Source organism: Gasterosteus aculeatus, chromosome X (genome assembly GCF_964276395.1).
Source record: "Gasterosteus aculeatus chromosome X, fGasAcu3.hap1.1, whole genome shotgun sequence".
NCBI classification, from domain to species: domain Eukaryota; kingdom Metazoa; phylum Chordata; class Actinopteri; order Perciformes; family Gasterosteidae; genus Gasterosteus; species Gasterosteus aculeatus.
In genome coordinates this window covers 785,988-907,686 of record NC_135698.1, presented here as the reverse complement: position 1 = coordinate 907,686, position 121,699 = coordinate 785,988, and the positions used below count along the sequence as shown (strand labels likewise).

Below are 121,699 nucleotides of genomic sequence, written 5' to 3'. Positions count from 1 at the left end.
TCACGATTTTTTAGTTTCTTCTTTTTTAAAGCATGTTCATAATCAAATGCAGATAAGATGTTTTTTGTTGACGCATATTGAACATATTATAATTCCCTATGAATTGGATAACTACACGACTGGCTGTGGTAAGTCAATTTAAAAGTTGAATTCATTTGCGAACCTGTTTCTGGGTATTTTCCCAAGGAACTCGAGTTGTATTTCCTTGGTGTAAACAAGGTTTCTCCTTCAATCATGAATGACGATGGTGTCTCTCTCTGATGTGTGGACCAGTGGGAGCTGATCCAGCCCTCCCCTGAGGGGGGGGGGGGGGCACAGATGTTTGTCACCTCGGAGAATAAAACTCGAGCCGAGGAACGACTCCTGTAGCCCTGATGCACGTCTTGTATGTGTGTCAACTCGGCTCCAGCATTGAATTGTTCAATGATCTCACAGGGGTGTAAGTAAGTAAAAACGCCGGTGTTTTCCCTCGGTGAAAGTCTGCGTTTGTTTTCTTGTTCTCAACCAACCACATAATAACAAACGTAGGATCAAAATAAGTCAACGTGGTCCTGGTTTCACTAGTTAAGAACATTGGTTTGCTGACTCAGCGTCTGTGTTTGTTTGAAGCCATCGTCCGATCCAACCTCCTCAAGTGAACTTTCTCGCTCTCCAAACTGCGTCAGTCGCTGCGGCTGTGTAATAATGACGCGGATGAGTCAACATCTGGATGTGTCAAAACCGTCGGCTGAGTCCCTCAGCGCCTTTAAATCCACATTAAAGACCGTTCTCTTTGCCGCTGCCTTTGATTGACCGTTTCTGCAGGTCGGAGTTCTTAAAGACATTCTTAAATTACACTGCTTTTATTCTATTTTACGGCCAGGACAGACTTTGTGAGGGAGGCCGGTGGTGGCGCTCAAATGTTTAACCTTTCCCCCCATTTCTCCATGCATCACGTCTCACTGTGTCTCTGCTCCTCCGCCATCATCTCCATCAGGTGACCTGACGCCATGGTAATGCCGACCATCATGTCTGATGCCAGTGGCCATCATTACAGCCAGTAACGGTACATTCTGGTGCGGTAAAGGCCGAAGGTCGGTGCGTGATGTGTGTGTGAGAGAGAGAGACATTAAATCCCACCTCTGCTGTTGTTTCCACGCAGCTTTTAAACCATCACCACGTTTATTTCGGCGACCGCAGGGACGATGTAAAATGCACCCAATATGTTTTGTATGTTTACCCCTAACAAACATTTTGGATGAATTTCATTAACATTTTTTTTTTTTGCTGTGGGCTTCTAAATGGAGTCTAATGACCTTCGACTTGATGATATTGCAACAAATCAATATTACTGTTGCAGAAGGCTGTTATGTCTCAGCAGCTTTAATCCACCCACCCTGCATGATGCATCCCTACAAGATACAAGACCATTCACCTTCCAACTAGGTTCTACTCAGTCTTTAGATTGACCTTTTTTTTGTGACATGCGAACAGTCTTTTCAAACAAACAACAAGGTTTCTTAATATTTAGTTAAACAAAAAAGGTTTTTACTTAAAATAAGCACCACATGTTTAACACACCAAAATGTTACAATTCACTGGACACAAATTGTGGCCTCGTCCGTCCTCTCCCTTGGGCCTTGTCGTTTGCACAACCTGGGGTATCCGATATCAGTAAATATCATATTTAACCGGCCCGCCAGTCATTAGGACGCACACGGCTGCCTAAAAGCACCAGAAGGCACTACAAAAACTACCGGTGACCAAGGGTTCGTATTCATCCTCATGGTTGGGTTCTGTTCATTTCTACAGTAGTAGAGTAGTTGATACTATTTGTACCCTCTGATTCTGGTGTCTTCATCGTGTGCTCTTGTTCTGCTGACATTCATTCCTTAAGGCTCCGTAGTAATTAATATAACCATCTGATACCAGCCCAGAAGTAGGAATATTCATCCAGCGAACCAAACCCACCTTGGAGTATCACAATAGCCAGTGTATTATTTGTGTGTCCATTGAGGCAAATTGGTGAATCCAGATGTTTTGATAAAAACATGATGTCATTTGGTTGTAATCGGGTATTTTTCCAAGAAGGTGCGACGCGTTGAGTGGGCCGTTCTGACAGTAACTCCTGGGACACTGTTTTCCTTACGGTGGCCTCCCGGTAACGTGAACAAGTGAGAGAGTCTCTCCAGAGCCCGTGTAGTAGAAACATGACGGTGCAACATGGAAAAGTCCTTACGTTGATACGAAGTCCCGCTAAATCCTACACATACCTTCGACCAAGGAGTAAATATCTGTTGATTTTTCTCGGAACAACGTGAAACAGGATTAAGCACTTGAGATTCATCCATTACAACAATGGCTTTTTAGTATTTATTTCCCTGTTGTTACCAAGATTCTGCCGTCCCTGGATGGATATGAAGACAAATGAACGTCAACAATCCGGGAGAGCAAATCAATCTCGAACGAGCAAAAAGTCCCCTCGAGCGTCCTCATGGTTGTGCGTGTTCATCCTCATGGTTGTGCGTGTTCATCCTCATGGTTGTGCGTATTCATCCTGATGGTTGTGCGTGTTCATCCTCATGGTTGTGCGTGTTCATCCTCATGGTTGTGCGTGTTCATCCTCATGGTTGTGCGTGTTCATCCTCATGGTTGTGCGTATTCATCCTCATGGTTGTGCGTATTCATCCTCATGGTTGTGCGTGTTCATCCTCATGGTTGTGCGTGTTCATCCTCATGGTTGTGCGTGTTCATCCTCATGGTTGTGCGTATTCATCCTCATGGTTGTGCGTATTCATCCTCATGGTTGTGCGTATTCATCCTGATGGTTGTGCCTATTCATCCTGATGGTTGTGCGTATTCATCTTCATGGTTGTGCGTATTCATCCTCATGGTTGTGCGTATTCATCCTCATGGTTGTGCGTATCCATCCTCATGGTTGTGCATATTCATCCTCATGGTTGTGCGTATTTATCCTCATGGTTGTGCGTATTCATCCTCATGGTTGTGCGTATTCATCCTCATGGTTGTGCATATTCATCCTCATTGTTGTGCGTGTTCATCCTCATGGTTGTGCGTGTTCATCCTCATGGTTGTGCGTATTCATCCTCATGGTTGTGCGTATCCATCCTCATGGTTGTGCGTATTTATCCTCATGGTTGTGCGTATTCATCCTCATGGTTGTGCGTATTCATCCTCATGGTTGTGCATATTCATCCTCATTGTTGTGCGTGTTCATCCTCATGGTTGTGCGTGTTCATCCTCATGGTTGTGCGTGTTCATCCTCATGGTTGTGCATATTCATCCTCATGGTTGTGCGTGTTCATCCTCATGGTTGTGCGTATTCATCCTCATGGTTTGTTGGTTCATCCTCATGGTTGTGCATATTCATCCTCATGGTTGTGCGTGTTCATCCTCATGGTTGTGCGTGTTCATCCTCATGGTTGTGCGTGTTCATCCTCATGGTTGTGCGTGTTCGTCCTCATGGTTGTGCATATTCATCCTCATGGTTGTGCGTATCCATCCTCATGGTTGTGCGTGTTCATCCTCATGGTTGTGCGTGTTCATCCTCATGGTTGTGCGTGTTCATCCTCATGGTTGTGCGTATTCATCCTTATGGTTTGTTGGTTCATCCTCATGGTTGTGCATATTCATCCTCATGGTTGTGCGTATCCATCCTCATGGTTGTGCGTGTTCATCCTCATGGTTGTGCGTGTTCATCCTCATGGTTGTGCATATTCATCCTCATGGTTGTGCGTATCCATCCTCATGGTTGTGCGTGTTCATCCTCATGGTTGTGCATATTCATCCTCATGGTTGTGCGTATCCATCCTCATGGTTGTGCGTGTTCATCCTCATGGTTGTGCGTATCCATCCTCATGGTTTGTTGGTTCATCCTCATGGTTGTGCGTATTCATCCTCATGGTTGTGCGTATTCATCCTCATGGTTGTGCGTATTCATCCTCATGGTTGTGCGTATTCATCCTCATGGTTGTGCGTATTCATCCTTATGGTTGTGCATATTCATCCTCATGGTTGTGCGTATTCATCCTCATGGTTGTGCGTATTCATCCTCATGGTTGTGCGTATTCATCCTCATGGTTGTGCGTATTCATCCTCATGGTTGTGCGTATTCATCCTCATGGTTGTGCGTATTCATCCTTATGGTTGTGCATATTCATCCTCATGGTTGTGCGTATTCATCCTCATGGTTGTGCGTATTCATCCTCATGGTTGTGCATATTCATCCTCATGGTTGTGCGTATTCATCCTCATGGTTGTGCGTGTTCATCCTCATGGTTGTGCGTGCATGTTGAACTGGAGCCTCGCTAAGATGAAGCATTGTTTAATCTCAGTGTGTAACGGGTTCCACACAGTAATCACGCTGTTCTCCAGTCTCATTAAAAGGGATAGAAAGGCTGTATTGAATTGTACCAAATTAAAAATGCACCAGACAATGCAATAAACAGCAATTACAAGGGCTGTGTTATTAAAAATAAAGCATTTTTTCCTTAAGGGTTTAAATCCAAATTATTAATTTAATGTACAGTGAGTTGAACAGATGTTGGGATCTTTGGAGAAAATCTCTTGATTAGTATTTTTCAAATGAAGATGGAAATCGTTCTCATTTTGCACAGAACAACTGCAACACGGCGTGTTGCTGAATGTGTCTGTGGTCTGCGTTGTTGTCCACCCCTCTGTCTGTCCGTCGGATGGGGGTTCACTGAAAGGACACGGTTCCTACAACATGTTTAATCCACAGTGAAAACCGATGCTGCATCTCCAACTGCAAGAAGTGCAGTGAAGCCCTGCAGGGCAACGTAGCGACAGCAGCTCACGGCAAGCTTGGTTGGCGAGGTGCATCAGTTATTTCCATACCGTGACAATCTGGATGCCAATTCTGACCAACAAAAGACACTTTTTTTACTTACTGGAAAATTTAAAAGAGAGATACTTTAAGTCTGGGTTCACCCGCATTTCTGAAACTCTGAGCTACTTTAACAATATCGAGTAGTAGAGCTGCCTGTTTGATACAACACGTCCTGAATAACAAAGAAGCACAGATCACCCTTTTATAATAATAATAAAGTGAATATGTGTCAATGTTAATTATCCTCAATGAATTCCACAACAATGATGGAAACACAGATATATTTAAACATGCAACATTTTTATTTCTGTTAATCAGTTTCAACATTCAATGTTTCACATTATACATACATTAGTACTATTGATCAAATCGTTAGCAATATCAACAAACGTGATTGACATCTTTGTCACCGACAGCTTTTCTAATGGTACCCTTTTAACCATGAAGAATATAGAACCCTTGTCGCTGTCTTCAGGGGCAGAAGAGTCAGGACTTCTTCTTTAGCTGTGCTGTCCACGGCTCGTCCACCGGATGCTAAACCCTCTGCACTTGACCAGATCCTGGTCCAGATGCCCCGTCAAGTGTTCGGACTATAGCCGACACTCGTACTTGAGTAGAGAGATGGGCTCGTTTGCTCAGTCGGGCTTCTGTTTGCAACCAGAGGGATCTGCTCCGTGCTGAGTCCCCACGCAGAGTCCTCTGTCTTCAGCTTGGACTGTCTGCACACACTATGCAAACGTGACCCTCAACTGGGCTCCTTCAACGCTCCTTCTCCTCCAACGGCGCTGCAAAATATAAAGAAAAAGGTTCAAAATGTTATTATTACGGAACAAAAGGCAACCGAAGAATCAAGAGCAGTAAAATCTTTGACGAGCCTTAACATTTCTAACACGTTAAAGGACAACATTTTATTAACCGTTCCCTTCTTTAAAAGAAGTCACGTATCAGCTCAGGACAGAAGAATTGCACAGAATTACCCCCCTCTCCCCCCTCCCCCCCCCCCCCCCTCTCTCCCCCCTCTCTCCCCTCTCTCCCCCCTCTCTCCCCTCTCTCCCCCCAACCCCCCTCTGTTTAAAAGAATCCAATCCCAAGTCTCCGAGGGCGCCATAGAAAGACATCAGATGATGGCATTACGTGATATTATTGAATTTCATTGTGCGCGGTGTTCGTGACCCATCCGGTGGGCTGGGGGGGGGTTGAGGGGGGGGTTTGAGGGGGGAGGGGGGGGTCTGGTGACGCGCAGTGCGGTCGGGCCGGAGAGGATAAAAGGGCGCGCGCAGTCTCCCCGGTTCACCGTCAACGCGCAGCAGCAACTTGTGCCGCAGACATCAAAGCGCAACGAGCAACATCTGCCGCAGACATCAAAGCGCAACGAGCAACTTGTGCCGCAGACATCAAAGCGCAACGAGCAACTTGTGCCGCAGACATCAAAGCGCACCAGCAACTTGTGCCGCAGACATCAAAGCGCACCAGCCACTTGTGCCGCAGACATCAAAGCGCAACGAGCGGGAAAGTCACATCAAAGGTAAGCGGCTCTTTCATCTCCGGACTAAAGTTCCCGACCAGCGGTGAAAGTTTCCCAGAATGTAGAAGTATGCGAGTATGTGGCCGACGCGGGTGTTGACGAAGTACTACTCGTGTCTCTCACCAGATGCGGAGGTACTTTGCAGTGTTTTGCGTGTCGCTCGTCTTCCTCTCGGAGACCGTCGGCTTGGTCATCGCGGTGAGTGACGCTGGACGGACCTTCTCTCACGTACACCGGCGACACACAGCACGTCATAGAGCTTCAACGCATTTACACAATGTGAATTAAATATCTGTTTTCTTCTAATTTAAACAAGAACTTTAAATGCACAATGAAGACAACCTATATATATACATGTGGGTACAAATACAGAGTAATCACCTTACACCTTAAATAAACATGTTATTTCATGAATGTGTCTTGGAGACATTTGGGTTTTAGAGAATTTAAATGACATATTTGTTTCATTTATGGAGAAAAGAACAATGCAAAGCTTAAATGCAATAAAAGCAGCTTCAAACTGAATGCATTGTGAGTGAGTGTAGTTAATATAAATATGGAAATTGGATACGAACATGTTTCATGTTGCATAAATGATCACGGTGTGTCTGGTGACCCTGCAGGCGAAGGAGAAACGCGGCTGGACGCTGAACAGCGCTGGATACCTGCTGGGCCCCCGTAAGTACGGCAGACACGCACACACACACACACACACGCACACGCACACGCGCACACACACACGTGGACTCACAGGAGACTTTACAAATGATTCACCCAAACCAGCGAATTATTTGGCTGTGCTTTTCCTTCAAAACGCCGGTCACATAAGATCTTGAATATTTATTTTTGTACCAAACATTTAACAATTACAATCTTTTAATCATAACCAAGAACTGTTGTTGTCTAATTATATTTTTTTAAAAGTTCATTTAAAAGAGGCGCTGTGGTCGGTCTGTGCGTTTACCGCCATGATGCATCGACACGACGTCCTGAACCGACACGCGTGAACATCTCAGCCGTTCTGCTCCTTCACGCTCACTTCATGCGTTTGCTGCCGTCAGACTCCATCACAGCCTCCGTGCGCTCACGCCACGCGTGTTCTGTCCCGTCGAGGCATGTTCGTTTTTTTCAAAGACAAAACGAGCCGCGCGATTAAAAATCCCGGCGGTCGTCAGTGGAAATAGCGTCTGGTAGCTTAGCGTCTTGTTTAGGCCCTGTGGTGAAAAGGCTTCAACGGGGATTCGTCAATATTTAGAGGCAAGTTAACACGTATGTGGACAGCAGACACTTTACTCACATCCATTAATCACACTGTCAACACGTTTAAAATTGTGTTAGTTGATATTTTACGGTCACAACAAGCTCAGGTGAAGGTTGCTCCTGTGTTGCAGGTCGTATTGATCACCTAATTCAGATAAAGGATTCTCCCAGTGTGCGAGGCAGAGACGACCTGGTGACCCCATGTAAGATAGAAACGTACGGCCGCTGCAGGGCCTTGGTGTCGGGGGGGAGGAATTGCTCTGTCACACACATCCCGCCTCCTGAGCTGTCACTCATCTGGGAGGACGTCTGTCCGCCTGCTGCTGTCGCTGCTTACGCGTCCAAACGTGGCTAAAAAAAAATGTATTAGTTGTAGTGGGAAGCTACTTAAACACAGACCAGCTGACGCAGGTTAATCAGTGGGTTTAGTTTTTTATGGTTCCGCTCACTTTGCAGCCATTTTCCACAGCGACAAACGTGGTTTATTGGCGTGAGGTTGCGTGTTTAATGTCGCACACGGTAGGACGCGACATCGACACTGATAAATCTTTAAATTAAATTAAATTAAATTAAATTAAATTAAATTAAATTAAATTAAAATTAAATTAAATTAAATTAAAATAAAATAAAATAAAATAAAATAAAATAAAATAAAATAAAATAAAATAAAATAAAATAAAATAAATTTATTTAATCTTTAAATTTACCATCTGTGAGATTAGATAAGTAATGTCAGACACAGATGCTGTTGATGCAGGAAGGCGTAGCTTAGCATAAACTACTGGCATTGAAATGAAACAGCAAAGCTGTGTTATAATATATCATTTCAGCTAAAACTTGAGTAACGTAAATCTTAATATCATGCTTTTATCTCTTTTATTTTAGTTTTGTGAAATATATATTTTTTCCCTTTTAAATGGAGCTGGTCGTGTCTCTGCACGGACGTTATGAACCTTTAAGTTGAGACCGGCTAATTCCTGGATTCAACAGTTTTTGGTATAAAAGCTCACATTTGCAAAGGAGAGGTAACTTTTTCCCAGCATGCCGTTCGACAGTATAAAGCCCTTTTCTGTACGATCTGTTTGCACCTCAATCTACTTTAAGAGCTTTTTAAGTCATTTTACACCGAACCAGAAATTACAATGCAACGCAATTCTCTTCCCATGACACAGTTTAACTGAAAAAAAAGAGAACAAGAACATTACATCACCTGTTATCAGACCAGATCCCTCCCCTTCCTCTTTTACCTTTCACAATAAAAGCCCCTGGATGTGATGCTGAGAAACTGTTTACCAGAGGGATGTGAAATTGACTCATTCCACTAAAATGAAACAAAAAAGCCCTCTTTTTTGACATGGAGTGTTTTTAAAAACCTTCAAATTACTGTCATCAAAGTGGTTTAAGATCTTTCACTTACAGGTTATGCTTTTCTGTAAATAGACACAATATCAGTCAGACACGGGGAGAACATACAAACCCCACAGAAAGCTGCTGGACCACCAAGTACCACTGTCTGAAAAAGACCCCAGTCAGCAGGAACGGTTTGTTCATTTCGGCCCTTCCTGGTCACTCCGAGGTCACGGATTTGAATTGTACTTGTAGTTAAACACACACAGCTAAGCAGCTCGAGCTCTACTCAAGCTAACGAGTAACCCAAATTACCTCCAGCCAATTAGCATCCGTCCCGTCGAACCTTTCAGTGGGACACGCACTATTCAACCAAACGATAAGAGGAGTCTTCTAAGGGTTCTAAGCAGACCTCTGGGTCAGCAGTCAGTGTGGACCTCTTCATTGGGGCGCCACACATCAGGAGGTTGGGGGGGGGACACGCCGCCGCCTGATGGGACTCTTATGTCGCCATCGACAGAGGTCTCCGTGTGGCGTTTGCACAATGTGCGAGTGTTGGGACGAGGCTTGTTTCAGAGGACACCTCGCTGTGACCTGCAGGCTCGCAGGAACACGGCGACCGCTAGCAAAGCATCGCCGCGGCTAAGCATCACCGCGGCTAAGCATCACTGTAAGCATCACCGCGGCTAAGCATCACCGTAAGCATCACCGCGGCTAAGCATCACTGTAAGCATCGCCGCGGCTAAGCATCGCCGTAAGCATCGCCGTAAGCATCACCGCGGCTAAGCATCGCCGTAAGCATCACCGCGGCTAAGCTAACCACAAACCATTTCACCAGCATTGTTCTAACGCTTTCTTTGTGTGCATGTGACACCGCTGCCAAAGACGTGTTCCATTTCTTTGCCGCAATTCCACGAGCCAAGCCCTGCAGGTGGTCCGTACAAGAGTCTCAACCAAACATTTCAAAGCAAATAGAGTGATGTAATAAGCAAGTGGACAACATTGTCCTTTAGATATTCTCTGAAGAGCAGATGTAGTTTGAACAACAGCCTCGGCTGAAATGCTGTAATAAGTGAACTCACTTATTTGTTTGACTGCATCAATCGTGATGTCACTCCTCATTGTCCAGATGGAATAGATGGACACAGGACACTAGGAGACAAGTCGGGTCTAGCTGGCAAGAGGGACATGGGCCAGGAGGAGGACTTCAGAACAGGTCTGTCTCTCTATCTCACTCAGTTTTCTGTGTGGTATTTTTTGACGATTGAAGTAAATGGAGGCCTGATTTAAACGATATCAAGACATCTGTTCAAACTCTCACTCGCATGGGAGTCAAATGCACACAACTCTGCCACCATTGTACTATTTAAAATACTCGCTTATCAGGAGTTTGTCTGTTTCAGAAACAGAATATTTCGTATATGCAAACAGAGCAGTTGTTTGAATCAGAGTTTTCTATCATGTTGACATTTTTCTGAAGGAATCTTTAGGACTCTTCTCGGTGTCAGGACGTCTTAGTGTCCGGAGACACTGATATTCTCACGTGAGAACTTCCAGTTGGCTGCATTCTGTTGCTTTACGTCCGCAGGTTCCCAGAGAATAGCAGATGGAGACGTCATCCACACCATCATTGACTTTCTGTCGTACCTGAAGCTTAAAGGTACGTTCATCGTCTCTATGTGGACTCATCTCGAAGCGAGGAGTGATTCTCTGCAGAAGACCCACAACCGCATTGCCAAATACGCAGCAAATGTTTCGTCATCGATGTTTCTTCAAACCAAAGACACGTCGAAGGTCGCCTTGAGATCGACGACGCATTGAGCGGCCGTCATCAAAACGATAGATCAGAGTTGCCCAACAGGTCGATCGGCAGTAGATCGTAGTGGATTGTGACGTGACGCATGCGCGGGAGCTAACGGAAAACTAATGCTAATTAGCGGCGAACCCCACTATAACAGTAGGGAGAACACTGCTGTTAGAATGTTACGATGCCGCGTTAACGTGGGACGCGACCCCCCAAAGGGTACGCCAGCTTCAAAGGTTACCGGGTTGATTCATAATCACTTCACACTGTTCATCGAACCGGTTTCTGGTCCAGAAACGTCAACGTTCAACGGATCAGGTGGTTTGCAGGAAGCTGCACTAATACATACGCACATTTTAAGCGGGGTAATGATGTGCATTGTCTTTATTAACACTACAACGTGTGTGTGTTGCAGAGATGGGAGCCTTGGACATCCTGCCGTCCTCTGTGACATCAGATGAACTGGCCAATCCCTAACGCCGGTTCCTCTTTCGTGCGTCTCCGTCTCCCCGGGTCCACGTTCCTGTTGTCCGGACTCCCGCCGCCCTAAATGTTGCTCCGTCACACTCTGATGCTGGACGTACCGGCGTTTGGGCGGTTTACAAATCGTACAGATGCTTCTGTTGCTGTGTAAATAAGTCACTTTTTACGGAGGACCTCTGTTCAGTAAACAACAGTGTTATCTTATTATGCTTATTATTATTATCGTCTATCGATTTATGAGAATGGGAAATAAATAAACAAATCACATTGCGCTTCTTGAATTCTTTCTTGCCGTCATTCATGCGTTTGGGATTTCAGAATAAAACGCATATGATATTTCTTGTCACATTACAGGTCATTTAGTGGACGCTTTTTTATACAAAGCACTCACGCTGCATTTTTAACACGTGGCTTCTTACATCTTTTCCGGGGAGCAATTAGGGGTCATGTGTCTTGCTCAGGGACACCGCCGGGGCTCGAACCGCCAACCTTGCAGGTTCAGGCTCACCTTCTCCACCATCGACTCCAACCGATCCGTAGAGATGAAGAAAGAAACACAAAAACGTATTTTACCATCAAATTTCTGAGTGATGTCAACTCCACAAACCATACAATGTAACATTAGTGTTATTAATATGAATTATGACAATACATTAAGTTCTGTCCAACTGTACTTTACGTATTTCAGGGTTTACAAGGTTCCATTCTGCGGACATGTTACATGCTAACGTGGCTGGAATAAAGCCCATTATGTTTTAAAACTTGAAGGTGTGAAGATGTGAATCCAGCATTGTAATCATATTTTTAATAATATGCATGATCATCCACGTACAGGCATGGAAACATTTAAAAACAGCTTTTTTAATGACTTGTAAACAAAGGTATCACGTACTTGATAACAGGCAGGTTTTATTTAATCAAATTCGACTCCAGCCAAATTAACCCGATGGTTGATGTCACAAACTAATCTGCGCTCAAACGTTAATTTAAACTACTAGACTTCAGTCATCAGAATAATTGCGCTCATCCAACTTCTAAAGTCACATCACAAAGTGAGTCTAGCCATAAGAACACAAACTGTACATGTTTCACTTCCGTGGCTCAGTGTGCTGAATGCCTACAAGTCCTGTTAAGGTGCCCTATAATATTTATTTATGACTATTATACATGTATTTGTCTATTCTGGATGATAAAAGGGTGTGTGTCATGTCTTGACACGTCAAGAATTGAAGTGTGTAACTAACTATCAACAGGGCCCTGTGATTGTGAATGGTTTGTGTGACGGTCATTAGATGATTTCAGTGCACACAATGATTCTTACAACATGATTCTCAATGTGAAACTCACGAGACAAACTCGTGTTAAAAGCGCCAAAGTGATTCGGTCTCAATAGAGAAATCCGCCTGTGAGACGCATGCGCAGTATCACACAGAAGACAACCAATCACGCTCGAGCGACCGCACAGTGACATTTGCATCTCGTTCATATATGAACACCGTCCTGTTCACATCGCGACATTGTCAGTCTGCGACGGAGACTTGAATCATGCCTGAGGTTGTGAAAGCGCCCAAGAAGGGCTCCAAGAAAGCCGTGTCCAAGGCCGTCAGCAAGAGCGGCAAGAAGAAGAGGAAGACCAGGAAGGAGAGCTACGCCATCTACGTGTACAAGGTGATGAAGCAGGTGCACCCTGACACCGGCATCTCCTCCAAGGCCATGGGCATCATGAACTCGTTCGTGAGCGACATCTTTGAGCGCATCGCCGGCGAGGCCTCTCGCCTGGCTCACTACAACAAGCGCTCCACCATCACCTCCAGGGAGATCCAGACCGCTGTGCGCCTGCTGCTGCCCGGCGAGCTGGCCAAGCACGCCGTGTCTGAGGGAACCAAGGCCGTGACCAAGTACACCAGCTCCAAGTGAGCCTGATGTAGACCACCAACCCAAAGGCTCTTCTAAGAGCCACCCACCTCTTCTAAAGACCGTTTCCTCCAGTGTTTAATTGAATACAATTGTCACTGCAGGTATAAAGGCTATATAGATCTTTGAATCATAAAAACTTGGGATATTCATCCTAGTTTCTCATCGATGCTTAAAGTGAGATTTCCATTTATATATTGAGGAAAAATGCGTATATCGTCCAATTTACTTCTAGGGAATCTATAAACCCAAAGGCTCTTTTAAGAGGCACCCACTTCTAAAGAATAAAAAAGTGGCGCTCCGAGAGTGTTAGACTGGATTTACAGTCCGTGCACATGCGACATCCTGTCCCAAAACCCTCACATTGGGACAGAAAAAATCCCCATCGGATAATGTCAGGAGGGATTCATCTCCCGGGATGGACTACAATTGTCATTTGTACAGAATGAACGATGTGGAAGACGTTTCCTTCCTATAACCGAAGTGATTCAAATAATTGCGATTAGTGAGCAAGGTGTATGGCAGGACCGCTGCAGGGACAACGGTCAGAACCACCATCCACAGAAGCCTGTGGGGAGGGAAAGCACAGAGACTTTAGGAGAGGGTAATGTTGGTTTATGATGACGGTAATATTAATATTCATAATGGCAGCCGCAGGTGTCAGCAGGGCCACGGTAGGAGGCCAGATATAACCATGACCCATGGAAACCTGTGTTGCGAAAAAGCCCAAATACTCCATTGAAGGAACAAATAAATGTTACATTAATGTTTACAGCAAAAGAAATTGGGATATTAATGGTGTTAGAGGCGGTTGGTCCTGACTCCTGCGTGGCCCTGTTGACACCAGAGTCCAGACAGAACTACGATTGACGGAGACCTGCAAGAAAGCACAAAAAAAAAGATCCGGGAAAGAAGCTGAATTAGTGATCTGTATTAACGAGATGTGGATTATTGTAGAAGGAGAGAGTGAGAGGAGCTCGGTGTGTCCTAAGAAGTCTCCCGGCAGTCTAAGCCCATAGCAGGCAGAAGTAACCAAGACAAATCAGGTGGTCTTCTCGCAGACCGCCTTTGATCAGTCTCAAATCAATTAATAGTAAATGTGAACAAGACAGTAGCAGACGTGAACAACACATGATAAGTGGCGTTCTCGCAGATGGCAGAGCTCTTTTTCTGTGGATTTCAGTTTGATGTTTCTAAGACATTATTGAAGTCTAACAAGCTGGTCGGTCTGCATAACAACGGAAGCTTATGCAGTGTTTTCTGATAACATCGCCCAAAGGAAGCATATACAGGGCAAATAAAATCGGTCCAAGCTCAGAACCTTGTGGAACCGTGAGCAACATTGGTGGTCATCGAGGATTCACCGTTTACGAGCACAAACTGGGATTGATCCAATAAATAGGATTTAAAACAGCTGAGAGCAGTTCCTTTAATATCAATCTATCAATTCTAGTCTCTGCAACAGGACAGAATGATCAATGGTGTCAAATGCTGAGGCCCAGCAAGGCAAGAAAAGAGATGAGTTGGACTTGGAAAACCGTGCTTAAAACTCATATAGTCAATAACAGGTACCAGTATGAGCTGTTCTTGTGCCCATCCCCAGATTTGCATAGTTTGCTATTTTAACTTTGTGCAATCAACATGATGTAAACAGGCTGCAATTGTGTAATTTCATAAGTGTTGAACATAAAACATGTTAATTCAGTTTAAAATCTCTATTTATTTCTGTATGAATTAGTCAAACCTTTTGATTGTTATGCATAGAAATACTTTTTTAATGAATGTCAGTAATGGCAATGATGGTTATTTGTATTCACTTAAATGCAACTGCATCTGTGCTAATAGGATTCATCAGCACAACAGAAATAACGTATGTGTTATAGTAACAGTGCTATGGGAGCATAAAAGTGTAATTGAGGATTACACATTGATGTATAAAATAACAGAAGACATGTCCACAGGGAGGAGGTCTGATTAAACTGCACCATAAGCCACCACCGTCTCCAGTGTGTTTACTGTTCGCAGTATAACTCTAGTTTATTAAAAACTGATCAACATCTGATGGTTATTTTTAAATTGCAATCCTGAATAAACATGTGGAGCAGTTGGAAAACGACTTTTGATGGAGATGTGATGCAATTTAAATACTTTTAGGAGAGAAATGAGTGGGAAAAGCCGCTGATCAGCGCTGTCCTCGGCGCTGAGTAGGTGACGTTTGAAGGCTCCTCAAACCAAACGCATCGATCATCAGAGCTCCACGTGACCTGAACACGCAGAGAAACTAGTCCGCTATCGGCTCCTCCGCCTTCAGCCTCCAGCACCTGAAGCACATTTAGCTTTTAGTCTTTAATCAGTGGAGAGAAAACACACGTGACTCGACTTTCAGGCTGCACGAGCAGCTCCGGGCCGGGTTGAGTCTCCACGGTTCTCATGGTGCGTTTAAGTGCAGTCCGCTGCTTCGAGCTCTTCATCGGTCTCAGTCTCCCGAGTCCTCGACGACGCAAACGCACAACAGCGGGACGAAATGGCAGAAGAAGCTCCAGCTGCGGCCGCCGCCGCCGCGCCCAAAGCGGCCAAGAAGAAGGCGTCCAGGCCGAAGACGGTCGGTCCCAGCGTCTCCGACCTCATCGTGAAAACCGTGGGCGCGTCCAAGGAGCGGAGCGGCGTGTCCGCTGCCGCCGTCAAGAAGGCTCTGACCGCCGGAGGATACGATGTGGACAAGAACAAGGCCCGCGTCAAGACCGCCATCAAGAGCCTGGTGGCCAAGGGGACTCTGGTCCAGGTCAAGGGGATCGGGGCCTCCGGCTCCTTCAAGGTGAGCAAGACCACCGCCGACAAACCGGCAAAGAAAGCCGCTCCTAAAGCCAAGAAGCCCGCAGCGGCCAAGAAACCCGCAGCGGCCAAAAAGCCCAAAGCAGCGGCAGTGAAGAAAGTTGTAGCCGCTAAGAAGTCACCGAAGAAGGCCAAGAAACCCGCAGCGGCCAAGAAGGTGGCCAAGAGCCCCAAGAAGGTAGCAAAGAGCTCCAAAAAGGTGGCCAAGAGCCCCAAGAAGGTGGTGAAAAAGGCCCCCGCAGCCAAGAAAACCCCCGTGAAGAAGGTCGCTAAGCCCAAAGCCAAGAAAGCAGCACCCAAGAAGAAGTAAACTGACCTCAGTCTGAACAACCAACGCTTCTATAAAAGGCTCTTTTAAGAGCCACCCAATCCTTCCTTAAAGAGCTTTTCCTTCATTATTCAGCTGTAGACTATAGCTGTGATTTCCAGAATGTATCATACAAGGGCTAGGTCATTCACTCATGTAACATTAGCTAGTACGAGCATCTAGGGAGCAGACACATGGGCTACTTAAACATAGCAAAGAATACCCATCATGTAAAACTGCACATAGAATTGTTTAAAATTGTTGTTGATGGTTACAACTTTCATACAACGTATACTAAATTTTGATATTAAACAGGAGATCAACTCTTCGGAGAGAGTGCGTGGCCCTTAAAAGGACCGTTGTGGTTTTGGTAGTAAAAGTCGGCCTTTATCCCCCGAAGCCGTACAGGGTGCGTCCCTGTCTCTTCAGGGCGTAGACCACATCCATGGCGGTCACCGTCTTCCTCTTGGCGTGCTCGGTGTAGGTGACGGCGTCGCGGATCACGTTCTCCAGGAAGACCTTCAGCACACCGCGGGTCTCCTCGTAGATCAGACCGGAGATGCGCTTCACTCCGCCGCGGCGAGCCAGACGGCGGATAGCGGGCTTGGTGATGCCCTGGATGTTGTCACGGAGGACTTTACGGTGACGCTTGGCGCCTCCTTTGCCGAGTCCCTTTCCTCCCTTTCCTCTTCCGCTCATGTTGTCAGATAAGTTTGAAACAAGACAAGCGAATAGGGTCAGTTCACAGATGTTTAAACCCAGTCGGAGGACGTGACAGAAGACACGCTGCTTGAAGTTGGTTCCCTCGCGCCCCCTGCTGAACTACACCACTAATCAATGAATGTCTCCTGCTCGTTGTTGGACCTTCGAAATGTCCTTTGAATTCAGCCTTTGATGAATCTATGGAGGGATTTCTAAAGACAGACCCCTTTATAATATTTAGCAAAAAGTTAAATCCTTAATTTCTGAGTGAGGCTACTGCTGGTCCATGTTTTAGATCACTACATTTTCTCAGCACATGGATCAGCTGAGACTACAATGTTAAACAGCATCTGAAACCTTTATTTCTAGCAGAAATCAAATTAAAGATGCCTCTTTGCATGAATTTAAAACATTTTTTATGTTACCTTTAATTACCTGAGTAACCGATATCAGTTCATACTCCCAATATTTAAATATTGTAGAAAGAACAAGCTGGGTGTACAAACGTGCTCTATCGATCGGCCAACATAAAAAATGATCTTTCCTCATTTTTTCTGAAGTGAGTGAAGGTCCTTACTAGAGGAGTCCTCAGGGTTGCTCCTGTTGCACCTCCCTCCAACTCTTCCACAGCAGAAGATCTCGACTCTTCCCCAAAGCAACCACGCAACTTCAGCCTGTTGAACTGACCCACGCCGTCGTCACGGCCCATCGCCAGCAACATGGTGACGTTACCTAGCAACCGTCGACACCATCAGCGAGAGGCAACCACCAGACACTCGACTACAACAGACGTGTGTGGGTTTACCTGCACGGTACGAGGTCAGCTCCTTCCCACTCTGACTGTTGGTGATGTTGCTCTCGGCAACGGCAGCGTGCAGCCCGGCGTGGTATGCCATCTTGGGCTCGTGGACGTCAGCGCAGTCTCCCACCACGAAGATGTTGGAGAAGCCTGCAGGTTATCGGCCAGACAGCTGGCTGCCAGCGGGGACAGATCACCAGTCAAAGGCACAGAGGACTTCACGTGCTGTCTGAGTGTGACGACCTCGCTGTCAAACGGGGCTGATCTGTTTGAATTGATGCGTATGTTGAAAGTTGTTAACTTGCCTGCGGTATTTTGCCACACTTGTCTTGGCGGTGTCAGATTATGCCAAGAATATAATGCAAATTTTCCTCAGAGGCCTTTAGTCTGTATACTTCCCCCGTCCCGAAACCCTCATAGAAACAGGGAAAACTTTTGATAGGGAGATAAAAAAAAACTTATGGAGAACGGCAGAGGATGCCAGACTGAAAGATGTGTACAGAATAAACAGAGAAGATGTAAAATACGTTAAATTCCTCCAACAGAAATGATTCAGATATACTTATGTTATGCAATTCTTCATATGTCCAACAAAGTAATATCAATATCACTCACACACCTTACGGTCCTTATGACAGCAGTAGAAGAATGGTTGAGATTATGCCTGTTAGCTCGGGCACTTTGACATTGAGGACGTACATTGTAAACATCTACATGATTAAATACAGATTATTCATAAAACTCTGGATTGACAACTTTTCTAAAATCATGAGTTTATGTAGGTGGTCGCGTTAAGGAATGAGTTCTTTACAGAGAGTGAGGTGGCTCTTAAAAGAGCCGTTGTGGGGTCAGTAGGAGCAGACTTCTCAAGCTCGCTCCCCGCGGATGCGGCGGGCCAGCTGGATGTCTTTGGGCATGATGGTGACCCTCTTGGCGTGGATGGCGCACAGGTTGGTGTCCTCGAACAGGCCCACCAGGTAAGCCTCGCTGGACTCCTGCAGAGCCATAACAGCGGAGCTCTGGAAGCGCAGGTCGGTCTTGAAGTCCTGAGCGATCTCTCTCACCAGACGCTGGAAGGGCAGCTTGCGGATCAGCAGCTCCGTGGACTTCTGGTAGCGACGGATCTCCCTCAGGGCCACGGTACCGGGCCTGTACCGGTGAGGCTTCTTCACGCCGCCGGTGGCCGGGGCGCTCTTGCGGGCGGCCTTGGTGGCCAGCTGCTTCCTGGGGGCTTTGCCTCCGGTGGACTTACGGGCGGTCTGCTTGGTTCGTGCCATGATCGACTAGTCTCGCTCTGGTGAAGTGAACTCTGAGCGGAGACACTCGGCTCTTAAAGTGTGGACCGGCTGTGGAGCGGTGACGCAGCTTCAGACCTTGGCTCCTGATTGGTGGAGGACTCCTCCTGGAGCTCAGCCGCGCCTCCACAAGAGAGTCTGCGATGCTCATTGGTGGAAAACTATTTCAAACTGTCCGCCAAATCTCAGAGCTCCCGCCCTCGGTGCTCGTGCCTGGAGCCGCCCGGCTCGTTCCACGGACACGTGCATTGTTCGCTGGTGCACCTTATTTCTGACTTTTTTAAACTTTATTTTTAATTTAAATTCCTCTTGCACCACGTTGTATTGTAATCATTGTCTTATAAAATATTTATTATCAACCTACATCTAATATAAAACTGTTTTTTCATGGACTACTGGGATGTATGATTGTATGTGTATGTGATGTTTTGTACTAGTGTGTCTCTCGTGAGCAACTAGTCATTATAATTTGTGGTAATTGTGTACTTTACAGTTTTGTGCTACCACTATAAATTGAATCATGGGCCCCCACCTATAAGCTTTCTTTAGCTTCTTTGGGGGACCCATTCACCTTGCCCAATTAATCTTGTGCCTCCCCAGCTGTGTTATGTTTCAAGTGGTATTGTGTGAATAAATAAAATTCATTCATTCATTCTCTGATTCAAATTCCTTGTATGTCTTATATAATTTGGTAATAAATGTTCCTGATTCCTGATAATATAAACCATATAGTTTGAGATTAAATTCCTCTCTACTGCCAGTCACTGACTTGAGCTTAATTGAATTTACGTTAAATAGACTGTTTACAGCAGATGGAACAAAGCTGACGCCAAGCAGAGCTGATTGGCTGTTGCCCTGCGGACACGTAGTAACTATTCACTGTGTAACATCATTAACTACTATTCACTGTGTAACATCATTAACTACTATTCACTGTGTAACATCATTAACTACTATTCACTGTGTAACATCATTAACTACTATTCACTGTGTAACGTCATTAACTACTATTCACTGTGTAACATCATTAACTACTATTCACTGTGTAACGTCATTAACTACTATTCACTGTGTAACGTCATTAACTACTATTCACTGTGTAACGTCATTAACTACTATTCACTGTGTAACGTCATTAACTACTATTCACTGTGTAACGTCATTAACTACTATTCACTGTGTAACGTCATTAACTACTATTCACTGTGTAACTTCATTAACTACTATTCACCGTGTAACATCCTTAACTACTATTCACTGTGTAACATCATTAACTACTATTCACTGTGTAACATCATTAACTACTATTCGCTGTGTAACGTCATTAACTACTATTCACTGTGTAACATCATTAACTACTATTCACTGTGTAACATCATTAACTACTATTCACTGTGTAACGTCATTAACTACTATTCACCGTGTAACATCCTTAACTACTATTCACTGTGTAACATCATTAACTACTATTCACTGTGTAACATCATTAACTACTATTCGCTGTGTAACGTCATTAACTACTATTCACCGTGTAACATCATTAACTACTATTCACTGTGTAACGTCATTAACTACTATTCACTGTGTAACGTCATTAACTACTATTCACTGTGTAACATCATTAACTACTATTCACTGTGTAACGTCATTAACTACTATTCACTGTGTAACGTCATTAACTACTATTCACTGTGTAACTTCATTAACTACTATTCACTGTGTAACGTCATTAACTACTATTCGCTGTGTAACATCATTAACTACTATTCACTGTGTAACATCATTAACTACTATTCACTGTGTAACGTCATTAACTACTATTCACTGTGTAACGTCATTAACTACTATTCACTGTGTAACGTCATTAACTACTATTCACTGTGTAACTTCATTAACTACTATTCACTGTGTAACGTCATTAACTACTATTCACTGTGTAACATCATTAACTACTATTCGCTGTGTAACATCATTAACTACTATTCACTGTGTAACATCATTAACTACTATTCACTGTGTAACATCATTAACTACTATTCGCTGTGTAACGTCATTAACTACTATTCACTGTGTAACATCATTAACTACTATTCACTGTGTAACATCATTAACTACTATTCACTGTGTAACGTCATTAACTACTATTCACCGTGTAACATCCTTAACTACTATTCACTGTGTAACATCATTAACTACTATTCACTGTGTAACATCATTAACTACTATTCGCTGTGTAACGTCATTAACTACTATTCACCGTGTAACATCATTAACTACTATTCACTGTGTAACGTCATTAACTACTATTCACTGTGTAACGTCATTAACTACTATTCACTGTGTAACATCATTAACTACTATTCACTGTGTAACGTCATTAACTACTATTCACTGTGTAACGTCATTAACTACTATTCACTGTGTAACTTCATTAACTACTATTCACTGTGTAACGTCATTAACTACTATTCGCTGTGTAACATCATTAACTACTATTCACTGTGTAACATCATTAACTACTATTCACTGTGTAACGTCATTAACTACTATTCACTGTGTAACGTCATTAACTACTATTCACTGTGTAACGTCATTAACTACTATTCACTGTGTAACTTCATTAACTACTATTCACTGTGTAACGTCATTAACTACTATTCACTGTGTAACATCATTAACTACTATTCGCTGTGTAACATCATTAACTACTATTCACTGTGTAACGTCATTAACTACTATTCGCTGTGTAACGTCATTAACTACTATTCACTGTGTAATATCATTAACTACTATTCGCTGTGTAACGTCATTAACTACTATTCTATGTGTAACATCATTAACTACTATTCACCGTGTAACATCATTAACTACTATTCGCTGTGTAACATCATTAACTACTATTCACTGTGTAACGTCATTAACTACTATTCGCTGTGTAACGTCATTAACTACTATTCACTGTGTAACGTCATTAACTACTATTCACTGTGTAACGTCATTAACTACTATTCACTGTGTAACGTCATTAACTACTATTCACCGTGTAACGTCATTAACTACTATTCACTGTGTAACATCATTAACTACTATTCACCGTGTAACATCATTAACTACTATTCGCTGTGTAACATCATTAACTACTATTCACTGTGTAACATCATTAACTACTATTCTATGTGTAACATCATTAACTACTATTCACTGTGTAACGTCATTAACTACTATTCACCGTGTAACATCATTAACTACTATTCACCGTGTAACGTCATTAACTACTATTCACTGTGTAACATCATTAACTACTATTCACTGTGTAACATCATTAACTACTATTCACTGTGTAACATCATTAACTACTATTCACTGTGTAACATCATTAACTACTATTCTATGTGTAACATCATTAACTACTATTCACTGTGTAACGTCATTAACTACTATTCACCGTGTAACATCATTAACTACTATTCACCGTGTAACGTCATTAACTACTATTCACTGTGTAACATCATTAACTACTATTCACTGTGTAACATCATTAACTACTATTCACTGTGTAACATCATTAACTACTATTCACTGTGTAACATCATTAACTACTATTCACTGTGTAACATCATTAACTACTATTCACTGTGTAACATCATTAACTACTATTCACTGTGTAACGTCATTAAATCACAGATTACAACGGTCCCAACGTCTCGTTGCCATCTGTAAAGATAATCTTATTTATAAGAGAATTTTTATTTTGAAAAATGAACTGTTCAAAGGAAAAGGTCAGTCGAAGAGAATCCACATGCAAACACCTATTTACCCGATCAAGTGCAACAAAGACTGAATGTGCGGACGGGAACAGAATCTTCTTCCCAGCAACAGGTTGTTCAGCCAAAGGAAAGCGCTGATGGACCATCTGTTAGAGCTCAGGATATGACTCCTCTAACACAACCTGGATATAATGATCATAATCAAGGTGATATCTATCACATCATTCAGAAGCAAAGTGACATAACCACTCTTCTAGCTCAACACAATCTCTCTTCTACCTTACCACCAAGAGACATTCCCGTTTATGATGGGGATCCCTTGCAATATGGAGTTTTCATCAGGGCATTCGAGAGAGGAGTGGAAAGAAAGACTGATGACTACAGCTATTGCTTTCCTAGAGCAATATACCAGAGGGTATCCAAAGGATTTAGTCCACAGCTGTCAACATTTGTCTTCGGCTGAGGGCTATAAAAGAGCAAAAGAGCTGCTTAAAGAACATTTTGGTAGCGAACATGAGATTGCTACAGCATACATGGACAAAGCATTTGCCTGGCCAGCGATCAAGCCAGAGGACGTGAAAGCATTGCGAGCGTTTACATTATTCCTGAGAGGTTGTTGCAATGCAATGGAACAGCTCACCTATATGGAGGAGTTGAACTTCGCTTCCAGTATGAAGACCATTCTTCTGAAACTTTACAAGCTCAGAGACAAGTGGAGGAATAGGGCATGTCAGCTCCAGGAACAACATGGACGTCGGGCTAGTTTCTCTGGCTTGGTAGACTTCATGGAGAGACAAGTGAAGATATTGTCGGATCCACTTTTTGGGAACATCCAGGATGTCACAGCAAGAGAGAGGCCGAGACCAAGAGGAAGCAGTTTTGCAACTACTGCAACACCTGTGGAAATGCCAATACAAGAAAAAATGACAAGTGGAATGAAAAATGTATCCGTCACTAACCCTCAAAATTCCTGTTTGTTCTGTGAGAGAGATGGTCACACATTGGTGCGGTGTCCACAGACCAGGAAAAAGATGCACCATCCTGAAATACTTCATATTGAATAAAGAGACATAGGAAGGAAAACAGAATTGGATGGAAAATCAATTGGGAGCAATGCTGTTCTCTCACCTCATACATGTGGGCATATTGGGGCCGGTGAAGAAGCCTGTCTCTTCTCTATTGTTCCAGTACAAGTTAAGACCCCCAAGGGAGACACTGTTGCAGACGTATGCGTTTTTGGACCATGGAAGCTCAGCCACCTTCTGCACAGAACGCCTGATGAGAAGACTGAATGTAACAGGACAAAAGACTAGTATTCTTTTGCGTAGAATGAACCAAGTGAAACCTGTGACTAGTCATCATATCCCAGGTTTAGAGATATCAAGTCTGGACAAAACTGATTTCATACAACTGTCCAATGTATTTACACACAAGATCATGCCCGTTTCCAAGCTCAACATTCCCAGACAAGAAGACCTGATTCAATGGCCTTACTTGAAGGACGTCAAGATTCATGAAATAGATTCTGGCATTGACCTGCTCATTGTCAGGGGTGCGGGTGGAAGGCAGGACTCAGATGCAGACTTGCAGGAAACAAAAGGACTTTAATAGTCAAAGGTCAAAAACACAGGAACCGGGAGGAAAAACAGCAGGCAACATGTGTGACGAAAGACAATGACGCGACAAGTGACACAAGAGACACACGGCTTAAATACACAAGGGAGGTGCAGGTGATTGGACACAGGTGGAAACTATTAGACGATCACAGGGGATGACGGGACAAGGCAGGAAGTGAAGTTACCCGGGGACACAAGTGGCAGAAAACTACAAAATACAACAGGAAGTGAACCACACCGTGACACTCATAGGCACAAATGCGTCTAAGGCATTGGAACCTTGGGAGGTGGTCAACAGCCAAGCCAATGGACCATACGCTGTGAGGACCCTATTGGGGTGGGTCATATATGGTCCTCTGAGAGGAGACAACAGCAGGGATGAGAATGGCTGCCCTGCTGCTGCTGTCAACCGACTGTCCATCGTGAACTTAGAGGAGCTACTGGTTAAACAATACAATCACGACTACAATGAAGAAACCTGCAAGGAAACAGAGAAAATGTCCAGAGAAGAGATAAAATTCCTGGATATTGTGAATCACTCATCATGAATTACAGATGGTCACTATTGCATAGACTTACCTTTCAAGCAAGAAAATCCCTGCATGCCAAGCAACCGTTGCATAGCAGAGCAACGCATCCAAAACCTGAAACGCAAGTTTATTACAAATGAGAGGTTTCGCGAAGAATATACAACTTTTCTCAAAGAAATGGTTAACAACGGCTATGATACCAGAGGATCAGCTGAATCATACTGATGGGAAACTCTGGTACATCCCACATCACGGGGTGTATCACCCGAGGAAAGGAACCTTGAGAGTGGTCTTCGACTGTGTGTCACGGTGTGGTTCACTTCCTGTTGTATTTTGTAGTTTTCTGCCACTCGTGTCCCCGGGTAACTTCACTTCCTGCCTTGTCATGTCATCCCCTGTGATCGACGCATCCCTTGACACTGCGGCGCTGGCTTCAAGGGAACATCGCTCAATGAACAATTGCTACAGGGTCCAGATCTTACCAACTCACTTACAGGAGTACTCCTCAGATTCAGACAAGAGCCTGTTGCCCTGATGGCTGACATCAAAGCAATGTTTCACCAGGTCAAAGTGTCAGACAACCATATTGACTACTTGCGTTTCCTATGGTGGCCTGATGGTGACGAGCAGCAGGATCTCGTCGAATATCGGATGAAAGTACACCTCTTTGGAGCAGTGTCATCGCTGAGTTGTGCCAATTTTGCACTAAGAAAGATCGCTGAAGATAACCAAACTCACTTTCCAGCAGAGGTTATAGACACCGTAAAAAACAACTTTTATGTTGACTGTTTGAAATCCATGTCCACAGAACAGGGCGCAGTTCTTATGGTAAGAGACCTGACCACTCTCTGCCAGAAGGGAGGATTCATACTGACTTGGACAAGGACAACCTGCCGACGGAAAGAGCACTAGGATTGCACTGGTGCGTTGAGACAGACATGTTCACGTTCAGAATGACTGCACCCTCACGAGCATACACCAGACGCGGCATCCTGTCCGTGGTTGGTCTGTATACGACTCTTTGGGATTCCTGGTGCCATTTGTTCTGCCAGCCAAACTGATTATGTAGGAACTCTGTAGAAAACACCTTGGATGGGATGAAAACACACCCCAAACCATTTCTCAACAATGGACACAATGGCTGACAGATCTAAACAACATGACAGAGTTAAAAGTGGACCGTTGCATGAAGCCCACAAACCTTGGTCAAATTGGACATGCACAGTTACACCACTTTTCCGACGACAGCGAAAGTGGATACGGTACATTTTCATATCTTCGACTGGAAAACAACGAAAAGGAGGTGCACGTTGCCTTCATGATAGGAAAAGCAAGAGTAGCACCATTAAAGCAAGTAACGATTCCCAGATTGGAGCTCACTGCTGCAGTTCTAGCTGTCAAAGTTGATATAATGCTTCGGAGAGAATTACAGCTTCAGCTGAACAAATCCTCCTTCTGGACGGATAGCACAACAGTGCTGAAATACATCACCAACGAAACCAAACGTTTACGAACCTTCGTAGCAAATAGAATCTCCTTCGTAAGGGACGCTACCGACGTGTCACAATGGAGATATGGAGACAAAGGAAAATCCGGCAGATGAAGCCTCACAGGCGTCTTTTTCTAAACCACATGAAGCTTTGACGTGTGTGTGTGTTTGTGTTTGTCTCGTTGTGCGATCTTTTGATCAATGTGGACGTTTTATAAAATCCTACCATGGAATATTCCTTTTGTACATGACTTCTAATAATAACTGCTTTTCCCCTAAAAGATTAACCGGCGCCTCCGTTCTTCTTTCCTCATTTCAGGTTTTCAGATTCAGAGAAGAAGAAATGTGAAGAGGAGGCAAACGGATGAATGAAGGAAATAAAAGGCTTCATATCAGATGCGAGTTCTCTTTAGAAGATGCTTTGTGGTACTTGTGTGGTTGGTTGTAAATCCGCTGATGAGGAAACACGCCCCCCCGTGGTGACGCAGGAGATGACACCGACGGGACGGTTCTGCTGGTTGGTTTGGTTCCACGTGCAGAATGCTCACAAACACAATACAATCATCTTGAATCACACAAATCCACAGTTATTAGATCCGCACCGTCACAACAAACACAAGCTCATCGGACGCCTGAAGGACCCCCCCTCACCTGGTGACATCATCGAGTGAAAAGGACCACACTACCCGTCCTTTAGAGTCTGGTCCTGTGTACTCAGACCCCCCTCTGACCTCAGACCAGAGAATGCCCTCTGACCCCAGACCCCCCCACCATCAGTCCACCTCTCAGTGACAACAGATTGAACTCCAGATCCTGCACTGTTCATTATGTCACATTACAGGATGTTTTATTAAGTTATATTACATTACATTCTATTCTATTATATCATATATTATTTTCTATTAAATCATGTTGTTACATTATATTCTACTATTTTATAATATATGACATATTAAAGTAGATTTGAACTATTTAGAAATGCAGAAAACTTAAGTTCATATCACTGTAAGTGTTTCATGGGAAAATGACCTCTGACCTGTGTGTGTGTGTGTGTGTGTGTGTGTGTCTCTAGGTACATGTGCACTATTGTATTCCCAGTTCTGTTTGAGTGGAGAACAAAAAGGTCTCAACTTGTGTCTTTAATGGAAGAAAAGGAATGAAGTGGATTTGTAGCCTGACGTGTTTCAATGTAAAATAACAAATTTCATACGTTTCTTAAATCTTTCTACACAGAGACGCTGATGTGTAAAAAAAAGGCCCAGTGGACACAATTTACTGTGAAAGTATTTTATTAACATTAAATTTATACAATTATATTCCTGTTAACCCAAAGTAATACACGAAGGGACTAAACATTATATTAACGTTAACAAAGCAGAAGTATCTGAAGAAATTAGATTTGAACACATTCAGAAAGATTTGAAGTTAAAATTAAATCGGATCAAAAAGAATTAGAAGAATTAGAATTAGAAGAAAACATATTTCATAATTTTGTTCCTTACAATCAATCCTTGAAAAAACAATTACATGCTAATGAAGCACACACACAAATGAGGGCAATTTATTCAATTCAATTCATTTTATTTTGTAGAGCCCATAATCATAAATTACAAATTTGCCTCAGAGGGCTTTACAGTCTGTACACATACAACATCCTCTGCCCCGAAACCCACCATCGGCACAGAGAAACTCCCCAAACAATGAAAAAACCCTTCCAAGAGGGAAAAAAGGGAAGAAACCTCAGTGAGAACGTCAGAGGAGGATCCGTCTCCTGATGGACAGACTACAATGGATGCCATGTGGACAGAATGAACAATGTATAATACATGCAATTCCTATGACAGAAATGATTCAAGTAATTGTGAGTAGTAAGTCAGGCGCACAGCAGGACCACTGCAGGGACCACCACCATCAGATAGAACCACCATCAGATAGAACCACCATCAACAGAAGCCTGTGGGGAGGGAGAGCACGGAGACTTTAGGAGAGGGTAATGTTGGTTTACGAGTACAGTAATATGATTAATATCTAAAATAATGATGATGATGATGATGATGATGATGGCAGCAGCAGGCGTCAGCAGGGCCACGGTAGGTGTCAGGACCAGGGTCCAGAAGGAACCACGATCTACGGAGACCTGATAGGGGAGAAAGCACAAAAAAAACTCCGGAAAAAGAAAGAAGCTGAATTAGTCATGTGCATTAATAAAACGTGAATTATGGTAGAACGAGAGCGTGAGAGAGGAGCTTGTGTGTCCTAAGAATTCTCCCAGCATTCTAAGCCTATAGCAGCTTAACTAAGGGCTGGTCCGGACTAACCTGAGCCAGCCCTAACTATAGGCACAATCAAAGAGGAACGTTTTAAGTTTTACTTTAAAAGAGCTGACCGAATCTGCCCCCCGGACTGAAAGTGGAACCTGGTTCCACAAAAGAGGAGCTTGACAACTGAAGGCTCTGGCCCCCAGCCTACTTTTTAAAACCACAGCAACAACAAGTAACCAGCATCTATGGAGCGCAGCTGCCTTGTAGGGCAATACGGTGTTACAAGCTCTTGAAGATACAACGGTGCCTCACCAGCAAGTGCCTTGTAGGTGAGGAGAAGTACCTTAAAATCTATTCTTGATTCAACAGGGAGCCAGTGCAGAGAAGTTAATACAGGAGTGATGTGATCCCTTTTCTTAGTTCTTGTTAATACACGTGCAGCAAAACACGCTGCAGCATTCTAAATCAACTGGAGAGGCTTAAGAGATTTACAAGAGCAGCCTGATAACAAATAAATACAGTGGTCCAGTCTGGAAGTGACAAACGCATGAACTAATTTTTCTGCATCACTTTGAGACAGGAAGTTCCTGATTTTTGATATGTTACGTAGATGAAAATAGGCAGTCCTTGAAGTCTTCTTAATATGCGAGTTGAAGGTCATATCCTGGTCGAAGAGAACTCCCAGATTCCTGACGGTGCTGCTGAGTACCAGAGCAATTCCATCCATAAAAACTGTATAACGTGACAGCTGGCTTCGAAGGCGCTCTGGGCCTATCAGGATAACTTCCGTTTTTTCGAGTTTAGCATCAGGAAATTGCCGGTCATGCAAGTTTTGATGTCTCCAAGACATTCTTGAAGTCTAACTAACTGGTCCGTCTCTTGGCTTGATCGACAGATACAGTTGAGTATCGTCTGCATAACAATGGAAGTTTATGCGGTGTTTCCTGATAAGATCGCCCAAAGGAAGCATATAGAGGGTAAATAAAATCGGTCCAAGTACAGAACCTTGTGGGACTCCGTGACCAACATTGGTGGTCTTTGAGGATTCACCGTTTAAAAGCACAAACTGGGATCGGTCCGATAAGTAGGATTTAAACCAGCTGAGTGCAGTTCCTTTGATACCAATTAAATGTTCTAGTCTCTGCAACAGGATACAATGGTCTATGGTATCAAATGCGGCACTGAGGTCCAGCAAAACAAGAAAAGAGATGAGTCCTTGGTCCGATGCAAGTAGAAGATCATTCGTAATTTTCACCAGTGCTGTTTCTGTACTGTGATGCACTCGAAATCCTGACTGGAAATCCTCGAACAAAGCATTGTTTTGTAGAAAGTCACATAATTGATTTGCGACGGATTTCGCAAGGATCTTAGAGAGGAAGGGAAGATCAGAGATAGGTCTGTAGTTAGCCAACACCTCTGGAGCAAGAGTAGGTTTCTTAAGAAGAGGTTTAATTACAGCTACCTTGAAGGACTGTGGTACATGTCCTGTCAACAAAGACAGATTCATAATATCTAATAAGGATGTGCTAAAAAAAAACTTCCTTAAGTAGCTTGGTCGGAATAGGATCCAAGAGACAAGTAGAAGATTTAGACTTAAAATAAAGAAGTCAGTTGATCAAGGTTGATGGAAGAGAAGGCATCCAAACAGGCATCAGGGCCCACTGCTGCATCCAAGGTTCCTACATCGGAGGACAGGTCGGCACTGGTTGAAGGCAGGAGACAACCATCAATTTTCTCTTTGATAGTCAGAATCTTATCATTGAAGAAGTTCATGAAGTCGTTACTAGTGAGGTCCAAAGGAACACACGGCTCGACAGAGCTGTGACTCTCTGTCAGTCTGGCTACAGTGCTGAAGAGAAACCTGGAGTTGTTTTTATTTTTCTCTATTAATGATGAGTAATAAGATGCTCTTGCGTTACGGAGAGCCTTCTTATACGTTTTAAGGCTGTCTTGCCAAACTAGCCTAGATCCTGCTGATTTGGTGGAACGCCATAATCGTTCAAGCTTCCGCACAGTTTGCTTTAGGTTCCGTGTTTGAGGGTTATACCACGGAGCAGACTTCCTTCTTGTTGCTATTCTTCTTTCCAGAGGAGCAATAGCGTCCAGCGCCACTCTCAAAGAGCCTGTAGCAGTATCGACAAAATTATCGATCTGAGACGGACTGAGGTTCTCACAGGAGTCTTCTTGTATCTTGAGGCAGGGCACTGAACTTAGAGCAGAAGGAATGGCTTCTTTAAATAAGGCTACAGCGGTATCCGATAAGCGTCGACTGTAGAAACCCTTTGCAGGAGGAGGTGATTCTGATAGTAGAAATTCAAAGGTTATCAGACAATGGTCCGACAGGAGAGGGTTCTGTGGAAAAATTGTTAAATGTTCAATCCCAATCCCATACACAAGAACCAAGTCGAGAGTGTGGTTAAAACAGTGAGTTGGTTTATTTACACACTGATAGAAACCAATTGAATCTAACAATGAAAGGAATGCAGTACTAAGGCTGTCGTTGTCGACATCCACATGAATGTTAAAGTCACCCACAATAATTACCTTGTCCGTTTTAAGGACCAAACTCGTTATCACAGAGACATTGATCTCAAATGGGGGGGGGGGGGGGGGGTGACACATAAAGAGTAAGATTAAACCCTAATTGGGACCCAACATCTAAATGATCTACTGATTCATCTACAGAGGCAGTCCAGACCAGCTCAGGTACCCCTCACCTCCTCCACCTGCATCTACACCCACATGAACCCACATCAGCTGTACAGACTGAACTATGTGGTGAGCAGAGAGGAAGGTTCTCCAGCAGGAGGAGACTCTCCCTCCTGAAGAGAACACAGAGACATTGAGGAACCAGACCAGAACCAAAACCCAGGATAAAGAGGTCCAGTGAATGTGGTGCTGAAGGTGTGGAGGTGGACCAGTGTGTCAGAGGAGACTCTGTAGAAGGACAGAGAGCCAGCAGGACAGTCCACATACACTGCTACTCTACCAGAGGAGGAGGAGGAGGAGGTGATGCGTGTTTCTGTCTCATTGTGAAAGACAGTGTAATATCCATCAGAGCATCTCAGACACCAGGACTGATCATTCATTCCAAACCAACAGTCTCCACTGTCTCCTTTCCTCCCGATTCCTCTGTAACTCACTGATACGTAAACTCTTCCACTCCACTCGACCTCCCAGTAACAGCGGCCGGTCAGACCAGTGCTACACAGCAGGTTACAATAGTGGTCAAATCTGTCTGGATGATCAGGATGTGACTGATCCTCCTTCACACGTGTCACCTTTATGTTGTTGTCAGACAGTTTGAGGTATTTGTTTACTGTGTTTGGGTCGATTGTGAGTTCACAGGAATCTGATGAGAGAACAAGACACAATACAGCTGCAGTTATTAATCATGTGTTCATCTACTGACACTTTGATGGTGACATCACAGAGGTGAATGAGTGATGTCACAGTGTGAAGATGGTTGAATCTTCATGAATCAAAGCACACTTACACTTCCTCAGACCTGGTCTGAACCATCGGACTCCAGCAGGCTCCACCCTGAAAGGAGGAGGGGGGTCAGAGCAGCATGGAGACATGGACATTACATCACACACACAGCTTTGTCCTTCATGTCCACATGGACCACCTCTTCTTCTTCTGATTGGCCGATGACCACAGCTCATCAAGAGATCAACCAGCTGCTCCCACATCCAGCAGGTTCACATCAACATGATGGTTCATCAGGAGTCTTTGTGTCACCTGATGGATGGAAGTCCACTAATCTCTCTTTTAGCAGTTTTTGGTCTCCACCACCTTCTGAAGCTTGGAGCTAAAAGAGGCTAACCAGCTGTGTAGAGCTGCAGACATGGAGACTATTCTCTGTGGGTTCATCTCTACCACATGACTGAAATCACTACAGCACCACAAACCCTCTGATGGAGGTCGGGGAGGAGGGTGGGGAAGGGGGTTGAGGAGGTACAAAGGGTCTGACTGTGACACTGTTGTTCACATCCCATCTCCTAGCAACAGTCAACACTGGTTGACACCTGTAGTCTGAAGGTGAAGGTGTTACAGCTCAGGTGGGTCTGCAGCCACAAAGCACTGCCTGAGTCCCCCTAGAACTTTGGTCCAGTCCTTAACAAACCTCTTTGGGCTCTGACACACCAGGTCCAACATCAGCTGTTGGTTCTTCACTGAGCGTCTGTGGTCGACTGTCACCTGTAGTTTCAAGTCCATTCTTATCATCCAGGGAACTGGCTCTCAGTGCAAAGCACCAAAACCAGGTGAAGCTGAACTTTCCTCCTGTGATGAACCATCAAGACGTTTTTTGAACAGATTGTTTCTTTGACGGTTTGTCTTTCAATGATAATGTCTGGACTAAAGGACAACACACACTTGAGGCAGATGACCAGCATCTAAATATCCAAGTGTTGTTTCAGAAGAGCCCACAAACCTGCAGCGTGTTGATGTTGACTCATATGAACCCACCATGATGCCATCAACGTGTCAGTAGACACTGTCCTCTCTTATAACGTGGAGACAAGACAAAGCTCCAGAGTAACAAGCCTTTCATCACCTTCCTCCCTGTTTAGGCTCATCCTGGCTACTGTTCCTCACTACTTCTGTCTGTGTCGATGGACTCATGTGGGACACAAACAGTTTGATGAGTCTCTGGTAGTTTGAGGTCAGTTTGGTGAGTCAAGGTCTTATTAACCAGGCTGACAGTGGGACAGAGAAAAGGTTTCCAGCTCCTCTACAGACTGATGGTCTGTGGCTGCAGCCTCTTCATACCTGAGAGTCTCCAGTCTCCAGTGTGGATCCTCCAGTCCAGCAGACAGCAGCTTAACCCCTGAGTCTCCTGGATGATTGTAGCTCAGGTCCAGCTCTCTCAGATGGGAGGGGTTGGAGCTCAGAGCTGAGACAAGAGCAGCACAGCCTTCCTCTGTGATCAGACAGCCTGACATCCTGCAAATACACAAAATAACACACATGTTGTGGTGGAAGACACACGTCACATGATCTGAGGGAGCTGTGAGGACTAGAAGGTCACCGCAAGAATGAGATATTGTCGGCTACTGAGGGGTCACATAAACATGGTTACACACCCACTAATGTACACCAACACTCCAGTAACATTACTGACAACTAGAATTGGTCTTCAATATTTCTATTTGTAACATTATAATAAAAATAAACTTTGATTTAAAATCATGCAAGCAGAAGGAATCTCATGAAATTCAGAAATGTACCACTGATGTAAATTACATTACAGGTCATTTAGCTGACGCTTTTATCCAAAGCGACTTACATTGCATTTATAATCCATGTCTTTTACATTTTAAACCGGGAGCACCCTCTCTACCCCTGCGCCACGTCAACCCACCATAAATAAAGACACCAAGTGGAGATTAATTGAATCCTGACCTGAGAGTCTCCAGGTCACAGTGTGGACTCTCCAGTCCTGCAGACAGCAGCTTCACTCCTGAATCCTGCAGGCCGTTGTAGCTCAGGTCCAGCTCTCTCAGACTAGAGGACTGGGAGCTGAGAACTGAGGACAGAGCTTCACAGCTTCTCTCTGAGAGGTTACAGTCACTCAGTCTGAAGAAAAAACAATGAAGAAAATATGAACAAGTAGAAAATATGGCAGCATGTTTAAGTCATGATGTATGAATCTAACTCTCTTACTTACAGAACTTTGTTGGAGGCTTTGACCACTGGCAGCAGCCTCAGAAGAGCCTCCTCTGAAGCACAGTATTTCTTCAGGTCAAACACCTCCAGATCTTCTCCTGATGACAGTAAGATGAAGACCAGAGCTGACCACTGAGCAGGAGACAGTTTATCTGTGGAGAGACGTCCTGATCTAAGGGACTGTTGGATCTCCTCCACTAGAGAACCATCATTCAGTTCATTCAGACAGTGGAACAGATTGATGCTTTTCTCTGGAGACACATTCTCACTGATCTTCTCCTTGATGTACTGGACTGTCTCCTGATTGGTCTGTGAGCGACTTCCTGTCTGTGTCAGCAGACCTCGCAGGAGAGCCTGATTTGCCTCCTGGGAAAGACCCAGGAGGAAGCGGAGGAACAAGTCCAGGTGTCCATTAGGACTCTGTACGGCCTCGTCCACAGCACTCTGGTAGAGACGCTTTGGTTCAGGGTTGACTATATAGCGTCTAGACAACAAGGAGGTTGGTTGTTCTTCTGACAGCAGATTGACACCAGAGCTGAAGAAGGTCAGATGGACATGAAGAGCAGCCAGAAACTCCTGAACACTCAGATGGACGAAGCAGAACACCTTGTCCTGGTACAGTCCTCTCTCCTCTCTAAAGATCTGAGTGAACACTCCTGAGTACACTGAGGCTGCTCTGATATCGATGCCACACTCTGTCAGGTCGGATTCATAGAAGATCAGGTTGCCTTTCTGCAGCTGATCAAAGGCCAGTTTTCCCAGAGACTCGATCATCTTCCTGCTCTCTGGACTCCAGTGTGGATCCGTCTCAGCTCCTCCATCGTACTTGACCTTCTTCACTTTGGACTGAACCACCAGGAAGTGGATGTACATCTCAGTCAGGGTCTTGGGCAGCTCTCCTCGCTCTCTGGTCTTCATCTCCCCCAGAACTGTTGCAGTGATCCAGCAGAAGACTGGGATGTGGCACATGATGTGAAGGCTTCGTGAGGTCTTGATGTGAGAGATGATCCTGCTGGCCTGCTTCTCATCTCTGAACCTCTTCCTGAAGTACTTCTCCTTCTGGGGGTCTGTGAACCCTCTGACCTCTGTCACCATGCCAACACACTCAGGAGGGATCTGATTGGCTGCTGCAGGTCGTGTGGTTATCCAGAGGCGAGCAGAGGGAAGCAGCTTCCCCCTGATGAGGTTTGTGAGGAGCACATCCACTGAGGCCGACTCTGTGACATCAGTCAGGACCTCATTCTTGTGGAAGTCCAGAGGAAGTCGACACTCATCCAGACCGTCAAAGATGAACAGAACCTGGAACTCTTCAAACCTGCAGATTCCTGCTGCTCTGGTTTCACTGAAGAAGTGATGAACAAGTCCCACCAAGCTGAACTTCTTCTCTCCCAGCACATTAAGCTCTCTGAAGGTGAATGGAAAGGTGAACTGTATGTCTTGGTGGTCTTTGTCTTCAGCTCAGTCCAGCGTGAACTTCTGTGTTAATACTGTTTTCCCAATGCCAGCCACTCCCTTAGTCATCACTGTTCTGATTGGTTCCTCTCCTCCAGCTGAAGGTTCAAAGAGTTCTTCTCGTCTGATGGTTGTTCCTGGTCTGGCTGGTTTCCTGGATGCTGTTTCAATCTGTCTGACCTCATGTTCTTCATTGACCTCTGCAGTCCCTCCCTCTGTGATGTAGAGCTCTGTGTAGATCTCATTCAGAAGGGTTGGGTTTCCTGCTTTAGAGATCCCCTCAAACACACACTGGAACTTCTTCTTCAGGTTGGATTTGAGTTCACGCTGACAATCTGCAGGAAGAAGTCCTGAATGAAGACAACAAAGAAGATCAATAGGTCAAAGAATATATTTAAACATGTGTTTTCCTCAGAGAATGACCATGAATATATTCTGTCCATCTCTTGAGACATTAGTAAAGGATTCATCAGCATCGTAAGTCTTTAGAGAAATCCTCTTACTGCTCTGCAGACGCTCAGCCAGCTCCTCCTGCTTCATTATCCTCAGGAAGTGCACTGAGATCTTTACAAATGCCTCTTTGCTCCTCCTCTGCTCTTCATCCAGCACCTCCTCATCCTCCTTCTCTGAGCATTGTGGGTAATCTGAACTCACAACCATCTGGATCTTCTTCAGCTCGTTCTTCACAAAAGTGAGGATGTTCTCTTCCAGCAGCTGGAACAGAATATTCTATGAATGACACAAACTAGAACATGGAAGCCACCATCAGGTCCATGTTGAACAGACGGACAATCCACTTGTCTACAAAGTGCAGCATGGAGATGATGGTCAACTGAGAGATGTAAAAGTAGTTGTTCATGTACACACCATGAAGATGGAGTCCATGTGAGTTTGATGCTGCTGGGCAGACGGACCTGTGGGAACCTCTGAGCTCTCCTGGTCCTCTCTGTGGAGGAACATGAACCATCAGCTCACATGGTGTTTGGACCATCAACACCAGTACAACATTAGTTAAAGATTTTGGCTTCTGTCATGATTGATCACCATGGAAACCAGATGCTGAAGACTGTTGATGATGACGGACAGTTTATTAGTTGAGTGTCAGTCATCAGGTTGATCTGGTTTTAGTTCTTACTGTGGGTCATAAAAACAACATCAGCAGTACTCTGCATCTGCATGGAGTCCAAAGACCACATCAGCTGGTCCACAGAGCATCAAGTTTGTTCTAATCACATGTTCATTCACAGTCATCTGTCTTCAGAAACCTGCAGCTGTCTCCAGATGTGACCTCTGCTGATCCTGATGTGATGGAACTAGCTCACATTGAGTTTACATAATTGCTGTACTTCATAACTGAGGATCAGAACAGTTCTTCACCTGTTAAGAACTTACTCTGGCTCATAAGAACAGCGTTCATCTCTGAAGTTAATCAGACGATCTTTGGACAGATTACTCTTCATGGACACACATGTGGGTTCAGGAGACTTTCCTCTCTGCTGATGTGACCTGAAAGAAACACTGAGATGACATCATCACATCATCATCTAATCATGAAGCATCAGCTCACATAGTGTCCGTCCTCAGAGACCAAAACAAGTCAAAGGTTCCTGACGTGAGATCAGGAAGTGGACCAGGTCTACTGGTCTTGCTGGTCCCACTAAGAATCAACAGCTCAGTCTTTCAGCTCACTGTTTTCTTCACCAGTCAGTTTGGTTTAGTCCCAACAGGTCTCACCAAGTCCTCCATGGAGCTCTCCCTCCCTCACTGGACACTGCTGAAGGGCCCTTGAGCAAGAAACCCAGAACCTCCACCAGAGAGTCTGACACCTCATCCTCAGCCTGAGACCCTCACCTTGCATCAACAGAGGGACCATCTTTGAAGTCTTGAGGAGGGCTCGTAGACCGGATACGCTCTATGTTCACACAGCGGGGTTCAGGTCCAGGATCAGGTCCAGGTCCTGGTCTCTGGTGGATCCTGGTCACACATGTAGAACCAGAGTCAGTGAGTCAAAGACGTTGGGACATGGAGGAGACCGGAGGACAGTTGGAGATGGTCCTCTCACCTCTGAGCTTTGGTCTGGCTGTCATGTTCCCCACACAGAGGAGCTTCAGAGGGACGGACTCCGTCCTCTGGGTCCTCACCCTGATTCATAGCAGAGTCCACACCTTCACACCTTCACAACCACCTGCTGGGAGAGCTCACACATTATTATCTTCAAAGGACAAACACACAGAGCTCATTCACCTCAACACTAAAACTCTCATGGGACACTTTGTGTGTTGTGTCTGTTAAAGTTTAGACTTCTGGAGGAAGACAAACTTCCCTTTTCCTTCTTTAAAATGCTCGTCCTGTAATGAGGGTTAAAGGCTGAAGGACATGTGACCACAGTGGTGCATCCATCAGAATGCAGATGTGAATCTCCCTCATTGTGTATTATTCTGTGTGTGTTTGTGTGTGTGAGAGTCGCTCTGCAAGAAATCAGGAACAAAGACATATCAGCACACTGCGAATACTGAACAGCAATATCTGCAACAGTTCTTTCTTCTTGCTCTTCCATAAAGGACAGATATGTGGAGGACACGCTGCTAGTCGTCCTGTGGACAGATTGTCCCCCTCAGCTGTGGATCTGTTAAAGACTTCTAGTGAAAGACAAACTTCTTTTTTCCTTCTTTAAACCCTGTTAACGCGTGAAGAGACGTCATTTTAAATGCTCGTCCTGTTTTACAAGATAAATGTCATCTGTCGTCTTCCAGCAGGTGGAGCTGTCGTGTTTCTCCTCTTGATCTCCTTCAGAGTCCAGAAGTCAGTAAAACACAGACCAGTAAGGTGACCTGTAGCTGTCCTGATGGAAACACTGGTTACCATGGTAACAGGGGGAAGCTTTCTCCTGATGGGATGGTTCACTTCACCATGTGATCAGTTAGTAAAAGGTCGACTTCAACCTGCTGATCAATGAGAGAAAAACTGAAGACTAAAGAAAACAAACACATTCAAACACTAAAAAGTGACTAAATGTGTTTAAAGCAGATGAAGAAATGAACATGAAGCTTTGTGGACTTAAAGGACTGAAGAGGCAGGTGAGACAAACAGAGCGTCTCTCAGGTGTGTTTCAGGAACAAAGGCCCAGGTGAGCTCTGTGGTCCCTGCTGGGTCCTAGTGCCCCTCCGTCTGCTACCTTCCCCTCCTCATCAGTAACAGTCCTCACAGACCCCAGATCAGACTGAGCTCCTCTTCTTCATCACAGCGTCATCATTCAGACTAACAGCAGCTTCTCTCTGCCTGCTCACACAGGCGCCATCTTGTTTCCCAGCTTTAAACAATCACACCGTCACAACCATCAATGATGTCATTCAACCAATCACAGCTGCACTTACTGAGCTCGTAGACATGAACTTCCTCAGTGAGCAGCTCTCTTCTGTCCTCAGCAGGTCCGTGTAGAAAAGGAGCTCCGTGCTTCACTTCAGCTTCCATCAGACGGAGTGAAGTGACGCAGCTTGTTGTCCTTCATCAGAGAGGGTGCGTCCTCAATGTCACCATCAAAGTATGCGGTCTGACTGGTTGACTGAGTGTCAGTCTGAGCTGTTTACAGGGTCAAAGGTTATCGTGAACAGAATCGTCCTCACTGCTCAAACAAGACTCTTTGAGGATCAAAACCAGCATCTGTGGAACGATCCTTCCACCTTGTAAAGAGTTGCTATGACAACAGACTGGATGCTGTAGTTTGGACCAGATGGTTCAGAGGACCCGTGCACGTCCCTCTTTGTCTCCTGGTCTTCTTCTACATGTAGACTAGTAGGGAACACGTGATGAAGCAGGAACCTTTGTAACAAATGTGAAGAGTTTATATTGAATAAAAACATCCACTAAGACAACAGAGTCTGAGCTGAGAGTTTTTATTCTTCACTCCTCTTTGTTGATCAGGTTGAACCTGTCGGGGCGGAACAACTCACCCACGTATCAGTGTGAAGCTGCTTGTTAAACCATTTACCTTCATGACAAACTGCAGCTTCCTCAAGTACATGTTGTTACATGCAGGATTCTACTCCCTCATCACGTGGCACCTTGAACCCTCTGAATATATCTGCTCTGCAAAGGATTGTGGGTAAGAACAGCCAGTAAAGAAGCCTGCTTGTGTAGGGTAGGAAAGGTAGGCACTGCCTAACCTGCCAAAATTCAAACATAAAAATATTTCAATTAAAAAAATGTTTATTTATTGCTTCTAGGACCCTGAAGCGAGCAATAAAGATTAAAGCCGACCCCTCTCAGCCCGGACAAAAACTGTTTGTGCCCCTTCCATCTGGCAGGAGGTTCATCAGAACCTGATTTGATGATTTGTTACTAAATAACTGCAAAATGTCTGAATGAATTAAAGATCAGAAGTTTCCATCTGGAGCCAAAACACACACTCACACATTCCTCCTCCTCCTCTTCTTCCTCTTCCTCCTCCCCCCTGCAGAGTTGAGGAACGGCGTTCCGGCGCTGAGCATCAACCACGGGTCGGGGGCACTGACCCCGATCCACCGTCCCTGACCGCCGCTGGCATCGGCTCCACGTGGTCAGCGACGGAAAGGTGGGAGGAGCTAAATAACAACTCAGAACTGAATGTTTTTGAAAACAACCTATTTGTTCATTTTTATTCATGGAGAGATTTTACATGAGACTCGGGTAGCGAGCTGGAGGCCGGGGGGGACAGTCAGGAGACAGACGAGTCCGGCTGCAGGAGAGACGCCAGGAGACCAGAGGTGAGAACCTGGAGGACCTGGAATGAACATCTAACGAGTTCACGGACGCCGTCCTGCGGCGCTCACTCCTCCTGGGGCCCCTTCAGCTGTGTGTGTGAGGCGGGACCCCACTGTGACACCAGTGAGTATGTGTGTGTGTGTCTGCCTCACGTTATTTCCCTCCTCCTCCTCCTCTTCCTCCTCTTCCTCCTCTTCCTCCTCAGCCGTCCCAGAGTTCTCCTTCTCCTCGGGCAGCAGCTCTCGCTGCTCGGACGTGCGGCTCCTCCTCCGGACCCGGTCCTCCTCGGGCTCACCGCTCTCCGGGACGTCCCAGGAGTCCGGCGAGTACATCGTCCTGGAGGTCAGTAGTCCACTGCTGGCCGACCTTTGACCTCCCATGTTTCTTGGCACTGAGACTCGTTCTCCTTCCTCTCAGACACATTTTGGTTGTAGCTGTTACATTCCTTTGGATGTCTTTAGATTACATTTCATTAAACTGCATACGGATCTTTGTGGGAAATGATTCCCATAACTCATGAACTTCCTCGCACAAATTTCCAAAGCAAAAGCACATCACGTTGGAGTTCTGGTGAAATGGGTTCTCTCGCAGTCGATTCCCTTTGATGAACTGGACACTCCACATTTTAACGTCTCGTAACTCCATGGTTACAAATTACAAATTTAATTACGCACACTAATAGCATTTTGTATATTAGTGTGTGCACAGAATCCCACTTCATGCCGCGTCCTGCAGTAGGTGACCACTGGGGCTCTCAACATGGAACACGTTCGAATATTCGCTTAAAAAACACAGATATTCAAATATATTTAGTTAAGTTTAAACCAATTTAACAACATATTACCTACAACTGACTTCTATAATTTCAAAATCTAAATCTTCTACTAGTCTCTTGGATCCGATTTCTGTCTGCTTAAGGACGTCTTCACTCGATATGATGAATCTGTCCTTGTTGACAGGACATGTACCACAGTCCTTCAAGGTAGCTGTAATTAAACCTCTTCTTCAGAAACCTACTGTTGCTCCAGAGGTGTTGGCTAACTACAGACCTATCTCTAATCTTCCCTTCCTCTCTAAGATCCTTGAGAAATCCATTGCTTCATATATTCATTCATTCATCAGACGGTGACTGCTGGGAACAAAAGGCGCCGCGTCGGAGCTCAGCCGCGCCTCCAGAAGCGAGTCTCCGCTGCTCATTGGTGGAAAATAATTTCAAACTGTCCGCCAACTCTCAGAGGTCCCGCCCTCTGCTCTCGCGCCTGAAGCCTCTTCTCTGGTTGGTGCGCGCGTCAGGGACCGTCCCGCCCACTCCGCGGACATATAAAGGAGGGTTGGACGCGACCATCGACACTTCCTTTCCTCCACACAGTCTAACGATGAGCGGCAGAGGCAAAACCGGCGGCAAAGCCAGAGCGAAGGCCAAGACCCGCTCCTCCCGAGCCGGGCTCCAGTTCCCGGTCGGTCGCGTCCACAGGCATCTGCGCAAAGGGAACTACGCGCAGCGTGTCGGCGCAGGAGCCCCCGTCTACCTGGCGGCCGTGCTGGAGTACCTGACCGCCGAGATCCTGGAGCTGGCCGGAAACGCCGCCCGCGACAACAAGAAGACCCGCATCATCCCGCGTCACCTGCAGCTGGCTGTCCGCAACGACGAGGAGCTCAACAAGCTGCTGGGCGGAGTGACCATCGCTCAGGGCGGCGTGCTGCCCAACATCCAGGCGGTGCTGCTGCCCAAGAAGACCGAGAAGCCCGCCAAGAAGTAGAGACGGAGGCCTCCATCTGCACCACAAAGGCTCTTTTAAGAGCCGCCAACCCCACGAAAAGAGCTGCGGTCCACATGTCTCAGTATGAAGCACAATAACAAACTCCTTTCTAGTACTTTGCATTTGTTCTGATAAGTGTTTGTGTATAAAACACTTTAATGGTAATTAGCTGATTTGGGATCAACTGACCAGATAACTATTAGATCAGTATTTGGTTATAGATAAAGTCATTGATGCGGTGTTTAACACTGGCTCAGTGCCTACGATCTATTTTCCTGTTGTCCTTTTTGATGTTTTGCTATTTCAGTAAATCTCAGTGTAATCAATGTAAAAATACAGTGGATATTTGTTAAATCTGTCTCTCTGATTCTAGTCCATCAAATGTCCTATTTGTTTATTTATTTAAAAGGATCCCCATTAGCTGACGCTGAGACGACAGCTAGTCTTCCTGGGGTCCAAAAAAATAAATACATAAAAGCACAGTAATCACAATCACAATTACTCACATATATCATATATAAAAACACAAAAGGCAAGAAAAAGTAACAATTCCGAAAGTACTGATTAAAGTAATAAATAATAATGCAAAACACCAGGACACATGATGCAACCTCGCTCAACCATTCCAGACGAGGTTATGATGTTGGAAACAAATGCAGTCTTAATCTTTTTTTAAACCAGTATTTCCCTTGATTTCACGAACCCCAACTGGAAGCTTGTTCCAAAGCACAATTGACCTATAAAACACGGCCCTCTTCATAGAGTCACGTTTAGGTAGGGGTAAAGAAATCTGATGACTATTCGCCCCTCTTAATGTAATGTGAATGCATATCTGAATAGTGAATTATATTGTCATAAAGAAATTTAGGAATCCGGGTGTTAATGATTTTATGAAAACATACTAACATATTAGCAGATAGTCTGTGCTTGACCACCAGCCAAGCAAGACGGTCATGCATCTCTGCAACACAAGTTCGCAAAGAACAACCAAGAACCAGTCTTGCAGCCTTATTTTGAGCCACTTGTACTTTTTTTAAATGACTGCTTGCTGCAGCACACCGTACAACAGAACAGTAATCCAGACGACACAAAGCCAATGTACAAACAACACGACTGAACAACCGTGAATTTAGAAATTGTGCACATTTACGCGTTACTGCTACAGCTCTACCCATTTTAGCAACCACTTTGTTGATGTGATCAGACCATAACAATGTGGAATCCAGCCAAAGTCCAAGAAGCTTCACCTTTTTTACCTGCTGTACATTTTGACCATTTACTTGTATATTCATTTTCGGATTATCAGATAGTCTATGCTGAGAACAAAATATTATACTCGTTTTTGAAATATTTAGAACAAGTTGATTTGTTTTGATCCAGTTATACAATTTTCTCATCTCGCAAGACAGAACCTGATTAAGCTCTGAACATGTGGGGGCTTTATAATAAAGAGTGGAATCATCAGCAAACATAGTTAATGTAGCCTTACTGAGTATATACGGCATATCATTCGTAAAAATCGAAAATAACAAAGGTCCGAGGCAACTTCCTTGAGGAACACCACAATCCAGGGACTTGCTACAACATAATACACCATTAAAATAAACTCTTTGCGACCTCTCCGACAAATAGCTCTTTTAGCCAAACTAACCCGATGGTTGATGTCGGGCTACTTGATTCCTCACAAACTAATTTGCGCTCAAACATTAATTTAAACTACTAGACTTCAGTCATCAAGATAATTGCGCTCATCCAACTTCTAAAGTCACATCACAAAGTGAGTCTAGCCATAAGAATACAAACTACACATGTTTCACTTCCGTGGCTCAGTGTGCTGAATACCTACAAGTCCTGTTAAGGTGCCCTATAATATTTATTTATGACTATTATACATGTATTTGTCTATTCTGGATGAAAAAGGGTGTGTGTCATGTCTTGACACATCAAGAATTGAAGTGTGTAACTGTAACTATCAACAGGGCCCTGTGATTGTGAATGGTTTGTGTGACGGTCATTAGATGATTTCAGTGCACACAATGATTCTTACAACATGATTCTCAATGTGAAACTCACGAGACAAACTCGTGTTAAAAGCACCAAAGTGATTCGGTCTCAATAGAGAAATCCGCCCGTGAGACGCATGCGCAGTATCACACAGAGGACAACCAATCACGCTCGAGCAACCGCACAGTGACATTTGCATCTCGTTCATATATGAACACCGTCCTGTTCACATCGCGACATGGTCAGTCTGCGACAGAGACTTGAATCATGCCTGAGGTTGTGAAAGCGCCCAAGAAGGGCTCCAAGAAAGCCGTGTCCAAGGCCGTCAGCAAGAGCGGCAAGAAGAAGAGGAAGACCAGGAAGGAGAGCTACGCCATCTACGTGTACAAGGTGATGAAGCAGGTCCACCCCGACACCGGCATCTCCTCCAAGGCCATGGGCATCATGAACTCGTTCGTGAGCGACATCTTTGAGCGCATCGCCGGCGAGGCCTCTCGCCTGGCTCACTACAACAAGCGCTCCACCATCACCTCCAGGGAGATCCAGACCGCTGTGCGCCTGCTGCTGCCCGGCGAGCTGGCCAAGCACGCCGTGTCTGAGGGGACCAAGGCCGTGACCAAGTACACCAGCTCCAAGTGAGCCTGATGTAGACCACCAACACAAAGGCTCTTCTAAGAGCCACCCACCTCTTCTAAAGACCGTTTCCTTATGCTTGTATTTCAAATCTTTCTTTAAATATATTAAGACATTACATTTTGTAATAAATAAGCATATATGTGGTGGACTCTAATCCACCAGCTGACGTTTTATATTAACCCGTGTATATACTACCAAGATCAACAGTCAACTTGTTTTTCTGTTCGCAGCATTGTGTTCATTCATTGGTTAATTACTGATTGATGGTTCTCTAGGTTTGGATAAGCCAAGACCTCAAGTGGGAGCTGAACATCACCAAGAAGGCTCTGCTTCAATGCATCGCAAACTCTATGATGACCTGCTGTTGAAAACCTATAGTGCAAATGTATCTAATAGCCTACCAGTATATTTTGGCCCAGTCTCTGGGTTGAACATGATTATGAAAAGTTGAACCAATAAATCATCTAATAAATGCATGGATTCCTATATGAATAAAACTATTGTTTTTCAGGTTTGAATTGTGTCCTTGTTTGTGTATTTCAATTCTCTGTACATTGGCAAGAAGTGGAACAAACACTTATCTATGTTTTTCTGCACCGTTGTGCATGTACTGTATGTTTGTGATAATAGAATTAATATAAGATATATATCTATATGTCTATATATATATATATATATATATATATATATATATATATATATATTTGTTATTTGTTAGCAATATAATTTTAAATTCCAGCAAGTGCTTCCTACTGCATGTGCAGTTCATGGCAGTCACAGGGACTTGTGTGAATTCTTTGAATGTGGGAAGTGATTTGCAGAGGAAAGGTCAGTGGGGCAGTGATCGTGCTTTTGGACAGGTTTCCTATGACAGGATATTGAGGTGCTTGTGGACACATGGGATGGGGCATGAAATTATTATTGAATTTTATTGAGAAACACGATTTTCTTCACAGAATTGGGGTTGAGTCGGTTTCTTTTTGTAGATACTGTTTCCCCCTCCTTAGAAAGAAGGCGCTCACACGGCACGATGAGGCAGGAATGCTCATAAGATTACGTGCTAATACAAACAGATGTGGGTACACATGTTTGTATTTGACCCAATATTATAGCGGCTCTTCACTCCGTGGAATGTTTGATTCAGCCAAATATCGGGTGGTCTCCACAATACCATCCTCTGCTCCTCCATCACCGTCTGGTACGCTGCAGCCACAGCCAAGGACAAGGGCAGGCTGCAGCGTGTCATCCGCTCTGCAGAGAGGCTGATCGGCTGCAATCTGCCGTCCCTGCAGGACTTGTTCGCTTCCAGGTCTCTGAAGCAGCTAAAAAGATCGTGGCCGACCCCTCTCACCCCGGACAAAACCTGTTTGTGCCCCTTCCATCTGGCAGGAAACTGAGGTCCATCAGGACTAAGACCTCCCGCCACACCAACAGTTTCTTCCCGTCGGCAGTCGGGCTCATCAACAGAGCCGGTCCCCCACTGACTGACTATAACACTCCACCGGTCACTCCCCCTCACACTGCACATGTCACTGTTATTTTAGACTCGTCACTTCGTCGTCACTTGTCACTTCGTCACTTGTTCGATAGTGCACTTTATTTTTAATTAATTAATTTTTAACTTTAACTTTATTCTCTTGTTTTATTCTAACCCATAGCCTTATTCCACTAACCCATTGCATTAGTATTTAATTTTATTTAATTTTATTACTTGTGCACTGCTGTCTTGTTGTCTATTACACTGTCTACTGTCACGCACCAACCGCCAAGACCTTGTATGTTTGACATATTTTGACAATAAATGTTTCCTGAGTCCTGATTCCTCTTCTTTGTGGCCGTGACTTAATAGTCAAATGATGTGAATAAATAGTAGATTGAACGTTCTTTTGGCTTTTTTGATTTTGTTCATGTGAAACCTTGTTGCCTCCACACAATTGAGGGAATTTGTAACTATTTGTGCCTGATGTGTTTTTAAAAATTTCCTGATGTGTTTCCTGATGTGTTTTTAAAAATACATTTTTAAAATGGAACAGTATTTACTTAAATTATTTATAATGGTCATAATTCAATCTGTTATACATGTTGTTTAATTGAAATGTACAAATTGTTTCATGATTGCTCATCAATTTAAAGAAGAAATTGCCTTGTTGCCTCATATGCATCCATGGTTTGTTTGCTAACAGGACTACCAAAAATACACCATTCATAATAGTCACTATTGTGTATTGAGGAAAAATGTGTATATCGTCCAACTTGTTTTTTCTAGGGAATCTAAGTAAACGTGTTGGAGAAAGAATAGAACACAGTTCAAACTGAAGGGAGTTAATCCACAACAATTATTGTGTTAATAACTTAAGTTAAGGAAAAGCTCTTTCAGGAAAGAGTGGGTGGCTCTTAAAAGTGTTTGTCACATCAGTTTACTTCAGACAATCTTTAGAGCCTCGCTAGTAGATCACTATTTTCATCCTTTTGATTGTCACCTTGGGAAGTCTAGCCGTGGACTAAACGTTTCAGAGCTTGACATTATCCATGAATAAATAATAATAAATATATAGTTGTATAGTCGAGACAACCCTAATGCACGTGTCCGTGGAGCGACCCGGGCGGCTCCGGGCACGAGCACCGAGGGCGGGCAGCTTTTGGCGGACAGTTTGAAATAATTTTCCACCAATGAGCATCGGAGACTCTCTTGTGGAGGCGAGGCTGAGCTCCAGGACGAGTCCTCCACCAATCAGGAGCCAAGGTCTGAAGCTGCGTCACCGCTCCACAGCCGGTCCACACTTTAAGAGCCGCGTGTCTCCGCTCAGAGTTCATTTCACCAGAGCGAGACTAGTCGATCATGGCACGAACCAAGCAGACCGCCCGTAAGTCCACCGGAGGCAAAGCCCCCAGGAAGCAGCTGGCCACCAAGGCCGCCCGCAAGAGCGCTCCGGCCACCGGCGGCGTGAAGAAGCCTCACCGGTACAGGCCCGGTACCGTGGCCCTGAGGGAGATCCGTCGCTACCAGAAGTCCACGGAGCTGCTGATCCGCAAGCTGCCCTTCCAGCGTCTGGTGAGAGAGATCGCTCAGGACTTCAAGACCGACCTGCGCTTCCAGAGCTCCGCCGTTATGGCTCTGCAGGAGTCCAGCGAGGCTTACCTGGTGGGCCTGTTCGAGGACACCAACCTGTGCGCCATCCACGCCAAGAGGGTCACCATCATGCCCAAAGACATCCAGCTGGCCCGCCGCATCCGCGGGGAGCGAGCTTGAGAAGTCTGCTCCTACTGACACCACAACGGCTCTTTTAAGAGCCACCTCACTCTCTGTAAAGAGCTCCTTCCTTAACGTGACCATCAATTCATGATTCATAAGTATGAGAATAGTCATGGATATTGGCATCAGTCTGCATTATTTAATTTTTATTCTATAAACATCTCACCGCCTAGAACTAGAACAGAAAACTATAATTAATATCTGCTGATGGATTTAGAGTTGGATCAAGATCATCGTCGATATTTTATCCACAAGTACTTTTGAGTAGAAAACTTTGACAAAACTCACCATGTAACAGATGTGTTTAAAACATGGAAGAAGTTGCTCAGATTCTGATCTTTCCAGCATTTATTTGGTCCTGCAGAAGACAATAAAACACATTCGTTCAGCAGGAGGCGCTGCGGCGCCACGTCAAAGCCCCGCCTCCGTCTTCCATCACGTCCTCAGACTGGCTTTAAAGGTCTGTGAACTGACTCGAGCTCATCATCTTTGAACCAAACCGACCAGTGAACATGAGCGGAAGAGGAAAGGGAGGAAAGGGACTCGGCAAAGGAGGCGCCAAGCGTCACCGTAAAGTCCTCCGTGACAACATCCAGGGCATCACCAAGCCCGCTATCCGCCGTCTGGCTCGCCGCGGCGGAGTGAAGCGCATCTCCGGTCTGATCTACGAGGAGACCCGCGGTGTGCTCAAGGTCTTCCTGGAGAACGTGATCCGCGACGCCGTCACCTACACCGAGCACGCCAAGAGGAAGACGGTGACCGCCATGGATGTGGTCTATGCCCTGAAGAGACAGGGACGCACCCTGTACGGCTTCGGCGGATAAAGGCCGACTTCTGTTATAAACCAAACGGTCCTTTTAAGGGCCACCCACGTTCTCTATAAACAGCTGACTTCCTTGTAAATAACCAGTGATCAGAACGCTAAGATCTAATTGTTATGTGTCCATATTAATACTAAAGTCCGTCACGATCCAGCCTCAATGATGATAGCAGGTCAGATAACCAATAGACCATTTTTATGAAACCAGAAACTGAAATGCCAACATTCAATCATGATGGCAGCGGTGCCCACAAGCTACTCCTCAACTGACCAAGTGATGGCGATCTGCTCCTCTGAGGACCACCTTGCCCTCTGAACTCTACCAGCTGCACCTCGATGTCATAATCCTCACTGCCGTGTAAAATAAAGGAATCGACGGAGGCCGTATGTCAGACTTCTCTATCGTTGTGCTTATTGTACAAAAGAGGTGATGGAGAAATAAAAGACATCCATCCAAGTCCCTTATTTAGCTATTTATTGTAAGCTCAGAAGTGTACTGAGGTAACGTCCTCATTCACAATATACCGAGCTATTACGACAGTCTTTCCATCACTAAAAGTTCATAAGTGAAATAACAAAAACATTAAAATAATTAATAACTAAGATTGAAAGCTTGCTTCTTAATTCACGTTACATGAACATGTTAACACGTCAACAAAAGTATGCAACGTTGATCACTTTTTCTTCTGAGTACTGATGTACTTCAATGAGCACATCACTGGTGGCTGACCGGTGATGTTGTCCTGACAAAACCTGCATGTCAAAATCAGTCCATATGTATCCTTTTGGTACACCTGAACCTGAGGAGGCAGGACTGAGGTAGAAGCCCATGAGGTAGAAGACCTGAGTTAGAAGCCCATGAGGTAGAAGACCTGAGTTAGAAGCCCATGAGGTAGAGCTAACAGTAGATGTTGAGCTTGGGGCTAAACTGGGAGCTGCCTGTCCTGTCTGATAGACTTCAACTAATGCTGAATAGTGATTTAAGCAAGTAGTCCCGTAGTGGTGGAAATCCAGAAATGTACTGGCAGCTTGACGGTCAATGCTCTCAATACCCCCCTGTGAATAAGGGATAATTCTCCCTCATCTAAGCACAATGTGTTCCTCCCTACAGGGCAGAGGGCTGTGGTCACTGTGCTCACAGCTTCCTTTTGCTCTCAGAGCCTCTCCAGCTTGTAAAAAACTGAATACCAGCGAGTAGCTACTGACTGCATCAGCTTGTGCTCTGCCACGTCAACTATTGCTGAATAGTGATTTAAGCAAGAAGTGCTCCCGTAGTGGTGGAAAGTATAATACGTGTAATAAGGTTTCGTAGGAGCCATTGGTGATGAGGTTACTTTAATGACCCCTGCTGCCCAATCCTGACCTTGCGGCCTTGGAACTGGGAGTTGGGGTTGCACACCTGTGCCAATTAGTAGGTCAGGGGAAGACAAAGGAGGAGCCCTTGACAGAGTTTGGAGGGGTTTTTGGAATCGAATGTTGGAGGTACGTACCATCCTCAAACGGATGGCCTAGTGGAGCGCTTCAACAAGACCCTCAAGTATATGCTGAAGAAGTTTGTGAATGACTCTGTATGCAAACAGCACAAATGGCAGCCATCGGTCCCAATCTGACCCAGAGAGGTTCCACAAGCCTCTACAGGGTTTTCACCTTTCCAGCTGCTATATGGACATCCAGTGAGTGGTCCCATGGATGTCTTGAAGAATGCCTGGGAGGGTCCTATGCGACAACAGCAGTGCAGTGAGCTCTCGTATGTCCTGAAAATGAGTGACAAACTCAACCAATATCAGGAGCTTGCCAATGGTCATCTGACAGACGCACATTAGCGTCAGAAGAGAAGTTATGATAAGGCATCTAAGAGAAGAATTTTCCAGGAGGGCCAGAAAGTTCTGTTATTGCTACCAACATCAGACAGTGGTCTCCTGGCTACGATCGCGCGAAAACTGAAAGCTAACCGCAAACAACAATGGAGGACATACAGCCGATCCTGTTCTTGCTTCTCGATATGTGGCTGTTTGTCACAAGGAGACGACAATCTTTGTTTGAGCAAAGGCTACACGCTGCAAGGTAAAACACAGCGGAATAATACGTGTGTTGTCTTTCCCCTTGCGGCATGGGCAAATGGCGACACTCTTTCAACCAATCAACGTTCTGCAGTGAGTCTAGCTCCACCCTTTAGTACCAAACAACTGTGCCAGGTGCCCCAAAGGAAGGGTACCCAAAAAGGGGTACAGTACGGTTCGGATTTTTGGTACTATTCTCAACTTTTGGCAGTGGAGACACAAATAAAAGGGTACCGACCCGTACCGTACCGTACCGCTTGGTGGAAACGCGCCATAAGTGGCAGGGGCCATACAAGATTACAAAAAAAGATGGCCCTGTTACGTATGAACTCTTTTTACCAGATCGGCAGAAAAATAATCAAGTCTTTCATGTGAACCTTCTAAAAGAGTGGGTAGACCAATCGGAGCAGTCTTTAATTACGTGGGCACGCACAGTTGTGGATGAGGAAGAACTTCAGGTGCAGTATTTTCCAACGTCAACGGAGACTCCAGTGTTTCCAGATCTGAGTCATCTGGAGCCAGGAAAACGCAGGAAACTACAGGCCTTCATGCATAAAGATCTATTTAGTCTAAAGCCAGGTTGTACAAACCTCATCGACCATCACATTCATCTGCATTCACCAGCGCAGCGACCAATCAGGGATCACTCATCACTCACCAATCACTCATTTAACTGCCTCGTCTCTCTAATCAATCAGATTATATTTCTTTAAATGTGCTTGCTCGGTAGGAGACTTCATGGATGATCTTCATCCAATGAGAATAATGATCTCAAATCTTTCAGAATATGTGGATGAAAACAATCATCCCAAACCCAAAGCATCTAGTTGATACAAATAAATAGGATATATGTACTGTATCAGTGGTAAAAACCGTGCAATCTCCCCGTCAGCCATGCACCATTACCCTGTCCCAATTGCACCTGTGCCCCATTATGTAGACTCTGGGTCACAATAATACACAACCTGAGATTGGCTCCCAGTACAGTGTTGTACACAAATATCACGAATGGCTCCTACACATGGACAGTGTGAGACCGCATAGTGTTAAGGGTTTATTTGGACCCTCGAAGGAGGCCTCACTCCTTTGTTCTCGTCCTGGCCAGAAACGAATCAAAAGAGTCAACTTGCTCATATTTAGAAATCAAAAAGTATTTAATTACTAAACAAAGTGATAAGGAATAGTTACAAAGTGAAATACAATCCGAACAATAAAATATTTCGCAAAATAGAGAATTCTCTCACTAAGTCTAAAGTGACTTATCAAAGCGGCTGCAGGAGAATTCTAACAGTCCTTTCCCCGCTTTGGTCATTTGAAAACTCCTCAGATGTGTCTTCTTGGGTGCATTTGAATGTCATTGGCGTCTCCTTCAAACGTGTCTCCTCCTGGATTGTCCCCTTCACATTGAGGTGTGAAGCTGAAGCTGTAACCTGAGACCTTCTCTGTCCTATCTGTCTTTCACATTCCAATGCATTCAATGTAGATACAGTTGGCTTTATGCCTCAATGAGTGAATATAACAAAGCATGCATAGTTTGTCTTCATCTTATAACTAGTACACTTTAATTCTGATCATAAATGATCAGAGTTCATCATAAGGTCTAACATTGTTTATGTGGTCCAACACATTTGCCTCAATCGGCTGTCTTGCATCCAGTTGCTGTATATATATATATATATATATATATATATATATATATATATATATATATATATATATATATATATATATATATATATTTGAACCCAAGAAGCCCCAAGAAGGTAGCAAAGAGCCCCAAGAAGGTGGCCAAGAGCCCCAAGAAGGTGGTGAAAAAGGCCCCCGCAGCCAAGAAAACCCCCGTGAAGAAGGTCGCTAAGCCCAAAGACAAGAAAGCAGCACCCAAGAAGAAGTAAACTGACCTCAGTCTGAACAACCAACGCTTCTATAAAAGGCTCTTTTAAGAGCCACCCAATCCTCCCTTAAAGAGCTTTTCCTTCTCTTTAGTTAACACAATACTTTTGTTATACACTGTTTATTATACACACACACACACACGCAGTCTTTAAGATCCCTCATTCTGATGTTGTCCCACTATTGTGCGTCTCTCTAGTTGATGTCTCCTAGTCTACATACACACATGAGACCTTTGACCCACTGCTGGTGTCTCTACACTGTCTTGCCCGTAAACATCTACAATCAGGTCAAAGTGTTTCCATTTCTATTAAACTTGTCCTTCTTGCTTTGTCTGAGGTTCCCTTTCTTAAATTAAACAGATGCACCTGGATTTATAGATTCCCTAGAAATAACAAGTTGGACAACAGATTACACATTTTCCTCGATACATAAATGAGTAGAACTTGTTTATATACAATAGTGACTATTATGAATGAAGTGTATTTTTGGTAGATTAATAATAAACCATGGATGAATATCAGGCAACAAGGCAGTTTCTGCTTTAAATTGATAAGCAACAATGAAACAATTTGTACATTTCAATTAAACATGTATAACAGATGAAATTATGACCATTATAATATAAATTAATATAAAACTCAGTTTGTTAGTGCACTTTATGCTTAATATTTTTCAACTTTTTAATATTTAAAATTTGTTTAACTGTATTCCCGTTTTATACTAACCCATAGCCTTATTCTTACTAACCCATTGCATTAGCATTTCATTACCCGTGCACTGTTGTCTGTCTACTGTCGCGCACTAACCGCCAAGGCAAATTCCTTGTATGTTTGACATTTTTTGGCTAATAAATGTTTCCTGATTCCTGATTCCTGAAAACCATTATAAAAAAGTAAATACTGTTCCATTTTAAAAATGAACACATCGGGAAAAAGTGATTTCAACATGGAGCAGATAAGCCACAAACAGCTAAAAATTCCCTCAATTGTGTCGAGGAAACGACTGACAAAAATTCCAAAAGAACTTTGAATGAATAGGAATTTATTCACATATTTTACCATTTAGTCACTATTAAAAGTCTTTATTATCTAAACCTAGATTATCATCTCATGCGACCATCAACTAGTATTTAACCAATGAATGAACACAACACTGCAAACAGAAAAACAAGTTGATCTTGGCAATATATACTAGATTATATAGAACGTCAGTTAAGTATAAGGAAACTGTCTTTAGAAGAGGTGGGTGGCTCTTAGAAGAGCCTTTGGGTTGGTGGTCTACATCAGGCTCACTTGGAGCTGGTGTACTTGGTCACGGCCTTGGTCCCCTCTGACACGGCGTGCTTGGCCAGCTCGCCGGGCAGCAGCAGGCGCACAGCGGTCTGGATCTCCCTGGAGGTGATGGTGGAGCGCTTGTTGTAGTGAGCCAGGCGAGAGGCCTCGCCGGCGATGCGCTCAAAGATGTCGCTCACGAACGAGTTCATGATGCCCATGGCCTTGGAGGAGATGCCGGTGTCGGGGTGGACCTGCTTCATCACCTTGTACACGTAGATGGCGTAGCTCTCCTTCCTGGTCTTCCTCTTCTTCTTGCCGCTCTTGCTGACGGCCTTGGACACGGCTTTCTTGGAGCCCTTCTTGGGCGCTTTCACAACCTCAGGCATGATTCAAGTCTCTGTCGCAGACTGACAATGTCGCGATGTGAACAGGACGGTGTTCATATATGAACGAGATGCAAATGTCACTGTGCGGTTGCTCGAGCGTGATTGGTTGTCCTCTGTGTGATACTGCGCATGCGTCTCACAGGCGGATTTCTCTATTGAGACCGAATCACTTTGGTGCTTTTAACACGAGTTTGTCTCGTGAGTTTCACATTGAGAATCATGTTGTAAGAATCATTGTGTGCACTGAAATCATCTAATGACCGTCACACAAACCATTCACAATCACAGGGCCCTGTTGATAGTTACAGTTACACACTTCAATTCTTGATGTGTCAAGACATGACACACACCTTTTTTTCATCCAGAATAGACAAATACATGTGTAATAGTCATAAATAAATATTATAGGGCACCTTAACAGGACTTGTAGGCATTCAGCACACTGAGCCACGGAAGTAAAACATGTACAGTTTGTGTTCTTATGGCTAGACTCACTTTGTGATGTGACTTTAGAAGTTGGATGAGCGCAATTATCTTGATGACTGAAGTCTAGTAGTTTAAATTAAGGTTTGAGCGCAGATTAGTTTGTGAGGAATCAAGTAGCCCGACATCAACCATCGGGTTAGTTTGGCTAAAAGAGCTATTTGTCGGAGAGGTCGCAAAGAGTTTATTTTAATTGTGTATTATGTTGTAGCAAGTCCCTGGATTGTGGTGTTCCTCAAGGAAGTTGCCTCGGACCTTTGTTATTTTCAATTTTTATGAATGATATGCCGTATATACTCAGTAAGGCTACATTAACTATGTTTGCTGATGATTCCACTCTTTATTATAAAGCTGAGCTGAGATGAGCAAATTGTATAACAGGATCAAAAAAAAAATCAACTTGTTCTAAACATTTCAAAAACTATGAGTATAATATTTTGTTCTCAGCATAGACTATCTGATAATCCGAAAATGAATATACAAGTAAATGGTCAAAATGTACAGCAGGTAAAAAAGGTGAAGCTTCTTGGACTTTGGCTGGATTCCACATTGTTATGGTCTGATCACATCAACATAGTGTTTGCTAAAATGAGTAGAACTGTAGCAGTAACGCTTAAATGTGCACAATTTCTAAATTCACGGTTGTTCAGTCGTGTTGTTTGTACATTGGCTTTGTGTCGTCTGGATTACTGTTCTGTTGTATGGTGTGCTGCAGCAAGCAGTCATTAAAAAAAAATTACAAGTGGCTCAAAATAAGGCTGCAAGACTGGTTCTTGGTTGTTCTTTGCGAACTAGTGTTGCAGAGATGCATGACCGTCTTGCTTGGCTGGTGGTCAAGCACAGACTATCTGCTAATATGTTAGTATGTTTTCATAAAATAATTAACACCCAGATTCCTAAATTTCTTTATGACAATATAATTCACTATTCAGATATGCATTCACATTACATTAAGAGGGGCGAATAGTCATCAGATTTCTTTATCCTTACCTAAATCTGACTCTATGAAGAGGGCCGTGTTTTATAGGTCAATTGTGCTTTGGAACAATCTTCCAGTTGGGGTTTGTGAAATCAAGGGAAAAACTGGTTTAAAAAAAAGATTAAGACTGCATTTGTTTTCAACATCATAACCTCGTCTGGAATGGTTGAGCGAGGTTGCATCATGTGTCCTGGTGTTTTGCATTATTATTTATTACTTTCAGTACTTTCAGAATTGTTACTTTTTCTTGCCTTTTGTGTTTTTATATATGATATATGTGAGTAATTGTGATTGTGATTACTGTTCTTTTATGTATTTTTTTTTTTTGGACCCCAGGAAGACTAGCTGTCGTCTCAGCGTCAGCTAATGGGGATCCTTTTAAATAAATAAACAAATAGAACATTTGATGGACTGGAATCAGTGAGACAGATTTAACAAATATCCACTGTATTTTTACATTGATTACACTGATATTTACTGAAATAGCAAAACATCAAAAAGGACAACAGGAAAATAGATCGTAGGCACTGAGCCAGTGTTAAACACCGCATCAATGACTTTATCTATAACCAAATACTGATCTAATAGTTATCTGGTCAGTTGATCCCAAATCAGTTAATTACCCTCAAAGTGTTTTATACACAAACACTTATCAGAACAAATGCAAAGCACTAGAAAGGAGTTTGTTATTGTGCTTCATACTGAGACATGTGGACCGCAGCTCTTTTCGTGGGAGTTGGTGGCTCTTAAAAGAGCCTTTGTGGTGCAGATGGAGGCCTCCGTCTCTACTTCTTGGCGGGCTTCTCGGTCTTCTTGGGCAGCAGCACCGCCTGGATGTTGGGCAGCACGCCGCCCTGAGCGATGGTCACTCCGCCCAGCAGCTTGTTGAGCTCCTCGTCGTTGCGGACAGCCAGCTGCAGGTGACGCGGGATGATGCGGGTCTTCTTGTTGTCGCGGGCGGCGTTTCCGGCCAGCTCCAGGATCTCGGCGGTCAGGTACTCCAGCACGGCCGCCAGGTAGACGGGGGCTCCTGCGCCGACACGCTGCGCGTAGTTCCCTTTGCGCAGATGTCTGTGGACGCGGCCGACCGGGAACTGGAGCCCGGCTCGGGAGGAGCGGGTCTTGGCCTTCGCTCTGGCTTTGCCGCCGGTTTTGCCTCTGCCGCTCATCGTTAGACTGTGTGGAGGAAAGGAAGTGTCGATGGTCGCGTCCAACCCTCCTTTATATGTCCGCGGAGTGGGCGGGACGGTCCCTGACGTGCGCACCAACCAGAGAAGAGGTTCCAGGCGCGAGAGCAGAGGGCGGGACCTCTGAGAGTTGGCGGACAGTTTGAAATTATTTTCCACCAATGAGCAGCGGAGACTCGCTTCTGGAGGCGCGGCTGAGCTTTTGTTCCCAGCAGTCACCGTCTAATGAATGAATGAATATATGAAGCAATGGATTTCTCAAGGATCTTAGAGAGGAAGGGAAGATTAGAGATAGGTCTGTAGTTAGCCAACACCTCTGGAGCAACAGTAGGTTTCTGAAGAAGAGGTTTAATTACAGCTACCTTGAAGGACTGTGGTACATGTCCTGTCAACAAGGACAGATTCATCATATCGAGTGAAGACGTCCTTAAGCAGACAGAAATCGGATCCAAGAGACTAGTAGAAGATTTAGTAATTATATTACATTATTATATTTTCAAATGATAGAAGTCAGTTGTAGGTAATATGTTGTTAAATTGGTTTAAACTTAACTAAATATATTTGAATATCTGTGTTTTTTAAGCGAATATTCGAACGTGTTCCATGTTGAGAGCCCCAGTGGTCACCTACTGCAGGACGCGGCATGAAGTGGGATTCTGTGCACACACTAATATACAAAATGCTATTAGTGTGCGTAATTAAATTTGTAATTTGTAACCATGGAGTTACGAGACGTTAAAATGTGGAGTGTCCAGTTCATCAAAGGGAATCGACTGCGAGAGAACCCATTTCACCAGAACTCCAACGTGATGTGCTTTTGCTTTGGAAATTTGTGCGAGGAAGTTCATGAGTTATGGGAATCATTTCCCACAAAGATCCGTATGCAGTTTAATGAAATGTAATCTAAAGACATCCAAAGGAATGTAACAGCTACAACCAAAATGTGTCTGAGAGGAAGGAGAACGAGTCTCAGTGCCAAGAAACGTGGGAGGTCAAAGGTCGGCCAGCAGTGGACTACTGACCTCCAGGACGATGTACTCGCCGGACTCCCGGGACGTCCCGGAGAGCGGTGAGCCCGAGGAGGACCGGGTCCGGAGGAGGAGCCGCACGTCCGAGCAGCGAGAGCTGCTGCCCGAGGAGAAGGAGAACTCTGGGACGGCTGAGGAGGAAGAGGAGGAAGAGGAGGAGACCCCACACACACAGCTGAAGGGGCCCCAGGAGGAGTGAGCGCCGCAGGACGGCGTCCGTGAACTCGTTAGATGTTCATTCCAGGTCCTCCAGGTTCTCACCTCTGGTCTCCTGGCGTCTCTCCTGCAGCCGGACTCGTCTGTCTCCTGACTGTCCCCCCCGGCCTCCAGCTCGCTACCCGAGTCTCATGTAAAATCTCTCCATGAATAAAAATGAACAAATAGGTTGTTTTCAAAAACATTCAGTTCGGAGTTGTTATTTAGCTCCTCCCACCTTTCCGTCGCTGACCACGTGGAGCCGATGCCAGCGGCGGTCAGGGACGGTGGATCGGGGTCAGCGCCCCCGACCCGTGGTTGATGCTCAGCGCCGGAACGCCGTTCCTCAACTCTGCAGGGGGGAGGAGGAGGAGGAGGAGGAAGAGGAGGAGGAATGTGTGAGTGTGTGTTTTGGCTCCAGATGGAAACTTAATAAATAAAAATAAATAAACATTTTTTTCATTGAAATATTTTTATGTTTGAATTTTGGCAGGTTAGGCAGTGCCTACCTTTCCTACCCTACACAAGCGGGCTTCTTTACTGGCTGTTCTTACCCACAATCCTTTGCAGAGCAGATATATTCAGAGGGTTCAAGGTGCCACGTGATGAGGGAGTAGAATGCTGCATGTAACAACATGTACTTGAGGAAGCTGCAGTTTGTCATAAAGGTAAATGGTTTAACAAGCAGCTTCACACTGATACGTGGGTGAGTTGTTCCGCCCCGACAGGTTCAACCTGATCATCAAAGAGGAGTGAAGAATAAAAACTCTCAGCTCAGACTCTGTTGTCTTAGTGGATGTTTGTATTCAATATAAACTCTTCACTACATTTGTTACAAAGGTTCCTGCTTCATCACGTGTTCCCTACTAGTCTACATGTAGAAGAAGACCAGGAGACAAAGAGGGGCGTGCACGGGTCCCCTAAACCATCTGGTCCAAACTACAGCATCCAGTCTGTTGTCATAGCAACTCTTTACAAGGTGGAAGGATCGTTCCACAGATGCTGGTTTTGATCCTCAAAGAGTCTTGTTTGAGCAGTGAGGACGATTCTGTTCACGATGACCTTTGACCCTGTAAACAGCTCAGACTGACACTCAGTCAACCAGTCAGACCGCATACTTTGATGGTGACGTGAGGACACACCCTCTCTAATGAAGGACAGCAAGCTGCGTCACTTCACTCCGTCTGATGGAAGCTGAAGTGAAGCACGGAGCTCCTTTTCTACACGGACCTGCTGAGGACAGAAGAGAGCTGCTCACTGAGGAAGTTCATGTCTACAAGCTCAGTAAGTGCAGCTGTGATTGGTTGAATGACATCATTGATGGTTGTGAAGGTGTGATTGTTTAAAGCTGGGAAACAAGGTGGCGCCTGTGTGAGCAGAGAGGAGCTGCTGTTAGTCTGAATGATGACGCTGTGATGAAGAAGAGGAGCTCAGTCTGATCTGGGGTCTGTGAGGACTGTTACTGATGAGGAGGGGAAGGTAGCAGACGGAGGGGCACTAGGACCCAGCAGGGACCACAGAGCTCACCTGGGCCTTTGTTCCTGAAACACACCTGAGAGACGCTGTGTTTGGCCGTTTCTCAATACCTAAGACGGCGAGAACGGACTCGCGTTCCCGCGAGAATAGACTCGGGAGACAGACTCGGGAGTCCTGACTCACGGGTACGGGAGAACGGAGAACGGACATTTCCGCAATTGGAACAGCAGCTGACTTGATGACGTCACCACAGTAGGCGGTCTTTGTTTACGCACGCAAGTGGAAATGTATAAAAAGCCAGCAGCGTGTTAACGGTTGTGGAAGGAGTTTGTTGAAATTGCAAAAGTATTCTGATTGAGTAGCTGGCAACGAAGAGCACAATAAAAACATATTGGTATTATTATATTTAATAATTAATTAATTTGAGTAGTAACTACATGGATCCGTACTTTAACATATTTAACTAACGTTAAATGACCGAAAAATAAACTAACAGATTGAACAGAATCACATTAAAAGATGATTCTCGAGAATAGGCGGCTGGAATGAGCGCTGACCGCCCGGTGCGCGAGAGGTTACGTTATAACGGCTCCGTTAGATTTGGAGGCATTTTTTTTTAAATAGGCTGAACGTTGACCACACATTTGTTGCTTAAACCGCTAACTTGTATCCTTAAAAAGTGTTCACATCACATTCCGTTAATTAACAATAGTGGTATTTAATAAAAGACGACTTACAGTTGTGCGTTTTCTCATCTGCCATCGCAGCTTGCTGAGGTGAAATGCATTCTGGGATATATGTCTCTCACAAGAACAGACGATCCTGCTTCGATGCATGCCCGGTAAAATGGGCGGGGCGAGTCACATCCGGGTATTATGACCGTTCTCGGCCAGATGCGGACTTGAGAATTGGAACAGTACTCGGGCTGTGACTGATGACGTTTCACGAGTCCACGAGAACAAAAGTCCACACAAGAACGCATATTGAGAAACGGCCACTGTCTCACCTGCTGCTTCAGTCCTTTAAGTCCACAAAGCTTCATCTTCACATCTGCTTTAAACACATTTAGTCACTTTTTAGTGTTTGAATGTGTTTGTTTTCTTTAGTGTTCAGTTTTTCTCTCATTGATCAGCAGGTTGTAGTCGACCTTTTACTAACTGATCACATGGTGAAGTGAACCATCCCATCAAGAGAAAGCTTCCCCATGTTACCATGGTAACCACAGTGTTTCCATCAGGACAGCTACAGGTCATCTTACTGGTCTGTGTTTTACTGACTTCTGGACTCTGAAGGAGATCAAGAGGAGAAACACCACAGCTCCATCTGCTGGAAGACGAGAGATGACATTTATCTTGTAAAACAGGACGAGCATTTAAAATGACGTCTCTTCACACGTTAACAGGGTTTAAAGAAGGAAAAAAGAAGTTTGTCTTTCACTAGAAGTCTTTAACAGATCCACAGATGAGGGGGACAATCTGTCCACAGGACGACTAGCAGCGTGTCCTCCACATATCTGTCCTTTATGGAAGAGCAAGAAGAAAGAACTGTTGCAGATATTGCTGTTCAGTATTCGCAGTGTGCTGATATGTCTTTGTTCCTGATTTCTTGCAGAGCGACTCTCACACACACAAACACACACAGAATAATACACAATGAGGGAGATTCACATCTGCATTCTGATGGATGCACCACTGTGGTCACACGTCCTTCAGCCTTTAACCCTCATTACAGGACGAGCATTTTAAAGAAGGAAAAGGGAAGTTTGTCTTCCTCCAGAAGTCTAAACTTTAACAGACACAACACACAAAGTGTCCCATGAGAGTTTTAGTGTTGAGGTGAATGAGCTCTGTGTGTTTGTCCTTTGAAGATAATAATGTGTGAGCTCTCCCAGCAGGTGGTTGTGAAGGTGTGAAGGTGTGGACTCTGTTATGAATCAGGAGGAGGACCCAGAGGACGGAGTCCGTCCCTCTGAAGCTCCTCTGTGTGGGGAACATGACAGCCAGACCAAAGCTCAGAGGTGAGAGGACCATCTCCAACTGTCCTCCACTCGTCTCCATGTCCCAACGTCACTGACTCACTGACTCTGGTTCTACATGTGTGACCAGGATCCACCAGAGACCAGGACCTGGACCTGATCCTGGACCTGGACCCAGCTGTGTGTCCATGAAGAGTAACCGGTCTATGGAGCCTCCTATAGTCTTCAAAGATGTTGGTCCCTCTGTTGATGCAAGGTGAGGGTCTCAGGCTGATGATGAGGTGTTTCTATCAGACTCTCTGGTGGAGGTTCTGGGTTTCTTGCTCCAGGTCCCTTCAGCAGTGTCCAGTGAGGGAGGGAGAGCTCCATGGAGGACTTGGTGAGACCTGTTGGGACTAAACCAAACTGACTGGTGAAGAAAACAGTGAGCTGAAAGACTGAGCTGTTGATTCTTAGTGGGACCAGCAAGACCAGTAGACCTGGTCCACTTCCTGACCTCACGTCAGGAACCTTTGACTTGTTTTGGTCTCTGAGGGCGGACACTATGTGAGCTGATGCTTCATGATTAGATGATGATGTGATGATGTAATCTCAGTGTTTCTTTCAGGTCACATCAGCAGAGAGGAAAGTCTCCTGAACCCACATGTGTGTCCATGAAGAGCGATCAGTCTCAAGGTCGATGGATTGACTTCAAAGATGATCGGTCTCAACGTCGATTTATTGACTTCAAAGATGATCGGTCTCAAGGTCGATTTATTGACTTCAAAGATGGACGCCGTTCTTATGACCCAGAGTAAGTTCTTAACAGATGAAGAACTGTTCTGATCATCAGTCATGAAGTACAAAAATTATGTAAACACAATGTGAGCTAGTTCCATCACATCAGGATCAGCAGAGGTCACATCTGGAGACAGCTGCAGGTTTCTGAAGACAGATGACTGTGAATGAACATGTGATTAGAACAAACTCGATGCTCTGTGGACCAGCTGATGTGGTCTTTGGACTCCATGCAGATGCAGAGTACTGCAGATGTTGTTTTTATGACCCACAGTAAGAACTAAAACCAGATCAACCTGATGACTTTGCTGATAAACTGTCCGTCATCATAAACAGTCTTCAGCATCTGGTTTCCATGGTGATCAATCATGACAGAAGCCAAAATCTTTAACTAATGTTGTATTGGTGTTGTTGGGCCAAACACCATGTGAGCTGATGGTTCATGTTCCTCCACAGAGAGGACCAGGAGAGCTCAGAGGTTCCCTCAGGTCCGTCTGCCCAGCAGCATCAAACACACCTGGACGCCATCTTCATGGTGTGTACATGAACAACTACTTTTACATCTCTCAGTTGACCATCATCTCCATGCTGCACTTTGTAGACAAGTGGATTGTCCGTCTGTCCAACATGGACCTGATGGTGGCTTCCATGTTTTAGTTTGTGTCATTCATAGAATATTCTGTTCCAGCTGCTGGAAGAGAACATCCTCACTTTTGTAAAGAACGAGCTTAAGAAGATCCAGAAGGTTGTGAGTTCAGATTACCCACAATGCTCAGAGAAGGAGGATGAGGAGATGCTGGATGAAGAGCAGAGGAGGAGCAAGGAAGCATTTGTAAAGATCTCAGTGCACTTCTTGAGGAGAATGAAGCAGGAGGACCTGGCTGAGCGTCTGCAGAGCAGTAAGAGGATTTCTCTAAAGACTTACGATGCTGATGAATCCTTTACTAATGTCTCAAGAGATGGACAGAATATATTCATGGTCATTCTCTGAGGAAAACACATGTTTAAATCTATTCTTTGACTTATTGATCTTCTTTGTTGTCTTCATTCAGGACTTCTTCCTGCAGGTTGTCAGCGTGAACTCAAATCCAACCTGATGGAGAAGTTCCAGCGTGTGTTTGAGGGGATCGCTAAAGCAGGAAACCCACCCCTCCTGAATGAGATCTACACAGAGCTCTACATCACAGAGGGAGGGACTGCTGAGGTCAATCAAGAACATGAGGTCAGACAGATTGAAACAGCATCCAGGAAACCAGCCAGACCAGAAACAACCATCAGACGAGAAGACCTCTTTAAAGCTTCAGCTGGAGGAGAGGAACCAATCAGAACAGTGATGACTAAGGGAGTGGCTGGCATTGGGAAAACAGTCTTAACACAGAAGTTCACTCTGGACTGGGCTGAAGGCAAAGACCACCAGAAGATAGAGTTCACATTTCCATTCACCTTCAGAGAGCTGAATGTGCTGAGAGAGAAGAAGTTCAGCTTGGTGGGACTTGTTCATCACTTCTTCAGTGAAACCAGAGCAGCAGGAATCAGGTTTGAAGAGTTCCAGGTTCTGTTCATCTTTGACGGTCTGGATGAGTGTCGACTTGCTCTGGACTTCCACAAGAATGAGATCCTGACTGATGTCACAGAGTCGGCCTCAGTGGATGTGCTCCTCACAAACCTCATCAGAGGGAAGCTGCTTCCCTCTGCTCGCCTCTGGATAACCACACGACCTGCAGCAGCCAATCAGATCCCTCCTGAGTGTGTTGGCATGGTGACAGAGGTCAGAGGGTTCACCGACCCCCAGAAGGAGAAGTACTTCAGGAAGAGGTTCAGAGATGAGAAGCAGGCCAGCAGGATCATCTCTCACATCAAGACCTCACGAAGCCTCCACATCATGTGCCACATCCCAGTCTTCTGCTGGATCACTGCAACAGTTCTGGAGGAGATGAAGACCAGAGAGGGAGGAGAGCTGCCCAAGACCCTGACTGAGATGTACATTCACTTCCTGGTGGTTCAGTCCAAAGTGAAGAAGGTCAAGTACGATGGAGGAGCTGAGACGGATCCTCACTGGAGTCCAGAGAGCAGGAAGATGATCGAGTCTCTGGGAAAACTGGCCTTTGATCAGCTGCAGAAAGGCAACCTGATCTTCTATGAATCCGACCTGACAGAGTGTGGCATCGATATCAGAGCAGCCTCAGTGTACTCAGGAGTGTTCACTCAGATCTTTAAAGAGGAGAGTGGACTGCACCAGGACAAGGTGTTCTGCTTCGTCCATCTGAGTGTTCAGGAGTTTCTGGCTGCTCTTCATGTCCATCTGACCTTCTTCAGCTCTGGTGTCAATCTGCTGTCAGAAGAACAACCAACCTCCTTGTTGTCTAGATGCTATATAGTCAATCGTGAACCAAAGCGTCTCTACCAGAGTGCTGTGGACGAGGCCTTACAGAGTCCTAATGGACACCTGGACTTGTTCCTCCGCTTCCTCCTGGGTCTTTCCCAGGAGGCAAATCAGACTCTCCTGCGAGGTCTGCTGACACAGACAGGAAGTCGCTCACAGACCAATCAGGAGACAGTCCAGTACATCAAGGAGAAGATCAGTGAGAATGTGTCTCCAGAGAAAAGCATCAATCTGTTCCACTGTCTGAATGAACTGAATGATGGTTCTCTAGTGGAGGAGATCCAACAGTCCCTTAGATCAGGACGTCTCTCCACAGATAAACTGTCTCCTGCTCAGTGGTCAGCTCTGGTCTTCATCTTACTGTCATCAGGAGAAGATCTGGAGGTGTTTGACCTGAAGAAATACTGTGCTTCAGAGGAGGCTCTTCTGAGGCTGCTGCCAGTGGTCAAAGCCTCCAACAAAGTTCTGTAAGTAAGAGAGTTAGATTCATACATCATGACTTAAACATGCTGCCATATTTTCTACTAGTTCATATTTTCTTCATTGTTGTTTCTTCAGACTGAGTGACTGTAACCTCTCAGAAAGAAGCTGTGAAGCTCTGTCCTCAGTTCTCAGCTCCCAGTCCTCTAGTCTGAGAGAGCTGGACCTGAGCTACAACGGCCTGCAGGATTCAGGAGTGAAGCTGCTCTCTGCAGGACTGGAGAGTCCACACTGTGACCTGGAGACTCTCAGGTCAGGATTCAATTAATCTCCACTTGGTGTCTTTATTTATGGTGGGTTGACGTGGCGCAGGGGTAGAGAGGGTGCTCCCGGGATAAAATGTAAAAGCCATGGATTATAAATGCAATGTAAGTCGCTTTGGATAAAAGCGTCAGCTAAATGACCTGCAATGTAATTTACATCAGTGGTACATTTCTGAATTTCATGAGATTCCTTCTGCTTGCATGATTTTAAATCAAAGTTTTTTTTTATTATAATGTTACAAATAGAAATATTGAAGACCAATTCTAGTTGTCAGTAATGTTACTGGAGTGTTGGTATACAGTAGTAGGTGTGTAACTATGTTTATGTGACCCCTCAGTAGCCGACAATATCTCATTCCTGCGGTGACCTTCAAGTCCTCACAGCTCCCTAAGATCATGTGACATGTGTCTTCCACCACAACATGTGTGTTGTTTTGTGTATTTGCAGGATGTCAGGCTGTCTGATCACAGAGGAAGGCTGTGCTGCTCTCGTCTCAGCTCTGAGCTCCAACCCCTCCCATCTGAGAGAGCTGGACCTGAGCTACAATCATCCAGGAGACTCAGGAGTGAAGCTGCTGTCTGCTGGACTGGAGGATCCACACTGGAGACTGGAGACTCTCAGGTATGAAGAGGCTGCAGCCACAGACCATCAGTCTGTAGAGGAGCTGGAAACCTTTTCTCTGTCCCACTGTCAGCCTGGTTAATAAGACCCTGACACACCAAGCTGACCTCAAACTACCAGAGACTCATCAAACTGTTTGTGTGCCTCCAGTGTGTGTTGTCCTTTAGTCCAGACATTATCATTGAAAGACAAACCGTCAAAGAAACAATCTGTTCAAAAAATGTCTTGATGGATATTCACAGGAGGAAAGTTCAGCTTCACCTGGTTTTGGTGCTTTGCACTGAGAGCCAGTTCCCTGGATGATAAGAATGGACTTGAAACTACAGGTGACAGTCGACCACAGATGCTCAGTCAAGAACCAACAGCTGATTGTGGACCTGGTGTGTCAGAGCCCAAAGCGGTTTGTTAAGGACTGGACCAAAGTTCTAGGGGGACTCAGGCAGTGCTTTGTGGCTGCAGACCCACCTGAGCTGTAACACCTTCACCTTCAGACTACAGGTGTCAACCAGTGTTGACTGTTTCTAGGAGAAGGGATGTGAACAACAGTGTCACAGTCAGACCCTTTGTACCTCCTCAACCCCCTTCCACACCCTCCTCCCCGACCTCCATCAGAGGGTTTGTGGTGCTGTAGTAATTTCAGTCATGTGGTAGAGATGAACCCACAGAGAATAGTCTCCATGTCTGCAGCTCTACACAGCTGGTTAGCCTCTTTTAGCTCCAAGCTTCAGGAGGTGGTGGAGACCAAAAACCGCTAAAAGAGAGATTAGTGGTCTTCCATCCATCAGGTTACACAAAGACTCCTGATGAACCATCATGTTGATGTGAACCTGCTGGATGTGGGAGCAGCTGGTTGATCTCATGATGAGCTGTGGTCATCGGCCAATCAGAAGAAGAAGAGGTGGTCAAAGGACACAGCTGTGTATGATGTAATGTCCATGTCTCCATGCTGCTCTGACCCCCCTCCTCCTTTCAGGGTGGAGCCTGCTGGAGTCCGATGGTTCAGACCAGGTCTGAGAAAGTGTAAGTGTGCTTTGATTCATGAAGATTCAACCATCTTCACACTGTGACATCACCCATTCACCTCTGTGATGTCATCATCAACGTGTCAGTAGATGAACACATGATTAATAACTGCAGCTGTATTGTGTCTTGTTCTCTCATCAGATTCCTGTGAACTCACAATCGACACAAACACAGTAAACAAATACCTCAAACTGTCTGACAACAACAGGAAGGTGACACATGTGAAGGAGGATCAGTCATATCCTGATCATCCAGACAGATTTGACCACTATTGTAACCTGCTGTGTAGCACTGGTCTGACTGGTCGCTGTTACTGGGAGGTCGAGTGGAGTGGAAAAGTTTACGTATCAGTGAGTTACAGAGGAATCGGGAGGAAAGGAGACAGTGGAGACTGTTGGTTTGGATTGAATGATCAGTCCTGGTGTCTGAGATGCTCTCATGGAGGTTACTCTGTCTTTCACAATGAGATAGAAACACGCATCACCTCCTCCTCCTCCTCCTCCTCTGGTAGAGTAGCAGTGTATGTGGACTGTCCTGCTGGCTCTCTGTCCTTCTACAGAGTCTCCTCTGACACACTGATCCACCTCCACACCTTCAGCACCACATTCACTGGACCTCTTTATCCTGGGTTTTGGTTCTGGTCTGGTTCCTCAATGTCTCTGTGTTCTCTTCAGGAGGGAGAGTCTCCTCCTGGTGGAGAACCTTCCTCTCTGCTCACCACATAGTTCAGTCTGTACAGCTGATGTGGGTTCATGTGGGTGTAGATGCAGGTGGAGGAGGTGAGGGGTACCTGAGCTGGTCTGAACTGCCTCTGTAGATGAATCAGTAGATCATTTGGATGTTGGGTCCTAATTAGGGTTTAATCTTACTCTTTATGTGTCACCCCCCCCCCCCCCCCCCCCACATGAGATCAATGTCTCTGTGATAACGAGTTTGGTCCTTAAAACGGACAAGGTTATTATTGTGGGTGACTTTAACATTCATGTGGATGTCGACAACGACAGCCTTAGTACTGCATTCCTTTCATTGTTAGATTCAATTGGTTTCTGTCAGTGTGTAAATAAACCAACTCACTGTTTTAACCACACTCTCGACTTGGTTCTTGTGTATGGGATTGGGATTGAACATTTAACTATTTTTCCACAGAACCCTCTCCTGTCGGACCATTGTCTGATAACCTTTGAACTTCTACTATCAGAACCACCTCCTCCTGCCAAAGGTTTCTACAGTCGACGCTTATCGGATACCGCTGTAGCCTTATTTAAAGAAGCCATTCCTTCTGCTCTAAGTTCAGTGCCCTGCCTCAAGATACAAGAAGACTCCTGTGAGAACCTCAGTCCGTCCCAGATCGATCATCTTGTCGATACTGCTACAGGCTCTTTGAGAGTGGCGCTGGATGCTATTGCTCCTCTGGAAAGAAGAATAGCAACAAGAAGGAAGTCTGCTCCGTGGTATAACCCTCAAACACGGAACCTAAAGCAAACTGTGCGGAAACTTGAACGATTATGGCGTTCCACCAAATCAGCAGGATCTAGGCTAGTTTGGCAAGACAGCCTTAAAACGTAGAAGAAGGCTCTTCGTAACGCAAGAGCATCTTATTACTCATCATTAATAGAGAAAAATAAAAACAACTCCAGGTTTCTCTTCAGCACTGTAGCCCGACTGACAGAGAGTCACAGCTCTGTCGAGCCGTGTGTTCCTTTGGACCTCACTAGTAACGACTTCATGAACTTCTTCAATGATAAGATTCTGACTATCAAAGAGAAAATTGATGGTTGTCTCCTGCCTTCAACCAGTGCCGACCTGTCCTCCGATGTAGGAACCTTGGATGCAGCAGTGGGCCCTGATGCCTGTTTGGATGCCTTCTCTTCCATCAACCTTGATCAACTGACTGATCAACTTATTTTCAAAGTCTAAATCTTCTACTTGTCTCTTGGATCCGATTTCGACCAAACTGCTTAAGGAAGTTTTTCCTTTAGTTAGCACATCCTTATTAGATATTATGAATCTGTCTTTGTTGACAGGACATGTACCACAGTCCTTCAAGGTAGCTGTAATTAAACCTCTTCTTAAGAAACCTACTCTTACTCCAGAGGTGTTGGCTAACTACAGACCTATCTCTAACCTTCCCTTCCTCTCTAAGATCCTTGAGAAATCCGTCGCAAATCAATTATGTGACTTTCTGCAAAACAATGCTTTGTTCGAGGATTTCCAGTCAGGATTTCGAGTGCATCACAGTACAGAAACAGCACTGGTGAAAATTACGAATGATCTTCTACTAGCATCGGACCAAGGACTCATCTCTTTTCTTGTCTTGCTGGACCTCAGTGCCGCATTTGATACCATAGACCATTGTATCCTGTTGCAGAGACTAGAACATTTAATTGGTATCAAAGGAACTGCACTCAGCTGGTTTAAATCCTACCTATCGGACCGATCCCAGTTTGTGCTTTTGAACGGTGAATCCTCAAAGACCACCAATGTTGGTCACGGAGTCCCACAAGGTTCTGGACTTGGACCGATTTTATTTATCCTCTATATGCTTCCTTTGGGCGATCTTATCAGGAAACACCGCATAAACTTCCATTGTTATGCAGACAATACTCAACTGTATCTGTCGATCAAGCCAGAAGAGACGGACCAGCTAGTTAGACTTCAAGAATGTCTGGAGACATCAAAACTTGGATGACCGGCAACTTCCTGATGCTAGACTCAGAAAAAACAGAAGTTATCCTGATAGGCCCAGAGTGCCTTCGAAGCCAGCTGTCACGTGATACAGTTTTTATGGATGGAATTGCTCTGGTAGCCAGCAGCACCGTCAGGAATCTGGGAGTTCTCTTCGACCAGGATATGACCTTCAACTCGCATATAAAGAAGACTTCAAGGACTGCCTATTTTCATCTACGTAACATATCAAAAATCAGGAACTTCCTGTCTCAAAGTGATGCAGAAAAATGAGTTCATGCGTTTGTCACTTCCAGACTGGACTACTGTATTTATTTGTTATCAGGCTGCTCTTGTAAATCTCTTAAGCCTCTCCAGTTGATTCAGAATGCTGCAGCACGTGTATTAACAAGAACTAAGAAAAGGGATCATATCACTCCTGTATGAACTTCTCTGCACTGGCTGACTGACTGATGCTGGTTACTTGTTGTTCCTATGGTTTTAAAAAGTAGGCTGGGGGCCAGAGCCTTCAGTTATCAAGCTCCTCTTTTGTGGAACCAGGTTCCACTTTCAGTCCGGGGGGCAGATTCGGTCAGCTCTTTTAAAGTAAAACTTAAAGCTTTCCTCTTTGATTCTGCCTATAGTTAGGGCTGGCTCAGGTTAGTCCGGACCAGCCCTTAGTTAAGCTGCTATAGGCTTAGACTGCCGGGGGAATTCTTAGGACGCACCGAGCTCCTCTCTCACGCTCTCGTTCTACCATAATTCACGTTTTATTAATGCACATGACTAATTCAGCTTCTTTCTGGGAGTTTTTTTTTGTGCTTTCTCCCCTATCAGGTCTCCGTAGATCGTGGTTCCTTCGGGACCCTGGTCCTGACACCTACCGTGGCCATGCTGACGCCTGCTGCTGCCATCATCATCATCATCATCATCATCATTATTATTTTAGATATTAATCATATTACTGTACTCGTAAACCAACATTACCCTCTCCTAAAGTCTCTGTGCTCTCCCTCCCCACAGGCTTCTGTTGATGGTGGTTCTATCTGATGGTGGTTCTATGTGATGGTGGTTCTATCTGATGGTGGTTGCCTCTGCAGTGGTCCTGCTGTGCGCCTGACTTACTACTCAAAATTACTTGAATCATTTTTTGTCATAGGAATTGCATGTATTATATACTGTTCATTCTGTCCACATGGCATCCATTGTAGTCTGTCCATCCCGGGAGTGGGATCCCTCCTCTGACGTTCTCCCTGAGGTTTCTTCCCTTTTTTCCCTCTTGGAAGGGTTTTTTCATTTTTTGGGGAGTTTTTCCTGTGCCGATGGAGGGTTTCGGGGCAGAGGATGTTGTATGTGTACAGACTGTAAAGCCCTCTGAGGCAAATTTGTAATTTGCGATTCTGGGCTATACAAAATAAAATGACTTGAATTGAATAAATTGCCCTCATTTGTGTGTGTGCTTCATTAGCATGTAATTGTTTTTTCAAGGATTAATTGTAAGGACAAAAATAATGAAATATGTTTTCTTCTAATTCTAATTCTTCTAATTCTCTTTGATCCGATTTAATTTTAACTTCAAATCTTTCTGAATGTGTTCAAATCTAATTTCTTCAGATACTTCTGCTTTGTTAACGTTAATATAATGTTTAGTCCCTTCGTGTATTACTTTGGGTTAACAGGAATATAATTGTATAAATTTAATGTTAATAAAATACTTTCACAGTAAATTGTGTCCACTGGGCCTTTTTTTTACACATCAGCGTCTCTGTGTAGAAAGATTTAAGAAACGTATGAAATTTGTTATTTTACATTGAAACACGTCAGGCTACAAATCCACTTCATTCCTTTTCTTCCATCAAAGACACAAGTTGAGACCTTTTTGTTCTCCACTCAAACAGAACTGGGAATACAATAGTGCACGTGTACCTAGAGACACACTCACACACACACACACACACACACACACACACACACACACACACACACAGGTCAGAGGTCATTTTCCCATGAAACACTTGGAGTGATATGAACTTAAGTTTTCTGCATTTCTAAATAGTTCAAATCTACTTTAATGTCATATATTATAAAATAGTAGAATATAATGTAACATGATTTAATAGAAAATAATATATGATATAATAGAATAGAATGTAATGTAATATAACTTAATAAAACATCCTGTAATGTGACATAATGAACAGTGCAGGATCTGGAGTTCAATCTGTTGTCACTGAGAGGTGGACTGATGGTGGGGGGTTTGGGGTCAGAGGTCATTCTCTGGTCTGAGGTCAGAGGGGGGTCTGAGTACACAGGTCCAGACTCTAAAGGACGGGTAGTGTGGACCTTCTCACTCAATGAGGTCACCAGGTGAGGGGGGGGGGGTCCTTCAGGCGTCCGATGAGCTCGTGTTTGTTGTGACGGTGCGGATCTAATAACTGTGGATTTGTGTAATTCAAGATGATTGTATTGTGTTTGTGAGCATTCTGCACGTGGAACCAAACCAACCAGCAGAACCGTCCCGTCGGTGTCATCTCCTGCGTCACCACGGGGGGGCGTGTTTCCTCATCAGCGGATTTACAACCAACCACACAAGTACCACAAAGCATCTTCTAAAGAGAACTCGCATCTGATATGAAGCCTTTTATTTCCTTCATTCATCCGTTTGCCTCCTCTTCACATTTCTTCTTCTCTGAATCTGAAAACCTGAAATGAGGAAAGAAGAACGGAGACGCCGGTTAATCTTTTAGGGGAAAAGCAGTTATTAGAAGTCATGTACAAAAGGAATATTCCATGGTAGGATTTTATAAAACGTCCACATTGATCAAAAGATCGCACGAGACAAACACAAACACACACACACGTCAAAGCTTCACGTGGTTTAGAAAGAGACGCCTGTGAGGCTTCATCTGCCGGATTTTCCTTTGTGCTGACATATCTCCATTGTGACACGTCGGTAGCGTCCCTTACGAAGGAGATTCTATTTGCTACGAAGGTTCGGAAACGTTTGGTTTCGTTGGTGATGTATTTCAGCACTGTTGTGCTATCCGTCCAGAAGGAGGATTTGTTCAGCTGAAGCTGTAATTGTCTCCGAAGCGTTATATCAACTTTGACAGCTAGAACTGCTTGTCAAAGTCAGTATGAATCCTCCCTTCTGGCAGAGAGTGGTCAGGTCTCTTACCATAAGAACAGCGCCCTGTTCTGTGGACATGGATTTCAAACACTCAACATAAAAGTTGTTTTTTACGGTGTCTATAACCTCTGCTGGAAAGTGAGTTTGGTTATCTTCAGCGATCTTTCTTAGTGCAAAATTGGCACAACTCAGCGATGACACTGCTCCAAAGAGGTGTACTTTCATCCGATATTCGACGAGATCCTGCTGCACGTCACCATCAGGCCACCATAGGAAACGCAAGTAGTCAATATGGTTTTCTGACACTTTGACCTGGTGAAACATTGCTTTGATGTCAGCCATCAGGGCAACAGGCTCTCGTCTGAATCTGAGGAGTACTCCTGTAAGTGAGTTGGTAAGATCTGGACCCTGTAGAAATTGTTCATTGAGCGATGTTCCCTTGAAGCCAGCGGCGCAGTGTCAAAGGATGCGTGGGGGAGGCAGGACTCCGATGCAGACTTCTCGGAAATCAAAAGACTTTAATAGTCAAAAGGCCAAAAACACAGGAACCGGGGGGAAAAACAGCAGGCAAGAAACTACGGACATCCACGACAATAGACAATGACGCGACAAGTGACACAAGAGACACACGGCTTAAATACACAAGGGAGGTGCAGGTGATTGGACACAGGTGGAAACTATTAGACGATCACAGGGGATGACATGACAGGAAGTGAAGTTACCCGCGGACACGAGTGGCAGAAAACTACAAAATACAACAGGAAGTGAACCACACTGTGACAGTACCCCCCCCCCCTTAAAGGCCGAATTCCAGACGGCTCACACTAGAGCGAACAAGGGGTGGGGGGGAGGGAAACCCAAGACGTTTGTCTGATCCCCCGGGAAACTCTGGCGGGCGGCCCGGTGGACAGACACACTGCCGGGGAGCCTCCGGGGGTCGGCCTGGCTGACGATCATTTGGCCGGCTCCGGAGCGGCGACTGCAGGGCATGGAACGTCTCTGGAATGGCAGGCGCTGAGACACGGAACACCTCCGCGGTCGGCTCGGGGAAACGGAACACCTCCGCAGTCGGCTCCTCAGCCCCCCCCATAACCACCCCATAGCCACCCCCGTTGTTAACCATTTCTTTGAGAAAAGTTGTAAATTCTTCGCCAAACCTCTCATTTTTAACAAACTTGCGTTTCAGGTTTTGGATGCGTTGCTTTGCTATGCAACGGTTGCTTGGCATGCGTGGATTTTCTTGCTTGAAAGGTAAGTCTATGCAATAGTGACCATCTGTAATTCATGATGAGTGATTCACAATATCCAGGAATTTTATCTCTTCTCTGGACATTTTCTCTGTTTCCTTGCAGGTTTCTTCATTGTAGTCATGATTGTATTGTTTAACCAGAAGCTCCTCTAAGTTCACGACGGACAGTCGGTTGACAGCAGCAGCAGGGCAGCCATTCTCATCCCTGCTGTTGTCTCCTCTCAAAGGACCATATATGACCCACCCCAATAGGGTCCTCACAGCGTATGGTCCATTGGCTTGGCTGTTGACCACCTCCCAAGGTTCCAATGCCTTAGAAGCATTTGTGCCTATGAGCAGGTCAATGCCAGAATCTATTTCATGAATCTTGACGTCCTTCAAGTAAGGCCATTGAATCAGGTCTTCATGTCTGGGAATGTTGAGCTTGGAAACAGGCATGATCTTGTGTGTAAATACATTGGGCAGTTCTATGAAATCAGTTTTGTCCAGACTTGATATCTCTAAACCTGGGATATGATGACTAGTCACAGGTTTCACTTGGTTCATTGTACGCAAAAGAAGACTAGTCTTTTGTCCTGTTACATTCAGTCTTCTCATCAGGCGTTCTGTGCAGAAGGTGGCTGAGCTTCCATGGTCTAAAAAACGCATACGTCTGCAACACAGTGTCTCCCTTGGGGGTCTTAACTTGTACTGGAACAATAGATAAGAGACAGGCTTCTTCACCGGCCCCAATATGCCCACATGTATGAGGTGAGAGAACGGCATTGCTCCCAATTGATTTTTCCATCCAATTCTGTTTTCCTTCCTATGTCTCTTTATTCAATATGAAGTATTTCAGGATGATTTTTGTTGCAGATGTCACAAGTCAAACAACTATCGCAGTCTTTGCTCATGTGTCCTACCTTCAAACAGCCAAAACAGACTCCCCTTTTCTTTAAGAAGTCGATTTTTTCCCTGTGCATCTTTTTCCTGGTTTGTGGACACCGCACCAATGTGTGACCATCTCTCTCACAGAACAAACAGGAATTTTGAGGGTTAGTGACGGATACATTTTTCATTCCACTTGTCATTTTTTCTTGTATTGGCATTTCCACAGGTGTTGCAGTAGTTGCAAAACTGCTTCCTCTTGGTCTCAGGCCTCTCTTTTGCTGTGACATCCTGGATGTTCCCAAAATGTGGATCCGACAATATCTTCACTTGTCTCTCCATGAAGTCTACGAAGTCAGAGAAACTAGCTCGATGTCCATGTTGTTCCTGGAGTTGACATGCCCTATTCCTCCACTTGTCTCTGAGCTTGTAAAGTTTCAGAAGAATGGTCTTCATACTGGAAGCGAAGTTCAACTCCTCCATATAGGTGAGCTGTTCCATTGCATTGCAACAACCTCTCAGGAATAATGAAAACGCTCGCAATGCTTTCACGTCCTCTGGCTTGATCGCTGGCCAGGCAAATGCTTTGTCCATGTATGCTGTAGCAAACTTATGTTCGCTAACAAAATGTTCTTTAAGCAGCTCTTTTGCTCTTTCATAGCCCTCAGCCGAAGACAAATGTTGACAGCTGTGGACTAAATCCTTTGGATACCCTCTGGTATATTGCTCTAGGAAAGCAATAGCTGTAGTCATCAGTCTTTCTTTCCACTCCTCTCTCGAATGCCCTGATGAAAACTCCATATTGCAAGGGATCACCATCATAAACGGGAATGTCTCTTGGTGGTAAGGTAGAAGAGAGATTGTGTTGAGCTAGAAGAGTGGTTATGTCACTTTGCTTCTGAATGATGTGATAGATATCACCTTGATTATGATCATTATATCCAGGTTGTGTTAGAGGAGTCATATCCTGAGCTCTAACAGATGGTCCATCAGCGCTTTCCTTTGGCTGAACAACCTGTTGCTGGGAAGAAGATTCTGTTCCCGTCCGCACATTCAGTCTTTGTTGCACTTGATCGGGTAAATAGGTGTTTGCATGTGGATTCTCTTTGACTGACCTTTTCCTTTGAACAGTTCCTTTTTACAAATAAGAATTATCTTATAAATAAGATTATCTTTACAGATGGCAACAAGACGTTGGGACCGTTGTAATCTGTGATTTTTATCTTTTTAATTTTGACTTATTCTTCATCTTCAGAGCAGAACAAGTATTCTAGAACATGTTGATGCAATCAAATGCACCACTCAACCGTATCTTCTTGCTGTTGGGATGAAGAGGAGCACAATCTATGGGTTCTTCATTATTCTGGACAAGCAGGTCATACTTTGCAAGTCAACCAGTACCCTAGGAGCTTTTGACGAACTCTTTAAAGCACACTTTGTATTTGGTACCATGTACAACCAGATGCTCCACAACATGTACACCTTCATTCAGACAACCATTTACAACATAGATATTGGTCAAGTCCAGGAGTTTTATCACACACATGTGCACCAGATCAGACATCCTTCATTTAATGTTTTCCACTTCCAGGACCATATTTTCCTGCTCCAGGACAATCTTTTCTTCCTCCAGAACCCATTTTTCCTGGCCCAGGACCCTTTTTTCTCCCTCCAGAATCCTCTTTTCCTGGCCCTAGCTCTTCCTCCAGCTGCTTTGTCTTGGCCTGCTCAGCGTGGAGGGCAATAAGCAGGTTCTTGTGTTCTCCCATGAGAATCTCGTACTCTTCATTACATTTTGTCTGGTCCTGGAAGAGTTTGGATGTCTTCTCTGCGAAGTAAACCTCAAGCTCCCTTCCAACCAGAAGCTGAATGTTTTCCTCATGAACTTTAAACATTTCCTTGAGACTCTCCTTCATCAGTTGACAGCTCTTCCCCTCTCTTTAGAAGGGCATTTGCAGTTGACGATCGCCATGAACCATTCAAAAAAAACACAAAAGATATTCTGTCCATTGATACAAATTCCCCACTACCTTGGTTTGTTAAGCTTAGTTTTCCTCCCTGTAGGGTTTGTATAATCAAAATATGCATTTACTCATTCATATTAATGCTTGTCAAAAGTGGACACCTACGTTGAGATGGTCCCTTGTATTTTACACACACTATGAAAATGTTATGATTTCCTACTTGATTTACACACTTTAATTCATCTTTATTTTGTGTGATAATTTGTCGTGTTGTATGTCGTGTTGCACAAGGCTCAGCTCTGCACAGACTATGTCTGTCAAGAAGGATCTGTAATGGAGAGCATTGGATCGTGCCCTACTTAGATGATTTCACTGCCATGCGGAGCTGCCAACAAGCATAGTTGCCCAACGCAACGCTAAATAATAAAAGCTGCTTTTGGCTTATTTTTTTTTCTGAAACCCTTTGCTTTTTTACCACTCCCCCCACAAAACTGCAGCCTTCACGCCGAGGGCTTCAGTGGCACAGCTGGGCGGACCAGCAGCCTCTCCCACACTGGCACCCAGTTCAGCACCAAGGACAGAGACAACGACCGCTGCGCCCAGTTCGCATCGGGAGGTACGCAGCTTCCCTCCCAACGTCGATCCTCGTCTCAATCTGTCCGTTCTTGTAACGCATCTTGTTAAACACTCCTTGTTAATGTGTTTAGCAATTGCCTGGAGACACGTGTGGACTCTCCAACAAACTGTGAATTCCTGAGGGAGAATTTGAACCAACATCTATTCACACATGGTTTCCAGACTGTATTTCAAGGATTACTCAGACGATGGTATGAACATGCTACAGACGACAGAAACAACGCCTCGTGTCATCTTATCTTATGAACAGTTACTCGATTCAAATCAAAGTCAGAGGCTTAATGGATAAACCTCAGGAGACCCCATGGTAAAACCGACACTTTTTTATTAAGCACAGCAAAACGTAACTAGTCCACAACATTTGTACTTCAATCGCTAAAGGACAGGCAGAATATTTAATAATATCTGAGATTTTTGGCATGTCTTATAGTAATAGTAGTCAACGATGTTACACAGTGAATAGTAGTCAACAACGTTACACAGTAAATAGTAGTTAATGATGTTACACAGTAAATAGTAGTTAATGACGTTACACAGTAAAAAGTAGTTAATGAGTTACACAGTGAATAGTAGTTAATGATGTCATTTAGCCCAGAGCTAAATGTTTCATAGCTTGACATTAGCAATAATAAATATATATTTGTATAGTCGAGCCAACCATAATGCACGTGTCCGTGGAGCGAGCCGGGCGGTTCCAGGCACGAGCACCGAGGGCGGGAGCTCTGAGATTTGGCGGACAGTTTGAAATAGTTGTCCACCAATGAGCATCGCAGACTCTCTTGTGGAGGCGCGGCTGAGCTCCAGGAGGAGTCCTCCACCAATCAGGAGCCGAGGTCTGAAGCTGCGTCACCGCTCCACAGCCGGTCCACACTTTAAGAGCCGCGTGTCTCCTCTCAGAGTTCACTTCACCAGAGCGAGACTAGTCGATCATGGCACGAACCAAGCAGACCGCCCGTAAGTCCACCGGAGGCAAAGCCCCCAGGAAGCAGCTGGCCACCAAGGCCGCCCGCAAGAGCGCCCCGGCCACCGGCGGCGTGAAGAAGCCTCACCGGTACAGGCCCGGTACCGTGGCCCTGAGGGAGATCCGTCGCTACCAGAAGTCCACGGAGCTGCTGATCCGCAAGCTGCCCTTCCAGCGTCTGGTGAGAGAGATCGCTCAGGACTTCAAGACCGACCTGCGCTTCCAGAGCTCCGCTGTTATGGCTCTGCAGGAGTCCAGCGAGGCTTACCTGGTGGGCCTGTTCGAGGACACCAACCTGTGCGCCATCCACGCCAAGAGGGTCACCATCATGCCCAAAGACATCCAGCTGGCCCGCCGCATCCGCGGGGAGCGAGCTTGAGAAGTCTGCTCCTACTGACACCACAACGGCTCTTTTAAGAGCCACCTCACTCTCTGTAAAGAGCTCCTTCCTCAACGTGACCATCAATTCATGATTCATACGTATGAGAATAGTCACTGATATTGGCATCAGTCTGCATTAATTAATGTTTATTCTATAAACATCTCACCGCCTAGAACTAGAACAGAAAACTATTCCTAATGTTGCAACTCACGAGTTACAAACCATGGATGCCAGGCCAGTGCGTGATTAAACACATCGTACAATAAGTTATATGTATTCTGGCGAAGAAGACCTTTGTCTGGGCTGGTATATAACCATAATAAATAACATCAGATGTACATTAACGTTACTAGTGATCCACGTCGCCAAAACCTCAGATGGGATAAACAGACATAATTCAAAAATTAATATCTGCTGATGGATTTAGAGTTGGATCAAGATCATCGTCGATATTTTATCCACAAGTACTTTTGAGTAGAAAACTTTCACAAAACTCACCATGTAACAGATGTGTTTGAAACATGGAAGAAATTACTCGGATTATGATCTTTCCAGCATTTCTTTGGTCCTGCTGAAGACAATAAAACACATTCGTTCAGCAGGAGGCGCTGCAGCGCCGCGTTAAAGCCCCGCCTCCGTCTTCCATCACGTCCTCAGACTGGCTTTAAATATCTGTGAACTGACTCGAGTTCATCATCTTTGAACCAAACCGACCAGTGAACATGAGCGGAAGAGGAAAGGGAGGAAAGGGACTCGGCAAAGGAGGCGCCAAGCGTCACCGTAAAGTCCTCCGTGACAACATCCAGGGCATCACCAAGCCCGCTATCCGCCGTCTGGCTCGCCGCGGCGGAGTGAAGCGCATCTCCGGTCTGATCTACGAGGAGACCCGCGGTGTGCTGAAGGTCTTCCTGGAGAACGTGATCCGCGACGCCGTCACCTACACCGAGCACGCCAAGAGGAAGACGGTGACCGCCATGGATGTGGTCTACGCCCTGAAGAGACAGGGACGCACCCTGTACGGCTTCGGGGGATAAAGGCCGACTTCTGTTATAAACCAAAAGGTCCTTTTAAGGGCCACCCACGTTCTCTATAAACAGCTGGCTTCCTTGTAAATAACCAGTGATCAGAACGCTAAGATCTAATTGTTATGTGTCCATATTAATACTAAAGTCCGTCACGATCCAGCCTCAATGATGATAGCAGGTCAGATAACCAATAGACCATTTTTATGAAACCAGAAACTGAAATGCCAACATTCAATCATGATGGCAGCGGTGCCCACAAGCTACTCCTCAACTGACCAAGTGATGGCGATCTGCTCCTCTGAGGACCACATTGCCCTCTGAACTCTACCAGCTGCACCTCCATGTCATAATCCTCACTGCCGTGTAAAATAAAGGAATCGACGGAGGCCGTATGTGAGACTTCTCTATCGCCGTGTGTTGTGCTTATTGTACAAAAGAGGTGATGGAGAAATAAAAGACATCCATCCAAGTCCCTTATTTAGCTATTTATTGTAAGCTCAGAAGTGTACTGAGGTAACGTCCTCATTCACAATATACCGAGCTATTACGACAAAGTCTTTCCATCACTAAAAGTTCATAAGTGAAATAACAAAAACATTAAAATAATTAATAACTAAGATTGAAAGCTTGCTTCTTAATTCACGTTACATGAACATGTTAACACGTCAACAAAAGTATGCAACGTTGATCACTTTTTCTTCTGAGTACTGATGTACTTCAATGAGCACATCACTGGTGGCTGACCGGTGATGTTGTCCTGACAAAACCTGCATGTCAAAATCAGTCCATATGTATCCTTTTGGTACACCTGAACCTGAGGAGGCAGGACTGAGGTAGAAGCCCATGAGGTAGAAGACCTGAGTTAGAAGCCCATGAGGTAAAAGACCTGAGTTAGAAGCCCATGAGGTAGAGCTAACAGTAGATGTTGAGCTTGGGGCTAAACTGGGAGCTGCCTGTCCTGTCTGATAGACTTCAACTAATGCTGAATAGTGATTTAAGCAAGTAGTCCCGTAGTGGTGGAAATCCAGAAATGTACTGGCAGCTTGACGGTCAATGCTCTCAATACCCCCCTGTGAATAAGGGATAATTCTCCCTCATCTAAGCACAATGTGTTCCTCCCTACAGGGCAGAGGGCTGTGGTCACTGTGCTCACAGCTTCCTTTTGCTCTCAGAGCCTCTCCAGCTTGTAAAAAACTGAATTCCAGCGAGTAGCTACTGACTGCATCAGCTTGTGCTCTGCCACGTCAACTATTGCTGAATAGTGATTTAAGCAAGAAGTGCTCCCGTAGTGGTGGAAAGTATAATACGTGTAATAAGGTTTCGTAGGAGCCATTGGTGATGAGGTTACTTTAATGACCCCTGCTGCCCAATCCTGACCTTGCGGCCTTGGAACGGGGAGTTGGGGTTGCACACCTGTGCCAATTAGTAGGTCAGGGGAAGACAAAGGAGGAGCCCTTGACAGAGTTTGGAGGGGTTTTTGGAATCGAATGTTGGAGGTACGTACCATCCTCAAACGGATGGCCTAGTGGAGCGCTTCGACAAGACCCTCAAGTATATGCTGAAGAAGTTTGTGAATGACTCTGTATGCAAACAGCACAAATGGCAGCCATCGGTCCCAATCTGACCCAGAGAGGTTCCACAAGCCTCTACAGGGTTTTCACCTTTCCAGCTGCTATATGGACATCCAGTGAGTGGTCCCATGGATGTCTTGAAGAATGCCTGGGAGGGTCCTATGCGACAACAGCAGTGCAGTGAGCTCTCGTATGTCCTGAAAATGAGTGACAAACTCAACCAATATCAGGAGCTTGCCAATGGTCATCTGACAGACGCACATTAGCGTCAGAAGAGAAGTTATGATAAGGCATCTAAGAGAAGAATTTTCCAGGAGGGCCAGAAAGTTCTGTTATTGCTACCAACATCAGACAGTGGTCTCCTGGCTACGATCGCGCGAAAACTGAAAGCTAACCGCAAACAACAATGGAGGACATACAGCCGATCCTGTTCTTGCTTCTCGATATGTGGCTGTTTGTCACAAGGAGACGACAATCTTTGTTTGAGCAAAGGCTACACGCTGCAAGGTAAAACACAGCGGAATAATACGTGTGTTGTCTTTCCCCTTGCGGCATGGGCAAATGGCGACACTCTTTCAACCAATCAACGTTCTGCAGTGAGTCTAGCTCCACCCTTTAGTACCAAACAACTGTGCCAGGTGCCCCAAAGGAAGGGTACCCAAAAAGGGGTACAGTACGGTTCGGATTTTTGGTACTATTCTCAACTTTTGGCAGTGGAGACACAAATAAAAGGGTACCGACCCGTACCGTACCGTACCGCTTGGTGGAAACGCGCCATAAGTGGCAGGGGCCATACAAGATTACAAAAAAAGATGGCCCTGTTACGTATGAACTCTTTTTACCAGATCGGCAGAAAAATAATCAAGTCTTTCATGTGAACCTTCTAAAAGAGTGGGTAGACCAATCGGAGCAGTCTTTAATTACGTGGGCACGCACAGTTGTGGATGAGGAAGAACTTCAGGTGCAGTATTTTCCAACGTCAACGGAGACTCCAGTGTTTCCAGATCTGAGTCATCTGGAGCCAGGAAAACGCAGGAAACTACAGGCCTTCATGCATAAAGATCTATTTAGTCTAAAGCCAGGTTGTACAAACCTCATCGACCATCACATTCATCTGCATTCACCAGCGCAGCGACCAATCAGGGATCACTCATCACTCACCAATCACTCATTTAACTGCCTCGTCTCTCTAATCAATCAGATTATATTTCTTTAAATGTGCTTGCTCGGTAGGAGACTTCATGGATGATCATCATCCAATGAGAATAATGATCTCAAATCTTTCAGAATATGTGGATGAAAACAATCATCCCAAACCCAAAGCATCTAGTTGATACAAATAAATAGGATATACGTACTGTATCAGTGGTAAAAACCGTGCAATCTCCCCGTCAGCCATGCACCATTACCCTGTGTCAATTGCACCTGTGCCCCATTATGTAGACTCTGGGTCACAATAATACACAACCTGAGATTGGCTCCCAGTACAGTGTTGTACACAAATATCACGAATGGCTCCTACACATGGACAGTGTGAGACCGCATAGTGTTAAGGGTTTATTTGGACCCTCGAAGGAGGCCTCACTCCTTTGTTCTCGTCCTGGCCAGAAACGAATCAAAAGAGTCAACTTGCTCATATTTAGAAATCAAAAAGTATTTAATTACTAAACAAAGTGATAAGGAATAGTTACAAAGTGAAATACAATCCGAACAATAAAATATTTCGCAAAATAGAGAATTCTCTCACTAAGTCTAAAGTGACTTATCAAAGCGGCTGCAGGAGAATTCTAACAGTCCTTTCCCCGCTTTGGTCATTTGAAAACTCCTCAGATGTGTCTTCTTGGGTGCATTTGAATGTCATTGGCGTCTCCTTCAAACGTGTCTCCTCCTGGATTGTCCCCTTCACATTGAGGTGTGAAGCTGAAGCTGTAACCTGAGACCTTCTCTGTCCTATCTGTCTTTCACATTCCAATGCATTCAATGTAGATACAGTTGGCTTTATGCCTCAATGAGTGAATATAACAAAGCATGCATAGTTTGTCTTCATCTTATAACTAGTACACTTTAATTCTGATCATAAATGATCAGAGTTCATCATAAGGTCTAACATTGTTTATGTGGTCCAACACATTTGCCTCAATCGGCTGTCTTGCATCCAGTTGCTGTATATATATATAATGTGTTTAACTCATGTTAAACACATGTGGTCCAAAATCAGAAAGTTTGCCTCGCAGGGTTGTCGTACATTCTTTGCTCATCTACTAACTGAGAGAAGAAACTCCCAAAAAAACTCTTTGGGGAGAAAATGGGGAGAAATATAAAGGACGGCAATTAGCATCCGTCCCCAGGTGTTAATGTGTACGGTGTTTATATGATTTACATGACTCTACATTCTGTTTGATTATTCATAATGCATTCACTTCTAACATTCTAATGTAATAACGAATATACTGTATAACATCAGACAAACTACAATTCTAGACTATACATTTCTACTTGTACTATGATTTCGCTAGGTGTGCACTTCTACTTAAATCCCTAACAATAGAGACAGTCTGCGGGACAGTCTGCAGGACAGTGGGGGAGACTCTCCCTCCTACAGAGAACACAGAGACACGGAGGAACCAGAACAGGAATCAAAACCAGACTTGGACCAGAGGCAAAACCCAGGATAAAGACGTTCAGTGAATGTGGTGCTGAAGGTGTGGAGGTGGATCAGTGTGTCAGAGGAGACGCTGTAGAAGGACAGAAAGCCAGCAGGACAGTCCACATACACTGCTACTCTACCAGAAGAGGAGGAGGAGGAGGAGAAGGAGGTGATGCGTGTTGGTGTCTTATTGTGACGGACAGAGTAACCTTCATCAGAGCAGACCAGACTCCAGGACTGATCACTCCCTCCAAACATACAATCATTACTGTCTCCTTTCCTCTTGATTCCTCTGTAACTCACTGATACATCAACGTCTCCTCTCCACTCGACCTCCCAGTAACAGCGACCAGTCAGACCAGTGCTACACAGCAGGTTACGATAGTGGTCAAATCTGTCTGGATGATCAGGATAGGACTGATCCTCCTTCACCCATGTCACCTTCCTGTTGTTGTCAGACAGTTTGAGGTATTTGTTTACTGTGTTTGTGTCGATTGTGAGTTCACAGGAATCTGATGAGAGAACAAGACACAATACAGCTGCAGTTATTAATCATGTGTTCATCTACTGACACTTTGATGGTGACATCACAGAGGTGAATGAGTGATGTCACAGTGTGAAGATGGTTGAATCTTCATGAATCAAAGCTCACTTACACTTCCTCAGACCTGGTGTCAGCCATCGGACTCCATCAGGCTCCACCCTGAAAGGAGGAGGGGGGTCAGAGCAGCATGGAGACATGGACATTACATCACACAGCTTTGTCCTTCATGTCCACATGGACCACCTGTTCTTCTTCTGATTGGCTGATGACCATCATGTTCACTTATTCATCATCTATTATAATCAGGATCATCATCTTCCATCTCACAGTTTCCTTCAGCAGTCAGTGAATCAAATGTTTAAACATCATCAGGTGGTTTCTTTGTCCACTGTGGTTCAGTGACAACAAGCTGTGAACACAACATGTGACGTGATCATCTTCTAGAGTAGTTCTGTCTAACATGAGATCAACCAGCTGCTTCCACATCCAGCAGGTTCACATCAACATGAAGGTTCCTCAGGAGTCTCTGTCACCTGATGGATGGAAGTAGGCCTCGGTATGGGCAAAAATTCATATCACGGTATTTTGTTTCTTGATTCTGATGGTATATCGCGGTATTTATTTTTGACGAAACACATTCATTTATTGATCCCGAAAAGGCCCGTTGGCCAACTGAACGGCTGTTCACCGCTCGCTGCCCAACGTGCTCGCAACTGCCTGGCGCGTCATTTTATAAATGAACTGCAAAGGGTTGTTTGATAAGAGCTTTCATCACCTTCCTCCCTGTTTACGCTCATGCTGGCTACTGTCCCTCACTACTTCTGTCTGTATTGATGGTCTGATGTGGGACACAAACAGCGTTAGTCTCTGGTAGTTTGAGATCAGCTTGGTGTGCCAGGCTGACAGTGTGACAGAGAAAAGGTTTCCAGTTCTACCTCCTCTACCAGACTGATGGTCTGCGGCTGCAGCATCTTCATACCTGAGAGTCTCTAGTGTAGAATCTCCGGTCCAGCAGAACAAAGCTTCACTCATGAGTCTCCTCCTCAATGTGGAATCGTACCTCTTATTGAGTGAACACCAATTATGAGACTCAATTTGTATTGATGGTCAGTTAGTGTTCATACTTGCCTGTGACCAAATGACTTCTAATGAGACTCACAACATTACAAATCCGATATATATAAATATATATATATATATCCACATCTGATGTCTTTGTTCCTCTTTGTAACAACTTACCGGTAGAGTTGGATAATTTTTTCAGCGAGCTCGTTCATTTGCATCTCTTCCAAAACCTTCATGGTCACCTCAACCGAGTCTGTGTCGTAGTGCCGCTCCATGAGGTCCACCGTGTCCATCCGGTCTTTGTTCTCCAGGTCACAGCCTGGGATTGCTCGGGGGTCTTCTGGGATCGGCTCGTTCTCCAGGTGCCACTTGAACTCTTTGAACTCCTCCTCCTTGAGCTGCTTTAAAATTTTTAAGATGTCCTTCTTGACTTTCGCCATCTTTCCTTTAAAGACACCAAAATAAATATCAACCATAGAAAACAATTATTGCTCTGCATTTAACCGCCTTGACGTGATTCTTCTCCATCTGTAACAGATGTGTTTAGGGCATGGAAGTAGTCGACTCAGGTACTGATCTTTTCAGCATTTATTTGCTCCTGCAGAAGACAATGAAACACAGACATTGCCTTCTGGTCTCCGCACATCAGCTCCCTCCACACGGGGTCTATGGAGGGGAACGTGTACGTCAGGACGACCGGATGTAGCGAGTACAAACGGCGCGAAATTAAACAATGACCAAACGTACACTTTTATCACCACTCCATCGTCTAGAATAATGACGCAACACAGCTGAGAACCGTGGTCATGTTACCCACGCTAATGGTAGCTGATGTTAACAGTTATATTTAAGAACATAGCGAAATAGTGCGACGTCGTTTTTCTCTCAACTTACCTTCAACAGTGTAACACTACTGTGAAGGAAAAACGGGACTACGGAAGCCGAGGAGGCGCAGTAGAGATGAATCGCAATTTCCGCAAATTTGATTTATCAAAATAAAATTCACACACACACGTTCAACAAGATTGTTGAATAATAGCCAAAAAATAAAATAAATGACAGTGTATTTCTAACTCCGTTACACATACACAACCAGTAACCTCCCCTCAGCCACCGGTGAGCAGACTGACAGTTGAATTACATTCATTCAAAAGCATAAAACAAAATACAACAAATACAAATAACTATGGAGAATAAATGTCCGCATCAAACTGTTTTCTCTCCGATCACATTGCATGTTCTCCTTAGGAAATATATCCTCTATTCACACATACTACATAAATACCTGCAGGATTACACCACAATTGTCGGACTTCCTAACGTAATACATATAAATGAACATCACATTTGCTGAACATGGTAATAAAATAAAATAGAATAAAAGTACATACCTGCAGAAATCAAATAAAAACATGGACGTCACTCGTCCCATATGCCCTTACAATATTACACATAAAGAAATGATGAAGTGTACCTAAACAGACAGTGAAATACATTAATTCGGTCTTAATGCGTACGGTACGTACCTCCCCTCAGCCACCGGTGAGCAGACTGACTGCACGTGTCCGTGGAGCGGACAGTACGAGCACCGAGGGCGGGAGCTCTGAGATTTGGCGGACAGTTTTCCACCAATGAGCATCGCGCCAGTAGATGTTGAGCTTGGGGCTAAACTGGGAGCTGCCCGTCCTGTCTGATAGACTTTCTGTATTTCAGAAAGGAGACGCTTTTTCATTACCCCCACATTGTCTTTGTCTCGAAAACCAAGATGTTTAAACCTAACATCCAGAAATGTACTGGCAGCTGGACGGTCAATGCTCTCAATACCCCCCTGTGAATAAGGGATAATTCTCCCTCATCTAAGCACAATGTGTTCCTCCCTACAGGGCAGAGGGCTGTGGTCACTGTGCTCACAGCTTCCTTTTGCTCTCAGAGCCTCTCCAGCTTGTAAAAAACTGAATTCCAGCGAGTAGCTACTGACTGCATCAGCTTGTGCTCTGCCACGTCAACTATTGCTGAATAGTGATTTAAGCAAGAAGTGCTCCCGTAGTGGTGGAAAGTATAATACGTGTAATAAGGTTTCGTAGGAGCCATTGGTGATGAGGTTACTTTAATGACCCCTGCTGGCCAATCCTGACCTTGCGGCCTTGGAACGGGGAGTTGGGGTTGCACACCTGTGCCAATTAGTAGGTCAGGGGAAGACAAAGGAGGAGCCCTTGACAGAGTTTGGAGGGGTTTTTGGAATCGAATGTTGGAGGTACGTAGACGCCAGCAGGCATATGGTTTTTCAATTTTAGCTTGTTTTTTTTGTTTGTTTGTTGGTTTATTTATGAGTTTAGTAACAGTCTATTTTTGTTGTTATACGTTTAAGTTGTTTATCCAAAGATAAAGGAATAAACAGAACAGCATATTGAAACCCCTGAGGCGTCCGAAGTGACTTATTGGAAGGCACAACAGGTTTAGTCTAGAATTGTAGTTTGTGTGATGTTATACAGTATATTAGTTATTACATTAACATGTTCGATGAAGTGAATGCAGTATGAATCAAACACAACGCATAGTCATGTAAATCATATAAACACTGTACACATTAATATTCTGTCACAATTGGATGTGAAAACCTGGGGACGGATGCTAGATAACGTCCTTTATGGATTTCTCCCAATTTTCTCCAGGAGTTTTTTGTCCTGTCAGATAGTAGATGAGCAACTGAAGACAGCCGACTTTGACCCTTTGACCACTCGGGCAAAAACTCTAGAGATCTCCAGATAATTATTATCCCAAACACAATATTGTTCCTGTCAGGCCAAAGGTTCCAATTATGCATTTTCAGAGTGCACACTCAAAAATAGAGGTACCAGTTTGTACCTAAAACGGTACAAATGCTTGTCGCAGGGGAGGTACCCTTTTGAGAGACAATTGTGTACCTTTCAGTCCTGGTCCATTTATGTACCTTATCAAATTGTACCAGTTCAAGTACAGTTGTGTACCCTGCAAGACATAAATGTACCTTTAATCTATAAAGGTACAGCAATGCCTCATTGAAAGGGTACTTTCCTGTACTTTAAAAGGGTACCCCCCAGTGACAAGCTATTCTGGACTTTAAGGAGACAAAAATGTACCACACAATAATTGCTTCTTTACCATTTATTAACATCAATGAAAATGCATGTTTGAGAAACATGGCAGCATTTGTAGTGTAAAAATCTCAATTCATTCAATTCTATATAGCTACATACACAATTAATCAATGGCAATGCATAACATTACAATATGTAAAGATTGCAGTCACATTAACATGAGGCAGAATACTTCAAAAAGTAACACACATTTAGATAGAACATACTTACACAGAATACTTCAAGGAAACATACAGTCTATCATCGACTAAATATGTGTCGAGAGCTTGATGGTCCAACTCATTTCCTGGACTGAGTAAAATCCAGTCATTGTCAACTTTGACGTGGTAAGCATGGAAGTGATTGTCATAAGAGCAAGGCAGTAACAGTTTCCCACACAACACCCAAAAAGTCTCAACGTTCAGAATGTACTTAATTTTCAAGAATAAAGGGATGGCTTCAGTGTGTACATGACCTACTACAAAAACATCCTCAAGGCCATATTTGACACCATTGACAGATAAAGATGAAACACGCTGAAGCACTTTATCCTGAAACTGCACATCTTTAAAACGTTGGTTTAATTTCAGAGAGTTCTGTAAATCACGTGGCAGAGATGAAAATGGCATACTAATGCTTTTGCTGAGTGCATTTTCAAAGTCACCTAGGAACCTATGTGAAGAAAACTCCCAGCATTGCTTCATTTGATGACGGTTGCTGAGAGTCAGAGTTATGTTTACAAAGTTCCTACATTTACTGGCAATATTTTTGAAATATTGGTGCTTGCTTTCATATCTCATACACCACAAAGGGCGAAGAGGACCATACATCAATATAAGTCTTGGATAGTGAATCAAGTAGTGACACTTTGGTGTTAAAACATTTCCAAAGACTTCAGTAGTCTTATCAAGGAATTCTTGAATCAGCAATTTCAAATGAGCAAGCTCATCTTTTCTCACTTTTGTAGCCATTACGGTATCCACAATTTCTGAGCATAGTAAGAACACATGCCAATATGGACTATCAGATGGGATATGTTGAGCCATTAAAAAAGGCAATAGTCTGAATAGGCACCATTTTTGACTGGCTGATCCAACTATCTTAGAATGTCCAAGGAGTTTTTCAGTCAATGGCACTGGTTTGTTTCGTCTGTCATTCTTCCCAATGTTTACATTTTTCAGCTCATCATTGAGTTCACTTATGGTTATGTGCTTTTGATTATGAGCTTTGCATATGACCAACTTCATTACTAGAGGCAAAAGTCCCTCCAGCAAATCATGCATTACATCTGGGGGAAGACATTTTGTCACGTCAAAGTAAGGCAGCGCATCAAATGTACAATTACCATTGACACCATATACAACAGCACTTTGTTTGTCATTTTTTACACAGTCTACGTGATATTTATGTACCTCAGTTGTTCTAAGAACAAAACTCTCCTCACAAAACCCATGTTGTATCTCTGAATGTGAGGCCATACAATATCGACATATCCGGCCAGTATTAAAAGACATAGAAAAGCCCCCAATCATATGAGCAGAGAGGTTGTCACATGAAATGGTTGCTAGAGCAGCTTGAATTGTGTGCTCTACTTCATCAAGACTGAACGTGAGGCCCTCTGTAGAGAGCATCTTCAGGTCAGCTATCAAGGGCTGTAGTATAGTTTCAAGCCCAGACTCTTTCACATGTGAATGCCGAACCATTAAGGCTAAATGAATGTGACCCAACTTTGAGCGATATTTTCCACTTATGTTCCCAACTGTATAATAAAAAGCACATAGTTTGTACTTATTTCTTTTAGCCCCCAGTGGGTTCACAAGTTCAAATTCATCTTCATAAAAGTGAAGTCTTAGAGCTTGAGGGTGATCTTTGAAAAATGAGTGCTCTTTAAAGTACACCCCCTGACTGTAATCGGTCAGAATGTCATCATCTCGATTTCCGTGGTTATCCAAAACAATCTGTTCCCACACATCCTCCACCTGGCAATATTTTTGCAATACCTGTGTGATTGGAACATAAGAATAAGTACCGATTTTCATTCCTGAATTGTCTCTTACTGTGTAACTGATCGGTTCTGTCATGTCCATTTTTGATTTGCAGTGCTCTTTTATCATGAATGGTGACCGAATAGAATCGCATGCTTTCTGAAAAAAGTCTGAAGAAGACAAAACCTGCTCAAGTTCTGGGCAATCACTAATGCGGAAACCAGTCTTATCCAAATGATAAGAAATGAATGAGTCATAGTTTTCTTTGAAAAAACACAATAAAAAATTTAGGTCATCAACAATATCTTGTTGGACAGAGAGTGAGAGATTATTTTTTTCAGTACACTTGAGAATGAAACTAAATAAATGGTCTCTTAAATTTTCAAGCAAAGTGTCTATACTTGGTGGTGTGGGCTGTTCAACTGCATGTGTGTGTTCAACTAGTTCTTCAAAATGTTCTTCAGTTACTTCAGAGCAATCAGAAATGTTGTGTTTGTGTTTTCGATAAACATGCCGCCTAAAAGAATGATACTTGGAAAATGCAGACTGGCAGTTACTTATCCCACAGGTTATGTTGAAATGAGGGTCGTGTGCATGTACAAGTCCAATATGATGAATCAGTTTTCTAAGAGTAAAGGTCCTCTTTGAGCATTTTGTACACTGATGCAGTCCAGGCATGATCAATGAAGAAGGTTGACAATTCGAGTTACAGTTACCGGCAGGGATTTGTCTCCATCCCCCGTGATGTTTGCGATGAGCCTCTGGAGAAAGGTCAGTGTCTTTTTCAAGTATCCAGGATATGCCATGTTGAAGACAAAGTACATGCAGAAAGCTGCAATGAAGGCCTCATCCACCGAAGTGCAAGAACAGACCTCAATTCCCTCGACATTGACCACACTCTGGCACTGTCTGGAGAGGGCAAATTTCAACCCTTGTGCTTTCAGTTGAACGGTTGGATATGGAGTTTGAGGATTTTTCTGCATAAGAGAAAAGAATGTTAGCATACATAACAAGATCAATATGATTAAGCATGCACAGTGATCTAAAAGAACATTAACTTATGGCTAGTGGCTATGCAGGACACCAGGTATTTACCTGTCCAAGCATAATGAAATCCTCAATCTTCTCCTTGAGTATGGATGGCAAGAGGAGGAGTCCACCCCTGAAGTCAATTCCTAGGTCATACAGATTTTACAATTTTAATGCATTTCAAGGAATGTTGGTTGACACAAATAACCTGTAAATTCCAAGACAGGCTATCGCATGTTACTTCAGGTTCAGTACAATAAACTAAAATGTATTAGCTTTTAAAATGCATGTGAGAAATAAAATTAAACATTATCAAGATAATGTTGCATTATACACCCACTAGGTGCCACAGATTAACAATGCAATACCAGTTCAGTGGAACTGTACACAGTCTCTTTAAAAAACGGACTGTACACAACTGACACAATGATGGAGCAAAATTAACAAGTTGTATGTGCTCAAATCAGTACCTTTAATATCCTCAGCCAAGGCATCCTCTCTTGCTTCCATGTATAGTTTTTTCAGTGGCGAATCCTTGACAAGTTTCAGCATATTTGGGAGAATAGATGTGAAGTTCTCACTGATGCGGTGGCATATGTTGACTGGAGAGGGGTGCATGGCATCAACCTCCTCGCACAACTGAGACTGTAAAAAGAAAAATAGGGGAAAGAAAGGCATAGGAGGAACGCTGTAGTGGCAGCCAGGACAGATGCAGTAAAATCTTACAAATTTAAATTAATTACAACTGTAGGAGAAGTCTATATGAACCTTTTTTCAGAATTTCTGTTAAGTCTTAATATATAGACCGGGAGCAATTTAAAGCACTGACTGTGGCTGAAGTTGGCAGCAGTTTAATTGTTCTTACCCCAGCGGATGTTCTTAGGAATGGAGATCTCCTCAACAGATCTTCAGTTGACATTCCTTTTGCTATTTCTCGGCGTCTCCATGCAAAGGTTTTCATCATGCGGTCTTTCACCAGATTCATGTCGGGATGCAACTTTCTGTATTGCTCAAGCACCTTGATTTGAGCCTCAACAGAGGTTGCATCCTCCCCCACAATGCATGATTCCTTTATCAAAGCAGATATCACTGGTTACAGATCATATGTACACAATATAACAATGTGATCTTGCCTTAGCTTTTGTGAGATTGAGGGGACTTACTAGAGATGGCTTCAGTCGTTTTGGACATGTGGATGTAGATTCTTGTGGAGTCTTCAGTAATCTTGCTTGCCAAAACTTTTCTTTGACCCGTTTTACTTCATTGTTGATTAGTGGAGCTTGTTCTGTTTGGAATTTTCTCTTGAGTTGGCTGTGCCAGGTATGCTGGTTGTTCCAAACAGATATCATGAAAGTTAATTATGCATACTTCTGTAAATCTAAAATATTTTAAAATTAGAGACCAAAGGAGAGGTACTTACATAACCATTCCCGTGTACATCCCTTAAGAAAGGGTACTTCCCAATTAACGCTTTAACGACCTGAACGTAGTCCGAGTTGGTTGGATACCTGTCTCAAACAATGACAAAACAAACTACATTACCATATTAAGGTGACTGCAGGAGAAAATTTAAATATCACTTTCTACCTGTTTAAATGTATGCTTGTTGAACAGGTGTATGGATAAAGTATTGGTATTTACTTGCAAAGGTTTAATTACATTTACAGTAACAAGTGTAGTTGTCATCAATTCGAGTAAAATGTTATATTCACTGCACGTGGTTCACTGACTTCACTCTGTGCACGTGTTATTGTGTGGGTGTGTGCCGGGGTGACAAGTTTGCATGCGTGCATCTGGTGGAAAATTATAAAAACTATACATATTAAATTTTATGTTTTGTATGATATTTGGAAAAGAACACTTACATTGTACACTGTGACAGCATGTCATACAGAGTCCCAATTATTTTGTTACGGTACTTTTGTTTCTTGCGGACCGGTTCTTTAGCATCTAAGCGGCTCTGGACATCTTGTAGGAATTGTGGAATAGAAATGACTGCAGGCAGTCTGTGGCAAGTAGATTCCAACCTGCAATACAGCAGAAGAAAAACATTATCAGATTAGGACAACACCACCTCAATGAAAGATAAAAATAGAAAAAGAAATGGTGAAAAAAATAGCCTAATTAATACATTACCCCCTCTGGTTTGCTGGGGACACAGAAGCTTCACATGTTTGTTGTTCTGGGTTGACCACTTCCAAAGTAACGGTGACCTCCTTGTAGCGGTGTGTGAAGTCTCTGAATTTTAGCTGCTTTTTGAAAGACTTGTCAAAGAGATATGCAATCATATTTTCTGTGAGTCTGCAGTCTACTGTCTCTCCATCCACATCATTGTCTGAAATATAAATGAAAAAGCTATTAAAAGAAGCACTGAAACTCTGGACATACAGATAGTGACTGACGCAATTCATTAAAAAAAACAACCTTTTTTGCAACTCGCTGTAATATGGTTTGTAAATAAAGTTTTTAAAAAACTGTATATAATCATTATATGTCATTTTACAGAAATGTTTAGTATGTTATTTTTCTAATTCTCATTATCATCATTAATTATTATTAATAATAGCCTCTTATGTTCAACAGAAAAATACATCATACAAACAGCAACTTTTGCAGCCTTGTCAGTCTGATGGCGAGTTATCCCCTTAGTCATCATTAACATACTGTTAATAATCAAGCTCTGAGGCTTTACATTTTTTCTATATGTTAGAATACAAGATGTCAGCATCAAGCTACAATCACGCTACATTCATGATTTTGTACAGTCAAACTAACCAAATACTTCTTATTGATCATCATTATAACGTTTCAGGATTTCAGTTTCCTGTAACCATGGTAACTCACGGTGCCAGTGGGGAGGGAGGGACTCGGAATGAAGCCGTTTACAGACACACCACACAGTGCAGACTATAGTTGTTATTTCACACATGTAGCACTCAGCTGGATACTCTTTGTGTCAGACGAGTTCTCACGTGTTGACTAAAGTCAAAAACTAACGTACGTAGCACCGCGACGAGTCCTTGTAAATAAAAGTGCAATGTTTCCAGCCTGCTTCAGACAATGCTGCGTTTACTGACTAATTATTAAAAACCAGGATGTGTTGCGTGAACTATCTTAAGCCACTCAGCACTAATATTCCCGCACATTGCTGTGTGTTGCGTTAAACGGAAGATAAAAGGTTGCTACTTGGAGAGAAAATTAATTAAGCCAATTCAAAATATATATTTTTTCCTTTAACATGTTTTTACCACCAACTACGATATAAATGTTTTGTCGGAATAAAAATGGAAACATGAATAAATAAACACCAAGTAAGAAACACTAGTGAATAAGATACATACGAAATTATAACTTACTTCAAATTCAGAGTGTATTCGTAGGCTTGGGTGATTTCTTTTGTTTGTTGGAGCTTTGAGCGGGAGACCGTGTACCTTTGCTAGCTTGACATTAGCATGGCTAATAACGTTAGCCGACTTAATTATGTGAGCAAACTAGCTAATATTTTCAGTAACTTTACTTACTACCTGCGTATTTGGCAGTTCAAGGTACAGTATTGTCTATCTTAGCTACAGTAGCGTTAAGTGAATTAACGTTAGTGACTGTAATATCAGAACCAGCTTAGCTAGCTAGCTAGCTACTGATACCAATGATTTGATGTTAGCTAGAAACATTTTCGTCTTTGGTGATAGTTATGAAGTTCAAACTTTACTTACCACCAACTTTTGTAAAAGTTCCTCCGTGGACAGCCCCTTGAGTGACATAGCTACTGAATGAACAGTTGAATCGTGAACGGACACTTTTCTTTTTTTTTGTGAACTGACTCCTGTCTGTCCTGCGCGGCACTAGTTTGACGTCTCTGGTATTAGTGCGCCGCTGTTGCTTGACAACCAGTGTGCTACCTTGGGGAACTATATTTTGGCAGAAGAATTAGGATTTGTTTTCAGTAAATAATTTTTTGTTACTAGGTTGTCTACAGCCACCATTTTAGTAACCGTTTAATAAAAGCTCACCGAACCGTGATTTACAGTGAGTGATTTTAGAAGACTAGTTCAGGTGGGTAATTAGATCCATTTATCTGCACAGGAAATTATTTGTCTGTCTTCAGAAATGCAGGGACAATTTATTGAGCTGAACAGGGATGGCAGGTTGAAGCATCTTTTTGCCACTTGTTCTCTTGTGATCTTCTGGGTGGCACTGATGAGGGAATATCCGGATACGGCCTTAAAACTTCTCCTTCCTTTTGCCTCCACATACTTGTGTGAGGCAGGCTTTTCCAAACTGACTGAGCTCAAAACAAAAACACCACGTTCAAATGAGGCTGTAAATCCAAAACTGAGCTGAAAATTCAACAGATTTGTAGAACAAAATAGTCTCATGCTTCACATTGAGCTAAAACTAAATGTTGGCAATAATAAAAGGCTAACAACAATAAAACAATAACAATAATAATAATAGTTCTAAATACCTCAACTATAACTACTAATATAGGCCTATAATACTACAATTACTTCAAATACTGCATGTACCCCTTCAAATGGTACAAATTTGTTCTTTCTTTTGCTTTAAGTCACTTTGTACCCTTTCTGTTAGTCAAAAGGTACACTTATGACCTCTTAAAGACCAATACTGTATTATTGAGGGAACATTCTTCAAAAGTGTACCCGTAAGTACAAAACTGTTCTTCTCTCGTACCTCTATTTTTGTGTGTGTGTCAGTCTGAACACAATCGTTAATTTGTAAAACGTTGGATGCTGATGAATCAGAGATACGCCACAAACTCAATTCTCATTCTAATTTCATATTATTGCTTGTGAATTGTTTCAGTGTTTTACTGCATTTAAGGTTCCACACTCATACAAGGGTTGGAACTAAGTATTTTTGAATTTTTCTTAGGAATACTTAACTATTTAACAGTAATATTAGTATTGATATGTTCACCTGAATATAACTTTGCATCTGTGGTGACTTCATTCATCAGCTCTATACTAATAATGTCAATGAGTGTTTCTTAATCAAAGCTTCCCAAAATAAGCAGCATTGAGTTTGAGCGTGTTTGATGATTATAACTTGATGCATATTAAACATCAATAACATGATTTCTCAGGACATAAAACCAACTGAGAGAGAAATGTCACCTTCTCGTGTGTCGAGCAGACAGCTTGTTATTTGGGCTGAAGTAGAAGCATCGTGAGTTAATAAGTTATTCATTCATCTAATCGCGTGTCATGTGCTTCGCTGTTCACAGTTGATCTACATACAAAATAATCACAATATAATAATGACAGCACTAAAAATTCAAAATTTTAGTGCTGAATTCCGTCATCAGCTGAATACTGAACTGAACTGCATCTGTGCTCATAGAATTCATCAGAATAGAAATAAAGTGTTACAATAATAGTCCTATAGGAATATAAAAGCTTCCCAAAAAACCAACATTAGTGTGTGAGTATATTTGATGATTAACGTGTTGAATAAAACTATTAGCAGAAGACACAGTGAGCAGCTCTGATTCAACTGTAACCACCGTCAGTGTGTTTGCTGCTTCCACAAAAACTGCACTTTATCAAATACTGATCAACATCTCATGGTGGTTTTACGTCGACACCCTGAACCAACACGTGGACAGTTTGGAAACAGACTTTTGATGGAGATTTGATGTATTTTAAATACTTTTAGGAGAGAAATGAGTGGGAAAAGCCGCTGATCAGCGCTGTCCTCGGCGCTGAGTAGGTGACGTTTGAAGGCTCCTCAAACCAAACGCATCGATCATCAGAGCTCCACGTGACCTGAACACGCAGAGAAACTAGTCCGCTATCGGCTCCTCCGCCTTCAGCCTCCAGCACCTGAAGCACATTTAGCTTTTAGTCTTTAATCAGTGGAGAGAAAACACACGTGACTCGACTTTCACGCTGCACGAGCAGCTCCGGGCCGGGTTGAGTCTCCACGGTTCTCATGGTGCGTTTAAGTGCAGTCCGCTGCTTCGAGCTCTTCATCGGTCTCAGTCTCTCGAGTCCTCGACGACGCAAACGCACAACAGCGGGACGAAATGGCAGAAGAAGCTCCAGCTGCGGCCGCCGCCGCCGCGCCCAAAGCGGCCAAGAAGAAGGCGTCCAGGCCGAAGACGGTCGGTCCCAGCGTCTCCGACCTCATCGTGAAAACCGTGGGCGCGTCCAAGGAGCGGAGCGGCGTGTCCGCTGCCGCCGTCAAGAAGGCTCTGACCGCCGGAGGATACGATGTGGACAAGAACAAGGCCCGCGTCAAGACCGCCATCAAGAGCCTGGTGGCCAAGGGGACTCTGGTCCAGGTCAAGGGGATCGGGGCCTCCGGCTCCTTCAAGGTGAGCAAGACCACCGCCGACAAACCGGCAAAGAAAGCCGCTCCTAAAGCCAAGAAGCCCGCGGCCAAGAAACCCGCAGCGGCCAAAAAGCCCAAAGCAGCGGCAGTGAAGAAAGTTGTAGCCGCTAAGAAGTCACCGAAGAAGGCCAAGAAACCCGCAGCGGCCAAGAAGGTGGCCAAGAGCCCCAAGAAGGTAGCAAAGAGCCCCAAGAAGGTGGCCAAGAGCCCCAAGAAGGTGGCCAAGAGCCCCAAGAAGGTGGCCAAGAGCCCCAAGAAGGTGGTGAAAAAGGCCCCCGCAGCCAAGAAAACCCCCGTGAAGAAGGTCGCTAAGCCCAAAGACAAGAAAGCAGCACCCAAGAAGAAGTAAACTGACCTCAGTCTGAACAACCAACGCTTCTATAAAAGGCTCTTTTAAGAGCCACCCAATCCTCCCTTAAAGAGCTTTTCCTTCTCTTTAGTTAACACAATACTTTTGTTATACACTGTTTATTATACACACACACACACACACGCAGTCTTTAAGATCCCTCATTCTGATGTTGTCCCACTATTGTGCGTCTCTCTAGTTGATGTCTCCTAGTCTACATACACACATGAGACCTTTGACCCACTGCTGGTGTCTCTACACTGTCTTGCCCGTAAACATCTACAATCAGGTCAAAGTGTTTCCATTTCTATTAAACTTGTCCTTCTTGCGCTTTGTCTGAGGTTCCCTTTCTTAAATTAAACAGATGCACCTGGATTTATAGATTCCCTAGAAATAACAAGTTGGACAACAGATTACACATTTTCCTCGATACATAAATGAGTAGAACTTGTTTATATACAATAGTGACTATTATGAATGAAGTGTATTTTTGGTAGATTAATAATAAACCATGGATGAATATCAGGCAACAAGGCAGTTTCTGCTTTAAATTGATAAGCAACAATGAAACAATTTGTACATTTCAATTAAACATGTATAACAGATGAAATTATGACCATTATAATATAAATTAATATAAAACTCAGTTTGTTAGTGCACTTTATGCTTAATATTTTTCAACTTTTTAATATTTAAAATTTGTTTAACTGTATTCCCGTTTTATACTAACCCATAGCCTTATTCTTACTAACCCATTGCATTAGCATTTCATTACCCGTGCACTGTTGTCTGTCTACTGTCGCGCACTAACCGCCAAGGCAAATTCCTTGTATGTTTGACATATTTTGGCTAATAAATGTTTCCTGATTCCTGATTCCTGAAAACCATTATAAAAAAGTAAATACTGTTCCATTTTAAAAATGAACACATCGGGAAAAAGTGATTTCAACATGGAGCAGATAAGCCACAAACAGCTAAAAATTCCCTCAATTGTGTCGAGGAAACGACTGACAAAAATTCCAAAAGAACTTTGAATGAATAGGAATTTATTCACATATTTTACCATTTAGTCACTATTAAAAGTCTTTATTATCTAAACCTAGATTATCATCTCATGCGACCATCAACTAGTATTTAACCAATGAATGAACACAACACTGCAAACAGAAAAACAAGTTGATCTTGGCAATATATACTAGATTATATAGAACGTCAGTTAAGTATAAGGAAACTGTCTTTAGAAGAGGTGGGTGGCTCTTAGAAGAGCCTTTGGGTTGGTGGTCTACATCAGGCTCACTTGGAGCTGGTGTACTTGGTCACGGCCTTGGTCCCCTCTGACACGGCGTGCTTGGCCAGCTCGCCGGGCAGCAGCAGGCGCACAGCGGTCTGGATCTCCCTGGAGGTGATGGTGGAGCGCTTGTTGTAGTGAGCCAGGCGAGAGGCCTCGCCGGCGATGCGCTCAAAGATGTCGCTCACGAACGAGTTCATGATGCCCATGGCCTTGGAGGAGATGCCGGTGTCGGGGTGGACCTGCTTCATCACCTTGTACACGTAGATGGCGTAGCTCTCCTTCCTGGTCTTCCTCTTCTTCTTGCCGCTCTTGCTGACGGCCTTGGACACGGCTTTCTTGGAGCCCTTCTTGGGCGCTTTCACAACCTCAGGCATGATTCAAGTCTCTGTCGCAGACTGACAATGTCGCGATGTGAACAGGACGGTGTTCATATATGAACGAGATGCAAATGTCAATGTGCGGTTGCTCGAGCGTGATTGGTTGTCCTCTGTGTGATACTGCGCATGCGTCTCACAGGCGGATTTCTCTATTGAGACCGAATCACTTTGGTGCTTTTAACACGAGTTTGTCTCGTGAGTTTCACATTGAGAATCATGTTGTAAGAATCATTGTGTGCGCTGAAATCATCTAATGACCGTCACACAAACCATTCACAATCACAGGGCCCTGTTGATAGTTACAGTTACACACTTCAATTCTTGACGTGTCAAGACATGACACACACCTTTTTTCATCCAGAATAGACAAATACATGTGTAATAGTCATAAATAAATATTATAGGGCACCTTAACAGGACTTGTAGGCATTCAGCACACTGAGCCACGGAAGTAAAACATGTACAGTTTGTGTTCTTATGGCTAGACTCACTTTGTGATGTGACTTTAGAAGTTGGATGAGCGCAATTATCTTGATGACTGAAGTCTAGTAGTTTAAATTAAGGTTTGAGCGCAGATTAGTTTGTGAGGAATCAAGTAGCCCGACATCAACCATCGGGTTAGTTTGGCTAAAAGAGCTATTTGTCGGAGAGGTCGCAAAGAGTTTATTTTAATTGTGTATTATGTTGTAGCAAGTCCCTCGATTGTGGTGTTCCTCAAGGAAGTTGCCTCGGACCTTTGTTATTTTCAATTTTTATGAATGATATGCCGTATATACTCAGTAAGGCTACATTAACTATGTTTGCTGATGATTCCACTCTTTATTATAAAGCTGAGCTGAGATGAGCAAATTGTATAACTGGATCAAAAAAAAAATCAACTTGTTCTAAACATTTCAAAAACTATGAGTATAATATTTTGTTCTCAGCATAGACTATCTGATAATCCGAAAATGAATATACAAGTAAATGGTCAAAATGTACAGCAGGTAAAAAAGGTGAAGCTTCTTGGACTTTGGCTGGATTCCACATTGTTATGGTCTGATCACATCAACAAAGTGGTTGCTAAAATGAGTAGAACTGTAGCAGTAACGCTTAAATGTGCACAATTTCTAAATTCACGGTTGTTCAGTCGTGTTGTTTGTACATTGGCTTTGTGTCGTCTGGATTACTGTTCTGTTGTATGGTGTGCTGCAGCAAGCAGTCATTTAAAAAAAATTACAAGTGGCTCAAAATAAGGCTGCAAGACTGGTTCTTGGTTGTTCTTTGCGAACTAGTGTTGCAGAGATGCATGACCGTCTTGCTTGGCTGGTGGTCAAGCACAGACTATCTGCTAATATGTTAGTATGTTTTCATAAAATAATTAACACCCAGATTCCTAAATTTCTTTATGACAATATAATTCACTATTTAGATATGTATTCACATTACATTAAGAGGGGCGAATAGTCATCAGATTTCTTTACCCCTACCTAAACGTGACTCTATGAAGAGGGCCGTGTTTTATAGGTCAATTGTGCTTTGGAACACTCTTCCAGTTGGGGTTCGTGAAATCAAGGGAAAAACTGGTTTAAAAAAAAGATTAAGACTGCATTTGTTTTCAACATCATAACCTCGTCTGGAATGGTTGAGCGAGGTTGCATCATGTGTCCTGGTGTTTTGCATTATTATTTATTACTTTCAGTACTTTCAGAATTGTTACTTTTTCTTGCCTTTTGTGTTTTTATATATGATATATGTGAGTAATTGTGATTGTGATTACTGTTCTTTTATGTATTTTTTTTTTTTGGACCCCAGGAAGACTAGCTGTCGTCTCAGCGTCAGCTAATGGGGATCCTTTTAAATAAATAAACAAATAGAACATTTGATGGACTGGAATCAGTGAGACAGATTTAACAAATATCCACTGTATTTTTACATTGATTACACTGATATTTACTGAAATAGCAAAACATCAAAAAGGACAACAGGAAAATAGATCGTAGGCACTGAGCCAGTGTTAAACACCGCATCAATGACTTGATCTATAACCAAATACTGATCTAATAGTTATCTGGTCAGTTGATCCCAAATCAGCTAATTACCATTAAAGTGTTTTATACACAAACACTTATCAGAACAAATGCAAAGCACTAGAAAGGAGTTTGTTATTGTGCTTCATACTGAGACATGTGGACCGCAGCTCTTTTCGTGGGGTTGGCGGCTCTTAAAAGAGCCTTTGTGGTGCAGATGGAGGCCTCCGTCTCTACTTCTTGGCGGGCTTCTCGGTCTTCTTGGGCAGCAGCACCGCCTGGATGTTGGGCAGCACGCCGCCCTGAGCGATGGTCACTCCGCCCAGCAGCTTGTTGAGCTCCTCGTCGTTGCGGACAGCCAGCTGCAGGTGACGCGGGATGATGCGGGTCTTCTTGTTGTCGCGGGCGGCGTTTCCGGCCAGCTCCAGGATCTCGGCGGTCAGGTACTCCAGCACGGCCGCCAGGTAGACGGGGGCTCCTGCGCCGACACGCTGCGCGTAGTTCCCTTTGCGCAGATGTCTGTGGACGCGGCCGACCGGGAACTGGAGCCCGGCTCGGGAGGAGCGGGTCTTGGCCTTCGCTCTGGCTTTGCCACCGGTTTTGCCTCTGCCGCTCATCGTTAGACTGTGTGGAGGAAAGGAAGTGTCGATGGTCGCGTCCAACCCTCCTTTATATGTCCGCGGAGTGGGCGGGACGGTCCCTGACGTGCGCACCAACCAGAGAAGAGGTTCCAGGCGCGAGAGCAGAGGGCGGGACCTCTGAGATTTGGCGGAACGTTTGAAATTATTTTCCACCAATGAGCAGCGGAGACTCGCTTCTGGAGGCGCGGCTGAGCTTTTGTTCCCAGCAGTCACCGTCTAATGAATGAATGAATATATGAAGCAATGGATTTCTCAAGGATCTTAGAGAGGAAGGGAAGATTAGAGATAGGTCTGTAGTTAGCCAACACCTCTGGAGCAACAGTAGGTTTCTGAAGAAGATGTTTAATTACAGCTACCTTGAAGGACTGTGGTACATGTCCTGTCAACAAGGACAGATTCATCATATCGAGTGAAGACTTCCTTAAGCAGACAGAAATCGGATCCAAGAGACTAGTAGAAGATTTAGTAATTATATTACATTATTATATTTTCAAATGATAGAAGTCAGTTGTAGGTGATATGTTGTTAAATTGGTTTAAACTTAACTAAATATATTTGAATATCTGTGTTATCTTAAGCGAATATTCGAACGTGTTCCATGTTGAGAGCCCCAGTGGTCACCTACTGCAGGACGCGGCATGAAGTGGGATTCTGTGCACACACTAATATACAAAATGCTATTAGTGTGCGTAATTAAATATGTAATTTGTAACCATGGAGTTACGAGACGTTAAAATGTGGAGTGTCCAGTTCATCAAAGGGAATCGACTGCGAGAGAACCCATTTCACCAGAACTCCAACGTGATGTGCTTTTGCTTTGGAAATTTGTGCGAGGAGGTTCATGAGTTATGGGAATCATTTCCCACAAAGATCCGTATGCAGTTTACTGAAATGTAATCTAAAGACATCCAAAGGAATGTAACAGCTACAACCAAAATGTGTCTGAGAGGAAGGAGAACGAGTCTCAGTGCCAAGAAACATGGGAGGTCAAAGGTCGGCCAGCAGTGGACTACTGACCTCCAGGACGATGTACTCGCCGGACTCCCGGGACGTCCCGGAGAGCGGTGAGCCCGAGGAGGACCGGGTCCGGAGGAGGAGCCGCACGTCCGAGCAGCGAGAGCTGCTGCCCGAGGAGAAGGAGAACTCTGGGACGGCTGAGGAGGAAGAGGAGGAAGAGGAGGAAGAGGAGGAGGAGGAGGGAAATAACGTGAGGCAGACACACACACACATACTCACTGGTGTCACAGTGGGGTCCCGCCTCACACACACAGCTGAAGGGGCCCCAGGAGGAGTGAGCGCCGCAGGACGGCGTCCGTGAGCTTGTTAGATGTTCACTCCAGGTCCTCCAGGTTCTCACCTCTGGTCTCCTGGCGTCTCTCCTGCAGCCGGACTCGTCTGTCTCCTGACTGTCCCCCCCGGCCTCCAGCTCGCTACCCGAGTCTCATGTAAAATCTCTCCATGAACAAAAATAAATAAATAGGTTGTTTTCAAAAACATTCAGTTCTGAGTTGTTATTTAGCTCCTCCCACCTTTCCGTCGCTGACCACGTGGAGCCGATGCCAGCGGCGGTCAGGGACGGTGGATCGGGGTCAGTGCCCCCGACCCGTGGTTGATGCTCAGCGCCGGAACGCCGTTCCTCAACTCTGCAGGGGGGAGGAGGAGGAGGAGGAGGAAGAGGAGGAGGAGGAATGTGTGAGTGTGTGTTTTGGCTCCAGATGGAAACTTCTGATCTTTAATTCATTCAGACATTTTGAAGTTATTTAGTAACAAATCATCAAATCAGGTTCTGATGAACCTCCTGCCAGATGGAAGGGGCACAAACAGTTTTTGTCCGGGCTGAGAGGGGTCGGCTTTAATCTTTATTGCTCGCTTCAGGGTCCTAGAAGCAATAAATAAACATTTTTTTAATTGAAATATTTTTATGTTTGAATTTTGGCAGGTTAGGCAGTGCCTACCTTTCCTACCCTACACAAGCAGGCTTCTTTACTGGCTGTTCTTACCCACAATCCTTTGCAGAGCAGATATATTCAGAGGGTTCAAGGTGCCACGTGATGAGGGAGTAGAATGCTGCATGTAACAACATGTACTTGAGGAAGCTGCAGTTTGTCATGAAGGTAAATGGTTTAACAAGCAGCTTCACACTGATACGTGGGTGAGTTGTTCCGCCCCAACAGGTTCAACCTGATCAACAAAGAGGAGTGAAGAATAAAAACTCTCAGCTCAGACTCTGTTGTCTTAGTGGATGTTTGTATTCAATATAAACTCTTCACTACATTTGTTACAAAGGTTCCTGCTTCATCACGTGTTCCCTACTAGTCTACATGTAGAAGAAGACCAGGAGACAAAGAGGGGCGTGCACGGGTCCCCTAAACCATCTGGTCCAAACTACAGCATCCAGTCTGTTGTCATAGCAACTCTTTACAAGGTGGAAGGATCGTTCCACAGATGCTGGTTTTGATCCTGAAAGACTCTTGTTGAGCAGTGAGGACGATTCTGTTCACGATGACCTTTGACCCTGTAAACAGCTCAGACTGACACTCAGTCAACCAGTCAGACCGCATACTTTGATGGTGACGTGAGGACACACCCTCTCTGATGAAGGACAGCAAGCTGCGTCACTTCACTCCGTCTGATGGAAGCTGAAGTGAAGCACGGAGCTTCTTTTCTACACGGACCTGCTGAGGACAGAAGAGAGCTGCTCACTGAGGAAGTTCATGTCTACAAGCTCAGTAAGTGCAGCTGTGATTGGTTGAATGACATCATTGATGGTTGTGAAGGTGTGATTGTTTAAAGCTGGGAAACAAGATGGCGCCTGTGTGAGCAGGCAGAGAGAAGCTGCTGTTAGTCTGAATGATGACGCTGTGATGAAGAAGAGGAGTTCAGTCTGATCTGGGGTCTGTGAGGACTGTTACTGATGAGGAGGAGAAGGTAGCAGACGGAGGGGCACTAGGACCCAGCAGGGACCACAGAGCTCACCTGGGCCTTTGTTCCTGAAACACACCTGAGAGACGCTGTGTTTGGCCGTTTCTCAATACCTAAGACGGCGAGAACGGACTCGCGTTCCCGCGAGAATAGACTCGGGAGACAGACTCGGGAGTCCTGACTCACGGGTACGGGAGAACGGAGAACGGACATTTCCGCAATCGGAACAGCAGCTGACTTGATGACGTCACCACAGTAGGCGGTCTTTGTTTACGCACGCAAGTGGAAATGTATAAAAAGCCAGCAGCGTGTTAACGGTTGTGGAAGGTGTTTGTTGAAATTGCAAAAGTATTCTGATTGAGTAGCTGGCAACGAAGAGCACAATAAAAACATATTGGTATTATTATATTTAATAATTAATTAATTTGAGTAGTAACTACATGGATCCGTACTTTAACATATTTAACTAACGTTAAATGACCGAAAAATAAACTAACAGATTGAACAGAATCACATTAAAAGATGATTCTCGAGAATAGGCGGCTGGAATGAGCGCTGACCGCCCGGTGCGCGAGAGGTTACGTTATAACGGCTCCGTTAGATTTGGAGGCATTTTTTTTTAAATAGGCTGAACGTTGACCACACATTTGTTGCTTAAACCGCTAACTTGTATCCTTAAAAAGTGTTCACATCACATTCCGTTAATTAACAATAGTGGTATTTAATAAAAGACGACTTACAGTTGTGCGTTTTCTCATCTGCCATCGCAGCTTGCTGAGGTGAAATGCATTCTGGGATATATGTCTCTCACAAGAACAGACGATCCTGCTTCGATGCATGCCCGGTAAAATGGGCGGGGCGAGTCACATCCGGGTATTATGACCGTTCTCGGCCAGATGCGGACTTGAGAATTGGAACAGTACTCGGGCTGTGACTGATGACGTTTCACGAGTCCACGAGAACAAAAGTCCACACAAGAACGCATATTGAGAAACGGCCACTGTCTCACCTGCTGCTTCAGTCCTTTAAGTCCACAAAGCTTCATCTTCACATCTGCTTTAAACACATTTAGTAACTTTTTAGTGTTTGAATGTGTTTGTTTTCTTTAGTGTTCAGTTTTTCTCTCGTTGATCAGCAGGTTGTAGTCGACCTTTTACTAACTGATCACATGGTGAAGTGAACCATCCCATCAAGAGAAAGCTTCCCCATGTTACCATGGTAACCACAGTGTTTCCATCAGGACAGCTACAGGTCACCTTACTGGTCTGTGTTTTACTGACTTCTGGACTCTGAAGGAGATCAAGAGGAGAAACACGACAGCTCCACCTGCTGGAAGACGAGAGATGACATTTATCTTGTAAAACAGGACGAGCATTTAAAATGACGTCTCTTCACACGTTAACAGGGTTTAAAGAAGGAAAAAAGAAGTTTGTCTTTCACTAGAAGTCTTTAACAGATCCACAGATGAGGGGGACAATCTGTCCACAGGACGACTAGCAGCGTGTCCTCCACATATCTGTCCTTTATGGAAGAGCAAGAAGAAAGAACTGTTGCAGATATTGCTGTTCAGTATTCGCAGTGTGCTGATATGTCTTTGTTCCTGATTTCTTGCAGAGCGACTCTCACACACACAAACACACACAGAATAATACACAATGAGGGAGATTCACATCTGCATTCTGATGGATGCACCACTGTGGTCACACGTCCTTCAGCCTTTAACCCTCATTACAGGACGAGCATTTTAAAGAAGGAAAAGGGAAGTTTGTCTTCCTCCAGAAGTCTAAACTTTAACAGACACAACACACAAAGTGTCCCATGAGAGTTTTAGTGTTGAGGTGAATGAGCTCTGTGTGTTTGTCCTTTGAAGATAATAATGTGTGAGCTCTCCCAGCAGGTGGTTGTGAAGGTGTGAAGGTGTGGACTCTGTTATGAATCAGGAGGAGGACCCAGAGGACGGAGTCCGTCCCTCTGAAGCTCCTCTGTGTGGGGAACATGACAGCCAGACCAAAGCTCAGAGGTGAGAGGACCATCTCCAACTGTCCTCCACTCGTCTCCATGTCCCAACGTCACTGACTCACTGACTCTGGTTCTACATGTGTGACCAGGATCCACCAGAGACCAGGACCTGGACCTGATCCTGGACCTGGACCCAGCTGTGTGTCCATGAAGAGTAACCGGTCTATGGAGCCTCCTATAGTCTTCAAAGATGTTGGTCCCTCTGTTGATGCAAGGTGAGGGTCTCAGGCTGATGATGAGGTGTTTCTATCAGACTCTCTGGTGGAGGTTCTGGGTTTCTTGCTCCAGGTCCCTTCAGCAGTGTCCAGTGAGGGAGGGAGAGCTCCATGGAGGACTTGGTGAGACCTGTTGGGACTAAACCAAACTGACTGGTGAAGAAAACAGTGAGCTGAAAGACTGAGCTGTTGATTCTTAGTGGGACCAGCAAGACCAGTAGACCTGGTCCACTTCCTGACCTCACGTCAGGAACCTTTGACTTGTTTTGGTCTCTGAGGGCGGACACTATGTGAGCTGATGCTTCATGATTAGATGATGATGTGATGATGTAATCTCAGTGTTTCTTTCAGGTCACATCAGCAGAGAGGAAAGTCTCCTGAACCCACATGTGTGTCCATGAAGAGCGATCAGTCTCAAGGTCGATGGATTGACTTCAAAGATGATCGGTCTCAACGTCGATTTATTGACTTCAAAGATGATCGGTCTCAAGGTCGATTTATTGACTTCAAAGATGGACGCCGTTCTTATGACCCAGAGTAAGTTCTTAACAGATGAAGAACTGTTCTGATCATCAGTCATGAAGTACAAAAATTATGTAAACACAATGTGAGCTAGTTCCATCACATCAGGATCAGCAGAGGTCACATCTGGAGACAGCTGCAGGTTTCTGAAGACAGATGACTGTGAATGAACATGTGATTAGAACAAACTCGATGCTCTGTGGACCAGCTGATGTGGTCTTTGGACTCCATGCAGATGCAGAGTACTGCAGACGTTGTTTTTATGACCCACAGTAAGAACTAAAACCAGATCAACCTGATGACTTTGCTGATAAACTGTCCGTCATCATAAACAGTCTTCAGCATCTGGTTTCCATGGTGATCAATCATGACAGAAGCCAAAATCTTTAACTAATGTTGTATTGGTGTTGTTGGGCCAAACACCATGTGAGCTGATGGTTCATGTTCCTCCACAGAGAGGACCAGGAGAGCTCAGAGGTTCCCTCAGGTCCGTCTGCCCAGCAGCATCAAACACACCTGGACGCCATCTTCATGGTGTGTACATGAACAACTACTTTTACATCTCTCAGTTGACCATCATCTCCATGCTGCACTTTGTAGACAAGTGGATTGTCCGTCTGTCCAACATGGACCTGATGGTGGCTTCCATGTTTTAGTTTGTGTCATTCATAGAATATTCTGTTCCAGCTGCTGGAAGAGAACATCCTCACTTTTGTAAAGAACGAGCTTAAGAAGATCCAGAAGGTTGTGAGTTCAGATTACCCACAATGCTCAGAGAAGGAGGATGAGGAGATGCTGGATGAAGAGCAGAGGAGGAGCAAGGAAGCATTTGTAAAGATCTCAGTGCACTTCTTGAGGAGAATGAAGCAGGAGGACCTGGCTGAGCGTCTGCAGAGCAGTAAGAGGATTTCTCTAAAGACTTACGATGCTGATGAATCCTTTACTAATGTCTCAAGAGATGGACAGAATATATTCATGGTCATTCTCTGAGGAAAACACATGTTTAAATCTATTCTTTGACTTATTGATCTTCTTTGTTGTCTTCATTCAGGACTTCTTCCTGCAGGTTGTCAGCGTGAACTCAAATCCAACCTGATGGAGAAGTTCCAGCGTGTGTTTGAGGGGATCGCTAAAGCAGGAAACCCACCCCTCCTGAATGAGATCTACACAGAGCTCTACATCACAGAGGGAGGGACTGCAGAGGTCAATCAAGAACATGAGGTCAGACAGATTGAAACAGCATCCAGGAAACCAGCCAGACCAGAAACAACCATCAGACGAGAAGACCTCTTTAAAGCTTCAGCTGGAGGAGAGGAACCAATCAGAACAGTGATGACTAAGGGAGTGGCTGGCATTGGGAAAACAGTCTTAACACAGAAGTTCACTCTGGACTGGGCTGAAGGCAAAGACCACCAGAAGATAGAGTTCACATTTCCATTCACCTTCAGAGAGCTGAATGTGCTGAGAGAGAAGAAGTTCAGCTTGGTGGGACTTGTTCATCACTTCTTCAGTGAAACCAGAGCAGCAGGAATCAGGTTTGAAGAGTTCCAGGTTCTGTTCATCTTTGACGGTCTGGATGAGTGTCGACTTGCTCTGGACTTCCACAAGAATGAGATCCTGACTGATGTCACAGAGTCGGCCTCAGTGGATGTGCTCCTCACAAACCTCATCAGAGGGAAGCTGCTTCCCTCTGCTCGCCTCTGGATAACCACACGACCTGCAGCAGCCAATCAGATCCCTCCTGAGTGTGTTGGCATGGTGACAGAGGTCAGAGGGTTCACCGACCCCCAGAAGGAGAAGTACTTCAGGAAGAGGTTCAGAGATGAGAAGCAGGCCAGCAGGATCATCTCTCACATCAAGACCTCACGAAGCCTCCACATCATGTGCCACATCCCAGTCTTCTGCTGGATCACTGCAACAGTTCTGGAGGAGATGAAGACCAGAGAGGGAGGAGAGCTGCCCAAGACCCTGACTGAGATGTACATTCACTTCCTGGTGGTTCAGTCCAAAGTGAAGAAGGTCAAGTACGATGGAGGAGCTGAGACGGATCCTCACTGGAGTCCAGAGAGCAGGAAGATGATCGAGTCTCTGGGAAAACTGGCCTTTGATCAGCTGCAGAAAGGCAACCTGATCTTCTATGAATCCGACCTGACAGAGTGTGGCATCGATATCAGAGCAGCCTCAGTGTACTCAGGAGTGTTCACTCAGATCTTTAAAGAGGAGAGTGGACTGCACCAGGACAAGGTGTTCTGCTTCGTCCATCTGAGTGTTCAGGAGTTTCTGGCTGCTCTTCATGTCCATCTGACCTTCTTCAGCTCTGGTGTCAATCTGCTGTCAGAAGAACAACCAACCTCCTTGTTGTCTAGATGCTATATAGTCAATCGTGAACCAAAGCGTCTCTACCAGAGTGCTGTGGACGAGGCCTTACAGAGTCCTAATGGACACCTGGACTTGTTCCTCCGCTTCCTCCTGGGTCTTTCCCAGGAGGCAAATCAGACTCTCCTGCGAGGTCTGCTGACACAGACAGGAAGTCGCTCACAGACCAATCAGGAGACAGTCCAGTACATCAAGGAGAAGATCAGTGAGAATGTGTCTCCAGAGAAAAGCATCAATCTGTTCCACTGTCTGAATGAACTGAATGATGGTTCTCTAGTGGAGGAGATCCAACAGTCCCTTAGATCAGGACGTCTCTCCACAGATAAACTGTCTCCTGCTCAGTGGTCAGCTCTGGTCTTCATCTTACTGTCATCAGGAGAAGATCTGGAGGTGTTTGACCTGAAGAAATACTGTGCTTCAGAGGAGGCTCTTCTGAGGCTGCTGCCAGTGGTCAAAGCCTCCAACAAAGTTCTGTAAGTAAGAGAGTTAGATTCATACATCATGACTTAAACATGCTGCCATATTTTCTACTAGTTCATATTTTCTTCATTGTTGTTTCTTCAGACTGAGTGACTGTAACCTCTCAGAAAGAAGCTGTGAAGCTCTGTCCTCAGTTCTCAGCTCCCAGTCCTCTAGTCTGAGAGAGCTGGACCTGAGCTACAACGGCCTGCAGGATTCAGGAGTGAAGCTGCTCTCTGCAGGACTGGAGAGTCCACACTGTGACCTGGAGACTCTCAGGTCAGGATTCAATTAATCTCCACTTGGTGTCTTTATTTATGGTGGGTTGACGTGGCGCAGGGGTAGAGAGGGTGCTCCCGGGATAAAATGTAAAAGCCATGGATTATAAATGCAATGTAAGTCGCTTTGGATAAAAGCGTCAGCTAAATGACCTGCAATGTAATTTACATCAGTGGTACATTTCTGAATTTCATGAGATTCCTTCTGCTTGCATGATTTTAAATCAAAGTTTTTTTTTATTATAATGTTACAAATAGAAATATTGAAGACCAATTCTAGTTGTCAGTAATGTTACTGGAGTGTTGGTATACAGTAGTAGGTGTGTAACTATGTTTATGTGACCCCTCAGTAGCCGACAATATCTCATTCCTGCGGTGACCTTCTAGTCCTCACAGCTCCCTAAGATCATGTGACATGTGTCTTCCACCACAACATGTGTGTTGTTTTGTGTATTTGCAGGATGTCAGGCTGTCTGATCACAGAGGAAGGCTGTGCTGCTCTCGTCTCAGCTCTGAGCTCCAACCCCTCCCATCTGAGAGAGCTGGACCTGAGCTACAATCATCCAGGAGACTCAGGAGTGAAGCTGCTGTCTGCTGGACTGGAGGATCCACACTGGAGACTGGAGACTCTCAGGTATGAAGAGGCTGCAGCCACAGACCATCAGTCTGTAGAGGAGCTGGAAACCTTTTCTCTGTCCCACTGTCAGCCTGGTTAATAAGACCCTGACACACCAAGCTGACCTCAAACTACCAGAGACTCATCAAACTGTTTGTGTGCCTCCAGTGTGTGTTGTCCTTTAGTCCAGACATTATCATTGAAAGACAAACCGTCAAAGAAACAATCTGTTCAAAAAATGTCTTGATGGATATTCACAGGAGGAAAGTTCAGCTTCACCTGGTTTTGGTGCTTTGCACTGAGAGCCAGTTCCCTGGATGATAAGAATGGACTTGAAACTACAGGTGACAGTCGACCACAGATGCTCAGTCAAGAACCAACAGCTGATTGTGGACCTGGTGTGTCAGAGCCCAAAGCGGTTTGTTAAGGACTGGACCAAAGTTCTAGGGGGACTCAGGCAGTGCTTTGTGGCTGCAGACCCACCTGAGCTGTAACACCTTCACCTTCAGACTACAGGTGTCAACCAGTGTTGACTGTTTCTAGGAGAAGGGATGTGAACAACAGTGTCACAGTCAGACCCTTTGTACCTCCTCAACCCCCTTCCACACCCTCCTCCCCGACCTCCATCAGAGGGTTTGTGGTGCTGTAGTAATTTCAGTCATGTGGTAGAGATGAACCCACAGAGAATAGTCTCCATGTCTGCAGCTCTACACAGCTGGTTAGCCTCTTTTAGCTCCAAGCTTCAGGAGGTGGTGGAGACCAAAAACCGCTAAAAGAGAGATTAGTGGTCTTCCATCCATCAGGTTACACAAAGACTCCTGATGAACCATCATGTTGATGTGAACCTGCTGGATGTGGGAGCAGCTGGTTGATCTCATGATGAGCTGTGGTCATCGGCCAATCAGAAGAAGAAGAGGTGGTCCATGTGGACATGAAGGAAAAAGCTGTGTGTGTGAGAGTGATGTAATGTCCATGTCTCCATGCTGCTCTGACCCCCCTCCTCCTTTCAGGGTGGAGCCTGCTGGAGTCCGATGGTTCAGACCAGGTCTGAGAAAGTGTAAGTGTGCTTTGATTCATGAAGATTCAACCATCTTCACACTGTGACATCACCCATTCACCTCTGTGATGTCATCATCAACGTGTCAGTAGATGAACACATGATTAATAACTGCAGCTGTATTGTGTCTTGTTCTCTCATCAGATTCCTGTGAACTCACAATCGACACAAACACAGTAAACAAATACCTCAAACTGTCTGACAACAACAGGAAGGTGACACATGTGAAGGAGGATCAGTCCTATCCTGATCATCCAGACAGATTTGACCACTATTGTAACCTGCTGTGTAGCACTGGTCTGACTGGTCGCTGTTACTGGGAGGTCGAGTGGAGTGGAAAAGTTTACGTATCAGTGAGTTACAGAGGAATCGGGAGGAAAGGAGACAGTGGAGACTGTTGGTTTGGATTGAATGATCAGTCCTGGTGTCTGAGATGCTCTCATGGAGGTTACTCTGTCTTTCACAATGAGATAGAAACACGCATCACCTCCTCCTCCTCCTCCTCCTCTGGTAGAGTAGCAGTGTATGTGGACTGTCCTGCTGGCTCTCTGTCCTTCTACAGAGTCTCCTCTGACACACTGATCCACCTCCACACCTTCAGCACCACATTCACTGGACCTCTTTATCCTGGGTTTTGGTTCTGGTCTGGTTCCTCAATGTCTCTGTGTTCTCTTCAGGAGGGAGAGTCTCCTCCTGCTGGAGAACCTTCCTCTCTGCTCACCACATAGTTCAGTCTGTACAGCTGATGTGGGTTCATGTGGGTGTAGATGCAGGTGGAGGAGGTGAGGGGTACCTGAGCTGGTCTGAACTGCCTCTGTAGATGAATCAGTAGATCATTTGGATGTTGGGTCCTAATTAGGGTTTAATCTTACTCTTTATGTGTCACCCCCCCCCCCCCCCCCCCCACATGAGATCAATGTCTCTGTGATAACGAGTTTGGTCCTTAAAACGGACAAGGTTATTATTGTGGGTGACTTTAACATTCATGTGGATGTCGACAACGACAGCCTTAGTACTGCATTCCTTTCATTGTTAGATTCAATTGGTTTCTGTCAGTGTGTAAATAAACCAACTCACTGTTTTAACCACACTCTCGACTTGGTTCTTGTGTATGGGATTGGGATTGAACATTTAACTATTTTTCCACAGAACCCTCTCCTGTCGGACCATTGTCTGATAACCTTTGAACTTCTACTATCAGAACCACCTCCTCCTGCCAAAGGTTTCTACAGTCGACGCTTATCGGATACCGCTGTAGCCTTATTTAAAGAAGCCATTCCTTCTGCTCTAAGTTCAGTGCCCTGCCTCAAGATACAAGAAGACTCCTGTGAGAACCTCAGTCCGTCCCAGATCGATCATCTTGTCGATACTGCTACAGGCTCTTTGAGAGTGGCGCTGGATGCTATTGCTCCTCTGGAAAGAAGAATAGCAACAAGAAGGAAGTCTGCTCCGTGGTATAACCCTCAAACACGGAACCTAAAGCAAACTGTGCGGAAACTTGAACGATTATGGCGTTCCACCAAATCAGCAGGATCTAGGCTAGTTTGGCAAGACAGCCTTAAAACGTAGAAGAAGGCTCTTCGTAACGCAAGAGCATCTTATTACTCATCATTAATAGAGAAAAATAAAAACAACTCCAGGTTTCTCTTCAGCACTGTAGCCCGACTGACAGAGAGTCACAGCTCTGTCGAGCCGTGTGTTCCTTTGGACCTCACTAGTAACGACTTCATGAACTTCTTCAATCATAAGATTCTGACTATCAAAGAGAAAATTGATGGTTGTCTCCTGCCTTCAACCAGTGCCGACCTGTCCTCCGATGTAGGAACCTTGGATGCAGCAGTGGGCCCTGATGCCTGTTTGGATGCCTTCTCTTCCATCAACCTTGATCAACTGACTGATCAACTTATTTTCAAAGTCTAAATCTTCTACTTGTCTCTTGGATCCGATTTCGACCAAACTGCTTAAGGAAGTTTTTCCTTTAGTTAGCACATCCTTATTAGATATTATGAATCTGTCTTTGTTGACAGGACATGTACCACAGTCCTTCAAGGTAGCTGTAATTAAACCTCTTCTTAAGAAACCTACTCTTACTCCAGAGGTGTTGGCTAACTACAGACCTATCTCTAACCTTCCCTTCCTCTCTAAGATCCTTGAGAAATCCGTCGCAAATCAATTATGTGACTTTCTGCAAAACAATGCTTTGTTCGAGGATTTCCAGTCAGGATTTCGAGTGCATCACAGTACAGAAACAGCACTGGTGAAAATTACGAATGATCTTCTACTAGCATCGGACCAAGGACTCATCTCTTTTCTTGTCTTGCTGGACCTCAGTGCCGCATTTGATACCATAGACCATTGTATCCTGTTGCAGAGACTAGAACATTTAATTGGTATCAAAGGAACTGCACTCAGCTGGTTTAAATCCTACCTATCGGACCGATCCCAGTTTGTGCTTTTGAACGGTGAATCCTCAAAGACCACCAATGTTGGTCACGGAGTCCCACAAGGTTCTGGACTTGGACCGATTTTATTTATCCTCTATATGCTTCCTTTGGGCGATCTTATCAGGAAACACCGCATAAACTTCCATTGTTATGCAGACAATACTCAACTGTATCTGTCGATCAAGCCAGAAGAGACGGACCAGCTAGTTAGACTTCAAGAATGTCTGGAGACATCAAAACTTGGATGACCGGCAACTTCCTGATGCTAGACTCAGAAAAAACAGAAGTTATCCTGATAGGCCCAGAGTGCCTTCGAAGCCAGCTGTCACGTGATACAGTTTTTATGGATGGAATTGCTCTGGTAGCCAGCAGCACCGTCAGGAATCTGGGAGTTCTCTTCGACCAGGATATGACCTTCAACTCGCATATAAAGAAGACTTCAAGGACTGCCTATTTTCATCTACGTAACATATCAAAAATCAGGAACTTCCTGTCTCAAAGTGATGCAGAAAAATGAGTTCATGCGTTTGTCACTTCCAGACTGGACTACTGTATTTATTTGTTATCAGGCTGCTCTTGTAAATCTCTTAAGCCTCTCCAGTTGATTCAGAATGCTGCAGCACGTGTATTAACAAGAACTAAGAAAAGGGATCATATCACTCCTGTATGAACTTCTCTGCACTGGCTGACTGACTGATGCTGGTTACTTGTTGTTCCTATGGTTTTAAAAAGTAGGCTGGGGGCCAGAGCCTTCAGTTATCAAGCTCCTCTTTTGTGGAACCAGGTTCCACTTTCAGTCCGGGGGGCAGATTCGGTCAGCTCTTTTAAAGTAAAACTTAAAGCTTTCCTCTTTGATTCTGCCTATAGTTAGGGCTGGCTCAGGTTAGTCCGGACCAGCCCTTAGTTAAGCTGCTATAGGCTTAGACTGCCGGGGGAATTCTTAGGACGCACCGAGCTCCTCTCTCACGCTCTCGTTCTACCATAATTCACGTTTTATTAATGCACATGACTAATTCAGCTTCTTTCTGGGAGTTTTTTTTTGTGCTTTCTCCCCTATCAGGTCTCCGTAGATCGTGGTTCCTTCGGGACCCTGGTCCTGACACCTACCGTGGCCATGCTGACGCCTGCTGCTGCCATCATCATCATCATCATCATCATCATTATTATTTTAGATATTAATCATATTACTGTACTCGTAAACCAACATTACCCTCTCCTAAAGTCTCTGTGCTCTCCCTCCCCACAGGCTTCTGTTGATGGTGGTTCTATCTGATGGTGGTTCTATGTGATGGTGGTTCTATCTGATGGTGGTTGCCTCTGCAGTGGTCCTGCTGTGCGCCTGACTTACTACTCAAAATTACTTGAATCATTTTTTGTCATAGGAATTGCATGTATTATATACTGTTCATTCTGTCCACATGGCATCCATTGTAGTCTGTCCATCCCGGGAGTGGGATCCCTCCTCTGACGTTCTCCCTGAGGTTTCTTCCCTTTTTTCCCTCTTGGAAGGGTTTTTTCATTTTTTGGGGAGTTTTTCCTGTGCCGATGGAGGGTTTCGGGGCAGAGGATGTTGTATGTGTACAGACTGTAAAGCCCTCTGAGGCAAATTTGTAATTTGCGATTCTGGGCTATACAAAATAAAATGACTTGAATTGAATAAATTGCCCTCATTTGTGTGTGTGCTTCATTAGCATGTAATTGTTTTTTCAAGGATTAATTGTAAGGACAAAAATAATGAAATATGTTTTCTTCTAATTCTAATTCTTCTAATTCTCTTTGATCCGATTTAATTTTAACTTCAAATCTTTCTGAATGTGTTCAAATCTAATTTCTTCAGATACTTCTGCTTTGTTAACGTTAATATAATGTTTAGTCCCTTCGTGTATTACTTTGGGTTAACAGGAATATAATTGTATAAATTTAATGTTAATAAAATACTTTCACAGTAAATTGTGTCCACTGGGCCTTTTTTTTACACATCAGCGTCTCTGTGTAGAAAGATTTAAGAAACGTATGAAATTTGTTATTTTACATTGAAACACGTCAGGCTACAAATCCACTTCCTTCCTTTTCTTCCATCAAAGACACAAGTTGAGACCTTTTTGTTCTCCACTCAAACAGAACTGGGAATACAATAGTGCACGTGTACCTAGAGACACACTCACACACACACACACACACACACACACACACACACACACACACACACACACACACACACACACACACAGGTCAGAGGTCATTTTCCCATGAAACACTTGGAGTGATATGAACTTAAGTTTTCTGCATTTCTAAATAGTTCAAATCTACTTTAATGTCATATATTATAAAATAGTAGAATATAATGTAACATGATTTAATAGAAAATAATATATGATATAATAGAATAGAATGTAATGTAATATAACTTAATAAAACATCCTGTAATGTGACATAATGAACAGTGCAGGATCTGGAGTTCAATCTGTTGTCACTGAGAGGTGGACTGATGGTGGGGGGTTTGGGGTCAGAGGTCATTCTCTGGTCTGAGGTCAGAGGGGGGTCTGAGTACACAGGTCCAGACTCTAAAGGACGGGTAGTGTGGACCTTCTCACTCAATGAGGTCACCAGGTGAGGGGGGGGGGGGGTCCTTCAGGCGTCCGATGAGCTTGTGTTTGTTGTGACGGTGCGGATCTAATAACTGTGGATTTGTGTAATTCAAGATGATTGTATTGTGTTTGTGAGCATTCTGCACGTGGAACCAAACCAACCAGCAGAACCGTCCCGTCGGTGTCATCTCCTGCGTCACCACGGGGGGGCGTGTTTCCTCATCAGCGGATTTACAACCAACCACACAAGTACCACAAAGCATCTTCTAAAGAGAACTCGCATCTGATATGAAGCCTTTTATTTCCTTCATTCATCCGTTTGCCTCCTCTTCACATTTCTTCTTCTCTGAATCTGAAAACCTGAAATGAGGAAAGAAGAACGGAGACGCCGGTTAATCTTTTAGGGGAAAAGCAGTTATTAGAAGTCATGTACAAAAGGAATATTCCATGGTAGGATTTTATAAAACGTCCACATTGATCAAAAGATCGCACGAGACAAACACAAACACACACACACACACACACAAGTCAAAGCTTCACGTGGTTTAGAAAGAGACGCCTGTGAGGCTTCATCTGCCGGATTTTCCTTTGTGCTGACATATCTCCATTGTGACACGTCGGTAGCGTCCCTTACGAAGGAGATTCTATTTGCTACGAAGGTTCGGAAACGTTTGGTTTCGTTGGTGATGTATTTCAGCACTGTTGTGCTATCCGTCCAGAAGGAGGATTTGTTCAGCTGAAGCTGTAATTGTCTCCGAAGCGTTATATCAACTTTGACAGCTAGAACTGCTTGTCAAAGTCAGTATGAATCCTCCCTTCTGGCAGAGAGTGGTCAGGTCTCTTACCATAAGAACAGCGCCCTGTTCTGTGGACATGGATTTCAAACACTCAACATAAAAGTTGTTTTTTACGGTGTCTATAACCTCTGCTGGAAAGTGAGTTTGGTTATCTTCAGCGATCTTTCTTAGTGCAAAATTGGCACAACTCAGCGATGACACTGCTCCAAAGAGGTGTACTTTCATCCGATATTCGACGAGATCCTGCTGCACGTCACCATCAGGCCACCATAGGAAACGCAAGTAGTCAATATGGTTTTCTGACACTTTGACCTGGTGAAACATTGCTTTGATGTCAGCCATCAGGGCAACAGGCTCTCGTCTGAATCTGAGGAGTACTCCTGTAAGTGAGTTGGTAAGATCTGGACCCTGTAGAAATTGTTCATTGAGCGATGTTCCCTTGAAGCCAGCGGCGCAGTGTCAAGGGATGCGTGGGGGAGGCAGGACTCCGATGCAGACTTCTCGGAAATCAAAAGACTTTAATAGTCAAAAGGCCAAAAACACAGGAACCGGGGGGAAAAACAGCAGGCAAGAAACTACGGACATCCACGACAATAGACAATGACGCGACAAGTGACACACGGCTTAAATACACAAGGGAGGTGCAGGTGATTGGACACAGGTGGAAACTATTAGACGATCACAGGGGATGACATGACAGGAAGTGAAGTTACCCGCGGACACGAGTGGCAGAAAACTACAAAATACAACAGGAAGTGAACCACACTGTGACAGTACCCCCCCCCCCCTTAAAGGCCGAATTCCAGACGGCTCACACTAGAGCGAACAAGGGGTGGGGGGGAGGGAAACCCAAGACGTTTGTCTGATCCCCCGGGAAACTCTGGCGGGCGGCCCGGTGGACAGACACACTGCCGGGGAGCCTCCGGGGGTCGGCCTGGCTGACGATCATTTGGCCGGCTCCGGAGCGGCGACTGCAGGGCATGGAACGTCTCTGGAATGGCAGGCGCTGAGACACGGAACACCTCCGCGGTCGGCTCGGGGAAACGGAACACCTCCGCAGTCGGCTCCTCAGCCCCCCCCATAACCACCCCATAGCCACCCCCGTTGTTAACCATTTCTTTGAGAAAAGTTGTAAATTCTTCGCCAAACCTCTCATTTTTAACAAACTTGCGTTTCAGGTTTTGGATGCGTTGCTTTGCTATGCAACGGTTGCTTGGCATGCGTGGATTTTCTTGCTTGAAAGGTAAGTCTATGCAATAGTGACCATCTGTAATTCATGATGAGTGATTCACAATATCCAGGAATTTTATCTCTTCTCTGGACATTTTCTCTGTTTCCTTGCAGGTTTCTTCATTGTAGTCATGATTGTATTGTTTAACCAGAAGCTCCTCTAAGTTCACGACGGACAGTCGGTTGACAGCAGCAGCAGGGCAGCCATTCTCATCCCTGCTGTTGTCTCCTCTCAAAGGACCATATATGACCCACCCCAATAGGGTCCTCACAGCGTATGGTCCATTGGCTTGGCTGTTGACCACCTCCCAAGGTTCCAATGCCTTAGAAGCATTTGTGCCTATGAGCAGGTCAATGCCAGAATCTATTTCATGAATCTTGACGTCCTTCAAGTAAGGCCATTGAATCAGGTCTTCATGTCTGGGAATGTTGAGCTTGGAAACAGGCATGATCTTGTGTGTAAATACATTGGGCAGTTCTATGAAATCAGTTTTGTCCAGACTTGATATCTCTAAACCTGGGATATGATGACTAGTCACAGGTTTCACTTGGTTCATTGTACGCAAAAGAAGACTAGTCTTTTGTCCTGTTACATTCAGTCTTCTCATCAGGCGTTCTGTGCAGAAGGTGGCTGAGCTTCCATGGTCTAAAAAACGCATACGTCTGCAACACAGTGTCTCCCTTGGGGGTCTTAACTTGTACTGGAACAATAGAT

The 121,699-nt window shown here is 44.3% G+C and overlaps 20 protein-coding genes and 1 pseudogene across 38 annotated transcripts; 12 read left to right on the top strand and 9 right to left on the bottom strand.

Moving 5' to 3' along the window:
* The first annotated feature begins 6,146 nt into the window (after positions 1 to 6,146).
* On the top strand, positions 6,147 to 11,538 carry LOC120808630 (galanin peptides). Of its 2 annotated transcripts, XM_040161656.2 has the most exons (7): positions 6,147 to 6,374; positions 6,501 to 6,572; positions 6,998 to 7,052; positions 7,766 to 7,837; positions 10,111 to 10,197; positions 10,570 to 10,641; positions 11,201 to 11,538. In XM_040161656.2, exons 2-7 carry the CDS (start codon positions 6,501 to 6,503, stop codon positions 11,260 to 11,262), a joined length of 420 nt encoding a protein of 139 aa, XP_040017590.2. In that variant the 5' UTR covers positions 6,147 to 6,374; the 3' UTR covers positions 11,263 to 11,538. The 2 variants fall into 2 exon arrangements, with proteins under 2 accessions (XP_040017590.2, XP_040017592.2); XM_040161658.2 differs by lacking the exon at positions 7,766 to 7,837.
* Positions 11,539 to 12,787: 1,249 nt separating this feature from the next.
* LOC120808641 (histone H2B 1/2-like) lies at positions 12,788 to 13,221 on the top strand. Its single transcript, XM_040161671.2, has one exon. The coding sequence runs from the start codon at positions 12,814 to 12,816 to the stop codon at positions 13,183 to 13,185; it is 372 nt and encodes a 123-aa protein (XP_040017605.1). The 5' UTR covers positions 12,788 to 12,813; the 3' UTR covers positions 13,186 to 13,221.
* Positions 13,222 to 15,706: 2,485 nt separating this feature from the next.
* On the top strand, positions 15,707 to 17,045 carry LOC144383637 (histone H1 pseudogene; annotated as a pseudogene). Its single transcript, XR_013451054.1, has one exon. The product of XR_013451054.1 is annotated as a histone H1 pseudogene (transcript).
* LOC120808643 (histone H4) lies at positions 16,687 to 17,020 on the bottom strand. Its single transcript, XM_040161674.2, has one exon. The coding sequence runs from the start codon at positions 17,018 to 17,020 to the stop codon at positions 16,709 to 16,711; it is 312 nt and encodes a 103-aa protein (XP_040017608.1). The 3' UTR covers positions 16,687 to 16,708.
* Positions 17,046 to 18,554: 1,509 nt separating the features above from the next.
* Positions 18,555 to 19,731, bottom strand: LOC120808632 (histone H3). Its single transcript, XM_040161661.2, has one exon. It carries the CDS (start codon positions 19,097 to 19,099, stop codon positions 18,689 to 18,691), a length of 411 nt encoding a protein of 136 aa, XP_040017595.1. The 5' UTR covers positions 19,100 to 19,731; the 3' UTR covers positions 18,555 to 18,688.
* An 11,460-nt stretch (positions 19,732 to 31,191) lies between these two features.
* On the bottom strand, positions 31,192 to 35,911 carry LOC144383630 (protein NLRC3-like; the record flags this gene model as incomplete). Its single annotated transcript, XM_078081913.1, has 5 exons — positions 31,192 to 32,132; positions 32,277 to 32,323; positions 33,557 to 33,730; positions 34,190 to 34,363; positions 34,455 to 35,911. Coding segments are annotated over 5 exons (2,433 nt in total), but the record flags the coding sequence as incomplete, so codon positions are not given.
* LOC144383631 (uncharacterized) lies at positions 35,911 to 39,437 on the bottom strand. Of its 4 annotated transcripts, none has more exons than XM_078081914.1 (7): positions 39,280 to 39,437; positions 37,968 to 38,093; positions 37,757 to 37,879; positions 37,298 to 37,423; positions 36,773 to 36,851; positions 36,409 to 36,619; positions 35,911 to 36,255 (listed from the first exon to the last, which is right to left on the bottom strand). In XM_078081914.1, the coding sequence occupies exons 2-7, from the start codon at positions 38,054 to 38,056 to the stop codon at positions 35,912 to 35,914; spliced, it is 972 nt and encodes a 323-aa protein (XP_077938040.1). In that variant the 5' UTR covers positions 38,057 to 38,093; positions 39,280 to 39,437; the 3' UTR covers position 35,911. The 4 variants fall into 4 exon arrangements, with proteins under 4 accessions (XP_077938040.1, XP_077938042.1, XP_077938041.1 ...); XM_078081916.1 differs by having other exon boundaries at positions 37,298 to 37,411; XM_078081915.1 differs by having other exon boundaries at positions 37,968 to 38,090; positions 39,280 to 39,432.
* A 2,538-nt stretch (positions 39,438 to 41,975) lies between these two features.
* On the top strand, positions 41,976 to 42,455 carry LOC144383636 (histone H2A-like). The gene has a single exon (XM_078081924.1). The coding sequence runs from the start codon at positions 42,022 to 42,024 to the stop codon at positions 42,403 to 42,405; it is 384 nt and encodes a 127-aa protein (XP_077938050.1). The 5' UTR covers positions 41,976 to 42,021; the 3' UTR covers positions 42,406 to 42,455.
* Positions 42,456 to 44,645: 2,190 nt separating this feature from the next.
* On the top strand, positions 44,646 to 45,517 carry LOC120808640 (histone H2B 1/2-like). Of its 2 annotated transcripts, XM_078081925.1 has the most exons (2): positions 44,646 to 45,044; positions 45,321 to 45,517. In XM_078081925.1, the coding sequence occupies exons 1-2, from the start codon at positions 44,677 to 44,679 to the stop codon at positions 45,328 to 45,330; spliced, it is 378 nt and encodes a 125-aa protein (XP_077938051.1). In that variant the 5' UTR covers positions 44,646 to 44,676; the 3' UTR covers positions 45,331 to 45,517. The 2 variants fall into 2 exon arrangements, with proteins under 2 accessions (XP_077938051.1, XP_040017604.1); XM_040161670.2 differs by lacking the exon at positions 45,321 to 45,517 and having other exon boundaries at positions 44,646 to 45,084.
* A 2,343-nt stretch (positions 45,518 to 47,860) lies between these two features.
* Positions 47,861 to 48,468, top strand: LOC144383634 (histone H3). The gene has a single exon (XM_078081922.1). It carries the CDS (start codon positions 47,885 to 47,887, stop codon positions 48,293 to 48,295), a length of 411 nt encoding a protein of 136 aa, XP_077938048.1. The 5' UTR covers positions 47,861 to 47,884; the 3' UTR covers positions 48,296 to 48,468.
* A 318-nt stretch (positions 48,469 to 48,786) lies between these two features.
* Positions 48,787 to 49,499, top strand: LOC144383627 (histone H4). The gene is made up of 2 exons (XM_078081900.1): positions 48,787 to 49,169; positions 49,348 to 49,499. The coding sequence occupies exon 1, from the start codon at positions 48,811 to 48,813 to the stop codon at positions 49,120 to 49,122; it is 312 nt and encodes a 103-aa protein (XP_077938026.1). The 5' UTR covers positions 48,787 to 48,810; the 3' UTR covers positions 49,123 to 49,169; positions 49,348 to 49,499.
* Positions 49,500 to 54,337: 4,838 nt separating this feature from the next.
* On the bottom strand, positions 54,338 to 54,784 carry LOC120813488 (histone H2B 1/2-like). The gene has a single exon (XM_040169369.2). The coding sequence runs from the start codon at positions 54,732 to 54,734 to the stop codon at positions 54,363 to 54,365; it is 372 nt and encodes a 123-aa protein (XP_040025303.1). The 5' UTR covers positions 54,735 to 54,784; the 3' UTR covers positions 54,338 to 54,362.
* A 2,045-nt stretch (positions 54,785 to 56,829) lies between these two features.
* LOC144383635 (histone H2A-like) lies at positions 56,830 to 57,411 on the bottom strand. The gene has a single exon (XM_078081923.1). It carries the CDS (start codon positions 57,363 to 57,365, stop codon positions 56,982 to 56,984), a length of 384 nt encoding a protein of 127 aa, XP_077938049.1. The 5' UTR covers positions 57,366 to 57,411; the 3' UTR covers positions 56,830 to 56,981.
* A 2,319-nt stretch (positions 57,412 to 59,730) lies between these two features.
* On the top strand, positions 59,731 to 68,692 carry LOC120812419 (protein NLRC3-like). Of its 7 annotated transcripts, none has more exons than XR_013451053.1 (12): positions 59,731 to 59,890; positions 61,974 to 62,099; positions 62,188 to 62,313; positions 62,665 to 62,850; positions 63,291 to 63,369; positions 63,523 to 63,733; positions 63,887 to 65,684; positions 65,776 to 65,949; positions 66,409 to 66,582; positions 66,825 to 66,908; positions 67,556 to 67,602; positions 67,747 to 67,819. XR_013451053.1 is itself a non-coding variant. In XM_078081907.1 (12 exons), the coding sequence occupies exons 3-12, from the start codon at positions 62,011 to 62,013 to the stop codon at positions 68,328 to 68,330; spliced, it is 3,468 nt and encodes a 1,155-aa protein (XP_077938033.1). In that variant the 5' UTR covers positions 59,752 to 59,890; positions 61,358 to 61,436; positions 61,974 to 62,010; the 3' UTR covers positions 68,331 to 68,692. The 7 variants fall into 7 exon arrangements, 6 of the variants coding, with proteins under 6 accessions (XP_077938032.1, XP_077938036.1, XP_077938038.1 ...); XM_078081907.1 differs by lacking the exon at positions 66,825 to 66,908 and adding an exon at positions 61,358 to 61,436 and having other exon boundaries at positions 59,752 to 59,890; positions 67,747 to 68,692; XM_078081906.1 differs by lacking the exon at positions 66,825 to 66,908 and having other exon boundaries at positions 67,747 to 68,692.
* A 10,321-nt stretch (positions 68,693 to 79,013) lies between these two features.
* Positions 79,014 to 80,886, top strand: LOC120808634 (histone H3). Its single transcript, XM_040161663.2, has one exon. The coding sequence runs from the start codon at positions 79,045 to 79,047 to the stop codon at positions 79,453 to 79,455; it is 411 nt and encodes a 136-aa protein (XP_040017597.1). The 5' UTR covers positions 79,014 to 79,044; the 3' UTR covers positions 79,456 to 80,886.
* LOC120812413 (histone H4) lies at positions 79,521 to 80,886 on the top strand. The gene has a single exon (XM_040168340.2). It carries the CDS (start codon positions 80,181 to 80,183, stop codon positions 80,490 to 80,492), a length of 312 nt encoding a protein of 103 aa, XP_040024274.1. The 5' UTR covers positions 79,521 to 80,180; the 3' UTR covers positions 80,493 to 80,886.
* Positions 80,887 to 83,687: 2,801 nt separating this feature from the next.
* On the bottom strand, positions 83,688 to 88,011 carry LOC144383632 (stonustoxin subunit beta-like). 2 transcript variants are annotated; one of them, XM_078081919.1, is made up of 4 exons: positions 87,837 to 88,011; positions 86,485 to 86,755; positions 85,358 to 85,404; positions 83,688 to 85,213 (listed from the first exon to the last, which is right to left on the bottom strand). In XM_078081919.1, the coding sequence occupies exons 2-4, from the start codon at positions 86,748 to 86,750 to the stop codon at positions 84,651 to 84,653; spliced, it is 876 nt and encodes a 291-aa protein (XP_077938045.1). In that variant the 5' UTR covers positions 86,751 to 86,755; positions 87,837 to 88,011; the 3' UTR covers positions 83,688 to 84,650. The 2 variants fall into 2 exon arrangements, with proteins under 2 accessions (XP_077938045.1, XP_077938044.1); XM_078081918.1 differs by lacking the exon at positions 87,837 to 88,011 and adding an exon at positions 87,411 to 87,681.
* A 1,133-nt stretch (positions 88,012 to 89,144) lies between these two features.
* Positions 89,145 to 94,472, bottom strand: LOC120813192 (sterile alpha motif domain-containing protein 3). The gene is made up of 7 exons (XM_078083505.1): positions 94,306 to 94,472; positions 93,861 to 93,948; positions 93,604 to 93,765; positions 93,306 to 93,509; positions 92,911 to 93,085; positions 92,507 to 92,586; positions 89,145 to 92,388 (listed from the first exon to the last, which is right to left on the bottom strand). Exons 1-7 carry the CDS (start codon positions 94,323 to 94,325, stop codon positions 92,092 to 92,094), a joined length of 1,026 nt encoding a protein of 341 aa, XP_077939631.1. The 5' UTR covers positions 94,326 to 94,472; the 3' UTR covers positions 89,145 to 92,091.
* A 3,917-nt stretch (positions 94,473 to 98,389) lies between these two features.
* Positions 98,390 to 99,144, top strand: LOC120809143 (histone H1). Of its 2 annotated transcripts, XM_078081920.1 has the most exons (2): positions 98,390 to 99,011; positions 99,054 to 99,144. In XM_078081920.1, exons 1-2 carry the CDS (start codon positions 98,487 to 98,489, stop codon positions 99,141 to 99,143), a joined length of 615 nt encoding a protein of 204 aa, XP_077938046.1. In that variant the 5' UTR covers positions 98,390 to 98,486; the 3' UTR covers position 99,144. The 2 variants fall into 2 exon arrangements, with proteins under 2 accessions (XP_077938046.1, XP_040025306.2); XM_040169372.2 differs by having other exon boundaries at positions 98,390 to 99,144.
* Positions 99,145 to 102,912: 3,768 nt separating this feature from the next.
* On the bottom strand, positions 102,913 to 103,462 carry LOC120813487 (histone H2A-like). The gene has a single exon (XM_040169368.2). It carries the CDS (start codon positions 103,435 to 103,437, stop codon positions 103,054 to 103,056), a length of 384 nt encoding a protein of 127 aa, XP_040025302.1. The 5' UTR covers positions 103,438 to 103,462; the 3' UTR covers positions 102,913 to 103,053.
* Positions 103,463 to 106,039: 2,577 nt separating this feature from the next.
* Positions 106,040 to 115,015, top strand: LOC120808649 (protein NLRC3-like). 5 transcript variants are annotated; one of them, XR_013451052.1, is made up of 12 exons: positions 106,040 to 106,190; positions 108,278 to 108,403; positions 108,492 to 108,617; positions 108,969 to 109,154; positions 109,595 to 109,673; positions 109,827 to 110,037; positions 110,191 to 111,988; positions 112,080 to 112,253; positions 112,713 to 112,886; positions 113,129 to 113,212; positions 113,879 to 113,925; positions 114,070 to 114,147. XR_013451052.1 is itself a non-coding variant. In XM_078081903.1 (12 exons), the coding sequence occupies exons 2-12, from the start codon at positions 108,315 to 108,317 to the stop codon at positions 114,651 to 114,653; spliced, it is 3,432 nt and encodes a 1,143-aa protein (XP_077938029.1). In that variant the 5' UTR covers positions 106,040 to 106,190; positions 108,278 to 108,314; the 3' UTR covers positions 114,654 to 115,015. The 5 variants fall into 5 exon arrangements, 4 of the variants coding, with proteins under 4 accessions (XP_077938029.1, XP_077938028.1, XP_077938030.1 ...); XM_078081903.1 differs by lacking the exon at positions 113,129 to 113,212 and having other exon boundaries at positions 108,969 to 109,072; positions 109,109 to 109,154; positions 114,070 to 115,015; XM_078081902.1 differs by lacking the exon at positions 113,129 to 113,212 and having other exon boundaries at positions 114,070 to 115,015.
* Positions 115,016 to 121,699: the final 6,684 nt, after the last annotated feature.

Coding starts and splice junctions, on each gene's coding strand:
- LOC120808630 (XM_040161656.2), top strand. CDS start 6,501: ATGCGGAGGTACTTTGCAGTGTTTTGCGTGTCGCTCGTCTTCCTCTCG. Junction 10,198..10,569: donor GGAGGAGGACTTCAGAACAG/GTCTGTCTCTCT, acceptor TTACGTCCGCAG/GTTCCCAGAGAATAGCAGAT. Junction 10,642..11,200: donor GTCGTACCTGAAGCTTAAAG/GTACGTTCATCG, acceptor TGTGTGTTGCAG/AGATGGGAGCCTTGGACATC.
- LOC120808641 (XM_040161671.2), top strand. CDS start 12,814: ATGCCTGAGGTTGTGAAAGCGCCCAAGAAGGGCTCCAAGAAAGCCGTG.
- LOC120808643 (XM_040161674.2), bottom strand. CDS start 17,020: ATGAGCGGAAGAGGAAAGGGAGGAAAGGGACTCGGCAAAGGAGGCGCC.
- LOC120808632 (XM_040161661.2), bottom strand. CDS start 19,099: ATGGCACGAACCAAGCAGACCGCCCGTAAGTCCACCGGAGGCAAAGCC.
- LOC144383631 (XM_078081914.1), bottom strand. CDS start 38,056: ATGAATCAGGGTGAGGACCCAGAGGACGGAGTCCGTCCCTCTGAAGCT. Junction 37,880..37,967: donor AGCCAGACCAAAGCTCAGAG/GTGAGAGGACCA, acceptor ATGTGTGACCAG/GATCCACCAGAGACCAGGAC. Junction 36,852..37,297: donor CGCTGTTCTTATGAGCCAGA/GTAAGTTCTTAA, acceptor GTTCCTCCACAG/AGAGGACCAGGAGAGCTCAG.
- LOC144383636 (XM_078081924.1), top strand. CDS start 42,022: ATGAGCGGCAGAGGCAAAACCGGCGGCAAAGCCAGAGCGAAGGCCAAG.
- LOC120808640 (XM_078081925.1), top strand. CDS start 44,677: ATGCCTGAGGTTGTGAAAGCGCCCAAGAAGGGCTCCAAGAAAGCCGTG.
- LOC144383634 (XM_078081922.1), top strand. CDS start 47,885: ATGGCACGAACCAAGCAGACCGCCCGTAAGTCCACCGGAGGCAAAGCC.
- LOC144383627 (XM_078081900.1), top strand. CDS start 48,811: ATGAGCGGAAGAGGAAAGGGAGGAAAGGGACTCGGCAAAGGAGGCGCC.
- LOC120813488 (XM_040169369.2), bottom strand. CDS start 54,734: ATGCCTGAGGTTGTGAAAGCGCCCAAGAAGGGCTCCAAGAAAGCCGTG.
- LOC144383635 (XM_078081923.1), bottom strand. CDS start 57,365: ATGAGCGGCAGAGGCAAAACCGGCGGCAAAGCCAGAGCGAAGGCCAAG.
- LOC120812419 (XM_078081906.1), top strand. CDS start 62,011: ATGAATCAGGAGGAGGACCCAGAGGACGGAGTCCGTCCCTCTGAAGCT. Junction 63,370..63,522: donor ACCTGGACGCCATCTTCATG/GTGTGTACATGA, acceptor ATTCTGTTCCAG/CTGCTGGAAGAGAACATCCT. Junction 65,685..65,775: donor AAAGCCTCCAACAAAGTTCT/GTAAGTAAGAGA, acceptor TTGTTTCTTCAG/ACTGAGTGACTGTAACCTCT.
- LOC120808634 (XM_040161663.2), top strand. CDS start 79,045: ATGGCACGAACCAAGCAGACCGCCCGTAAGTCCACCGGAGGCAAAGCC.
- LOC120812413 (XM_040168340.2), top strand. CDS start 80,181: ATGAGCGGAAGAGGAAAGGGAGGAAAGGGACTCGGCAAAGGAGGCGCC.
- LOC144383632 (XM_078081919.1), bottom strand. CDS start 86,750: ATGGCGAAAGTCAAGAAGGACATCTTAAAAATTTTAAAGCAGCTCAAG. Junction 85,405..86,484: donor AAAATTATCCAACTCTACCG/GTAAGTTGTTAC, acceptor TCCTCCTTTCAG/GGTGGAGCCTGATGGAGTCC. Junction 85,214..85,357: donor GACACCAGGTCTGAGGAAGT/GTAAGTGAGCTT, acceptor TTCTCTCATCAG/ATTCCTGTGAACTCACAATC.
- LOC120813192 (XM_078083505.1), bottom strand. CDS start 94,325: ATGCTGTCACAGTGTACAAT. Junction 93,949..94,305: donor ATGCTGTCACAGTGTACAAT/GTAAGTGTTCTT, acceptor TGTTTGAGACAG/GTATCCAACCAACTCGGACT. Junction 93,766..93,860: donor ATGTACACGGGAATGGTTAT/GTAAGTACCTCT, acceptor TGGAACAACCAG/CATACCTGGCACAGCCAACT.
- LOC120809143 (XM_040169372.2), top strand. CDS start 98,487: ATGGCAGAAGAAGCTCCAGCTGCGGCCGCCGCCGCCGCGCCCAAAGCG.
- LOC120813487 (XM_040169368.2), bottom strand. CDS start 103,437: ATGAGCGGCAGAGGCAAAACCGGTGGCAAAGCCAGAGCGAAGGCCAAG.
- LOC120808649 (XM_078081902.1), top strand. CDS start 108,315: ATGAATCAGGAGGAGGACCCAGAGGACGGAGTCCGTCCCTCTGAAGCT. Junction 109,155..109,594: donor CGCCGTTCTTATGACCCAGA/GTAAGTTCTTAA, acceptor GTTCCTCCACAG/AGAGGACCAGGAGAGCTCAG. Junction 112,254..112,712: donor TGTGACCTGGAGACTCTCAG/GTCAGGATTCAA, acceptor GTGTATTTGCAG/GATGTCAGGCTGTCTGATCA.